At 41.8% G+C, this 144179-nt stretch overlaps 1 protein-coding gene across 1 annotated transcript; it reads left to right on the forward strand.

Moving 5' to 3' along the window:
* The first annotated feature begins 18416 nt into the window (after positions 1–18416).
* Positions 18417–114652, forward strand: TET2 (tet methylcytosine dioxygenase 2). Its single transcript, XM_077278221.1, has 10 exons — positions 18417–18844; positions 82625–85634; positions 86639–86729; positions 87298–87391; positions 88856–89064; positions 89182–89332; positions 109289–109378; positions 109580–109717; positions 111594–111960; positions 112615–114652. The coding sequence occupies exons 2-10, from the start codon at positions 82670–82672 to the stop codon at positions 113988–113990; spliced, it is 5481 nt and encodes a 1826-aa protein (XP_077134336.1). The 5' UTR covers positions 18417–18844; positions 82625–82669; the 3' UTR covers positions 113991–114652.
* Positions 114653–144179: the final 29527 nt, after the last annotated feature.

A 144179-nucleotide genomic window follows, 5' to 3' on the forward strand; every position in this document is an offset into this window, starting at 1 on the left:
TGTGCAGTCTTGTGGAATTTGTGCTCGGGCGAAGCCTTGCTGTTCTCGTGCCAGTGGTTTGCTGTTACCTTTGCCTGTCCCGAAGAGGCCTTGGACGCACATTTCCATGGATTTTATTTCAGATCTCCCTGTCTCTCAGAGAATGTCTGTCATCTGGGTGGTGTGTGATCGTTTTTCTAAGATGGACCATTTGGTGCCCTTGCCTAAGTTGCCTTCCTCCTCCGAGTTGGTTCCACTGTTTTTTCAAAATGTGGTTCGTTTGCACGGGATTCCTGAGAACATTGTTTCTGACAGAGGATCCCAGTTTGTGTCTAGATTTTGGCGGACCTTTTGTGCTAAGTTGGGCATTGAATTGTCTTTTTCGTCGGCCTTCCATCCTCAGACGAATGGCCAAACCGAGCGAACTAATCAGACCTTGGAGACTTATTTAAGATGTTTTGTTTCTGCTGACCAGGACGACTGGGTTACTTTTTTACCATTGGCCGAGTTTGCCCTTAATAATCGGGCTAGTTCTGCTACTTTGGTTTCTCCTTTTTTTTGTAATTCGGGGTTTCATCCTCGTTTTTCCTCGGGTCAGGTGGAGCCTTCTGACTGTCCTGGAGTGGATGTTGTGGTGGATAGGTTGCATCAGATTTGGAATCATGTGGTGGACAATTTGAAGTTGTCACAAGAGAAGGCTCAGCTCTTTGCCAACCGCCGTCGCTGTGTGGGTCCCCGACTTCGCGTTGGGGACTTGGTGTGGTTGTCTTCTCGCTTCGTTCCTATGAAGGTCTCCTCTCCTAAGTTCAAGCCTCGGTTTGTCGGTCCTTATAAGATTCTGGAAGTCCTTGGCCCTGTGTCATTCCGTCTGGACCTCCCGGCATCATTTGCTATTCATAAAGTGTTCCATCGCTCGTTGTTGCGGAGGTATGTGGTACCTGTGGTTCCTCCGGTTGAGCCTCCTGCCCCGGTGCTGGTTGAGGGAGAATTGGAATACGTGGTGGAGAAGATCTTGGATTCTCGTGTTTCTAGACGGAGGCTCCAGTATTTGGTCAAGTGGAGGGGCTATGGTCAGGAGGATAATTCTTGGGTTGTCGCCTCTGATGTTCATGCGGCCAATTTGGTTTGTGCCTTCCATGTGGCTCATCCTGATCGCCCTGGGGGTTTTTATGAGGGTTCGGTGACCCCTCCTTAAGGGGGGGGTACTGTTGTGAACTCTGTTTTCGGGCTCCCTCTTGTGGTCACTGGTGGTATGGTGTGACTTTTGCTTTGGGCTCCCCCTGGTGGCTTTGTTTGTTATCCTGCTGGTCTCTGGCTATCAGCTGGTTCGTTATCCTCTGGGAGGTTCCTATATAGCTCTGTTTTACTTCCTCTTGTTGCCGGCTGTCGATGTAATCAGTGCTACTCAGATTCCTTCTGACTACCTTGCTCCCAGTCCATCCAGGACAAAGCTAAGTTTTGTTTGCTCTTTTTTTGATCAGCAGTGTTTATCATGTTTTCTTGTCCAGCTTGCTAATATGTGATTCCCTCGCTTGCTGGATGCTCTAGTGGACTGAGTTTCTCCCCACACACCATTAGTTGGTGCGTGGGTTCTTGTAATCTCAGGATGGATATTTTGTAAGGGTTTTTTATTGATCGCATAGACCCCTGCTCTATTTTCTGCTTTCTAGTACTAGTGGGCCTCTTTTGCTGAATCTGATTTCATCCCTACGTATGTGCTTTCTTCTTACTTCACCGTTAATATTTGTTGGGGGCTTCTATATCTTTGGGGATTATTTCTCTGGAGGCAAGCAAGGTCTTTCTTTCTCTTTAGGGGTAGCTAGTTCCTCAGGCTGGCTCGAGACATCTAGGAATTTTTTAGGCACGTTCACCGGCTACCTCTAGTTGTTTTGGATAGGTTCAGATTTGCGATCAGTCCAGTTACCATCTGTTGTGGATTCTGTTTGTGGGCTCCCTCTGGTGGTTACTGCTGGTACTGGGTGACTTTGGTGGGTTGCGGCCTTTGGTTTCCACCTGTCCATCAGAGGCTGGGTGTTTCCTATTTTACCTGGCCTTTCTGTCATTCCCTTGCCGGCTATCAATGTATTCAGATGTGCTCTGTTTGGTTCCTGCCTACCTGCTCCCAGATCTTTCAGGATAAGCTAAGTGCTGATTTTCAGTTGTTTGTTTTTTTGTCCAGCTTGCTTATTATGTCTCTATGCTAGCTGGTAGCTCTAGTGGACTGAGGTTCTCCCCATGTGCCATGAGTTGGCACATGGGTTCTTGTAATCTCAGGATGGTTTTTTGATTAGGGTTTTTTGCTGACCGCTCAGACCCCTTTTGTATCGTTCTGCTTTCTAGTTTACAGCGGGCCTCAATTTGCTGAACCTATATATATCATCTCTATGTGTGTGCCTTCCTCTCATTTCACCGTCAATACATGTGGGGGGCAACTATACCTTTTGGGGTTCATTCCTCTGGAGGCAAGTGAGGTCTTATTTTCTCTGCAGTACTAGTTAGCTCTTAGGCTGGTGCGTGGCGTCTAGAACCAACGTAGGAACGCTCCCTGGCTATCTCTAGTTGCGTTTGTCAGGCGTAGGGCAGCGGTCAGCCCAGGTTCCATCACCCTAGAGCTCGTCCGATATTTTGTATTACTTTGCTTGTCCCTTGCTATCCCTAGCCATTGGGATTCATGACAGTATAGCCGGCCCACAAAGTGTTAATTGTTTGGGCTGAAGCAGGAGAAAAAGAAGTGTTTAAGGGAAATTTTTTTTTTTTTTTTTCCTTCAGAGTTTTGCTGCCTAGCCCTTAATTGCTGTCTAGCTGCTTCTTACCTCCTCTTAACCCTTGAATGGCTCTGATATTAGCTGTTTAACATGGATGTCCAGAGTTTGGCTTCCAGCCTGAGTAATCTCGCGGCTAAAGTTCAAAACATACAGGATTTTGTTGTTCACACTCCCATGTCTGAACCTAGAATTCCTATTCCAGAGTTCTTTTCTGGAGATAGATCTACCTTCCTGAATTTCAGGAACAATTGTAAATTGTTTCTTTCTTTAAAATCTCGCTCCTCTGGAGACCCTGCTCAACAGGTCAAGATTGTAATATCTTTCCTGCGGGGCGACCCTCAGAATTGAGCATTTGCATTGGCACCAGGGGATCCTGCATTGCTCAATGTGGATGCGTTTTTTCTGGCATTGGGATTGCTCTATGAGGAACCCAACCTGGAGATTCAGGCTGAAAAGGCTTTATTAGCCCTCTCTCAGGGGCATGATGAAGCGGAAATATATTGTCAAAAATTTCGGAAATGGTCGGTGCTTACTCAGTGGAATGAGTGCGCCCTGGCTGCTAACTTCAGAAATGGTCTTTCCGAGGCCATTAAGGATATTATGGTGGGGTTCCCTACGCCTACAGGTCTGAATGAGTCGATGGCTATGGCCATTCAGATTGATCGGCGTTTACGGGAGCGCAAACCCGTGCACCAGTTGGCGGTGTCTTCTGAACAGGCACCTGAGACTATGCAATGTGATAGAATTCAGTCCAGAAGTGAACGGCAAAATTATAGGCGGAAAAATGGATTGTGTTTTTATTGTGGTGATTCAGCTCATGTTATATCAGCATGCTCTAAACGCACAAAAAGGGTTGATAAATCTTTTGCCATTGGTACTCTGCAGCCTAAGTTCATTTTGTCTGTGACTCTGATTTTTTCACTGTCTTCCATTTCCGTCGATGCCTATGTGGATTCAGGCGCTGCCCTGAGTCTTATGGATTGGTCATTTGCTAAACGCTGCGGTTTTAGTCTGGAGCCTCTGGAAGTTCCTATCCCTCTGAAGGGAATTGACTCTACACCATTGGCTATGAATAAGCCGCAGTATTGGACACAAGTGACCATGCGCATGACTCCCGTTCATCAGGAGGTGATTCGCTTCCTTGTACTGTATAATTTACATGATGTACTAGTGCTTGGTCTGCCATGGTTACAAACTCATAATCCTGTCCTGGACTGGAAAACAATGTCTGTGTTAAGCTGGGGATGTCAGGGGGTTCATGATTATGCACCTCCGATTTCAATCGCTTCATCTACTCCTTCTGAGATCCCTGCGTTTTTGTCTGACTATAGGGATGTTTTTGAGGAGCCTAAGCTCAATTCGCTCCCTCCTCATAGAGATTGTGACTGTGCTATTGAATTGATTCCTGGCAGTAAGTTCCCTAAGGGTCGTTTATTTAATCTGTCACTGCCAGAGCATACTGCTATGCGGAATTATATTAAGGAGTCCTTGGAAAAGGGACATATTCGTCCATCTTCGTCCCCTCTGGGAGCAGGTTTTTTTTTCGTGGCAAAAAAAGATGGTTCCCTGAGGCCTTGTATAGATTATCGCCTTCTGAATAAGATTACAGTCAAATATCAGTATCCACTGCCATTATTGACTGATTTGTTTGCTCGCATTAAGGGGGCTAGGTGGTTCACTAAGATAGATCTTCGCGGTGCGTATAATCTGGTGCGGATAAAACAGGGTGACGAGTGGAAAACCGCATTTAATACGCCTGAGGGCCATTTTGAGTATTTGGTAATGCCTTTTGGACTCTCCAATGCTCCGTCAGTCTTTCAGTCCTTTATGCACAATATTTTCCGTGAATATCTGGATAAGTTTATGATTGTGTATTTGGATGATATTTTGGTGTTTTCTGATGACTGGGAGTCTCATGTTTTACAGGTCAGGAAGGTGTTTCAGGTTCTGCGGGCCAATTCTCTGTTTGTGAAGGGCTCAAAGTGTCTCTTCGGAGTCCAGAAGATTTCTTTTTTGGGGTACATTTTTTCTCCTTCTACTATTGAGATGGATCCCGTCAAGGTTCAGGCGATTTGTGACTGGACACAACCTACATCTGTTAAGAGCCTTCAGAAGTTCTTGGGGTTTGCTAATTTTTATCGTCGGTTCATTGCTAATTTTTCCAGTATTGTTAAACCTTTGACTGATTTGACTAAAAAGGGTGCTGATGTTGCTGATTGGTCTCCTGCGGCCGTGGAGGCCTTTCAGGAACTTAAGCGCCGGTTTTCTTCTGCTCCTGTGTTGTGTCAACCAGATGTTTCACTTCCTTTTCAGGTTGAGGTTGATGCTTCCGAGATTGGAGCGGGGGCGGTTTTGTCACAGAGAAGTTCTAATGGCTCGGTGATGAAGCCATGTGCATTCTTCTCTAGAAAATTCTCGCCCGCCGAGCGCAATTATGATGTGGGTAATCGGGAGCTTTTGGCCATGAAGTGGGCATTTGAGGAGTGGCGTCATTGGCTTGAGGGTGCTAAACATCGTGTGGTGGTCTTGACTGATCACAAGAATCTCATTTACCTTGAGTCTGCCAGGCGTTTGAATCCTAGACAGGCTCGTTGGTCGTTGTTTTTTTCTCGTTTCAATTTCGTGGTTTCATACCTGCCAGGTTCAAAGAATGTGAAGGCAGATGCTCTTTCTAGGAGTTTTGTGCCTGACTCTCCTGGAGACTCTGGGCCTACTGGTATCCTTAGGGATGGGGTAATATTGTCCGCCGTATCCCCAGACTTGCGACGTGCATTGCAGGAGTTTCAGGTGGATAAACCGGATCGTTGTCCACCAGAAAGACTGTTTGTTCCGGATGATTGGACCAGTAGAGTCATCTCCGAGGTCCATTCTTCTGTGTTGGCTGGTCATCCTGGAATATTTGGTACTAGAGACTTGGTGGCCAGGTCTTTTTGGTGGCCTTCCTTGTCTAGGGATGTGCGTACCTTTGTGCAGTCTTGTGAAGTGTGTGCTCGAGCTAAGCCTTGCTGTTCTCGGGCCAGTGGGTTGTTGTTATCCTTGCCCATCCCGAAGAGGCCTTGGATGCACATTTCCATGGATTTTATTTCTGATCTCCCGGTTTCACAGAAAATGTCCGTTATCTGGGTGGTGTGTGACCGCTTTTCTAAGATGGTTCATTTGGTGCCCTTGCCTAAGTTGCCTTCCTCCTCTGAGTTGGTCCCTTTATTTTTTCAGAACGTGGTTCGTTTGCATGGGATTCCGGAGAATATCGTTTCTGACAGGGGATCCCAGTTTGTGTCTAGATTTTGGCGGACGTTTTGTGCCAAGATGGGCATTGATTTGTCTTTCTCGTCTGCATTCCATCCTCAGACGAATGGCCAGACGGAGCGAACTAATCAGACCTTGGAAACTTATTTGAGGTGTTTTGTTTCTGCTGATCAAGATGACTGGGTTGCTTTTTTGCCGCTGGCCGAATTTGCTCTTAATAATCGGGCTAGTTCTGCCACGTTGGTCTCTCCTTTTTTTTGTAATTCGGGGTTTCATCCTCGTTTTTCCTCTGGTCAGGTGGAGTCTTCGGATTGTCCTGGAGTGGACGTGGTGGTGGACAGGCTACATCAGATTTGGAATCAGGTGGTGGACAATTTGAAGTTATCTCAGGAGAGGACTCAGCAGTTTGCTAATCGCCGTCGCCGCGTGGGTCCCCGACTTCTTGTTGGGGATTTGGTGTGGTTGTCTTCTCGTTTTGTCCCTATGAAGGTCTCTTCTCCTAAGTTCAAGCCTCGGTTCATCGGTCCTTAAAGGATCTCGGAGATTCTTAACCCTGTATCTTTTCGTTTGGATCTCCCAGCATCGTTTGCTATTCATAATGTGTTCCATCGGTCGTTGTTGCGGAGGTATGAGGTGCCCGTTGTTCCTTCGGTTGAGCCTCCTGCTCCGGTGCTGGTGGAGGGAGAATTGGAGTATGTTGTTGAGAAGATCTTGGATTCTCGTGTTTCTAGACGCAAACTCCAGTATTTGGTTAAGTGGAAGGGTTATGGTCAGGAGGATAATTCCTGGGTGGTCGCCTCCGATGTTCATGCGACTGATTTGGTCCGCGCCTTCCATAGAGCTCACCCTGATCGCCCTGGGGGTTCTCGTGAGGGTTCGGTGACCCCTCCTCAAGGGGGGGTACTGTTGTGGATTCTGTTTGTGGGCTCCCTCTGGTGGTTACTGCTGGTACTGGGTGACTTTGGTGGGTTGCGGCCTTTGGTTTCCACCTGTCCATCAGAGGCTGGGTGTTTCCTATTTTACCTGGCCTTTCTGTCATTCCCTTGCCGGCTATCAATGTATTCAGATGTGCTCTGTTTGGTTCCTGCCTACCTGCTCCCAGATCTTTCAGGATAAGCTAAGTGCTGATTTTCAGTTGTTTGGTTTTTTGTCCAGCTTGCTTATTATGTCTCTATGCTAGCTGGTAGCTCTAGTGGACTGAGGTTCTCCCCATGTGCCATGAGTTGGCACATGGGTTCTTGTAATCTCAGGATGGTTTTTTGATTAGGGTTTTTTGCTGACCGCTCAGACCCCTTTTGTATCGTTCTGCTTTCTAGTTTACAGCGGGCCTCAATTTGCTGAACCTATATATATCATCTCTATGTGTGTGCCTTCCTCTCATTTCACCGTCAATACATGTGGGGGGCAACTATACCTTTTGGGGTTCATTCCTCTGGAGGCGAGTGAGGTCTTATTTTCTCTGCAGTACTAGTTAGCTCTTAGGCTGGTGCGTGGCGTCTAGAACCAACGTAGGCACGCTCCCTGGCTATCTCTAGTTGCGTTTGTCAGGCGTAGGGCAGCGGTCAGCCCAGGTTCCATCACCCTAGAGCTCGTCCGATATTTTGTATTACTTTGCTTGTCCCTTGCTATCCCTAGCCATTGGGATTCATGACACCATCTCCCTAGAGCTTGTCCTTAGTTTATTCACTTGCTGGTCTATTCGTGATCCTCAGCCACTAAGGATCATAACAGATCTCCCAGCATCGTTTGCCATTCATAATGTGTTCCATAGGTTTTTGTTGCGGAGGTATGTGGTACCTGTGGTTCCTTCTGTTGAGCCTCCTACTCCGGGGCTGGTCGAGGGCAAATTGGAGTACGTGGTGGAGAAGATTTTGGATTCTCGTATCTCTAGATGGGGGCTTCAGTATTTGGTTAAGTGGAAGGGCTATGGTCAGGAGGATAATTCCTGGGTTGTCGCCTCTGATGTTCATGCGGCCGATTTGGTTCGTGCCTTCCACGTGGCTCATCCTGATCGCCCTGGGGGTCTTGATGAGGGTTCGGTGACCCCTCCACAAGGGGGGGTACTGTTGTGAACTCTATTTTTGGGCTCCCTCTAGTGGTCACAAGCGGTACTGTGTAGTGTTGTCTTTCTGCAGGTTCATCAGCTGGTTCGTTATCCTGGTTGGTTTCCTATTTAGCCCACCTGGATACTCAGTTCCTTGCCTGCTATCAATGTATTCAGTGCTCTTCAGATTCCTTGTGTCTACCTTGCTCCCAGTCTCTCCAAGACAAGCTAAGTTTTTGTTTGATCATTTTTTGATTATCAGCGTTCATTATGTTTTTAGTCCAGCTCGCTAAAATGTGATTTCCTCGCTTGCTGGTTGCTCTAGGGGACTGAGTTTCTCCCCCCACACCGTTAGTTGGTGTGGGGGTTCTTGAAATCTCAGAGTGGATATTTTGTAAGGGTTTTTTACTGACCGCATAGATTCCCTTTTCTATTTTCTGCTATCTAGTATTAGTGGGCCTCATTTGCTGAATCTGCTTTCACCCCTGTGTATGTGCCTTCCTCTTACCTACCCGTTATTATTTGTTGGGGGCTTCTATATCTTTGGGGATTATTTCTCTGGAGGCAAGAGAGGTCTTTCTTTCTCTCTAGGGGTAGTTAGTTCCTCAGGCTGGCTCGAGACGTCTAGGATTTTTAGGCACGTTCACTGGCTACTTCTAGTGTGTTTGGATAGGTTCAGATTTGCGGTCAGTCCAGTTTGCCACCTCCCTAGAGCTTGTCCTATGTTTGTTACTTAACTGGAGTAATTTGTGATCCTCAACCACTAAGGATCATAACACACGGGATAACAAAACAAAAACAGCCTTTTCCAGCACAGAAGGAAAACGTGAAGTAAATAGTCCATAAAGTAGGACACTGGAGGCCTGCACACCTTCACTCACAGGCATTCAATGAGACAACTGGTCTACTTTTATCTGCCATACCCCCTGGGATGAGGATATGTGAGGAGCCACCCCCACCCATCTCTCTGACTGCTCGTAAACCCGGCCCTGACCGATTAACTCTCTCAGCACTATACATGCTGGAGCCTACTTTTCTTCCCGGGCTTACATCACCCAGGCTACCAACCTCGATGATACATATCTCCCTTTGAGCAACTGTCCAGCGGCGATCTTACAATATTATTATTATTATTTTTTATTTATATAGCACCATTAATTCCATGGTGCTGTACATGAGAAGGGGTTACATACAAATTACAAATATCACTTACAGTAATCAAAATAACAATTACAGATTGATACAGAGGGGAGAGGACCCTGCCCTTGCAGGCTTACATTTTACAGGATGGTGGGGAAGGAGACAATAGGTTGAGGGTTGCAGCAGCTCCGGTGTTGGTGAGGCGGTAGCTTCAGTAGTGGTGAGGAGGCAGCGGAGTCAGAGCAGGCTGTAGGCTTTTCAATATATAAATATGTTTCTTTTGAAATAGATACAATGTGCAATATATAGTTCAGGATTCACGGACTTTTGGCTAAGATTAACTGTAATATCTTTTGAAAATGCAGCTTTGATCTGGGCCACCCTAGTAAATTGATACATCATGCACACTGGGTATGATGCGTTAGTATACTGGTTGGCTTATATAGTAGAGGAAGATTATATCAAATTGAACGGGCTGGGCCGCAGTAAATGAGAAGCCTTTTGTGTTCCACATTAATTCTTTAATGAACTATATTTTGGTGCCAAACCAGTGTCGTTCTTAAATTGAAAAACCAAATAGCCTGAGTAATGTGGCTTATATAGTCATCTGGTAGAAACCCTGGTCCTCCAGGATCAAAGCCATTATGTCAAGTAAGTTTGAAAGCTTGAGGCATATCAGCTCTATGTTCACATATGGAAAAATGAAGCATATCAAGAACAGAACACTGTCCCTACTGTGAAACATGGAAGAGGCTCTGTTATGTTCTGGGGCTGCTTTTCTGCATCTGGCACAGCGTGTCAAGAATCTGTGCAGTAATATAAATAAACACGGCACTCCTATGATGATTAGTTGTAGGTGCCCAAGTAGGGTGTCCAGCCCGTCGTATAAGTAATAACGATAAACTTGGCACTCAAATTGTGAAGAAACAAAAGTTTCATTTAATTTGCATCCAGACCATATATTGTTATTGAATGTTTTCAGTCCGCCACTGGACGTTCATCAGAACAATCTTTATCTGATTCAACAATAGAGATATGCAGCGCCCCAGAGTCCTGGTCGTTGCAGTAATGTCGTTCTTCCACCAGGGGGAGTGATATTACGTCTGATGGCAATAAAGGAGATCTTCCTACCAGGTATCACAAACCATACACCACACTTCACACTCCAGACCACCAGGGGGAGCCTTGCTCCTATCTACTAGGGCACTCCTCACAGAAGGGTAAAACTGGTGGGCTGGATAGAAAGTTAGGGAGAAGCTGACTGGGCTTTGCCCAGGCATCACCTGTCAGGCAGACGGAGAAAGGAGGAACATCTGAGCTGCAGACAGAGGGTCCCTGACAGGGGTGGGATCCTGTCAGAGGCCTAGCTAGACAGAAAGACACGGAGCTGCGCCTGCCCCACGTGCGGCAGCATCCTAAGAAAGGACACAAAGAGAATTGTGTTGTAGAGGGTGAGAAACGAAGTCATAGAACAAGGAGAAAACACCAGAGGGAGTTCTACCCTGTAAAGGCTGCCTTCTTCTGAGGCACGAAGCCGGTGGCCGGAACACCGAGGGAGCAACTGTCTCCAAGCCTTGCTCCAGAGATCGGCAGGACAGTCAATTCCAAGTTGGCTGCCCGACCTTAATACCTAAGAAGACTCGGTGGCAACTTGTGGGGGTCGGGGCATCTCTAGGGTCCCTATAAACAAGCCTCAGGCCATCAGACATACGGGTTTGTCCTATCCACACCATCTGTGGGACAGAGAGGAAGAAATAACATCTAGAACATCTACAACAGTTGTGAGGACCTTACCGAGAAGCTCAGCAGGGAGGTACTACAACACACAGGCGCTAGAGGAAGGTGTAATAATTATAGAGGATATCTCAGGAGACTCTTTGCGTGGAACAAGACAACTACAGGACACAGTTTTATAAGTGGTAAAGTCTATATTATCACACGGTGATTCAAACAGGTGCAGAGAGAAACTCAAGTCCACAACACTTGGTGCAAATATCAAATGCAGCTCAGCAGTCTATAGGGAACTTCAGAGGAAAATGCAATCATGCAGGAAGTCTATGAAGCACAATTATTCTTGAGGATACTTGACACGAATAAGTCCTTGCTTAGTCCAAAACACAGATAGATATGCTTATAAGGCAGTTCAAATATTATCTTAGCTCAACCAGGGAGGTCTGGGTAATAGTCTCAGCTTCTTGCAGAGCAGAAACAGCTTACATGTCCAGCAAATGCAGATGGAAGCAAACACGAGCAGCAGATGAAGGAGGATTACTGGAACTGGTGTATGCAGCAGGAACTCAGAGCAGAGTAGCAGGATAACCCCACAGGTTCACAGGAGCAGGTATATAGCCAGGGAGTCACCAGAGGTCAGGAGCTGGATGCAAGGCAGAATACTCTAGCACAGACTGAAGGCTGGGGTGGAGTTTTATAGCAGAAAGACACAGTGCACATGAGACCAAAGACGCGATCTTGGAAAAGGGCAGTAATGCACAAAAATGTAATAAAAAATGTTCAGAGTCCTGACAGAAGGCTACTGATTTCCACCTGAAAAAGGGGACTCTGGATTTGCCTTCAGACCGGCCGGACTCTGCCTACCCTGTGGTCTGTAATCTGGACTGTGGATGCTGAAGCCTCCAGTAAAGGTAAAGAGACTGCAACCTTGTGTCCTCGTTATTCTATGCACCTTACATCTTCCACCATCACTATCTACACTTCTGGGAAGCCCTGGGGATACACTTCACCTGTGGGAAGGTATACCATCTAGCTGCCATCACATCACCCCAGCGGACCCCTAAGCAGCGTCGGTCACCCTGACCGAATACCACAGGTGGCATCACGAACACTATCCCTTTAAAGACCTTTCCCAAATTTACCAAACGGACGTTCCCCTAGAGCCACGGGCCGGGTCAGCCACCATGACATTCCCTGAACTGAAGGACCCGGTGCGAGTACCCCATCACCCTACACGGGGGCACTCCAGATATACTAGAGTTGCTTCTAGAATGGCTATGGAATAGGCACCAAAACTAGACAGGGGTGCCCAGTGGAAGACAGAAGGAAGGAGTTAGCGGTTCTCACAAGATGAATGTACATCTTTTTTTCTTCGCAATTTGAGTGCCAAGTTCATTGCTATTATTTAGAATCTGTGCAGGGTACGATGAAATCTCAAGACTATCAAGGGATTCTAGAGAGAATTGTGCTGCCTAGTGTCAGAAAGCTTGGTCTCAGTTGCTGGACATGGGTCTTGACACAGGATAATGACCCAAAACACACAGCTAAAAACACCCAAGAATGGCTAAGAGGAAGATATTGGACTATTCTGAAGTGGCCTTGTATGAGCCCTGACCTAAATCCTATTGAGCATCTTTGGAAAGAGCTGAAACATGCCATCTGGAAAAGGCAACTGTCAAACACGAGACAACTGGAGCAGTTTGCTCTTGAGGAGTGGGACAAAATACCTGTCTAGAGGCGCAGAAGTCTCATTGACAGTTACAAGAATCGTTTGATTGCAGTGATTGACTCAAAAGTTTGTGCAACAAAATATTAAGTTCAGACTATCATCATTTCTGTCCAGGCCTATTTCATGAAGTTTATTCTTTTTTTAAATTGTGTGGAAGCATGGTTGAAAAGCAACATCTGACTTTCATTTGTTCATTTTCATAGATTTTTATTTATTATTACTTTTGTCAGATTCAAGTTATTTCTGTGACTATTGTGGATTTTTCTGTCATTAAAAAAGGGGTAGGAAGGAGGGCTTCGGGGTTGGCTGACAACAAGAAGCTTGAAGGGTGGACCATTTATATTGTTCATTTGGCTTTAATCTCTTATTTGAAAACTACAGGTAATAATATACAGATATGTAAAGAGAGTACACCGAGTGCAGAATTATTAGGCAATGAGTATTTTGACCATATCATCATTTTTATGCATATTTTCCAAACCCAAGCTGTATAAACTTGACTGCTTGTTGGATGACGCATATCAGGTGATGTATATTCGTAAAGAGGGAAGGTGAGGCCTAAGGATACAACACAATTTATCAAGGTCTGCAGAATTATTAGGCAGCTTGTTTTTCTGTGATCTCAGAACCTCAAAACACATTAATTGTCAAAAATATGAGAAGAATCAATCTTGAAGTGACCAGGAACCCATTATTCTCCAGTGCTATCATATTCCAGAACTGCATTCTCCATGCAGAGTCCAGAAGTACAAGGTGTTCAGTGCTCAGAGACATGGCCAAGGTAAGAGAATTTAAAACTTAACCACCACTGAACAAGACACAGAAGTTGTCAAGACTGTGCCAAGAAATATCTAAAGACAGATTTTTCAAAGGCTTTATGGACTGATGAGATGAGCATGACTCTTGACGGACCAGATGGAAGGTCCCGTGACTGGATCAGTCATGGTCACATACCTCTACTTTGACTCCAGTAAGATAAAGGTGTGAAACTTCTATGAGCTCGTATTACTAAAGATAAGCTAGTTGGACCTTTTCAAGTTGAACATGGACTCAATGTCAACTCCCAAGCCCACTGCCAGTGGTACAAGAAAAGTCTGCATCTTTCAAGAAAGCCATGATTTTCATGCAGGATACTGCTCCATTGCTTGCACTGAAGTACTCCACTGCTTGGATAGCCAGTAAAAGCCTTAAAGATGAAAGAATTATAGCATGCCTCCCTTCTTCTCCTTATATAAACCCTTTTTAAATGGGAGATATACAGTGAAGGAAAACCAAGCATCTCTCTGAACAGTGTCTGGAAGGCTTTGGTTGGTGCTGCCCAGAAAATTGATCATCAAGAGATTAAGAAGCTCACGGGGCTCAATGAATAGAAGGCTTATGACTGTTATTGGAAAGAAGGGTGTCTATATTGGTCACTGATATTTTTTTTTTCAATGTCAGAAATGTAATTTTATAGACTATGATTAGTTTGTTATCATTTTCACTTTAACAGATGGGGAAATTTACATTTTTTATTTAGCTGCATAATAATTCTGAACACTAATAGTTGCCCAATAATTCTGCACACATAAATATTTTCATTAGAAAAACAAAACTTCACTTTAACTGTCTTGAATATTCAGGTTTATTAACCTTTTTGATTGACCGACAGCGCTGTAGTTATCAAGTAATAAAATTAATCATCAGAAATATAAATTACCTAATAATTTTGAACACAGCGTAGATTAATACCATGAATGACCAGGGAACAAAATGACAATATTACAAATAGCAGGGATGTAACTACAACGGGTGCAGGAGTTGCAATCACACCCGGGCCCTGGAGCCTAGGGGGCCATAAAAGTCCCTTTGGCCTATAGAAAAAGACTATTATGCTATTAAAGATTTAAAATATTTGGGGGCCCCGTTGGAGCTTTCGCATCGGGGTCCATAAGTTTCAAATTACGCCACTGCAAATAAGTAATGGATGTCCATCAATGGAGATAGTCAGCAGACCACAGAGATTAGAGAGCATCTTGGCTAAGAGTTATGTTGTATTATATAATCAAAATAATAATTACAGATAAAACATGATCCCTTTTGGAATAGAGATGCACTTCTTTGCACATAATACACTTTTTGCTAGCCGATTCACAGGTTAGGTGACGGATCAGTAAAGGTTCACTTTCATGTTTCAATTATGATTGTCAATTGTATATTTCTGATTAATATTATTGGTAATTACTCAGTGTAAGAACTCAAGGTCATAAACGTATTAAATGACAGTTGATGTACATTGGTTTTCATGAAGAAAAATTGTTATTCTTACATATGAAATTACATTGGTTTTATGGCTGTACTTGCATTAGTTTTAGTACAATAACACAAACTCATCCATTTTTGGCTTGTAATCATATTTCCTAGTGCGTATTCCTTATTGGTGGTGTAAAGTGGCCTAAAGCTCTATCACAGACACTTGATTAGGTGATCTTAGAGATGCCGTAATTAAAGACTTAAGCTGGAGTCACACTAAATGACTTACCAACGATCACGACCAGAGATACGACCTGGCCGTGATCGTTGGGAAGTCGTTGTGTGGTCGCTGGGGAGCTGTCACACAGACAGCTCTCTCCAGCGACCAACGATCAGGGGAACGACTTCGGCATTGTTGAAACTGTCTTCAACGATGCCGAAGTCCCCCTGCAGCACCCGGGTAACCAGGGTAAACATCGGGTTACTAAGTTCAGGGCCGCGCTTAGTAACCCGATATTTACCCTGGTTATCTGTTATGATCCGGTGACTTTGGAGCCGCATGAACTTTCTCTGGAGTAGGTGGAAACTGTACTGACCGCAAAACCTGAACTAACACCGCAACTAGAAGTAGCCGTGGGGTGTGCCTAACAAACCCTAGACACCTCGACACAGCTGGAGGACTAAATACCCTTATAGATGGAAATAGGAATACTACCTTGCCTCAGAGCAGAACCCCAAAGGATAGGCAGCCCCCCACGAATATTGACTGTGAGTAGGAGAGGAAAGACAGACGCAGGCAGAAAACAGGATTCAGCAAAAGAGGCCACTCTAGCTAAATAGGGAAAGATAGGACAGAATACTAACCTCCCAACAACCATGGACAACTGGCAAGGACTAATGAATCCTGCACGCCTAAATACCCCAGTCAGAACTGCAATCAGCAGATACACCTGACCAGGACTGCAACTCAGGGACAACTGCATTACCACCTACAACCACCGGAGGGAGCCCAAAAGCAGAATTCACAACAGTTACCATTGCTAGTGCAAGCGCTGCTGCCGACAGCTTCCCTCCACTGACTGTGTCAGCGCCGGCAGTAACAGCGGTGACGTCACCGCTATGCTCTGTTTTACGGCCGGCGCTGACACAGTCAGTGCAGGGAAGCTCTCAGCCGGAGCGCGTGCATTAGCAGCGCTCCTGCCGAAAGCAGTTTTAACCCTGTGGACGCCGGGGGACGTGACAGACATCAGAATGTGAGTATGTACTGGGTTTTTTTTTACTTTTACAATGGTAACCAGGGTAAATATTGGGTTACTAAGCACGGCCCTGCGCTTAGTAACCCGATATTTACCCTGGTTACAAGTGAACACGTCACTGGATCGGCGTCACACACGCCGATCCAGCGATGACAGCGGGTGATCAGCGACCAAAAAATGGTCCTGATCATTCCCCAACGACCAACGATCTCCCAGCAGGGGCCTGATTGTTGGTCGCTGTCACACATAACGAGATCGTTAGCGTGATCGTTGCTACGTCACCAAAAGCGTGACGTTGCAATGATATCGTTAACGATATTGTTATGTGTGACTCAGCCTTTATACTAGCAATCATGTAATTAGTCGAGTCACTGGTGAAATTGTTTAGAAAATGGGATTTTGCTTAAGCTGGTCATACAAGGCTTGATTTTTTCCTGTAATCTAATGATCCAGAAAATCAGAAGGCTGTGTAGTGGACCACTAAGGAGATGTTCTGGTCACCCAAAAGGAAACCTCAACAGGTTTTAAATCTCTGGATGCATTAGAAACCCTTCTTGTTTTTTTAGATCCACTTGCCATGTGCCTATCTTTGAAATAGTTGTGTTATGAATGGATTATCTCTTTAATTAATGCGGCAGGTATTCATTATAAATTAATTGTGATTGTACTCTTACAAAATTACCACCTCTTATCGCTATAATGGAGGGGCAGAAGACTGATCGCTAAAATGAAGGCACAGAAGAGCTAAGCAGCTAGGTGCCGCTTCTCTCTGAGCCTAAAGACAGACTCTGTTAGCTTTGTATTAAGCCAGTCTTCAGTCTCCGAGGAGAGAGGCATTTGGCTGTGGACTTATGCTCCCTTGTTTTAGTGATCAGTGTGGTTACATCCAGGTATGTCTACCTATCCAAAGTCTAGTTTCCTAAATGTAAAAATTAAAAAACGATTGTGCCATATTAGTATGTGCTTTTTTGTGGCATGTTGTTAGATTTTAAGTTTAATTCAGATACTTGTTCTTAGGCTACATTTACATTTACATTGTACACGTCCATTTGCTGTCACTTTTTTAAAAGGACAGTACATGGACTCATAGAGTTTAATCATTGATTAGTTGTTGGCAGTTAACTGTGGGCTGTGTATAGGCTGGTTGTTAGTTGTAGGCTTTATATAGGCTTGCTGTTAGTTATAGGCTGTGAATAGGCTGGATGTTAGTTGTAAAATGTGTATAAGCTGGCTGTTAGTTATAGGAAGTGTATATGCTGGCTGTTTGTTATAGGCAGTGTATAGGCTTGCTTTAAGCTTACGCTGTGTATAGACTGGCTGTTAGTCTTATATATCTATACCTGCTTTTCTATACACATGGTTCTATTTTGTCCTTAGTCTAGCAAGGTACTATGAGAAAAAGCGGCACTATGTCAATTATTTATTAACACTTGTAGCACCTAATTTTTCTTGCTTCCTCTTCTCGTTTGGTCAAAGTGCAGGGGGCAGGGAAGTCTATGGTATTAGTACACTTTGAAGATAAGTGGACAGGATCAAATTTCAGTTTTCCCTTCTGAAAAAAATAGTATTAGTTTCATGAATTAGTAAGTTCTACACCCCTGTGGTTGCTTTACACTTTGGGAATCCTTTGGGTACATATACACATGGTTTGAGTTGAAGCAATATTGTGATAAAATTTCATATTGTCCAATCTGGAGAAGCAATGCCTTTATGGATTTAATTGTAGAATCTACTACCAGCCCTTTAGATGGAATAGTATTTATTCTTTCTGTATGAGAATATCAAATGACAGACGATGAATAAAAGATTGCCATGGAAAACACGAGCGGCCTATTCACTGCATAATAATAGAAAGTGTGTCATCACACAATTACGGAAAACAAAGTTTGTCACTAGCGTGCGTCAGCTGTTGTGTCATCCATGTAGCTGCACGGTAGGACTTAAGAACCAAGTGTCAAGCACTACACATGGTCAGCGTAAACAAGAGGTTGGCCACTAAGAAAACAACCAAATGTTTATGGACCTGTGTTACAGTTCTCCAGTTAGGAACCCAAGAAGAAAACTAATTCAATTACTAAAAGATGGACTTTAGTAATATTTGTAGAGAGGCGGCTAGAAGGAAATGTCGAAATGTGTGTGTGAGAGGAGCTGAAAGGGGGAAGTAGAGCAAGAGCACTGTACTGTAATGTGATATTCAGAAAATCAGCTATCTAATCTTGCCTGCAAATTCCTTCCCCCCTCTCTGCATGACAGAAGGCAGTTTACTGGGTTGTAGCTGGAGGCAGTGTCTGTGAAGCTGCAGAGCAAGCAAGTAGTCAGCCAGAATACCAGCATGATCCACTCCACAGCTTTAATGCAACCCAGACTTCTGCTTACTATTGTACAACCAAAAAAAATGTGAGGCTTTATGTGGGAAGCCCTGAGTAGGGAACTGATTTACATTACCCAGGCTAGCAGTCAGGCAGAGCTCCTTGTCAGCAGACACTACTTTGGGGTTGGTTCTCATGCCAGTCACGTCTACCATTTGGAACAGTGAACAGCAACACCGGGGCTTCATCAAGTGATGAGAGCAGACGTCAAACTGCCCTATGAATATTGATGTGGAGGCTAGTCTGCTTTCGTAGAGGAGCAGAAGGAAGCAAGATGGCTGCCCTTTAGGATTTGTTAGAAAGGAGACCAGACTGTTTGCTGGATTTCTGCAAGGCAGAGGGACATTTAAGAGGTCAGAGTGCTATATTTATGCCCATACGTCCTTCCTATCTCTCTCTTCCCTGTTTCTTTCTCACACTTTCGAAGACACATCTGTTTGTTCAGTGTGTGCAAGAATAAAGAGGAGAAAATACTGATCCTTCTCCAACATGGCTGACAAGTGTAGTTTTTAAATAATAAAGAGCCCTTTCTTTTCATGTTTTTTTCTGTCTTTCCAGAATGCTTTTTTGCTTTATGCTTGATATTTATAACATGTAAGTTTTTGTTGTGTTTTCTCAATGTTTTATGTTGTGTGTAGGAAAAAGTAAAGTCTAAACAGCCTTAAACTCAGCTTACATTCACTTTTAATATTTCTGTTTCTAGGCTTGGTTTGGATTAGCTAGAGCTTTTTATATTTCTTTAGAGAGGATTTTTATTGTTTTGCTTTTGCCTTTTTTCGTGTAAGTTTTTTTTTCTCTTTTTTTATGTACTGTACAGCTAAACCCATACATTTGTGTCTGGTCAGCCTACTTGCCATGTGACTAGGTATAAGATACTTTACAGAGAGACATCTTGCTCTGTTTTTCTCTGTCGCCCGCCCGGCATGTGTCTTTCAGCATACCTTGGACATTTTTAAGGCAGCATTCTGCCTTTGTGCTGCTGTGAATCAGCTTTCTTTTAGATAGCCGGTGAATGACAAGCAGACACAAAGGCAGGCGCAGTCAAAAGGACATGGGCAGGAACATACATTTTTGTACATTTTATGAACTGTAATCTTATGGCACATTTTAACAATATGTAGTTTGTGTTTATTTTCTTTTTTTTGTGTGATAAAAGATCTAATGTCAGTGTGTAGATTTGAGAATCCTGAAGAATGGGCTTTGTTTTGTTCTTGAAATATGGGGCAGTAATTGGTCTTTTCTCATCATTAATGACGTACTGGGCAGATAAGCATGTGATAACAGTTTATGATCATGTCATATGTGTGAATATTTGCGCTTGATCATTCCAGTTAATTCTATGTGGGTGGTGCATTGTGTGATTCTTGGATGCTTAATGGCCATACAAACCTATAGAAAATGGATAAATCCACCTAGAGATGAAATTGGCCTGTGCCATTTAACTAAAGGCATAGGGAACCTCCATCTCAGAACCGGCGAACTGTTCATTGTGACACCCAAGGAAATTCTTCAATGCAGTTGGTTTCGTCACACTTTGGCTGAACCGTATAAAAAGTGAGGTAAGGCACAGCACAGATTCATTCAGAAAGCCATATCCCAAGATCGTCTCCCAACAGTGGCTTTTTCTCTATTCCTTGGGATTAAAAGATCTGTTTCCTGTTGTTAGCTAATGGAGGTTGTTCCATTTGCATCTTAATGGCTGTCTGCATTGCTGCATAGTGGGGAGGAACTATGCAGATTCAATTGTAAATTTACATGTGTATTGCAACGTAGGACTTTCCTTTGGAACTGACAAAGATTGGGATAAAAGGGGACAATTATAAACCTTTTTCTCGTCATTCAATAAGGCTTCTATCCTGGAACTTGTAACATGTTGGGAAAGTTAATCCTTAATGGCAAGACAATAGCCATGGAAAGGTGTGTAAAACGCATCAGTGTTTACAATCAGGCATCACTAATGTGCTTGCAGATGGGCCGTTAACACCTTGTTTGCGCCTGCTTTTGAAATGATAATTTGTATCTTAGCTGTTTTATCTTAAGCATTTAGCTATCTATAAAACATTTTACCATTATAAATTTGCATTTTGAAAAACAAAATGTTATACTTTTTTTTTTTCAAACTTATCGTCAGGTTGACTTTTGTTTTTGATACTAGAGTTAGAGTGATCTTGAACTGAACAGTCACATTGGCCCTGGATATGTCCATGGTCTTAGAATTTAAATCAACTCTTGATATCTGGTTGGAAAGTTTTCTTTTTTTACGAGGTATAGTGTTGGCATTGTTTCTATGGGTTTTGGCACCTAGCCAGGTCACTGAAATAGTCTTGATGCGGTGTAGAACTCTGGCATGTCAACATTGTTTAAAGAGCAGGCAACATGCGCCGGCTCAAGGCTCATTACCACGGAGATAGTTTGGACGGTTGATTGTCGGATTTATGGTTCAACTCGGTAACTATGGTGACTAAATCTCGATCATATACATAAATATTGCTATCTTAGCAAATATTTTTGTGCTTCACCTCTTTAACCGTCAGACTGCTTTTTGATGCTTGTTCATGTCTTTCATTACAAAAAATGCACCAACTTCCTTAAATTCGAGTTAAAATTCTTATTCGATCAAGTGTAATAATCATTATAGTTACTGTAACTGTATTCTCAGCTGATTTCAGAAAAGTCACTCAGAAGTGTACAGAGGCTTGTGTTCAGGAAGAGCGCTGCCAAGGAAACAAGGAATGTCAGTGGTAATCTTTGGAAATAATTCTGCAAAACATTACCACAAATTGTTTAGTCACATTCACAGTATCCCTGCGTCTCATTGTGGTATATAATCATAAGAGGGCAAAAATCCAGAATACAGTACTTTACCATCCACAAACAACTGCTTGCCAGAAATGCACCTTGTAGGCCGCCAAAAAGCATAACTTTAGAAAGACTGGGAAACGATAAGGGGCAAAATGAGTAAGAATAGTCATGTGGCGGTATAATCAAACTTCAATAAGACTTAGTAAGAATATACTCATGATCAGTTACATTGTAGGTGGCTATGGTAATAGTAGGGCCATATTTGTGGTGTAGCAGACAGAAGTATAGCACAGTTCATCAAAATTGGTAAAAAGCCTAATGGTGTTGTTATGACTTTCTATTAAAATATTAATTGGGTGATCTGTGGTGGTGTAATATGGACAGGGGCAGACGCATCATTGGTGCAACCTGTGCAACCACACAGGGGCTCAAGAGGTAAGGAGGACAGTTTCCACCTCCAAAGAAGAAGCATTATGATGAGCTAGTGGACTGCAAAGGGCCTATATATTGTTCTTGCACAGGGGTCCTCTTCTGTCTATGTCCGCCAGTGATTTGGGAGCTGTAAAAATCAGTATGAGAGTACTTTAGAATGTTATTATTTGACTAGCCCTTAAGAGTATTATCTGGACATTGTTCCATGAGTGCAAGGGAACTAGTGCATAAATGGACGTGTTACCAGGCCTTGATCTAGTTTTGACCCTCTCCGATTTATGAATTGCATGCACTCACTTTAAAGCTATGTCTCTTAAAGGCAGATTTACCTGCAAAATGTAATATATATATATTAGATATTTGTTTTACAGTAAAAATAAAGCTGAAATTAGCAAAAAATGTGAAAACATGAACAATTCCTGGTGGACTGGCAGCGGCATATTTCCCATATTTCCCTATTCCTATTGCGACAACATACATTGTCATTCAATTCAAGTGTGTTTATGGTGGAATTAGAGAAAATAGCCTGTAAGAGTGTTGAAGGGATTATCCAGGGCTAAAATATTGATGTCCTATCATTCTGCTGATCGATGGTGTTCCTGGATGTCAGACCGATAAAATAACCATAGGTCATCTAAGCGAGCAAGTAATCCCAAATCTGCTATGTCATCTAGCTATTAATAGTGAAGGCCGCTGCCATTTTTATCGCTAAACTTACTATATATTCACATAAAAGGCTAAAAGCAACAACAATAGTATACCTGGCGTCTTACTGCCAAGGTGAAGTGTTGGGAGGCAAGGGATGGGATTCCACGTGTGGCTCTTTAAATGTAGCGTGATGTTGCTTGACTGGTATTATGTAATGTTGCGAGCTTTAAAACGAGTTATGTAACATATTCGTTTGACTCAGGGTGTGACTTTCATTTCGATATTTAATAAAGTTGATAGTTAAATATTTATATTTTCACAATAAGGATTCCAGTATCACTATCTTTGTCAGTAGCCACCCCTTAAATATACAGGAACTATATAATACATACAGTAATACAATATACTGTACATAGCGTTTGGATGTTTCTCTTTGAAATGTATGTAAAATAAGAAATTGAGTATGTTTTTATTCAAAAATGGTGACATGAAAGTCCTGACCTCTGCTAAAGCTATCCAGCTTTTGAATAATACTTTATTGGTCAATGGTTTGCTTCTATCTATAAATGGTGGCTGTGTTGTTGTGAAGATAGTAAATGCCAGGGCCATATGGTGACTTCACACCTTTAGTACTAGACTGCCCAATTAGCTTGCTAAAGTAATTCAGCCTGTAGAATAATGCTTTATTGGTCAATACTTTGCTTCTATACATGAATCGTGGCTGTGGTGTTGTGAAGAAAGTGAGTCCCATAGCCATAGGGTGACTTCACACCTTTAGTACTAGACTGCACAATTAGCTTGCTAAAGTAATTCAGCCTGTAGAATAATGCTTTATTTGTCAATACTTTGCTTCTATACATGAATCGTGGCTGTGGTGTTGTGAAGAAAGTGAGTCCCATAACCATAGGGTGACTTCACACCTTTAGTACTAGACTGCCCAATTAGCTTGCTAAAGTAATTCAGCCTGTAGAATAATGCTTTATTTGTCAATACTTTGCTTCTATACATGAATCGTGGCTGTGGTGTTGTGAATAAAGTGAGTCCCATAGCCATAGGGTGATTTTACACCTTGTGTACTAGACTGCACAGTTGACCTGCTAAAGTAATTTAGCCTGTAGAATAATGCTTTACTGGTCAATGCTTTGCTTCTATACATGAATCGTGGCTGTGGTGTTGTGAAGAAAGTGAATCCCATAGTCCTAGGGTGACTTCATGCCTTGTGTATTAGACTGCCCAGTTATCATGCCAAATTTAGGCCAAGTTCACTAGTTCTAGTACCAACACATAGCTTCACCATTACTCTACTACACTTAAAGTGATGTCACTCACTGATATTATATGGGTCATGGCTCTGATGGCAACCAGTTTATAAGATCTCTCTCAACTACGTTTTAATTAACTGCTATGACTGGTAAAGGGGCCTAAAATGACATTGACTTTTTGAAATATGGGATCATTGAATGCTTAACCAAGTAGGCTTAGAGGGGACTTGCCACTTGTCTTTCATATGTATTTCTTTTTTATTTGTAACCAAGTCTAAATGTTGCCACTCTCCTGAATCTCGAGTTGTTTTTCTTTAGATGCTGCGCCTCTCCATCCATGAGCGATGGATCCTCTTTTCTGCATAAAAATCTAGTCTTGTTAAATAAAGGGGGCTTGATCCTCAAGAAGTTTAGAATTGAGAACCAGACCCATTTAGCTAACAAAACTAGGTATACAAACATAGCCCTGGAAAGAGGAACAAAAGCAAAATAACCCCAAATTTAGGAGAACAGCAGCATTTGTACTTGGTTAAAAATAAAAAATTACCTGTTTAAGATAAGGGATAGGTCTGACTTAAGTGCACATCTTCTAGTTGTCTTATTTAAGTATATACAGTACATTTATATGAAATTCACAGATTGCTCAATATACAGATCAGTTATGTCATTTTCTTATTACTAAAGTGGATTGCTTGGCAATGCGAGCAATATAACAACATTTTTACTATTGTAAGAAACTTCGGAAAATACAACATACGCTCAGTACTTAGACTTGCTTTTTTTTCCCATAGATTTTCGGGAATTATGTCATATATGGTATACATCGTTTTTAGAAACCAAAGATCTACCATGCCTGATGCATCTAATTTGTGATTTTTTTACAGACCATGTTTGTAAAATCTGAGCTGAATTTCCTACAAAAGGTAATCTTGAAAAAAATGTTTTTCGTTATTGACACCATTTAAGTTTTTATGCCATTACTTTGGAGGAAAGAAGAGTTAATGCGATGTGCTACCGGGAGACACGTGGACGACACGCGCACATGTCTACACTGTTTACAAAAAGACGGCCCAGAATTCCCAGGGACATTTACGTAATTGTCTCTAGGTGGAAGGGTTCAAAATCATGGTGATGCCTGCATTGCGTATGCTGGTAGTCTACCTAAGCGTGCCTCCTCCTAGGAAGGTTGACCCAGCAGGATTCTAGCTTTATTTTGTCTTTGTATAATCACGTGAGCGATATCGAGCACCGTGACTTGGACAGAGGTCATCTGCGGTGAGCCAAAAATAGATTCTAACCGGTCTCACAAACACAGGTCTGGTGGTTGTTGCGCTACGCACTGGCAATAGAAAAACTGTTCTGCTCGGAGCCTATAAATAATTTTGGCTGTGCTGTAAAAGAATTGGAAGGCATAGAAACCTTTTGAATCTTTAAACAAAGAGCTCACCATTAGATAAAGTTGTTGTGAGGGGATGGTTTGCCCATGTTATAGCAGTATATTTGTGTTGTTCTTTCCAGACAGATCATTAGATGCCTGCAAGGTTATTGTTCTCCATATAAATAAATTAGAAGCAGGGATCGGAGACAACATAGGAGAAAATAGCACTGACAGACTATATGGTACGTTATACTCGTAGTATGTACATTCATTTGCGTCAAGAGTTAAATAGACCTGGCCTTGAACTGTGCTTTATCATTTTTACACTACCTTTAGCTCATTCAGCACTTATTGGTAACTGTTTAACGCTGGTATTTGGACATCTCCGTAAAGGAGTTAATACCGTGTCCTGATGTGCCCTCCTATTTACTGCTGACACCATTAACTTACTTCTCCTCCGTCCTTTGCTCCTATGAAGTCATTTAACAAAAAGGGCAAGTCACATTTATACTAAACCGATAAAAGAGTTGCGTATACACTGGGAGATATGGCATAATAAAAAAATCTGTTAATGGAGTCATGGCAGAATTAGGAATATGCGTAATGTGTGCATGATACCATCGATGGTAGCTCGGATTGTACGGTAGTAAATGAGTCGAGACGCTGCTCGGACGGTCTTACCATTCTGCTGAGTCATATCAAGATTGATTGATGCAGCAAAACAAAAGAGGCGAGCACTTCGCTGACAATGTCGCTGAGGTTCCTCCATAACATTAGCAGACCTTGTGCCGCTCTTTAGGCTTCAGTGTTTGGAATCAACAAGAAGGGAGGGAGTTAAAGATTTCTGGCGTTGTTGCATTAATATCGGTGCCAGAGGTGACTCCACGAATAGGATATTCCAGGTCACTGTGACGCCTTCTCACGTGGTGTCGCGCACATGGCTACACTGTTTACAAACATGATTCCAGAAATACGAGGGGGGAAATTGGAGGGTGTGTCAGTCCTATTAAGTGTCACAAGTGCCGCAAATGTCTAGACCGGACCGAGGCAGAAAACAGAATCGGACATCCTGTAGAATCTGTTATCTTCAAAAACGGGCAACTTTTTTCACTGTAACGTTGCCAAATTGTTAGATGACGATACCTGCAACGTGCAGTGTCTATTGCCGAAGAGCAATGTAAAGGGTCTGTCTCCAGGAGAGAAAACCCATTATAAGCAATATTGTTAGTAGCAGATATTAACAAACATTCTGACCCGCTAAGAACAATCCTGTTAGAGAGATTAATTGCTGCCTAAGCGACTTGTTGGCAATGGTTAACCCTATAAATATTGCTGTGTTGTATTTTTGGATCCAGCTACGTAAGAGCCATTTACTTCTCGGCAGTGAGCCACGGTGGAGATTTTTTTCAAGGATACAAGGAGGCAAATTAACTGTTCTGTTTGGAATCACTGGTCATAGGATGTGCAGAATGTAAGAAAAACATTGCGCATGTCTTAGGAAGGTCAATCTGGGACACTAGGAAATAAAGCATAAGGAGTAGCATCACACAATGAGTCCTTTCTGTGTGGCTAGGAACAGATTGCTTATATTACCTGTTCCAAAACCAGTTACCGAGTGTGGTGGGATGCACAACGATGCCTGTATTTGTAGCGAAGTCACTTTACCTCTTTTAATATGTTTATTATGTTGATGTTTGCAATTTTTTTTATATCTTACCTTTGTAACAATTTATAGTACACTTACAACATTTCTTATAATTCTTGAAAATGTGATTGCAGAGAAAATACACATAACACATGATGTATCATATTATATATTGCGACCAAGTGAAAGGCTTCCTGGAGTGGAGGCTGTATTGTTATAGGGTCTTTTAAAAAGAGGAAAATCACAAAGTATCCTCCTCGTGAGACCCCGCGACTATCTGTAACCTGTGAGGAAATCTGTCAGTAAGTTTCAGTTTCCCTGCAGTGCCACTGTAGGAGAAATTAAGTATTACACAGTACCCATAATAATCAATGAGCTGTGTGTGTACTGTACAGCAGGACTGGTCATCCAGAGTAAGTGAGACGCTCTTTTTAACCACTCTTGTAGTCAAAATGAATCTGATGTTTTTTACTGCACAATTTTGAGGCAGTTTGTTTTATACTTTTGCTCTTTAATGACCCATTACTTGTTTCAATAAAAAAGTAGCAAGCTCTACCATATGTAATCGACTTAAATGGGCTGACCAGGCTTATGATATTGAGGACCTATCCTTAGTATAGGTCTTCAATATCAGATCGGTGGAAGTCTACCACCTGCAACCCCAATCATCAGTTATTGTCAGATATGGTGGCAGCCTGATGTAAACCGTGAATTATAAGCAATAAATTACTTGACACTCAGGAGAACTTTTTGCAAAATAAGGAATTCGTTTATTCAGTGCATCCAGTTCAAAAATTTAATCGTTTTCGGACTAATCACAAGACCTTCATCAGAAAGTTTTTTTTGAGTACTGGAAGCCACAAGATATATGTATGGGCCCACTAAGGTGCCAATGTCAGATGGAGTCCAGGAGACAAAAGACGCCTTGGATCGCCTAGAGGTATAGGGGATAAGCGCTGCAGAAAGGCGAGGTACTCGCAGGGACAATAGCGCTGCTACCTCTGGAGGCATCGGCGCCGTACTGCAGGGGTCACGTTGCTCCCGGAACTGCTACGTGACCCCTGCAGTATGGCGCCGATGCCTCCAGAGGTAGCAGCGCTATTGTCCCTGCGAGTACCTCGCCTTTCTGCAGCGCTTATCCCCTATACCTCTAGGCGATCCAAGGCGTCTTTTGTCTCCTGGACTCCATCTGACATTGGCACCTTAGTGGGCCCATACATATATCTTTTGGCTTCCAGTACTCAAAAAAATGTTTCTGATGAAGGTCTTGTGATTAGACCGAAAACGTTTAAATTTTTGAACTGGATGCACTGAATAAACGAATTCCTTATTTTGCAAAAAGTTCTCCTGAGTGCCAAGTAATTTATTGCTTATAATTGACGGGTTGGATACCTAACTTGAGCACCTTCAAGAAGCCTAGAGTGCCGTGTCTACTATTGCTACATGATGTAAACCGTGAACAGAGTGGGAACAACACTTCTCCATTCATTGTGTAATGTCCATTACCAAGACCTGTAGCGTATCTCCTTTCAATTCAATAGCTGACCTCAGTTTTTGGTAACAGCTACTACACAGTGTATGTTGTTGTGCAGTTCCAGCTCCATTCATAGTTTAACACAAGGCTGCTGGGAGAATTGAAAACAGCCCTTGTCCTCGCGCCATTGACTGTTTGCATCCACTGATCATGAGGGTGCCAGGTGGTAGACCTCCAGATCTACTATTGATCACCTTTGTACATTATGATATTAATGTTTTGTAGCTAGGCCACCAATATCATAAGCCTGGGCAACCCTTTAAGGCCTTATTCACACACAGTGAAAATGTGATAATGTGCGAATATAGGGCTAAGGTATGTAACCTTTAACTACACTTTTGATACAATGTTTTAATGTATTGTCAAAATATCTCTGCAGGTCCAATCCAAAGAGGCTCAGTGCTTAGCATTGTTGCCTTGGTGCGCTGGGTCTTGGGTTCAGTTATGATCAAGGACAACATCTGTATGGAGATTGTGTACTCTTTCCATGTTTGCATGTATTTCCACTGGGAAACTTGATTCCCTCTCCGCACTCCCAAAAAGTTTACTAAGGGATTAATTGACTTTCTATGAAATTGACTATAGTGAGGTGTGTGTCTGAGCAAGGTGAGCCTCAGTGGTGACAAGCACTGATGTGAATTGTGACAATCTCTGTACAATGCTGTGGAATTTGTTGTTACTATATAATAAGCAGATAATAAATAACCCAATGAAAGCTTATCTGATCATAAAATTTTTACAATTTTTTTGAAATCACAACACCAATTACTATTGCAGAATAGCAATTTAGGGGGCATTCATAGTTCAATACTAAGGCTATGTGCCCACATTGCAGAAATGCTGTGGAAATGCCCGCAGCATTTCCGCAACTCTCTGCTGCGGGTAAAACACATGTTGAATTCGCATGTGTTTTCCCGCAAAACTCAAGTGTTTTGCAAGCGTTTTTAGCTTGCAGAATGCTTGCGATTTACAAGCGATTTGAAGCATTGCTTGGAAAAGAGGTTGACAGGTTGGTCAATTAAAAGGTTGGTAATTAAAAAAATACAAAATATGGTTACTCTCACCTTCCGATGGCCCCCGATCTCCTCAGCGGCACTCCTGATACGTTCCGTTCCCAGAGATGCTTTGCGCGAAGGACCTTTGTGACGTCACGATCGCGTGACCGCGACGTCATCTTAGGTGATTGGCGCAATGCACACCTGGGAATGGAAGCCACCGCGTGCAGTGCTGAGAGGCGGGAGGACTTCGGGGGCCATCAGAAGGTAAGTATATCCCTATTTTTTATTTTAATTCTTTTTTTTACAGGAATATGGTACTCAGGGCCTGAAGGAGAGTCTCCTCTCCTCCAAACCCTGGGTACCATCCGCACATGAAGCGCTCACTTTACGCATGGTGGGCATAGCCACATGCGTAAAGTGAGCGTTTCAATGCAATCCTATGGTGGCGGAATCATCGCGATTCCGCAGAAATAATGAACATGCTGCGGATTTTACCGCTATGCGATTCCACAGCGGGAAAATTCGCAGCATGGGCACAGCAACTGTTGAATTCTATAGATTGCATGGGAAAGCGTTTTTCAAGTGTTTCCGCTGCGGCAAAAATTGCGGCAGAAACACATAAAAAAATGCAACGTGGACACACAGCCTTACTTGTCAACATACCGATCAGTAATATTGGCAAATGTATGCTACTATACGATGACTACAAAGGGTTTTAAACAACTTGTCCGATTCTGGGAGTCTAAAGGAATCTGCCACCAATTTACTTGCTATGGATACAGCCAAGTTGTTCTCCAAGCTCTCAAAGGTGACCAGAGGGATTTCATATTTCGCTTCCCAAACTAAATAGAAGCGTTCACGAAGAAGATGATTTTCTGTCCATGGTCATTGGTAACATGGAAGTTCATATCTACTAGTGAAAAGCACTATCTTGGTCCCATTGGCTTTGGAGTAGAACATTAGACCAGAGACGATCTCTGTCACATTCTAAGCAGTCATAAACTGGGTCTGCTTCTTTTACCTATCCATGGCATATTTAGCATTACCTCAAAGACTGATTCAGGAATGTTAAAATGAATATTTTTACATTATAAAGAGATCCTTTGAACTAAAGACTAAACAGCAAGTGTCCCTATCCCTTTGATATCATAACATGCCCTGTCTCTGTGGTTGAAGTAACTTGTGATTAAGGAAATGTATCAGCCTGCCTTGCTTAGGAAGATAATACATTCTTTCATCTTGGGATCTTTCTGCCAAAAAGGCCTGCATGCATCTAAACCTAAGAGCTGAAAACATCTGGGAGTCTTTTTAGACATGCAAAGGTGACTATTAGAAGAAGTTCCCTTGTATTTAGCTGGCTTTTTGAACACATGGCTTATTGGGATTGTTTACAGTCAGCTGGTCATTCACATTGTGACTGGCTGACTTCCCCCCCCCCGAAAATGCAATTTGCCCTTTTTTGGATTTTTAGCTAGTCAGTAGTTTAAACAATGGTGTATGATGTACTCAACTGGTGGCTCCCCTATTCGACACATTCATGATTTACAATTGACTGGATGTATGGTGGTCGATCATTTAAAGAGGTTTTCTGGCTAAACATAAAATGATCAACTATTTGCAAGGGGACCCTTTTAACAAAATGGAATTGTCAAAATCAGACAAAGTTTTGTTGTAGCCAAGATTACTAATTTATAACACTACAGCCCCACATGGATAGTGCGTTTTGCTTGGACAATTTTACAGGATATCACAAGAATCGTTCAATGATGGAATATACAGTATAAAGATGCTTCCTCAGTTTTGGTTAGAATTTGCAACATATAATTTTATTTTCCATCATTTATTAATTTTATATATATTTTATATTGCAAAAATATAACAGACATGTAATAATCTTGTCTTTAAAAAAAATCTATATCTATAATATCAATCCACACCTCTAATCTAATACAAATATGCTAGCATGACTTTTATAAAATGGATTACTCTCAAAAGCTAGAAATAAAAAAATATAGTAATATTCCACAAGTGACATTGGCTGTATATGTTGTAAATTAATAACTTAAGGTGAAACTATTTTTTTAAATTTAATTATGAATTATGACTTTTTGTAACATACTCCATTATCTTATCTTGCTTCCCTTTCTCCCCAAATCTATGCTGAAATTGATGTTTCAACTGTCTGGCTCATTCACTTAGAATAGCTGATTTGAACTGCAACTGGACCAAAAATCTTTACTCCTGGGTGAGCTAGTTTGCTTCACTCCCCCGTGTTCAGACAGGGACAAAGCCTGTAAATAGTGTCTGATTATGGGGGAAAGGAACACAGAAGCTCACACAGGAATATAGATATTTGTTAGACCAGCAGTTCAATACAGTTTCTTTAAAGTGCATGAACCAGGCAGTTAAAACAGCCCTTTTAGCATTGTTATTGAGAGAGAAGGAACCCCTGGACGTTTGGGTTAATCAAAATTTAGTCCAAAATTCAGTTCAGGTACTGGAACTATACCCGAACTTGAAAATCCCATCGAAGTCAATGGTGACCCAAACGTTTGAGCTGTAAAATCTCTCTCTGAAATTCCAGGAGAAGTCTGTGTTCGGAGTTCATCACCAGACACTGTCATCTGAACTCTTTAAGCTTATTATTACAGATAGTTTTCCTGACTTTCAGTATATCTTTATATAAAGGTACTCATACACCTTAGGTAACTGTGGGCCTAACAACTAAGGGTACCGTCACACAGTACCATTTTGATCGCTACGACGGTACGATTCGTGACGTTCTAGCGATATCGTTACGATATCGCAGTGTCTGACACGCAGCAGCGATCAGGGATCCTGCTGAGAATCGTACGTCGTAGCAGATCGTATGGAACTTTCTTTCGTCGCTTGATCACCCGCTGACATCGCTGGATCGTTGTGTGTGACAGCGATCCAGCGATGTGTTCGCTTGTAACCAGGGTAAACATCGGGTAACTAAGCGCAGGGCCGCGCTTAGTAACCCGATGTTTACCCTGGTTACAAGCGTAAACGTAAAAAAAACAAACCGTACATACTTACATTCCGGTGTCTGTCCTCCGGCGTCTCAGCTTCTCTGCAGTGTGAGCGCCGTCCGGAAAGCGAGCACAGCGGTGACGTCTGACGTCACCGCTGTGCTTTCCGGCTATGGCGCTTACACAGTGGAGAGAAGCAGAACGCCGGGGACAGACACCGGAATGTAAGTATGTACTGTTTGTTTTTTTTACGTTTACGCTGGTAACCAGGGTAAACATCGGGTTACTAAGCGCGGCCCTGCGCTTAGTTACCCGATGTTTACCCTGGTTACCGGGGACTTCGGCATCGCTCCAGCGCCGGGATTGCAACGTGTGACCGCAGTCTACGACGCTGGAGCGATATTCATACGATCGCTGCGACGTCACGGATCGTGCCGTCGTAGCGATTAAAATGGTACTGTGTGACGGTACCCTAAGTCTCCTGACTCCCCATACAGATAACTGCTCATGTCGGCCAATCATTCATGTGTCTTCTATAGGAAGAGTGGAGTAAGCTGCTGCCATACACAGTTGTGCTCAAAAGTTTACATACCCCGGCAGAATTTTTGCTTTCTTGGCCTTTTTTCAGAGACTATGAATAACACCAAAACTTTTTCTCCACTAATGGTTAGTGGTTGGCTGAAGCCATTTATTGTCAAACTACTGTGTTTTCTCTTTTCAAATCATAATGACAACCCAAAACATCCAAATAACCCTGATCAAAAGTTCACATACCCTGGTGATTTTGGCCTGGTAACATGCACAGAAGTTGACACAAATGGGGTTGAATGGCTACTAAAGGTAACATCGTCACCTGTGACCTGTTTGCTTGTAATCAGTGTGTGTGCATAAAAGCTGAGTGAGTTTCTGGGATCCAGACAGACTCTTACATCTTTCATCCAGCAACTGACATATCTGGATTGTGAGTCATGGGGAAAGCAAAAGAATTGTCAACGGGTCAACCGGAAAAGATAGTCAAACTGTATAAAACAGGAAAGGGACACAAAAAGATGTCCAAGGAATTGATAATGCCAGTCAGCAGTGTTCAAACTGTGATTAACAAATGGAAGATCAGGGGCTCTGTAATAACAAAACCATCATCAGGTAGACCAACAAAAATGTCCACAACTGCCAGGAAAATTGTTTGGAGTGCAAAGTAAAACCCAGAAATAATATCAGCTGAAATACAGGACTCTCTGAAAACTAGTGGTGTGGCTGTTTCAAGATGCACAATAAGGAGACACTTAAAGAAAAATGGTCTGCGTGGTCGAGTCGCCAGAAGAAAGCTATTACTGCCCAAATGCCACAAAGTATTTCACCTACAATACACAAAACAGCACAGAGACAAGCCTCAAAACTTCTGGAACAAGGTAATTTGGAGTGATGAGACCAAAATTGAACTTTTTGGCCACAACCATAAACGTTACATTTGGAGAGAGGTCAGCAAGGCCTATGATGGAAGGAACACCATTCCTACTGTAAAGCACGGAGATGGATGGCTGATGTTTTGAGGTTCTGTGAGCTACAAAGGCACAGGAAAGTCCGGAATTGGTGTAGAATTTTGTGGCAGATTTAACTAATTTAACACATTTATTTTACACACTTACCATATATAGCTCCTTTAGTTCCATAGCACTTTACAGATATTATCCACACTGTCCCCATATTGGGGCTCACAATCAATGTCTTTGGAGTGTGGGAGAAAACCGGAGTACCAGGAGGAAACCCACCCAAACACGTGGAGAAGATATAAACTTCATGCGGATCTTGGTGGGATTTGAACCCAGGACCCCAGCGCTGCAGTGATAACCACTGAGCCACCATGCTGCCCATATGTTGATATTCTGCAGTAAACATTGCATTGTTCATTGTAACCTTTGCAGATTCTACAACAAATTTTTAGCAACAATGTTTAAATTCACACACTACTATTTATCAGGTGCGATTACAAAGAAGGCTACAATAAAACTTGTTTTCCAGTTACCCAACTCTATCCCCAACTTATTTAATCTAAGCACCATGTGTCACTACATATACAAGTCATAAAGGCCCATTTAGATAACCCATTAATCGGAGAATGAGCGTTCCTAGGAAAACTTGTTCCCAAATACCGGCCCGTCTAGACAGGCGGGCAATCACCATATGAACAAGCAAAATGCTCATTCGCTGGTTAATTGAATGGTTCATGCTTGTGTAAAAATTATCATTATCAGCAACACATTGTAAAAAGTTATGGGCTGCCAATAGCATGATATTCTATGCACAAAGATTGATCGTATTAGCGATTGTTGTGTACATGTAGAATGTTCGTTGGTTTGTCTGAACAGACCAGGAGATAACAACCAATTGGTGGTTGTTACCGGCCTGAATCAGCCTGTCTAAATGGGCCATAAGAATATTTTTTTGCTTCTTATATGCATTTTGATCACAATAAGTTTCATTTTCTCTTGAGACCCTGGCATAAAAGGTCACTGACTTCATTACTAGTTTCTTTGATAGTCAGAGTAATTTTTAACCTTTACACTAGTCTAAATGCAGTAATTTAAGGTGACATTCAGTCGTGGTGCTCAGTCTTCTGAGGACAGGGTGACCTGCCTGTTGCCTGCAGTGTTGTCAGCACATGCAAATAGTAGCTCCAAAGAACAATTGTGAACAAGTACTATCAAGGCTTGGTCACCTGAAGAGAGAAAATCCTGCTTAGCAAGTTAAAATAAAGACACACCTAGCTTGCCGTGCCCTTTTAAAGTTTTGATATGAGTGTTGTTCCTGCACAGTATGAATACTCATTTTATCATATGTCTAAGTACATTTAGATTTCTACATACATCCCAATAACAAGCTAAGTTATTTGGTCAAAATGTGATTTTATGTCCACATTGAATTTGTACCCAATAATCCCATTATTTTACTATTACCTTAAATCAAACTGAAAGAGGTGCACCGTATTTATGTCATAATACAAGTTGTTTAGTCTAAACATTTCGGTTATTTTCATTTCTGCAGCCAAATAACAGAGGTGACACCAAAGTAAAAAAAACGAACAAATGGAAAAATGTTTCCTTTAGCGCTTAAAAAAAAAAAAAAAAAAAATATCATGGAGTCCAGGGTTTGTGCAAAACTAGCAAAAACTAGAGACAGGACAAGTAAAGCAGCTCTACAGGATACATAATCTAGGTGTACACTAGATGTCCGCCACTGTGACTCTTGTGAGCATCACATAATGGGAGTGGCATGTGTAAAAGCTGTAGATTCAGCATTAATTTGTTGGGGTCACTCATTACAAAAAGGAGTAAAATAATACTTGTTTTTCAGTGCCCTAACCCTATTCCACAATTTGACACCATGTGTCATAACGGCCTACTGAGATGGACCAGTATTTGGCAAAGAGAACACTCCTTAAGTTATCTTAATTGGTAAAAAGAAGTCTTCTTTGGAAAACCTTGTGTATGAATGACCTAAAAATACCATACACTAAAATACCATAAAAATGATGTTTTCTATGGTCATCCTTAAAGGGAACCGGTCTCCAGGTTTTTTTCAATACAAAGTACGGTTATCACATTTCAGGCCTCTTTTACAGTGTTCTAGTATGCTGTATGTATGTTCTCAATCCCCTCACATAAAAAAGATGTCTCCAGTCATAGCACAAAAAAGTGTCTCCATCCAACTTCCCTGCTTCATGTGGATGATGCGTCCTACACCATCCACACAGTCTCTCCCAACCGCGCTCCTGTGTAGGCGTGCTGAGGGCTGACCAAAGTACTGTAGTGCGCATGTGCTTGCTTTATTTCCTGGTCATCAGTGCATTTCAGTACTTTGTCCTGGCTAGGGATTCGGGGACACTGTATGGATGACGTAGGATGCATCATTCACATGAAGCAGAGATGGAGGACGGCGATTGTAGGAAGAGTAGAGGCGTCAGATCAAGACCAGACACACCCATCGGACCGGACAGTGACTGAGGCCCTTCTTTGTGCTATGCACAGTGAATTGGAGACATACATACAGCATTCTAGAATGCTGTAAAACAAGCCTTAAAGGTGGTGGCCATACTTTATATTTGTAAAACCTGGTGGCAGGTTCCCTTTAAATTGCTTTTAATATTGTCAAGCATTTTTAGCACCAAGCTCTCACTCAGATGCAAGTGTTTGGTTTCTGGATATTTTTTCTTACTTACTCCAAATCCTACCGAATTCCGATATGGAATTTTAGTCTCAGTTTAGAGGTGACATGTATCTTTTTACAGACTTTTAACATAATGATTTAGTTTACCTATTCTTCATTCAGATCAGCAATATCTGAGCATAATACATTAATATGTGAAGCTCGTTACGCAAGTGATCGAGTGGAAAGGAATGTGTTAAGTTATATACTGCACATTAAACTGTGGGAAACATACTTCCTGAGCCACGGCTATTTAAGTCGTTGTCACATTAATGACTCGAAATTGATAGCGCTGTATGTATACCCTATGACCTACATTCTGATAAGTCATTAGTTCATTCAGTTATCACAGTACCGCTACTGTAGAGTCTGTCCCTATGTGAACCCGACACAGCTACGGCATCATCCAGCTGCATGGAAAAGCCTTCTACACCTAGAATAACGTCAGCTTGTCTAGACATCAATCCTATACATTGACCTTCAAAATTTTTGCTCCATTTTTTGCATGGCAATTAATCCAATGTAATGTTTCTCCATCCGTCATCTGGCAGTAAGTATACATCTAAAATTCTCCATGTATGGATGTTACTTTATGTAGTATAGAAGAAGTATTAATGCTACAATGGTCTGAAGAAGACCTTGTATTATGTTTGCACTGTAAAGGACATTGATATCAGCTTATGTACCACAACCTCATGGCATGACTTTTTCCTTTTTTGGGTTAGTCAAGCTAAATTAGCCAATCCCTAGACCTTGATAATTGCAGTTATGCATGACATTGACTATCTGGCGTTTTTCCCTTTAATGAGTGACTCAGACACGCTTTGCCTCTCCTGGCTTTATGCCCAAGTGCTGTAATAATGATTCAATTTTTGAGCAAGAATGTTTTGCCAGACTTGTGATACTGTGCCCATTTGGCATTGAGACCATGTAAACAGGTTCCCAAACGTACTTTCCTGCCTAAACCCTCTGCACGGCAGCAGACGTGATGCTATAGGGTAAGGTACTGTATATTATTCATATTAAAATTCAATATGGCTTTGGATTTTTATTTATATTTTTGATTAATTTATGACATCACTCAAGGTGAATGTTATTTTCTATTAGTTTTTATCATTTCTTTGGCCAATCATGAAATGTAAGAAGAAGGTGAGCATTCCCATGCATGGGGTATTGGAAGCTGGATGTCAGATGACTGATGGCTTTTGCCAGCTTTAAGGTCAGAACGTGACATGCTGAAAGGAGAACTTAGGTTCTGAACATATAAAGTATGGCTTCTCCCAATTTGAGATTTATTGAATTTAAAAAATCATATTAAAAAGCCTATAACAGACTAAAAGGCACAAAAAGTTCATTTACAATGTACCATTTGGCTTGTAGATGTATAGATTAAATATAGAGGAGGGCAGAATACTTATAATCTGCTTATTTTGTATAGTCTCCAGCACTTATAAAAAGTAAAATGTAGTGTAGGTCATTACGCAGAATCTGCATGATCCTTAAGGTCTTCAGCCTCCCTTACTTCCTTTCTCCACGGTATTGTTAACCTGACAGCTAGACATTTCTTCTTGTCTGCTCATTAGCTGCTATAACCAGAGATGCAATTTTGATTGGCACAAAACAAGTTGACCACGGTCAGATGAGAGTCTTTGGGGCCTTGTTAGAAAATGCAACTTCTTTCTATGACAGCATGTCAATGTGCATTCCAATATGTCCGCCTTGTCACATGAAAAACAAAGTGCCGTGCTTTGAATCATACAAAAGTAATAAAAAAATGCAAGCAAAAAGAGTACTTAAATAGTGGGAAAAATGTAATTGGCCATCTGCGTGTATTTTTCTTGTGTCCACAAAGTTGTCACTCTGGGAGCATTTCGCACCTCGTGCTTTGAAATCATATGACTCAATGGTTTTAATTAAGAGGGTCACCTACAATTAGCCAGAGAGCCTACTTGCTGTAGCAGGTATATATGTGGACCCTTAGGGTATGTTTCCACGGTCAGTAAACGCTGCGGATTGGACGCTGCGTACAGCCACAGCGTCCAATCCACAGCAGCCAGATATTACAGTATAGTGGATGGGATTTTATGAAATACCATCTCCACTATGTGTGCAGGGACGCCTCCAACTTCCCTGAGTATACGCACATGCGGCATGTCTTTCTAGACCGCAGCATGTCAGTTTATCTTGCGGAGACACAGTCTCCGCAAGATAAATATCACCATCCAATGTATAGGATAAGGTGATTCCACATGGTTCAGTGAACAGCTGCGGAATCACCGCGCGTACATAAGCTGGCAGCGCTTTGGACGGAGCGGACATGTGCTGCATCCAAAGCGCTGCCGTATCCTGAACGTGGAAGCATACACCTATATACAGTATATGGACCCTTTCCAGTCCAATAGCTCATTCTAATGGACAATTCCAACTGCTTTGGGAATGGACTCCTTCTTCTCTACATGGCGGCTGTACAGGTTGCACCAATGGTATGTCTGCCACTGCTACCTGTCTACACCAATGTCTCTGACTTCTTGTGCTTATTGTATGCTTTCGCTATCAAAAGCCCCAGCAAAACTCTGTTATGGCCAGATACCATTCATCCTCTACCTAAATGTGCCTCCTAATTCATATGTTTTAATGCCTTTTTGCAGAGAACCATTACTTCTAGGGAGAATATGGACTCCAAACTGTGGCACACAGATTGCAGGCACATAACATAGATCCACTGGGTTTCCACATATCGTACAGGTTCTGTCGATTCAGCTTTACTATGTGCATGAAGTCTTGTAGAAGTATATTCCTCCATGTCCTTGTGTTTGTTGTGACTTTTTTATGGTTGTCCTCTTACATAGGTATTTCATGAAGCCGGTTATACAAGTAGCAAGTTGATCAGTCTAACAGATGTTCATAGTTAAAGTATTCAACAAGGACTATTCTGGGGATGCTGAAATATTTTCACAGTAGACATGCCCCTTTCAGGCTCTTATTACGTTTAAGGATCATGGCTAGGTTTTTATTTTTGTTTATTGCTATGTATTACACTGTGCAGTGTAAGGGTCTGACCAGCAGCACAATACAACCCCTGATCAGTAAAGTTTTACCGATCGGCGTTTGTATGCCTGTTTACACAGGTAGACCGCAGTAAACGATGCGCACTGAGCAACCTATACTAGATTGCTCAGTATACATTGGCTGCCATCTTTCTCGGCAGTGTGAGTCCTGTTTACGCAGTGCAATGAGACTTAGCTCCGAACAAAAGTTTTTTCACCCAATGAACAAGCACTTTGCTCATTCATAGGGTGATTGACAGCCTTCTAAACGGTAAGATAATCGTGAAACGATTGGTTTTATCAATGCTTGGTCACAATTATCTTACAGTTTAAATGCAGCTTATGGCTCTGTTCACATGTCCGTTTAGAAAAAAAAATGTATCCTGTGCCTGTTTCAAAGGGAAGCAGAGAAGAAAGATTTGTATTTATTTTTAGACTGGGGGAAAAAAAATTCCTGCAGGCAGAAATTCGTTATTCCATTCTAAAAATAAACATCAAACGGAAAGCTGAGAACCCATGAAAATCAATGGCGAACCTCTGCTTCCATTTAACAAAGAAATGCACAGGATGCCAATTCCATTAATCTGATCCATTTGTCTGGTCTAAACAAAACAGAGAAACGGAAAAGATATGGAAATGTGAACAGAGCCTAGGAATTCTTAGACAAAATGTAGACACACTGGCACAACCATAGTAAATGGAAGTGGCATCACTAGTTTTTAGTAACGCCATATTTAATCCATTGCAAATCAATTCACCCGATCCAGTGCAGCAGCCAGACCACTGGACGGAAGCCATAAAAACCACCTCCTTCCTCCCAGCATCCATGACTCTTCTCTTGATTAGCCAGCCTGGCGACGGTCTCCGGTTCACTAATATTTTTGGGTCTGTGTCCTATAACCGCGTTCTTCAAACCCTTTCAAAGATTTTCTTTGGGATTCAAGTCAGGTGACTGTGACATCCAATGTAGAATCTTCCAGGACTTCTTTTGAATCCAGGCATTGGTGAACTTTGAGGTATGCTTGGGATAATTGTCCTGTTGGAAGGCCCAGTGACGGCAAAGCTGATGATAGCTTCCTTTTTCTGCCACGTTCAGATAGTGTAGCCAGTGTTCCATTAACTTTGAACTTGTGGACTGTGATTCCAGCAATATCTCTAGAAACATTTCAATGCTTTTGAACATTTCCACATTTCAATGCTTTAACGACCTGGAGACCCTCGACTATTGGTGAACTGGAGGTCATTGCCTATGAGGAATGGGCTAAGATTCCTAAGGAACACTGACATAAGCTGGAGTGTGGTTATACATCACATTTTCATTAGATTATAACAGCCAAAGGGGCTCTACAAAGTGCTAAAGATGCTTGTCATGAGGGGGGTTAATAATCCTGAGAGTACAGTAGTCATTAATAGTGGGGTTTTGTGGCGAATTTGGAGAAACCACTTGCTATATTAGTTATGTTGAGCTAGTTACACCGTTCTTATTTGATTGGTTGTTTGCAAACAGCAGAAAGTTTGTAAATTTTGCTGAGAAATATTATTTGTAATGTGGTTGAATAATTTTGATTGCAACTGTATGTCTTGCATTGTCCCTCTGTATAAGACCATGGTGTAGAATCCAGATGGAGGCCAAAATAACACATTTTTGACCTCTCTTGGATGAATGGGGGTCTATGGGAACAGTACAGTATGCGTTGAGAAACGCTGTCGGATAAGTGTTTGACGCAATGTGTATATAACTGTACCTTACTTAGGCTCTTTGAAGGTAATCAGTCAGGAACTGTTCATTGTGTTTATTGAGTCCTGCAGTTTTTTTTAGTCCCCAAAAAACGTGATCCCAACAGGACCCCAAGTGAGCCACAGATTGTAGTGACACAAACGGAGTTCAAATATACTCCAATTGTACTTTTTTCCTGATGGTGTCCAATTTTTTTGCAGATAGGCACAAGAAGGGAGGCAACTACGCTTTTATGTCTGTATGAAAAAATTGGATTCTCTTGAACAAAAACAAAAAAGAAAAAGAGTTTGAAATCCGTTTGTGTTATGGTCCCAGGTTTTGGGAATTCAGATGGAAACTCTGAACATACTACATAAATTCAGTGTGAACATGGCCTTACAGGAAATAGCTTTTTAACCTACATCAGTCCCTCAGAGACTAGTTGAGAACAGAAAGTTACACTGCTGGAGTCCTTGTCAATTAGCTCCAGTGCGGAAGTAAAATTACAAGCACTCAAAATTGCTGAAAGTTCTGGAGAAATGAACAAGTATCGGTTCTATGCCAGAGGTAGTCCAACAAAAAATGCCATAATAGATGCAGCCCACATCACTAGCTAACAAAAGGATATCCTGAATAGGGGATCCCCGCTACTAACTTAGGCCGGGTTCACATTAGCGTATCTGTGCGCAGCGTATACATCCGTATAGATATGCATGCGTCTTGTATACATATATTTAACATTGTGCATGCAGGGACATGCATTTGCATCAGTTCGCATGCGGATGAGTCCGCATGCGCTGTTTCGTGGTGTGTGGCGAGCGCAACATGTTGCATTTTTTGAGGCATCAAATATGAGCAGGCATAGGCATGCGGATGAGTGCGCCTTCATACCAGGGGCGGCGTTAGCACCCAGCGAACCTAGGCAAGTGCTGGGGCCCTGAGCAGGCGAGGGGGCCTGCTTGCTCTGGGCCCTGGTACTTGCGATTCTCACCTCTTCGTGTTCCACCACTGTGGCGTCTTCCGTCCTCTGGCTGTGATGTTCAGGTCAGAGGGCACGATGACGTCACTAGTGTGCGCCCTCTGCCTGAACTGTCATCAGAAAGAAAGGGTGGACCATGGGCAGCAGTGTGAGTGGTCTCTTCTTATTCTGGCCCTACTGGAATCTCCAGTAGTAAATAAGAAACACAGGGTAGGCAGCAGTGCCTCAGGACCGCTAAAAATGACTGGGTGAAAAGCAATCTGACCAGCCTCTTCTTACCACACCCATGGTGTCTCCAATATTCGATCAGACATGCAGCTTGGGGCAGCAGTGTGAATAGCCTCTTATTACTTCAGCACTCCTTTTATCTCCAGTAGTAGATCATTAAGACAGGATGGACAGCAGTCCAGTGAATAGCCTCTTCTTACCTCACCATTTCTGGAATCTCCAGTATTAGATAATAAAGATGGGGTTGACATCACTGTGAGAAGCCTCTTCTTACCTAAACACCTCTGGTATATCCAGTATTTAGTCAGAAAGATGGGATGGCCATCAGTGTGAGCAGCCTCTTCTTACCTAAGCACCCCTGGTATATCCAGGATTAATCTAAAAAGCAGGATGGACAGCAGTGTGAATGGCCGCTTCTTACCTAAGCAACCCTGGTATATCCATGATTAAGCTAAAAAGCAGGATGGACAGCAGTGTGAATGGCCGCTTCTTACCTAAGCAACCCTGGTATATCCAGGATTAATCTAAAAAGCAGGATGGACAGCAGTGTGAATGGCCGCTTCTTACCTAAGCAACCCTGATATATCCATGATTAAGCTAAAAAGCAGGATGAACAGCGGTGTGAATGGCCGCTTCTTACCTAAGCAATCCTGGTATATCCATGATTAAGCTAAAAAGCAGGATGAACAGCAGTGTGAATGGTCGCTTTTTACCTAAGCAGCCCTGGTATATGCATGATTAAGCTAAAAAGCAGGATGGACAGCAGTGTGAATGGCCGCTTCTTACCTAAGCAACCCTGGTATATCCATGATTAAGCTAAAAAGCAGGATGGACAGCAGTGTGAATGGTTGCTTTTTACCTAAGCAACCCTGGTATCTCCAGTAAGTAAGTAAGAAGAGGCTCCTTACACTGCTGTATACCATGTAGATTAGGAATACATGGTATACAGCAGTGTAAGCAGCCTCTTCTTACTTCAGGACCCCTGGTATTTCCAGTATTTAGTCAGAAAAACAGGGTGGACAGCGATGTGAGTGACCTCTTTTTACCTCAGCACAATTGTTATCTACAGTAGTAGATCAGAAAGACAGGGTGGACATCAATGTGAGAAGCCCCTTCTTACCTCACCACTTCTGAAATCTATAGTAGTAGATCAGAAAGACAGGGTGGACATCAGTGTGGTCGGTCTCTTCTTACCTCAGTACCTGTGGTATCACTAGTATTAGGTCCGACAGTCAAGATGGACAGCAGTGTGAGCAGCCTCTTCTTACCTCAGTACCTCTAGTATCTCCAATATTAGATCAGAATATTCACTGGAATAAGATATTCCTACACATGAAGAACGGAAGGTGGAGCTTCCTACTGCACATGATCTTTCTATTAACATCCTAGGACAGGGTTCTATCAGTGTAAGGCTACGGTCACACTAGCAGTATGTGGTCAGTATTTTACATCAGTATTTGTAAGCCAAAACCAGGAGCAGAGGGGAAAGCTATAATAGAAACACGTCACCAACTCTGTATTTTTGACCCACTCCTGGTTTTGGCTTACAAATACTGATGTGAAATTCTGACCAAATACTGATAGTGTGACCATAGCCTTACAATACAATGGCCATTTTAATTCTATAATGACAAAACTAGTAGGATTTGCTATTTGAAGATATTTAGGAATTTATTCATTATTATGTTTTCTTTATTACTATTTATATTTTTTTATTCCCAGAGAACACTTTTCATATGATCATTCAGTTTTTATGCATATTGCCATCTGCACATTCCTATGTTACAACAATCTTTATATGTGATCAGTCACAAAAATTGTGAATTAATTGCTTTTATGCAATATTTTAGCACCAACATACTGTGTAGCGCGGTACAGCCCTTGTGCTTGTTACTCCCACAGCCTAATACAAATTAGTTCATATAGTAGAAACATATTCATATAGGTGTGATTACAAGGCTTTATCACATGTATTAAAACTGTACACTGAACCTTTCAAATGCGATTGTGAGGTAAAATATAACATGGGGAATTATATCTTTTTTCAGCCTTATGGATTTTTGTTTTATTTTCAATGTCTTTGCAATGAGGAGGAACATTTGATAACTTGTCTTTTCTTTCAATGTAACCCTGAAAAGCCTTGCACTGTACTGGTGCTTGTGCTGGTGTAAAGGTTGTAAGAAAAGATCCCATCAGTTGTCTTGTTTCTGCAATGCTGAGGAGGGAGGAGGGGAGCGTGAAAGAAATATGGGTGTTACAGGAGTGACATCAGCAGCCAGTAAGCAGCAGCAGTAGTAAAGCTCCGGACTGGATCGCTGCAACTGCTGGAATGGGCGCCTGCTGCTCTGGGCAGCTGAATAGTCTCCTTGCATACAGTTTATTTATTCTGACTAAACCGAGATGTTGCTGTGCTTTCAGTGTTGTTTTATTACTGGTTGTGTCTGTGTAATGTATACCAGAGATGAGGGATTTATATGAGGACCATGTAGATGAATGGCAATGCTCAGGAGCAGAGTAGTAGTAGGCCTTGCCATTAAATCACTAATGAAGGATGGCAGACTGGGAAATGAATTATGGCCTGCTCCCTTATCAAGCAGGGTGTGAAGACAGAAAGGAGTTGAGTAGGAGGGCTGGAGGTCCTCATTTTCTGACAACCCCTGTGTTTGTTTAAGACTACTAGGTCACACTGCTATAAACAAAGCGCCATGGCCCTGGTGTGGAATGTAAAGTGTATATACTGAGGAGGAGGCCGCCTCTAAGGCTGAAGGCCAACTCTTGTATCCTAGCAAATATTTAACTGCCATCGCCAAGGCGAGTTCTACCATCCACCTACCTATGAATTGGCATTCTAAATATATAGACATCCTATAAGGGGGATCAATAAGGTTTACATGCTGCCAATCTGCAAGATCTGACTTAGGGCTCGCTCATACCATCGTATTATCGCTCCGAGTGCGATTCGACACAACATTGGATCGCATCTGGACCAATGTTAGTTTATGCGGCTGTGCACAAGTCAGATTGCAGCAAAAATCGCAGCACATCCAAGTTTGATTCAATAAGTCTATGAGTGCGTGGAAGTGATCGGACTACACTCGGATGACATCTGAATGCAGTCCGATGTCAGTGGTTTGACACAATGGAGAAGATGGAGGAGTTGTGTTCTCCATCTTCTCCTCAGAGTGTTCTCGATTCTCTCATCCGAGTAAACCAGATAGCACTATGCTGACACTCGGATCAAACGCTAATCAGAGTGTCATTTGCATAATCAGCACGATTCTCTCTCGGATGAGAGAATGTACTGCCGTCTGACCCGAGCCTTTTTTTTTTTGAGGAGGATGAATGTGTTTTGTGGAATGTGAATTATCAAGCAGAAAATCCACAGCAGAAAAAAATTCAGTGGATTTCATTGCCTAAATTCTGCAGATTTGCATCACATTTCACCCTTTTGTTATGTCGCAACGGCCGGGTATAAACAAGTGTGTGAAAAATCATCCGTTCTTCATCTATGACAAAACCGATGATTTTTCATCTGTATTGTCATCCGTATGTTTGATTTACATGTGCATATGGCATCCAATTTCTACAACAACAATCTAATAAATAATATAAGGTCAAATACAGTTTCCTACCGCAAAGGAAACCTGTCACGTCAGATAATGGTATTTACTCACAATAACGGCTCATACTCACTTGTGCGAAACTCGGATGAGTCTGCCATGGCAATACCCGGCACTGCACGTGGCACAGAGGAGCGGAACGTGCGGCTGCATGTATTCCTATGCGGCCGCACGCTCCGATCTGAGTGCCGGCAGCAGTGTTACAAGTGTTTAAGTGTTTTTTGGCGGCTTTTTTTTTAATTCTTAAAATTTTAATGCAATAAATCCAAAAATCGCAGTGACTCAGTGAAGAAAAAAGTCACAAACATGCAACAAAAAAGAAACATTTTTAAGTACACATTATAGTTCACTTCTGGCTCCAACCAAACATCTGGCTGAAGTATTTTTGCAAAAGAAAACCCTGGATACATTTGGGAATAAAAGCTGCAAAAGTGTATGTGAACACACTGTTTTCTTTCTGGCAGCAGAGCCACCAGGTTTTTATAGGCTTAGGCTACTTTCACACTTGCATCTACCTGATCTGCGGCAGGCTGCGGACTTCCTCCTTGAAGCCCCGCCCTCGGCCGCACCTCCGCCGCTAGCTCCGCCTACTTCTGCATGCGGCCGGCATGCGACCTCCGTACCTATCTTTAACATTAGGTACGCAGGTCGTGCGGCTGTATGCGGATGCTGCCGCATGCGTCATTTTGACGATGCAGCGACCAGCGTAGGACGCAGCCTGTAGCATTTTTTTTTCTCCATCGTCAAAACGACGCATGCGGCAGCATCCGCATACAGCCGCACGACCTGCGTACCTAATGCTAAAGATAGGTACGGAGGTCGCATGCCGGCCGCATGCAGAGGTAGGCGGAGCTAGTGGCGGAGGTGCGGCCGAGGGCGGGGCTTCACGGAGGAAGTAACTTCCTAATGGGCCGGTGAACATGTTACTTCTCTCAACAGTTTCATAATTTCCAAATCCTGAAGAGGTTAAAAGAAGTAACAAAAACCATTGTGTGTTTTTGCAGCACTTTTTTTGCCACTTTTTCAGGCAACAGTAGTTTTTCGAAAAATCTGTGTGTGGATCCCCACTATGTGATGTGCACACTGAGTTTTTCGAGGAGTATAGAAACTCTCTAAATCCTTCTCTAAGTGTCAAAAAACTTGAAGTTTTTGCTGAGTTTCTGCTCCAAAAACTCAGCAAAAAGACTCATATCACCTCATTATGCTTCTTTGTTCCCTTATATCATTGATGTGACTTCCCTAGGCACCCTAGCAGTGAAGTAAGCTGGCGGTTGTAACGGGGTGCCCATAATATTCAATGACTTTGCTGTGCATTCACCTACCTCCAGTTTCATAAGGGGTCATGTACCTTTTTTTCACGTTCAGATACCACATTATGAGGGGCATTTACTTGTATGCAGTCACAATTGTTGAGACCGATATTCAGGGACCATAGGCAGAGACGAGTCCGGCAATATTCCCGGCCAGCTTCTCCTAGCACTGCCAGAGGTGACAGGTTTCTCCCATCGACAGCGACACGTCAATCACCAAGCGGTGTGGGGAGAAGCCCCATCTCTGGCTATGAATAATTAGTGTATATTTTATTTTATATAAATATATAGAGCTACAATTATGCAGTCAGACACTGATTCATGCAGCCCACAGTTTGGACAGCATGAATTAGCTGACAGGTTATCTTCAACATTGCAGTATCAAAAGTAAAAAGATACATAGTGAGTGTTAAAGGGGTTATCCAGGCTTAGGCTACAAGTCTGCAGATACTCTACATGACTGCAGACTTGTAAATCCTCACATTGTGTGCACTGCAGGCTGTGAGGATTCTCCGGTGCCGGCATTGGAAGGTCATGTGACCACAAGTATGCGATTTGTATACTCCTGGCCACATTCCAACTAGACATCTCTGGTCTAGCTAAATACAACTGCATTGAGCGAGTTCGCACACGTCTAGTTGGCACATGACTGGATGTATGCAAATCACATAGTTGTGGTCACACACCCCCCCTCCCTGTTCTTGGCATCGGCACAGGAGAATCCTCACAGTGAGCGATGTGAGGATTCACAAGTCTGCACTCACATAAAGTGGCTGCAGACTTGCAGCCTAAGGTCAGACAACCCCTTTAACGTCAAGTGGCCATAATTCTGTAAATGTAATAGAACATTGCTCTCGTCATACTTCGTGACTTCATGTTTGGCTCCTTGCTCGCACAAATCCATGGCCTCCCTTGCACCCAATGTATGTCAGCTGATGGCATCACTTTTTTCCCAGTACTTGAAAGCATAGACTGCCATCTTTTCCCAAATATAGTTGTGGCACCACGTGGTAAGCGTTTTCTTTTCCGAAGGCGGTCAGTAACCAATACACGCCAGTGTTTGTCTAGACAGTGTCATACATCAGAGGCTTCCATCAGGAAAGGAATACTTCCGACATATATCTCTGATGGATGAGTAAAGCAAGATGTGAACAGAGTCTGAAATACTGATTCTTAATAGGATTCATAACCTTATATTCTGTAGCCTGACATATTGCACAAATCAGCTCGCCCTCCTGCTCAGGACACTGGTGTGTGTAGTTTTTATGGTGGCGGCTGTAACATGACTCCTTGGTTTGCTTACAGTAAGGCATGGCAAAGGAAGCAGGGATAGTATACAAACATGCCTTTGTATTAACTCTCTCACTGCCCCCTGCCCACATATATAAGGGATACACTATACAAGAAAACGCAATATCAGGATGTCATTCCAGCATTAGCGATGAATAGCGTGCTTCCCGTGTCTTCTATTCCCCGCAGCTGACCATGGGATACCAGCAGAATCCACCAAAGCTGGAATCTCCGTGATTATCGCACGTAACACTGAATGCCTCCTCCATAAAGTCTAATATTAATCGCAGTAATCACACATAGCATTCTTGTGAGAAGCCTTAAAAGAGTATTCTAATAGCAGAAGGTTATGACAGCATGCCATTAGTTTATCAAACCCACAGAAGGACAGGGGGCTCGTGTACTGCCTTGTATGAGGTCGACTTTTCCATTTAAGTCATTTATTTATGTGGCTGTTCTGTACACAGAGAAAAACCTACTTATGAAGCTAAATAGAGCACTTACATTTTTATTTATTTACTATGATTTTTATCATTTTATTTATGTACTTTTTATTCTCCACTAGAAGAATTTCTGATGTGTAAAGCCGCAAAAATCATCTCTCATATTACAATGTTAGACCCAATTGGTGGAGATTTGCCCATGTATATAGTATATAGGCTTGTATCTGCTCTCAATTCTCTCAGATATAAAATATTTGAAATAGTGTCCACTTATAGACAGTCCTAAACTCCTCAGTGAGCGTCCCTGGGCTCTTAAGTGGTACATCCCTTAGGCTACGTTCACATTTGCGTTCTGCGCCGCAGCGTCGGGCGCCGCAGCGTCGCCGCATGCGTCATGCGCCCCTATATTTAACATGGGGGTGCATGGACATGCGTCGCACTTGCGTTTTGCGCCGCATGCGTCCCTGCGGCGCACGCGTCCGGGCGCAGAGGACGCAGCAAGTTGCATTTTTGCTGCGTCCAAAATCAATTAAAAAAAGGACGCATGCGGCGCAAAACGCAGCGTTGTGCATGCGTTTTGCTGCGTTTTTGTTTGCGTTGTGCGTTGCGGCGCCGACGCTGCGGCGCACAACGCAAATGTGAACGTAGCCTTAGAGATTTTCCAAGGCTTTTTTTTTGGGGGGGGGGCTAAAAACTAACAGGCAGATACATTAGTTGCTAAGAAAGGCACCTACTTGCCTGTTCTACCTAACGCCGGTGATTCAGCTGCTCCACATCTACAGACCAGCTCTTCTTCTTCTGGGGTTTGACTTCCAGCATCATGCTGATTGACAGCTGGCTTTCCATGGTTAGGCAGCCGGGAGCTGGCTGTCTAACAGCTTGATGGAGGGCCCACTAGGGCCGTGGGACACTCAGGCCGGGTCCGACGGTTCTTAAGGGGGTGGTCACAGCAGCAATGACCCGGTCCGTGGCCCTGGGCGTCCAATATATGTTTAATTAAAGGGAAATAAAGTTTATGGGGAGACTGTTCATGACGCCACCCGTCGTGTTTGGCAATGGATGGCTGATGCTGCGATTCAGGTCCACTGGAGCAGTTGGTTACGTGGCAGAGTTGGTACAGCTCTCCATGGGTAGAGCTAGGCCCAGGGCAGTTATGGTGTTAAATGTGATGATGGTGAATGTTGTGGTGCAGGGCAGGTGGCGCAGCAATAATTCAGAGGACACAGCAGGGTGTAGTTTCCAAATTGTAATCACAGTTCGGATGTTACTCCCCAGCTGGGGTGCTGTGTCCTCCAGGTCAGTGGCCCAGCCAGCTCTCAGGTAGTTTGGGGTGCACTCCACCAGGACCCCGTTGTGATGTTCCTTCCATGGCCGTCTCTCTGTGCTGGATCTCTCTTCTCCTGCCCTGCGCCTTCACACACAGTGTCCCAAGCCAGCAGCCTTGGATCTTGTTGGGCGATGACCTCTTGGTCCCCTTGACCCTATGTGGCTGCCTTTTCAGTGAGTGTGTGTGGTTGCGGCTGTGGCACGTACAGATACCACAGCCTCTGGCTGGCTAGTTGAGCCTTGAAGTTCTCCACTAGGCTAGGGGCCGGTTCCCCCACTGCAACCCGGTTGCTCCATCCAACTACAGTCTGCATGGATACGGGCCCCATGGTTGAATTCCTCACTACCCATGCCCCTAGGACCCCTTCTTCCTCTTCTTTCTGTCAGGAGCTTCTCTCTATCTTCCTTGTTTTCTCTGTCTGTCCTCTGGTGCTGGGATGAGCTCCTCACTGCTCAAGTCCCCAGCTCCAACTCTCTCTTACGTCTCCTTCACTCCTCCTCACAGACACACTAACTTTCTAGACCTTTTGTGACTCCTCCTACTGTCTCCATGACAACCCCTCTAACTGTCACACTCTCCACTTCCTCCACCCACACCCTCTACCTAGCTCCTCCCAGGCCCTGAGAGGTCTGGTGTTGGATGTAAGTGTATGGGTTCTGGATCATACCCCCCTCCTTACCTGAGAGCGGAGCACCACACCTCCGACCGAGTTGCAGTACCTCTGTGGCGACTGGACCTCAGGGGTGCCACAATGACATCGGCAGTCATACCCCATCAAAAAGAAAAAGAAAAATCACTGCTCTGTTCACGTGATGTGGAGTCGCCGTCAGGAGCACTCTGAGAACGCTCAGTGTCAGCAGAGATTGACACCGAGCACAACAGACAGCTAGTTACCAACTATAATTCTTAAGCACGTTGTAAAACAAATGTCCTGGATCACATTTTACGTTAGGCAGACGATCGTCTTGTGAGTGTTATTCCTCGGAACCCCTTATGATTTTTTTAGTACACATCAATAGCTAGGAATTCATTGTATATCCACATAATTTCTTATTCCCTGCTCTTTAAGGTTGACTCAAAACTCACGAACAGCCCCCGCACATATTAGCAAAAAGTTGGTTAAACTTGGTGATTTTGACAGGATCCGCAACCATCTAATGCATATGGAGATCTTCCAGTTGTTCCCTGACTTGTTGTAAGGATGAGTTGGCTGGAAATCAATTGCTTAATCCTCTTGTTTGGATAAAAGCCGCTGTCAAATGACAGTAGCCTTTTGATATTTTTTCCTGAGACTAGCATGGCCAATCATCGCATTATCCACTGGCGGACACAGACCGAGAAAGGCCCATGTACGGCAACAATAGACGGGCCATTTTCAGCCCAATAGCTCATCATAATGCACAGTCAACTTGTTTTGGGGGTGGAATTGGGCCCCTTACCTCTTGGGGGCCTGTGCGGCTGCACACGTTGCACCAATGATATGTCTACCCTTGTCATTACCTAAGATAACATATTGCATGCTGGTACCTCTTGATTCTGCCACATGATGTATAGCTGTTCTCACTGTACTGAGTTTTCGGTTTGGTTGTGCTCTGAGATGTTGCTTTATATAGACATTAGATTTCTCACTTCTATTTATGTTTCTTCCTGTCTGAACTCAATTGTAAACTATTTCTAAAAAAAACAGTAGTAATCGCCTGTTTACACTGACCAATATGAACCACACGTTTCTAAGCAATCGTGATACTAACGGGCCTTTTACTTAGACCAATAATCCCCAAACTCGTACAAATGGTCATTGCCCGGTGTAAACCCGCCTGGAGATCAGAGGAAAAAATATATGTATTTTTTTTGTTTTATTGTACCAAAAAGATATCACTAGTTGGCATTACTACTGCACAAGGGTCATTAGTCTGCACCCCCTTCCAATCATTGTTGCATGTAAATGGAAGTGTATGAGCAACAATCCTTTTCATATAAAAGGCCTCTATTGTCCACTTTAAATTAAGCAAAAGGTCACTTAAAAACCTCTGATATAATTGACCTTCATTGCTGCTGTAGTAGTTATGGATATTGGTGATTAAATATAGTTCAGGGCAAATTTAATATTTTCTGCTTTAAACGGCGATAGCAATAATGCTCCTCACCGGAGAGCGTTATGTTTCCATCCACCTTTCACTTGAAACATACTGTATCTGTGTGTTCAGCTCAATTATACACAACTTGACAGATCCACGCGGGGGGGGGGGGGAGGACAAAAATCCCTGGTTGAAATCAGATAATCAAAATATTAGTCCAGCACTCAATATCCTAAAAATGGAGCTCTTAAAGGAAATCTGTCACCAAGCTTTAGCCACCTAGTCTGATGGTGGCATAATGTAAAGACTAAGACACTGATTCCAGTGATGTGTCACTTACTGGGCTGCTTGCTGTATTTTGGATAAAATCACTGTTTCTGGTAGATCTGCAGCAGATTTAACTGTGATTTTAACAAAACTGCAGCACTCAGCTCAATAAGTGATACATCGCTGAAATCAGGGTATCTGCTCCTACATCCGCTGTCAGATGGGGCACCAAAACTTGACAAACGGATTGATTCCCTTTGAAACAGTAATACTTTATACTTTTTAAAAAAGTTCATTCCACATGATTAAATATAGGACATCCTGACAAAGATGACAATAGTCTATGCACTTCGAACAGGAATATATGAAAGGTTCTTATTCCTCCCTGCAGCACGGAAATATAGCATTAGATCCGCAGCTAGAACTTTTCAAATCATTCAGTAGCCAATATTTTCAGGAGTTGTACTTTATTAAGAGGTGTTAAACTTATTAGAAAAGAGGTCATGGGGTGACTTAACTTGGAGAAACAACTCTTGGTGCCAAACGCAGACTCATCCTCTGACAGCTATGCCTCCAAGCCACTGCATAGGCACACAAGCTCCAAGAGTGTATGTGCTCTCAACTGACAGAGGTAACACAGCTTCTGCTAGACTTTCACACACATAAGGTAGTCAGTTTGGCTAGTTAAATTCAGCTGACTTTCCTGGGGCACATAAAGCCCCCGTCTCACTAAGCGAGATCGCTAGCGAGATCGCTGCTGAGTCACAAGTTTTGTGACGCAACAGCGACCTCAGTAGCGATCTCGCTATGTGTGACACGTAGCAGCGACCCGGCCCCTGCTGTGAGATCGCTGGTCGTGTCGGAATGGCCTGGACCTTTTTTTGATCGTTGAGGTCCCGCTGGGTAGCACACATCGCTGTGTTTGACACCTTACCAACGACCTCGTTGACGACTCAGACACTGAATCGTCATAATAGCTCCCATGTGACATCGTTGTACAGGTCGCTACAGCTCGCTGGTGAGATGTCAAACAGTGAGATCGCAGCAGCGATCGTTGGAAGATCTCACTGTTTGACATCCCACCAGCGACCACATAGCGACGCAGCAACGATCCCTGACAGGTCGTATCGTTGTCGGGATCGCTTTAAGGCCCCGTCACACATAGCGATTTACCAACGATCACGACCAGCGATACGACCTGGCCGTGATCGTTGGTAAGTCGCTGTGTGGTCGCTGGGGAGCTGTCACACAGACAGCTCTCTCCAGCGACCAACGATCAGGGGAACGACTTCGGCATCGTTGAAACTGTCTTCAACGATGCCGAAGTCCCCCTGCAGCACCCGGGTAACCAGGGTAAACATCGGGTTACTAAGCGCAGGGCCGCGCTTAGTAACCCGATGTTTACCCTGGTTACCAAAAAAAACAAACAGTACATACTCACCATCTGATGTCCGTCAGCTCCCTTGCCGTCTGCTTCCTGCTCTGACTGAGATCCGGCCGTACAGTGAGAGCAGAGCGCAGCGGTGACGTCACCGCTGTGCTGTACTTTCACTTTCACTTTGCGGCGCTCAGTCAGTGTGGGAAGCAGACGGCAAGGGACCTGACGGACATCAGATGGTGAGTATGTACTGTTTGTTTTTTTTTACATTTACGCTGGTAACCAGGGTAAACATCGGGTTACTAAGCGCGGCCCTGCGCTTAGTAACCCGATGTTTACCCTGGTTACCAGTGAAGACATCGCTGGATCGGTGTCACACACACCGATTCAGCGATGTCAGCGGGACCTCAACGACCAAAAAAAGGTCCAGGCCATTCCGACACGACCAGCGATCTCACAGCAGGGGCCGGGTCGCTGGTACGTGTCACACATAGCGAGATCGCTACTGAGGTCGCTGTTGCGTCACAAAACTTGTGACTCAGCAGCGATCTCGCTAGCGATCTCGCTATGTGTGACGGGGCCTTAAGTGTCGCTAAGTGAGACAGGGCCTTTAGCTCTCCTGCTAATCACTCAGATAGCTTATCTACTTTTCTGTATAGACAGCAGGTGTTATGAATGCAATACAATTTTACAATCTTATGATGGCATGCGCACATTTATTTTATGCCAGAGGTTCACAAACTGTTTTAGTCAAAGTGTAAATTTAGTGATTTTTACCTCTCTCAATGGCAATATAAAATTTGAAGGGGTATTCTGAACTGATGTATATATCTAATGAGTGGGGGCTATTTCTGGAAAGTGGGTCCTCTGCTGCCCTATTTAAAACTCTGATTTGCCTATCTAGCAATCCTAAGAGCAGCAATTTTGCTTGGTCTTCCAGACATCATCTTGACCTCCACTGTTCCTGTTAACTGCCATTTCTTAATTACATTTCAAATCGAGGAAAGAGCAGCTTAAAAGCACTTTGCTATCTTCTTGTAGCCTTCTCTTGCTTTGTGGGCCTCCACCATTTTCAATTTCAGAGTGCTAGGCAGTTGCTTAGAAGAACCCATCGCTGCTGATTTTTGGCACAAGGTTAGATGAGGCTGGGTTTTTATAAAGCTGGGAAATTTGCATCACATGCCATAACCCTAACAGGCTACCGTATTTTTCAGATTATAAGATGCACTTTTTTTCCCCAAAATTTGGGGGGGAAATGGAGATGCATCTTATAATTCGAATATACCTTACTGGCCGCAGTGGAGCAGGGTCCCAGGGTTGCTGCTGGAGGAGGCAAGAGTGTTGAGTTGCTGAAGGCCGCAGACTGGGATGAAGGGGTGTTTGGAGGTGCGACACTGCGGGTGTTTGATGGTACGGGGGCCCCGCCAACATTTTGTGAAAGCCCGGGACCCGTGCACTTCCATGGTTTACATTGTGGTGGACTCCGGGAAAATGGCTGCCGGGGGCAGTGCATGCATAGAAGGAGATCTTAGCACCAAGGTCTCGAGGGATGAGATCTTAGTGCCAAGATCTCCATCTGCGCATGCACTGCATTTTGGCTTTTTAGTTTTTTTTTCTTTATGACATTTCACATACAAGTTAAATAATTTTATATTTTGATAGATGGACACGGAAATACCAAAAATATAGATTCGTGATAATTCTTGATTTTTACATGGAGGAAAGAGGGGTGATTCAAACTTTTATGTTGTTGGGTTTTTAATTTATATTTATATATATGTATATATTAAAATTATTTTTTAAACTTTTAAGTCTTCTTAGGGTTTGATCGCTTGCGCTATATACCTCAATACCACAGTATTGAGGTATGTACAGCAGTTCTAGTTTGAATAATTTGTAAATTGTGAGCCTTCGCGGGCAGGGTCCTCTCTCCTCCTGTACCAGTCGTGACTTGTATTGTTTAAGATTATTGTACTTGTTTTTATTATGTATACCCCTCCTCACATGTAAAGCGCCATGGAATAAATGGCGCTATAATAATAAATAATAATCATAATGGTCTCCTATGTTGCACTGGACTTCACAGGGGTACCAAAATAAAAGAAATGCTCAGCAAGCCTCTAGCTGCCATTTCACCATATCAGCACCCTAAATGTGTGTTTTAAGGGGCGATGGGTGCCCAGAACAGATTCCCTTGCAGAATTGTGCTGCTTAAATACCACTGTCAGTGGTTGACATCAGCATTTTTAAAGGGTTATTATAAGCAACAGTTGGATCTCAGCTCTGATCACTGCTGATAGGGGCAGATGCTGGCTGTGAAACCCAGCTGGCACGTGCCTTGTGTGGAGTGGGCTCAGCTCCTGGGCCTGGTCACACACCAACACGCACCCTCCATGACTTTGTAGTATGTCATGGAGTATCAAGGGGTTAAACAAATATGTGGATGTATACATACAATAATTGCAAGTGCACTCTGAAAACATTGTATACATAAATTTCACTATTACTACACATTAATAAAAATGTGAAGGTCTTTGCACACATTTTGATCATTGTGTGTGAGGCCCATCTGCTAACGAAATGAAAACCTCTTTTTTAAAAAGGACCCTAATGCTAAAAGACCCATCACTTCCTGTGGTTAGACCTGAAATGAACAGGAAAGAGCAGGCTATACCTTGCTCTAATTAAAAACTATGTTGGAAAGATAGGTGGATAGTGAAAAAAAAAGCCTTGGAGGTAGCCACATCTTCCAATGCACATACAAGAATATATAGAATATGGCCAGAACGTCGTTGGTGTGAGTTTAGCCTGAGTTAATTTCCTGTTATGTATGTGAGCCCAACTGTCAATAACAGGCAATCTCTTTTCATATGGGAAGGGACCCTAATACTTTTAAATGTCCCATCACATTAATATTAATATTTTGTTTAAGATTAATTTTAGTAACAATGGAAGCAATCATTATCAATTGATTGATGTCGATTATCACTCAATGGAAGCCTTCAGAGGCTGGACCGACATCTGGCTGAGGCGGTTTAGTGAATCCTGTATTGAGCAGAGGGTTGGACACCACGACCCTTGAGATCCTTTCCAACTCTAACATTCTATGATCACCAAATCATAATGCTTAGTACTCTGGTGTAAAAAAAAATCTTGAAAAGTTGCATCATTTTGGTGCAACTGGTGGCTGCACTAAAATGATGCAACTTTTGATGTTCTCACACCATTTTTGTCCAGCTCTGATAAAGTGGTTGGAGCTGGGGTGGGACAGGGAGTGGCAACCTCTGCTCATCAAATTCATGACAAATGGTAGCATTCGGTACGCTACAGATCTTACACCATCAGGGACCAGAGTAGGATTAGCGGCAACGTGCACACAGAGGGGCACGTCACTTGTCCAACGCTCCAGGTTCATGAAGAGGATTGTGAATCTGACTCCTGCACATCTTTTCATGAAAACCGGCATGAACAATTCCAGTCTTGATGTATCGGACCCTTTGTGTGCATCAACTTTCTTGATATGCCATGATTTTTTATGGTAGGAACTTCGGTTAGACAGACTAACAATGTAATTGTCATAATGGCCCAAGAATGAAAGCAATCATACAAATTAGGCTAACGTCGCCGAAACTTCTGATATCACTGGTCTTGGTTGACAATGTAACATGTAAGGGAGGTCCTCCCAAGTCTCAACCGACAGCTGATGGCAGTGAAAATAAGGATCCAGCATTTCCGATCTTAGGCTGCAGAACGTTTTGTTCTCGCCAAGATAAGCCGCTGCTAAGAGTCTGGCAGCACCTCTTTCATAAACAACATAGGAGCAGAGCAAGCCCTCCTCTGTATGGAAGTATCATGTGTGATAGCTGCTGGCAGAATGATCAGCAGAACCATCCTGTTACCACCAGCTATCTATTGGGTATGGGGCCCCTGAGATGGTGTGTAGCGAATAATAAAGTAATTCTGATTATTAAAGTTGTTCAAAATAGGGATTTCCCAAATTACATGATCTTTGCTCCAAGGATTAGACAATTGTTGGGTGTGGTGTAACACTGACACTTATGGCTGGCTTTAGATAAAAGACAATTTATCAGAAATAAACATTTGTGAGAATTGTTTTCATTTGTTTTTTATCTGAAAATGACATCATTGTACATTGCATGCTAAAACATTTTTGTCACATACTAGTTTTTTATACGTACTGGAAGTAAGTTTAATTTAGGGCTCAAAAAACACAATCCAAATTTCTGCTTAGTCAGAAGTAGGCATTCACAACAATCCAATTTACCAGCAGTTCCTTGTAAGACAGTTCCAGATGTATAAAGCGAAGCACGAGAAGGGCGTGTATGTCTATAAATTCTTCTAAATTCATCTTCAAACAACTATTCTTTATCCACATCATCCTGAAAATGTATAGAAATTCCACATAAGGCTTGTATCTATAAATATGGAACTAAACATACAATCCTGAGACCATAAATCAATATTTTTAATAGATGGCAATGAATGTGGGGGTGTATACTTTATTGTTTTAGTTGCTGAGTGGACGGAAGTTGCACAAGATAAGTGCTGAGTAGGCACACTGATGCTCCATATCTAACATCTGTATAAAATTATAACGTATTGTGCAATAGCCTCATTGGTTCTAACCCCATTGTACACCAAACCTTATTGTACTGAGTAGGCAAAATCTAACAGGAATCAGGACTTTAAACTAAAAGCAGTGTTTCTGAGAATGCTAATTTCCTGATAATTGTACAGTCTGGACAGGCTGCTAATTTCCCTATGAGCGAGCAAAACACTCGTTTGTAGGGCGAAATGAACTTTTATGCTGCACAAAAGATCATCTTTCTCAGCAGTGCATCGTCCCGTGTGAGCAGGATTCTCTCTGTCGAGAAAATGGCAGCTTATGCAATGTGTACCTAGTCTTTATCAGCCTAAAGGTCCATTTATATTGCACAACTATTGTGAACGACCACTCGATGAATGAACAAAACACTTGTTTGTCGGGTGAAATTATATTTTGTGTTGTAGCTCTCAACTGCGCATCCTCCTGTGTAAACAGGACTTGAACCACCAAGAACTATGGCAGCCGATGCGCACTGACCGAAATATCATGGCATGCATGTTCAGCGCGCAGTGTAAACAGACCTGAAGATCAACCTACCACCGCCAATGAAAAGAGGAGATGGCGACGCATGGTTACAGCTATAAGGGTCCATTTATACTGTTCAATGCCAAGAGACAGACAACATGTTTGCCGATTGGGTGTCATTTAATAGCCTGTGTACACAGGCCGACCTGGGTTCAGATGCGCACTGACTGATCTATAATAGATAGTTCAGTGTACCTAAGCCGCCACTGACCTCGGCAGCTTGAGTTCTCTTTACACAGGATGATGTGTTGCTGAGAGCAATGATCTTTTGTGTAGCACAACAGATCATTTCACCCTACAAACAAGCATTTTGTTCGTCTGTCAGGTGACCGTTCATGATGGTTGTGCAGTGCAAATGGGCCTTTAAGCTCACTTAGGCTAGGTACAGATTGCGCTTGCGCACTTAGCCTGCAGTATATATCGGGAGCTTTTCTCGACATATACTGTAATGTTGGCATAGCTGACCATTCACCATATGGAGGCTGAAAGTGTGTTCTTTTAGCCTCTGTCTGGCAGGTATGTAAATGCATAATGTTTATATAACTGTATAGGAGAGTGAAACAAACTTCTCTATACTTTACAGATCGCTACTGCAGAGAAACGTATGTATTGGGGTACAGGTTACAACGGGTTTCTATGTTGGACAGAAGTCTCTGCACCCATCCTGACAGTAGCCACCATCGGACATACCTCCTGAGCGTATGTTATATGGTTTTAATTCATAAAACCACTAAATATTTTTACCTGAAGGGAATAAAAAAAAATTTTGACTTATCATTAGTACTTAGTCTCTATAGGATTATGGAATATCACAGAAAGTTTAACAAGTCATTTTATGTATGAATTGACAGAAGTCAGTAAAATAAAAGGTAGAACAGGAGCCAAAATGTGTGTGTCTTAATTTCGAAACATCAGTGACAAACTGGAAAAAGAGGATAGGTGGTAGGTTTAAAATGATGGCTGAATGAGCCCTAAAGGTACCGTCACACTCAGCGACGCTGCGGCGATATAGACAACAAGCCGACCTAAACTAGATCGCTGGAGCGTCGCTGTTTAGGTCGCTGTAGAGACGTCAAACACAGCAACTCCAGAACGATGCAGGAGCGATCCAGTGATGTAACGGCGACTCACTTCTCGTTCTCGCTGGTTGATAGCTCCATGTCTGGCATTGCTGGCGTCGTTGCTTTTGATGTCAAACATGACGATACACGCCGACCTGGCGACGAAATAAAGTTCTGGACTTCTAGCTCCGACCAGCGATGGCACAGCGGGATCCAGATTGCTGCTGCGTGTCAAACACAACGAGATCGCTATCCAGGACGCTGCAATGTCACGGATTGTTGTCGTTCTCTTGCTGAGTGTGACGGTACCTTTAGCTGTCAGTTATCCCATATGTATGGCCAACTATTAAACAAGACATACATGCTCATCCACTGTGCAACTCTTCACCACGGTCATCCTACTGAGCACGGCCCTAATAATTCTAACAATCATGTGGATCACATCAAAGGTGTCCTAACATACTAATCATGTAGAATATGTCTTCTTGAAAACTGATGTTATTAGTGGGACAAATTATTAATGGTCTGAGACTGTGTCTTCTCCAATGTTTAAGTAAAGCTGAGTGCTAAAGGAACCCATACATATTAGAAAGCTGTCAGCCAAATGATCGATCCATCAATATTTGTCATCCCTGATTGCCCCATATACAGAAATGCCTGGCCAAAGGCATCTGAGTGAACTATGAGAGAGCCACTACCAGACTGTCACTTAAATACTGTAATACAAAAGGAATGGCCACAGGAAATCCAATCTGGATCCTTCTCTCACTTACATCACTTGTCAATAGAGAGTGTCTAGAGGCACCATATAAGTAGGTGTTGGCCAAATTTGCCGATATTGGCAGGTTTGTATGACTGTAGTCTAAAGGTACCGTCACACTAGACAACGATGCTGTCTAGACAACGATGCTGATCGCTGCAGCGTCGCTGTTTGGTCGCTGGAGAGCTGTCACACAGACCGCTCTCCAGCGACCAACGATGCCGAAGTCCCCGGGTAACCAGGGTAAACATCGGGTTACTAAGCGCAGGGCCGCGCTTAGTAACCCGATGTTTACCCTGGTTACCAGCGTAAAATGTAAAAAAAACAAACAGTACATACTTACATTCGCGTCCCCCGGCGTCCGCTTCCTGCACTGACTGAGTGCCGGCCCTAACAGCAGAGCGGTGACGTCACCGCTGTGCTGTACTTTCACTTTCACTTTACGGCGCTCTGTCAGTGTGGGAAGCGGACGCCGGGGGACGCGAAGGTGAGTATGTAGTTTGTTTTTTTTACATTTTACACTGGTAACCAGGGTAAACATCGGGTTACTAAGCTTGGCCCTGCGCTTAGTAACCCGATGTTTACCCTAGTTACCAGTGTAAAACATCGCTGGTATCGTTGCTTTTGGTGTCAAACACGACGATACACGCCGGTCTGACGACCAAATAAAGTTCTGAACTTTGTTCAATGACCAGCGATATCACAGCAGGATCCTGATCGCTGCTGCGTGTCAAACACAACGATATCGCTAGCCAGGACGCTGCAACATCACGGATCGCTAGCGATATCGTTTAGTGTGACGGTACCTTTATGTGTATGGGTACATTAACTCCAGTGTTGTCACTTTTGCCATATGGTTTCACACTGGACACACTACACAGCATGATCCATTGATCCCAGTGAAAGGCCTGAAATGCTTTGTTTTCACACACAGGGGCACTGTTATTGTGAGGAAGACTAATTAGTTCAAAAGAGATTTACATTTCGTTATCTTTGCAGATTCTTGTTTTACATTAAACACCTGTTTTTCTAGTTGTCTGACAATGTCACGTCCAAGACTGCAAGGCACTGGCAACAGGATAAAACTTTACCTTTTACTAATTCCATCAGATTAAAGGACAAAAATAGTATCCAAACAATATAGCAATGTTTCGGCCACATGGCCTTTATCAAGCGAGACACAAATAAATAGCAGCCAAAATGCTGCTACATACACTGTTGGAAGAACAGTGGCTCGGCTGACAGGTATCTTGTCTAGTTCTCCCTTACATAGGAGTGCTTGCTCGGCTAAGCATTTCTGTGTTCTCTATATTTACTGGCAGACATCTCTGGTTGCATTTGTCTCCAGAGAACAAAAGGATCAGCAGTCCAAAATGGGACATGCCTTAGTCTTAACCCCCCAACAATCATCTGTCGGGAGCTATAGTACACATTGAACTGTCTGCCGAACCCATCAGTATCAACAGGTTTGGCAAACGTTGAGCCAAAATTGTGGTACATTTTTGGCAAAAAAGTGTTTCATATTAGACCAAACCCAGTTATGGTGAGGCCATACTTGTTTTCAGTGTCCTTTGTTGGATAAAGTCCAAAAAATGTCTAAAATTATAAAGATTGTGAAAGTCAGGAAAGTTAGTTTTTTGGTGCAAATTTTGCACAAAGAGCTTGGTAAAGTATTATGGGAATAGTCCCATGCACTAAAAATTAGAGCTCTACAAGCTTGCCTTGGCTTTCTACCAAGCCAAAGACAGAATGTCCTAGAACTCAAGGCATCAGGCATAGGTTGAAACTTCATTTTTTATTCATCCCTTCAGGTTAAAAGGCAAAAATAGCACTCAAACAATGTAGCAACATGTCAACTATAAAAGTTAAAAGTACAAAAAAAAACAGGTGGCTGTTAGTGGTTAACATTGTTGCTTTGCAGCTCAGGGTTTCTATGTCTGCATCTGAACAAAGACGATATGCATAGAGTTTGTATGTTCTCCACTTGTTTGCGTGGGTTTCCTCTGAACCTTCCCACACTTCAAATATACACTAAGAAGTTTTTCTCTAAAGTTCAAGCTAGTGGGTGTTGGGGATGAGTGTCTAGACTGCAGTCACAAACCCTCCGCTCCACAACTCTCCACAAAACAACAAGAAGTCCCTCATGTAACAAAAGTCCAGAGCCAATGTTTGCCTTTGCTGTCCTTCCTACATAGAGTGCAGATATTTTATACCTCCATATTCCAATACAGATTAGTCTGCACCACTTGTAAATATAGTAAGGGATGATTCTTATAAAAATATGTTTTCTGTGTTTAGAAGGATGATTCTCCTTGGACACCACTCTTCCATTCTCTGAAAACAGATTGCAGTAATTTTGTGCTCCTGTGTGTTATGATCCTAGTGGTAGAGGATCTCAGGAGTTCCAGCTAAGTCCGCAAACACAAAAACCAGCTCATAGGGAAGTGGTAACTTGGCTAACCGCATATCTGATCCTGGCACAACAACTAGAAGTAGCCGGGGAACGTACCTACGTTGATTCTAGACGTCTCGCACCAGCCGGAGAACTAACTAACCCTTTCAGAGAAAATAAGACCTCACTTGCCTCCAGAGAAAAGACCCCAAAGTTATTATACAAGCCCCCAACAAATAATAACGGTGAGGTAAGAAGAAAAGACAAACGTAAGAATGAACTAGATTTAGCAAAGAGAGGCCCACTAATTAATAGCAGAAAATAGGAAGAGGACTTATGCGGTCAGCAAAAAACCCTATAAAAATATCCACGCTGAAGATCCAAGAACCCCCGCACCGACTAACGGTGTGGGGGAAGAATATCAGCCCCCTAGAGCTTCCAGCAAAAACAGAAATCACATTTTGAACAAGCTGGAACAAAATAAGAGCAAATGCAAAAGGACAAAAATAAGAAAGCAGAACTTAGCTTATCTTGCAAAACTCAGGGACCAGAAGTCAGGAGGAAAACAGACATAGACTGATTACATCGATTCCAGGCACTAGACTGAGTTTCCAGGAAGTCTAAATAGGAACACCCAAGGCCTAACGAACCAGGTGGATACCAACCTGGGGAAGGATAATCCAAGTGCCATACCGCTAGCGACCACAAGAGGGAGCCAACAAATATAGTTCACAACAGTACCCCCCCTTTAAGGAGGGGTCACCGAACCCTCACCAAAACCACCAGGGCGATCAGGATGAGCAGCGTGAAAGGCACGAACCAAATCGGCCGCATGAACATCAGAGGCGACCACCCAGGAATTATCCTCCTGACCATAGCCCTTCCATTTGACCAGATACTGAAGCCTCCATCTAAAGAGACGAGAATCTAAGATCTTCTCCACCACGTACTCCAACTCGCCCTCAACCAACACCGGAGCAGGAGGCTCAACAGCAGGAACCATAGGCACAACGTACCGCCGCAACAAAGACCTATGGAACACATTGTGAATGGCAAACGACACAGGAAGATCCAAACGAAAAGACACCGGATTAAGGACTTCCAAAATTTTATAAGGACCAATAAAGCGAGGCTTAAACTTAGGAGAGGAAACCTTCAGAGGGACAAACCGAGAAGACAACCAAACCAAATCCCCAACACGAAGTCGGGGACCCACACCGCGGCGGCGGTTGGCAAAACGCTGAGCCTTCTCCTGTGACAACTTTAAGTTGTCCACCACATGATTCCAAATCCGCTGCAACCTATCCACCACGGAATCCACCCCAGGACAGTCAGAAGGTTCAACATGACCCGAGGAAAAACGCGGATGAAAACCAGAGTTGCAGAAAAATGGCGAAACCAAAGTAGCGGAACTAGCCCGATTATTGAGGGCAAACTCAGCCAATGGCAAGAAGGTCACCCAATCATCCTGATCCGCAGAAACAAAACATCTCAAATAAGCCTCCAGCGTCTGATTGGTTCGCTCCGTTTGGCCATTAGTCTGAGGATGAAAGGCAGATGAAAATGACAAATCAATGCCCATCTTAGCACAAAAAGATCGCCAGAATCTGGACACAAACTGGGATCCTCTGTCAGACACGATATTCTCAGGAATGCCGTGCAAACGAACCACATTCTGAAAGAACAAAGGAACCAGATCGGAAGAGGAAGGCAACTTAGGCAAGGGCACCAAATGGACCATCTTGGAAAAACGATCACACACCACCCAGATGACAGACATTCCTTGAGACACCGGAAGATCTGAAATTAAATCCATGGAAATGTGCGTCCAAGGCCTCTTCGGGACGGCCAAGGGCAAAAGCAACCCGCTGGCACGAGAACAGCAAGGCTTAGCCCGAGCACAAATCCCACAGGACTGCACAAAAGAACGCACATCCCGCGACAGGGAAGGCCACCAAAAGGACCAAGCCACCAAATCTCTGGTACCAAAAATCCCAGGATGCCCTGCTAGCACCGAGGAATGAACCTCAGAGATAACTCTGCTGGTCCATTTATCAGGAACAAACAATCTATCAGGTGGGCAAGGGTCAGGTCTACCAGCCTGAAATCTCTGCAACACACGTCGCAAATCAGGAGAAATGGCCGACAAGATCACTCCCTCTTTAAGAATACCAGCTGGCTCTGAGACGCCGGGAGAGTCAGGCACAAAGCTCCTAGAAAGAGCATCAGCCTTCACATTCTTCGAACCAGGCAGGTACGAGACCACAAAGTCAAAACGGGAGAAAAACAAAGACCAACGAGCCTGTCTAGGATTCAGGCGCTTAGCAGACTCGAGATACATCAGATTTTTGTGATCAGTCAAGACCACCACACGATGCTTAGCTCCCTCGAGCCAATGACGCCACTCCTCAAATGCCCACTTCATGGCCAATAACTCCCGATTACCAACATCATAGTTCCGCTCAGCAGGCGAAAATTTCCTAGAGAAAAAAGCGCATGGTCTCATCACAGAGCAACCAGGGCCTTTCTGCGACAAAACAGCTCCGGCACCGATCTCAGAAGCATCCACTTCAACCTGAAAGGGAAGTGAGACATCAGGCTGGCACAAAACAGGCGCCGAAGTAAACCGGCGCTTCAGCTCCCGAAAAGCCTCCACGGCTGCAGGAGCCCAATTAGCAACATCAGAACCTTTCTTGGTCATATCCGTCAAAGGTTTAACAACGCTAGAAAAATTAGCAATAAAACGACGGTAGAAATTAGCAAAACCCAAGAACTTCTGAAGACTCTTAACAGACGTGGGTTGAGTCCAATCATGAATAGCTCGGACCTTGACTGGGTCCATCTCCACAGTAGAAGGGGAGAAAATAAAACCCAAGAAGGAAACCTTCTGCACTCCAAAGAGACACTTTGAGCCCTTCACAAACAAAGCATTATCACGCAAAACCTGAAACACCATCCTGACCTGCTTTACATGAGAATCCCAATCATCAGAAAAAACCAGAATATCATCCAGATAAACAATCATAAATTTATCTAGATACTTCCAGAAGATGTCATGCATAAAGGACTGAAACACTGAAGGAGCATTAGAGAGCCCAAAAGGCATCACCAATACTCAAAATGACCTTCGGGCGTATTGAACGCAGTTTTCCATTCATCTCCCTGCTTAATGCACACAAGGTTGTACGCACCACGAAGATCTATCTTGGTGAACCAACTGGCACCCTTAATCCGAGCAAACAAGTCCGACAATAGTGGCAAAGGATACTAAAATTTGACAGTGATATTATTCAGAAGCCGATAGTCAATACAAGGTCTCAAAGACCCGTCTTTCTTGGCCACAAAAAAGAATCCCGCACCAAGAGGGGAAGAAGATGGACGAATATGTCCCTTCTCCAAAGACTCCTTTATATAAGAACGCATTGCGGCATGCTCAGGTACAGATAGATTAAATAATCGTCCCTTAGGAAATTTACTACCAGGAATCAAATCTATAGCGCAGTCACAGTCCCTATGAGGAGGAAGGGCACTGGACCTGGACTCACTGAATACATCCTGATAGTCCAATAAATACTCCGGAACTTCAGAAGGAGTAGAAGAGGCAATAGAGACCGGCGGGGAATCGCAATGAATTCCCTGACAACCCCAACTTGACACAGACATAGCCTTCCAATCCAAAACTGGATTATGGGTCTGTAACCATGGCAGACCCAAAACGACCAAATCATGCATTTTATGCAGAACAAGAAAACGAATCACCTCCCGATGTTCAGGAGTCATGCACATGGTCACTTGTGTCCAATACTGCGGTTTATTCTCCGCCAATGGCGTAGCATCAATTCCTCTAAGAGGAATAGGATTTTCCAAAGGCTCCAGGACAAAACCACAGCGCTTGGCAAACGACAAGTCCATAAGACTCAGGGCAGCACCAGAATCCACAAATGCCATAACAGGGTAGGAAGACAATGAGCAAATTAAAGTCACAGACAAAATAAACTTAGGCTGCAAATTACCAATGGCGACAGGACTAACAACCTTTGTTAGGCGTTTAGAGCATGCTGAGATAACATGTGTAGAGTCACCGCAGTAAAAACACAACCCATTCTGACGTCTATGACTTTGTCGTTCAGTTTTAGTCTGAATTCTATCACATTGCATTGAGTCAGGTGTCCGTTCAGACAATACTGCCAGAGAATTAGCAGATTTGCGCTCCCGCAAACGCCGATCAATCTGAATGGCAAGAGTCATAGAAGCATTCAGACTTGTAGGGATGGGAAACCCCACCATCACATTCTTAATGGCCTCAGAAAGGCCATCTCTGAAATTTGCGGCCAGAGCACACTCATTCCATTGAGTAAGCACGGACCATTTCCGAAATTTTTGGCAATACACTTCAGCTTCATCCTGGCCCTGAGAGATAGCCAGCAACGCTTTTTCTGCCTGAATTTCAAGATTAGGCTCCTCATAAAGCAATCCGAGCGCCAGAAAAAACGCATCAATATTTGCCAATGCAGGATCTCCTGGCGCCAATGAGAAGGCCCAATCCTGAGGGTCGCCACGCAAGAAGGAGATAACAATTTTAACTTGCTGAGCTGAGTCTCCAGACGAACGAGGTCTCAAAGATAGAAACAATTTACAATTATTCCTAAAATTCCTAAATTTAAATCGATCTCCAGAGAACAGCTCAGGAATAGGTATCTTAGGCTCTGACATAGGACTACAAGTAACAAAATCCTGAATGCCCTGCACTCGTGCAGCAAGCTGATCCACACTAGTAATCAGAGTCTGAACATTCATGTCTGCAGCAGGGCTTCAAGCCACTCAGAGAAAAAGGGGAAGGAGAAAAAAAAAAAAACTCAGAACTTTTTTTTTCTTTTAATCCCGCTTCAGCAATGCATTAAATATTCTTTTTGTTGGCCTGGAATACTGTTATGATCCTAGTGGTAGAGGATCTCAGGAGTTCCAGCTAAGTCCGCAAACACAAAAACCAGCTCATAGGGAAGTGGTAACTTGGCTAACCGCATATCTGATCCTGGCACAACAACTAGAAGTAGCCGGGGAACGTACCTACGTTGATTCTAGACGTCTCGCACCAGCCGGAGAACTAACTAACCCTTTCAGAGAAAATAAGACCTCACTTGCCTCCAGAGAAAAGACCCCAAAGTTATTATACAAGCCTCCAACAAATAATAACGGTGAGGTAAGAAGAAAAGACAAACGTAAGAATGAACTAGATTTAGCAAAGAGAGGCCCACTAATTAATAGCAGAAAATAGGAAGAGGACTTATGCGGTCAGCAAAAAACCCTATAAAAATATCCACGCTGAAGATCCAAGAACCCCCGCACCGACTAACGGTGTGGGGGGAGAATATCAGCCCCCTAGAGCTTCCAGCAAAAACAGAAATCACATTTTGAACAAGCTGGAACAAAATAAGAGCAAATGCAAAAGGACAAAAATAAGAAAGCAGAACTTAGCTTATCTTGCAAAACTCAGGGACCAGGAGTCAGGAGGAAAACAGACATAGACTGATTACATCGATTCCAGGCACTAGACTGAGTTTCCAGGAAGTCTAAATAGGAACACCCAAGGCCTAACGAACCAGGTGGGTACCAACCTGGGGAAGGATAATCCAAGTGCCATACCGCTAGTGACCACAAGAGGGAGCCAACAAATATAGTTCACAACACCTGTGATCAGTGGTTTTCACCAGTGCAATCACTTAGCAATTGATGGGAGTGTTGCACTGCACCCATTGAAATCCTTGGGCATCTATGTATTGTTAAGATGTCAGCAATCCTACACAGTCACCCTTTGCAGCAGCCTTCATGTACACATAGGGCTTTTGACTAGCGATTGTGTATAGAAGAGGACCCCTATAAATTTATGCTGTGTGAATCTGTGATTGTATTACATTACTCAGCATTTAAACTGCAGCACCATGGTGTCCCAAGAGCAATTCTTAAAACAGAACAATGCCAGGTCACATGTTGCTTGTGCTACTGTGAGCAGCCTTCTTGGCCTAAACATGACTGCAGCATCTCTGGACATATTTCCTTGAGAGCACATGTGAGATATCATTGGTTGGCAACTGCAAAGAGAACTGCCAGAAGTGGATCTTAATGATTTGCATGCCCAACTGCATTCAGCATGGCAGAAAATGCCTCAGACAACCATAATAACCACATTGATAGCAGCCAAGGCATCTAAGTACATGCATTTCTATACATAGTGCTTATATTCTATACTGAATAAATCTTTCACAATTCCATACTTCAGTGTGTCTGGGGTGCAGATACTAACGTCTCAGAACTCCAATCTGGTACAGGGGCATGCTGAAGCTGTCAGTAGTGTGATTGACAGCTCAGTCGTCCAGTCTGGTGTGGGGGCGTGCTGAGCTATCGGTGTTTTGATTGACAACTCGGTCATCCAATCTGAGATTGGGATGTGCTGTGCTGCCTTCAGGTGTTCCCTTTCCCAGGTAATTGCCCAGCTACTTAGCTAGACTGTAAGTCCCAGATCTCTGCCAGACATAGATTTAGCTCTGTGTGGTTTGTTTCTCTGTGCCTTGTGCTTTGCTTGTGGATCTTCTTGCTGTATGACCTTGTACCTCGTACAGACCATCCATTTTGATAAGCCCCTTTGCTTTGATCTGTTATCCTCCTGGTATTCTGACTTTGCACCTTTACCTGACTATGCCTTTGTCTCTTCCCTCTGTTTATGATGTTCCTCAATGGCTCTTGACCTCAGACTCCTTAACTGCCCTGACTTATGGCTTGTCCGTGAGACGTGACTCAGCGTTACAAAATCAATATTTTTTTTAAATGTTGTTTCCACTTTTTCATCATTTGCATATCATTAACATTTCAACCCTGTGATTTTCCTTCTTTTTGTTGCATTTTCAATGTAGCAGATACTCTATTAGTCTCTAACATAAATATCTGAAATCAATGCTTAACAGCCACATAGAAATTTATTTATTTAAAAATTTTCTTGTGTATTGGACTAAATTACATTCTTAAATGACATGGATAAACAAAACATTTGTTGCCGGTATATTCTTCAGATGGGAATCTTCTCCAATGTCTACTACATAACTAGTCCACTGTGACTCCTGTAAGATGGCCGCTGGACAGGTACTCAAGGTGAGATATGTATCATCAAGGTTGGTTGCCTCAATGATTTAAGCCGGGGAAAGCAGGCTCCAGCACATATAGTGCTAAGAGAGTTAATAGGGCATGTCAGTACCGGGTTTATGAGCAGTCAGAGAGATGGCTTGGACTGCTCATATATTTCCACCCTGGGACATAGTACCACCATAGTACCACCGATAACAAGGAGACCAGTTGTGTCATTCAGGGTCTGTGTGTGGAGGTGTGTAGACAACCAGTGGTGTTTGTATTTGCTAAAGTCTATAGAGCTGGACGCTAACCCGAGCGGGCGAACTCACTCTACTGTATGGACTATTTAGTTTACGTTTTCACTTTGTGATGGAAAAGGGTATTTTTTGTTCTGTTATCCTGAGTATTTTATGGTGTCTTAATAAACCAGTCTGAATGTTTTACTGAAAACCACTGTCCATGTGGAGCGGCCCCCAAACGCAGGGCAGCGGGGTACTCGGTACCGGGTCTCTCGGTTCTGGGGATGTCACGGTGGCCTGACCCAGTCCGTGGCCCTGCTAAGGGGCGCCCAATTAAAGATGTAGGTGGTGGTGTAGGTCGCAGTAAATAATGAGGACACAGGGTTGCAGTCTCTTTACCTTTTTACTGAAGGCTTCGGCATCCGCAATCCAGAGCACTGTTAACAGGGCTGGCTGAGACCGGCCAGTCCGAAGGCACATCCAGAGTTCCCTTTGCAGGTGGAAATCAGTAGCCTACCTACTAGCGCCTGGGTGTTGTAGTACTTCCCTGCTTAGCACCACGGGATAGTCCTCACAACTGTCGTGTATGTTTCTGTTCTTTCTCTCTCCGTCCCCCAGATGATATGGATAGGACGCACCCGTATGACGGGGTAGGCCTGGAGTTATTTTATAGGGACCCTAGAGACGCCCCTCTCCCACAATTGCCTCCGTTGTGTTCATTAGGTGATAAGGTGAGACAGCCAAACTAGAGTTAACTGCCCTGCCGTAGTTCAAAGTAATGCGTAGAGTCTATTACTTCCTCGGCGTTCCGGCCGCCGGCTACGCATCTCAGAAGGATGTTGCCGATCTCGGGGCACGACTCCTTCTGGTTCTATCGCCGTTGTGCTGTGATCTCGTTTCTCACTTCTCCACAATATACTTCGCTTCGTGTCCTTTCTTAAGATGCCGCCGTAATGAGGTGCAGGCACGGCTCCGTAACGATCTGTCCTGTGCTAGGCCACTGTCAGGATCCCACCCCTGACAGGGACCTCACTGTGTCTTTCCAAGCAACCTCTTCTCTCACTAGATGTTACCTGGGCAAAACCCAGTCAGCTTCTGTCTAACTTCCTATCCAACCCCCAGTTTTACCAGAGTGTGAGGAGTGACCTAATACATAGAACCTTTTGCTCCCCCTGGTGGCCATAGTGTGAAGTGTAATGTGTGACTGTGATACCTGGTCAGGTGAACTCCTTTAGTGCCATCAGACGTACCATCACTCCCCTTAGTGGCGGAGCGACAATACTGCAACGACCAGGACTCTGGGGCGCTGCACATGCATACCTCAAAATGCAATCGAGTGAGTAGAAACCCTACACTACCGTAATATGAATCTTGCATTGTCTGTTGATTCTACAAAGAAGATCAAATTACACGAGCCCCAACATTCAGTAATATAACTTGAAAAAGGAAGGTATAATAGGAAATGCTAAAGGAAGGTACAATAGGAAATGCATCCCCTTAACTGCATCAACAGGGACAATTCTCATGTTAGAGTTTGAAACAAGTGGGTCAGCTGCTGCTCCTCTGCCAGGCCCGATGATGTCCTCTCAGCACTGACGCAAAGTAAACAGAGTGCCTGATCTGAGTGCTGAAAATAGAGAATTTGCATCTTCAATTGGCCAAACTGTATTGCAAGTATCGTAAAAGTACATTAAATGGAGCAAGCTAACAAAGATGATTGTTCAAAAACATGTGAATCATGATGATATTTGGTGGGTCTATTTAGACTCAGTGCCTCGGTGGACTGCATTGGCTATGGATTTGGGGTGAACAAGTTTTATTTATGGCAGATTTTCTAAACAGCATTTCTCATGTCTACCAGAGTAAGTAAAAAAATGTAAATGAACAAAAGTAAGAAGAAATTGAGGTAGCATTGAGTGCTGGTAGATTTGACAGAAAGGGAGAACAGGGAATAGTTAAATTGGTGAGGTAAGGTGGTAAGCTAAGGAAATGTGGTAGTACATTCCAGAGAACTGGTGCAGTACAAGAGAAGATTTGGAGATGGGAATGGGAGGTTTGTATTATAGAGGATGTTAGTCTTATTCTATTAGCAAAACTAAGAGCATAGGTAGGGTGGTAGACAGAAATGAGGAAGGAGATGTAGGGCAGTATAGAATTGTAGGAGATTTTTGGGTGAAAGTGAAAAGTTTATATTCTACTCTCTACTGGATGGGTAACCAGTGCAATACCTGGCACAAAGTGAAGGCATTAGTGTAGCAGATGCACAGAAAAAGAATCCTGGTTGCTTCATTCAGAGTAAATTGAAAAGGGGAGAGTTCCGTCATAGAGAAACCAATTAGGAGAGCGTTGCAGTAGTCCAGATGAGAATTAATAAGAATAACAGTCATAGTTTTTGCAGTCAAAGCTAAAAAAAGGTTGAATTCTTATGATGTTTTTGAACATTTGAATATTATGATCATTATCACTTGTTTGGTATAATTTGTTACTCATATGCCAGACTATAGCAATCTATAGCCATTCAGAATCCCTGACTTTAAGTAAGAATAACTAAAAGAATTAATGTTGTTTTGAAGGCAAAGAGTGGTCGCGCACCAAATATTGATTGAATTTAGATTTCTCTTTTGTTTTTGGCATTTTGTTAACTGATAAAAATCAACTATCAATACTTCAATTTTTAAAGCATTCTTACTTTGCAGCGTTGTTCCCTCACTTGTCTATAACTTGATTTCTATGTACATTCTGAAGAATATATATTACTTTAATCAATAACTAGATGTTTATTTATTAAGGTTAAGAAAGATTTTGATTGTGCTCTTACACTTTCTATCTTTTACATGATTCTATTGCTATAGGGAGTGGGATTTGAGTGTTCTTATCACGAGCTGAGCTTGTGACCAAATCATATTGAATAAGAAACTATGGTTTTCAGTAAAATAGTGACTTATCAGGCAAAGCATGAAATATGTGCTCCCTTCTATTCAGTAATACACAGAGAACCTTTTATATTCTACTGTGCAATTACCATAATCATGTTATTATTTTAGTGTATATTGGATTTGATAGCTTTAATTACCATTGCTAGATTGGTAATTCTGTATTAATGTCCATTGCAGAAATAAATGCATCTTGGTTACTACTGTAGATTTAATTTTCTTCTAAAAGAAATATTGGGCTCTATTCACATTGGATTATGGGTTCCATTTTCACAAAATCCATAACACATGCACTGTCTAAATTCCTTTTTTAAAATTTTCTTTCAAATCTGATTGGTTGCTCTAGATCAGTGTTCCCCAACTCCGGCCCTTGAGGACTGGAGTTGGGGAACACTGCTCTAGATCCTTTGAAAATTTTCAGCTAGTGTTTAATTTCTATTTCTGTGTATCTTTTTCACCTTTCCTTCTACCAGGCTTTGACACATTTTAAGGAAAGGAGAAGCAGATGAAATGAAATGCAGAATTCTACCATTCTGTATTAAATACCTATATAAAATTAAGGCTGTATAATAGAAAAGGAAACAAAGGAGGAGCGACTGTGTACTATAAACTTATCTTTAGTGAAGTCAGGCTTGTTAACCTCGTGGCCACAATTTCTGTTGAAAACTTCATTGGCTTCTGAAACTAGAAGAAAAAATAATGAACTTTTTGTCACGTTAAGCATACTGTGTCAATAATCTTAGTTACATGAAAGAAAATCCTGGCACCTTGCAATCAAATTATAGGATTAGTGCTAACCTTGAGAACTATATCGTCTGCTCTTTTATGTACCTCTCCCTGGAAGATGTTTAGAGCCAAAAAACATTTTTAAATGCAAATGTTAACAGTTCTTCACATATGAGTTTGATCCATGTTCTTCACAAATAGAACTCCTACCAATTATAGTCTATGGGACTCTTCACATGTATGGGTTTTTTGGAACTGAGAGGTCTATACCAAAATATGGAGACATGTCCGAATTTCATCAAAATTACATAGTTACATAGGTTGAAAAAAGACACAGTTACAGTACAGACCAAAAGTTTGGACACACCTTCTCATTTAAAGATTTTTCTGTATTTTCATGAATTAACACATGTACTTAACAAAAAGGTGTGAAACAACTGAAATTAGGTCTTACATTCCAGGTTCTTCAAAGTAGCCACCTTTTGCTTTGATGACTGCTTTGCACACTCTTGGCATTCTCTTGATGAGCTTCAAGAGGTAGTCACCGGGAATGGTTTTCACTTCACTGGTGAGCCCTGTCAGGTTTAATAAGTGGGATTTATTGCCTTATAAATGGTGTTGGGACCATCAGTTGTGTTGTGCAGGAGTCTGGTGGATACACAGCTGATAGTCCTACCGAACAGACTGTTAGAATTTGTATTATGGCAAGAAAAAAGCAGCTAAGTAAAGAAAAACGAGTGTCCATCATTACTTTAAGAAATGAAGGTCAGTCAGTCCGAAAAATCGGGCAAACTTTGAAAGTGTCCCCAAGTGCAGTGGCAAAAACCATCAAGCGCTTCAAAGAGACTGGCTCACATGAGAACCGCCCCAGGAAAGGAAGACCAAGAGTCACCTCTGCTTCTGAGTATAAGTTTATCCGAGTCACCAGCCTCAGAAATCGCAGGATAACAGCAGCTCAGATTAGAGACCAGGTCAATGCCACACAGAGTTCTAACAGCAGACACATCTCTACAACAACTGTTAAGAGGAGACTTTGTGCAGCAGGCCTTCATGGTAAAAAAGCTGCTATGAAACCACTGCTAAGGACAGGCAACAAGCAGAAGAGACTTGTTTGGGCTAAAGAACACAAGGAATGGACATTAGACCAGTGGAAATCTGTGCTTTGGTCTGATGAGTCCAAATTTGAGATCTTTGGTTCCAACCACCTTGTCTTTGTGCAACACAGAAAAGGTGAACGGATGGACTCTACATGCCTGGTTCCCACCGTGAAGCATGGAGGAGGAGGTGTGATGGTGTGGGGGTGCTTTGCTGGTGACGCTGTTGGGAATTTATTCAAAATTGAAGGCATACTGAACCAGCATGGCTACCACATCATCTTGTAGTGGCATGCTATTCCATCCGGTTTGCGTTTAGTTGTAATATCATTTATTTTTCAACAGGACAATGACCTCAAACACACCTCCAGGCTGTGTAAGGGCTATTTGACCAAGGAGGAGAGTGATGGGGTGCTACGCCAGATGACCTGGCCTCTACAGTCACTAGACCTGAACCCAATCAAGATGGTTTGGGGTGAGCTGGACCACAGAGTGAAGGCAAAAGGGCTAACAAGTGCTAAGCATCTCTGGGAACTCCTTCAAGATTGTTGGGAGACCATTCCTGGTGACTACCTCTTGAAGCTCATCAAGAGAATGCCAAGAGTGTGCAAAGCAGTCATCAAAGCAAAAGGTGGCTACTTTGAAGAACCTAAAATATAAGATATAATTTCAGTTGTGTCACACTTTTTTGTTAAGTATATAATTCCACATGTGTTAATTCATAGTTTTGATGCCTTCAGTGTGAATGTACAATTTTCATAGTCATGAAAATACAGAAAAATCTTTAAATGAGAAGGTGTGTCCAAACTTTTGGTCTGTACTGTATATCTAGTTAAACCTTTCTCCACCAGTTATACATTTTCTTCCGAGGAATGATAGGAGTGTGTCGGCGTCATTGTTCAATCATTTAAAAAAATAACCTTCAGTGTCACGCTGCAATGCCTGGACTTTAACAGGACTCTAGTGCCACCTATTGGAAGTAGCAATCCTAACAGTCAATGTCGACTCTTTAACGAGCCTTGTCACATGACTTAGGATAAGAGCCAAACCAGATCTCAATTTGCAGACACTGTGTTTCGGGGTACTACCCCTCGTCAGTGCAAAGTGGACATCTGGTTTGGCTGATTGAGGCATCTGACCGGGACAAGACTCGTTAAAGGGTCGACATTGGCTGTTACGATTGCTACTTCCAATAGGTGGCACTTGAGTTCTGGTCCTCTTCCTCTCTGAAGAGACAATTTACATATTTCCCAGAGGAGCATTGCGGCTTTAAGTCTACTCACCTCGACATGCTTAACATGCCACTCTCCGCAAGGAGAAATGATACTTCTTTGATCCTGGACTTTAACAAGCACAGGAGTGCTGAAGATGCCAACACACTTCCTTTGGATGATGAGGATTTGACCCCTGCACATAGTATGACTCTTTTACCATTTTTATTATTTTGTTCATATTGAATCGAAGCAAGGTTGCTAAATTATGGACGACTAAGTCTGCTTCTTTCCAGCATACAGGGATCACCAACCATATATTTGTCCTTATGACTATTACTAACATTTATTGCCCTATTTGTACTGGTGTTTATTGTTACCAGTATGTACTAATACAACCATCTACCTCACCCTAATTGGCACAAGTGCCCTTTTTGCTCTTATTTCAAGGTTTTAAACATATATTTTTCATTCATTTCCATATGTAAATATATCTGTTTAGCACAATATTATTTATTCCTCTAGTTAGTTATTACCCTACACAGGACCAGTTTCACTATCAGCAGCATCCAGCTTATCCTATTCCCCCAAAACAATTTTTGAGCACTAGTGACCTTTTTCATATGTTACCAACATCTGGTGAGAATTTCATGTCAATAGCACCTTTAGAAATATATTTAGATAGAAAATTGTTGACGTGTTCTATACTTATTTCACCCGCTGTATATGCAGCAATATCGTTACTCCGGCCTAGCTGCATTACTTTACATTTATCAACATGAAATATCATCTGCCATGTGTTTGCACATGCAAACATTTTATCTAGATCCTCTTCTAATATTAGGGCAAGGATCCATAAGTCATGGATCAAACTTGTGTCATGATCCAGTTCAGGGTTTGTTTTCTACTATGCTCTCTCTGGACTGGTCATGCGGGGGTTAATCCCCTCGGCCTCGTTTTTTAGCTGGCTTGGCTTTTTAAGTCCTCTGCAGTCTGCTGGTCAGCGTCAGTGATAGTTCATGCTTCCAGGCTAGAGCAGCTGACCCGTATACCCTGGTAATCCTTCTGCCTCTGATTTCCTGTATTTGTGTGAGAACCTTTCCCTATCTCTGACATAGTGTTTGTCTGGTGATTTCCTTACAGTGTATTACTCGGCCTGATTTCTGAACTCCGCCTCTTGCTTTCCGTCTCTGATACCTCGTTCCCCGACTGGCTTTGACTTCAGGCTTGTATCCCGACTTCATCTTACGTCTCAAGTTTTGGATACTGTTCTCCCATTTGGCTCTGACTTCTGGCTTGTCTCTGACTTCGTGCATGTTGTGACCTGTGGTACCTCTTCTCTTGACAGTTTCTGACTCTGCTCCTCTGACCACTTTTTCGTTACCTGTGACACCTGTGTGGCTGTTACCTGTGACACCCCTTTTGCTACACTGTTAGTGTGCAACCTCTTTTCCCTCACCAGCACCCCCTGCTGGAGGTTGCGCTAAACTGCACTGCAGCCGCATCACAACTTGGAGATGAAACTCTATGAGTACTTGAAAAAAATCGGATGCCATCTGTGTGCAATCCATGTGTTGTCCGATTTTCACATTTGATATGGAGAGGCTTCAGAAACCTTCTTTTATGCAAAAAAAAACTGATGGGAAAACTGATGTCAAAAATCAAACACTGAAAATATGATCCAAAACACTGATGAAAATCAATTTTTTTAAATTTAGCATTAGAAAAATCATGGAAGTCTGAATGAGTCCTTGGGAAATCTTTTTTTTTCTGTTGGGCTATTAACTGCATTTTTGCTATGTCTGTGATCAATACAGATCTTTTCAACAATTTTTTAAGAATTTCCACTTTTATTAGGCCTATTATTATTATTATTTATATAGCGCCATTATTTCCATGGTGCTGGACATGAGAAAAGGGATTACAGATAACGTTTACAGTAAACAGATTTACAATGAGAGACTGGTGCAGAGAGGACCCTGTCCTTGCGGACTTACATTCTACGAACTGTATTTATTTAAAAAAAGAAAATCATTTTCAAAATTCCATTTACGGTAATTACTCAGCTGCACATACAGTTAGGTCCATATATATTTGGACAGAGACAACATTTTTCTCATTTTGGTTATAGACATTACCACAATTTAATTTTAAACAAAACAATTCAGATGCAGTTGAAGTTCAGACTTTTAGCTTTCATTTGAGGGTATCCATATTAAAATTGGATGAAGGGTTTAGGAGTTTCAGCTCCTTAACCTGTGCAACCCTGTTTTTTAAAGGGACCAAAAGTAATTGGACAATTGACTCCAAGGCTATTTCATGGACAGGCGTGGGCAATCCCTTCATTATGTCATTCTCAACTAAGCAGATAAAAGGCCTGGAGTTGATTTGAGGTGTGGTGCTTGCATTTGGAAGGTTTTCCTATGAAGTAAACATGCGGTCAAAAGTGCTCTCCATGAAGGTGAAACAAGCCATTCTTAAGCTGTGAAAACAGAGAAAAAACCCATCCGAGAAATTGCTACAATATTAGGAGTGGCAAAATGTACAGTTTGGTACATCCTGAGAAAGAAAGAAAGCACTGGTGATCTCATCAATGCAAAAAGACCTGGGCGCCCACGGAAGACAACAGTGGTGGATGATCGCAGAATAATCTCCATGGTGAAGAGAAGCCCCTTCACAACAGCCAACCAAGTGAACAATACTCTCCAGGAGGTCGGCGTATCAATATCCAAATCTATCATAAAGAGAAGACTGCATGAAAGTAAATACAGAGGGTTCACTGCACGGTGCAAGCCACTCATAAGTGTCAAGAATAAAAAGGCTAGACTGGACTTTGCTAAAAAACATCTAAAAAAGCCAGCACAGTTCAGGAAGAACATTCTTTGGACAGATGAAACCAAGATCAACCTCTACCAGAATGATGGAAAGAGAAAAGTATGGCGAAGGCTTGGTACAGCTCATGATCCAAAGCATATCACATCATCTGTAAAACACGGCGGAGGCAGTGTGATGGCTTGGGCATGCATGGCTGCCAGTGGCACTGGGTCACTAGTGTTTATTGATGATGTGACACAGGACAGAAGCAGCCAAATGAATTCTGAGGTATTCAGAGCCACACTGTGTGCTCAGATCCAGCCAAATGCAGCAAAACTGATTGGTCGTCGTTTCATACTACAGATGGACAATGACCCAAAACATGAAGCCAAAGAAACCCAGGAGTCTATTAAAGCTAAGAAGTGGAATATTCTTGAATGGCCAAGTCAGTCACCTGATCTCAACCCAATTGAGCATGCATTTCACTTGTTAAAGACTAAACTTCAGACAGAAAGGCCCACAAACAAACAGCAACTGAAAACCACCGCAGTGAAGGCCTGACAGAGCATCAAAAAGGAGGAAACACAGCGTCTGGTGATGTCCATGAGTTCAAGACTTCAGGCAGTCATTGCCAACAAAGGGTTTTCAACCAAGTACTAGAAATGAACATTTTATTTAAAATTATTGAATCTGTCCAATTACTTTTGGTCCCTTTAAAAACAGGGTGGCACATGTTAAGGAGCTGAAACTCCTAAACCCGTCATCCAATTTTAATGTGGATACCCTCAAATGAAAGCTGAAAGTCTGAACTTCAACTGCATCTGAATTGTTTTGTTTAAAATTCATTGTGGTAATGTCTATAACCAAAATTAGAAAAACGTTGTCTCTGTCCAAATATATATGGACCTAACTGTATAGTGCTGTGCTAACTTTATTTTGGTCCCTATTGATGTTGATATATTAAATGTCCAATTTAGAGTAATTGGTTCCAGGAACGAGCACAGGCAACGATTAGTGAAACAACATCTTTTTGGGGAGGGAGGGTATTTTAGACACATTTTTTATGTGAGTATAACCTATTCCTATCATGGTCAGTCATCATTTTAAATAACTTTTTTATTTTTCTGTCTAATTCCCATTTGATGTCTGACTTTTGTGAGACACATTGTATTTTTCAATGGCACCATGTCTTTTATGACGTATAGGAAAAAGATTAAAAATTCATTGTGAGATGGAATTGAAAATAAATAATTATTCTTGGGTCTTATTTTTTTTTGCAGTATACACTATGCAGGAAGAAAAAAAGATTCCATTGTTTACATTCAATCTTTGCGTCAGGACACACTCCATGCATGATTGCTAATTGTATACATAAAGACCTATAGATTTGCCGGATGCAAAAGAAAATCATTTTGGCACTTATCAGACAGGTATCCATAAGTATACCTTTTAAAAAACTGTATGTAAAAGCACGCCCAATCATTTGTTTTTAAAAAAGGTAAGCTGCCATCAGAAATGCCTGACAGAGGCTTAGTCCCATCTCTCCATTCAAAACAAATGCATGCTTAGTTTCTCAGGAATAGATGTTGACTGTTATTGGAAGTGTATGCCCACCTGAAAAGTAAAATATGTCTTTAAAACTTTTAGAAATAAATGGTATTTCATACAGAGTTGCATTTGACTTCTTCATGTACCATGTGCTCAACCTTAAATCGACTTTTTTCAAGGCCATCATTGTCATATACATAGGACCCTTGACCAGAGTCATGGTCATTCAGGAATGGCAGTAGGAAGGAGTGCCCACTATCACCAACACAACATATTTTGAATCTGGTGACACTTCTACAAAAATTCAGAAAGGACCAGAAAATCCATGGATTCATCACTGGCTTGCAGTTGCATTTAGTTACCGGTACACCTTTTGCAGATGATTTCCTCTTATAGAGTATCCATCAATTTCATTATTTATTCTATAAATCAATAATATGTGTGAAAATAAGCAACTTTGTAACACATCTTATCAGAGAAATCTGCTTCTTTCTCCTCCTGGACTGATTATTAATTTTCAAAATTCTCAATCAATGGGTAAAATCTGTATTCAGCAAAAACAGATTGTTATATTACTGAGTTAGGAGATATCAGCTACTACTGATGAGATTCCATCTTGTTGGGAAATTGGGTTCCTAATACAAATATGAGCAAATATTTCTATAATAAGAATTTATCATATAGAAATAGTTAAGAATTGGTGTTATGGAAGCTAAAAAGTATATTAGATGGACAATTTGGAACAACTAACAGCTAAGAGCTTTAATCTTGATAAAAAATATTTTTCTTCCATCTACAGTACATTGTGAGTTGTTAAACTGGCCAAATACATCCTAATAATATAATACTGTGTATTAGTAAATGAAAGAGGATGTATAATATTATATTATTTATAACCATTAATGTTGCATTAAAAGTCTGTGAAGGATACAATATATATTTGGATTTTTTTAACCCAGTAAAAAACATTGACTTTTCTCGCCTTGTTCTGTGAGCATCACCAAGAGACCAATGACAATACTAGTAAATCTTTCACATAAGCACGTGTAGCAATTCAGATGGATTACAAAGGTTCCTGTAAATTCCCAAGAATATATGGTAGGAAAGGACTTCATAGCCTTAAATAGCTGTCCAAAATATAAAGTAATAATATTAATTTTGGAAATAATATTTAGAATCATGATTGGCTTTCTTCTGTATTGTAATTAAGCAGCAACCTAAAAGTATAGGTTCCTTTCAGGGGATCAAGTTTTGGCATCCTGATCCATATTTTCTAAAAACACAACTGATTTTGACTAGAACAATTTCACAATTTCACTTACATCTGTAATTCTGTATTTTGAAATTGTTCTTGCAATTTATATTAAATTATATGCAAAGTAGTACTGTAAATGTTGGAAGTTAGATATCATGCAAAAGTCGGAAAAAAAGTCTGCATTTATGTTGTGCATTTAGTACATAAAAAAAACATTTTTAATTTTAATTTTCTTTTAATTCTCTTCCAGACGTGTTCACAGGGCAGCCTTGTGGATGGCCCCGGAGCAGGCCCGATGGAAGAGGAAAGAAGCCACCATGATGAGGGAAGTAGATTGAGTCAATTGCTAATACATCCATCACCTGCTTGCCAAAACAATCCAGCAAAGTTACAAAATGGGAACCTGCCAACCGATAGAGTCCAACCCCAAGTAAATGGAGACAGCTGTTTACAGACAAAGAACAGCTATGGTGTCACACACATGAAGGGAAACCAGGACTGCTCTGACCTCATACCTGAAAACAGAGTATATCCAAATTTACACAATGGTGCAATAAAGCGCACGCTTAGTGAACCTTTGCTGTTAGAGTATCTTCAGCAGAAAAAAGTAAAAACTGTTGAAGAGGTGAATGGAGAAAATAAGGGTGAAATCAATGGACAACATGTCAATGTCCAACCCAGTGTTTCTGATTTGTGTAGCCAAGATAAAGCTGTGAGAACAGAAGATGAAAACCCACTCGTTCAGGTTCCCAATGAGCAGAACAAAGACCTTAATTCAAACAACGATGATAATGTCTTGTCAGATGAGACATTTCCATTGTCCAATGGTGCTACTGGTTTTGCCTCTTCCTTGAATTTGACGCATGGTGCATTATCGGAGAAGGAATCTTCTCAATATTACCCTGAGAAGGCTTCTGTTGCAGTGCAGAATAACACACCTCACACTGTTGCCATTAAAACTCTAAATGATGCTAGCAATGATATGTCTCCCCAGACAAATCATTCACCACATACCTCAGGGCAGATTACTTCCCAACTCTCCTTGAACTCGGTGCTGTCTGAAGGGCCAGGTGCTATGGCTATTGAGGCCCCCAATGGTGACAAATGCAGTGAGTCAGCTGTGAAGCCAGGAAGCTATTCACTTCACATACCAGAGCAGAAACCACTTCCACAAGAGATGCCCAACTATTCCCAGACTATAAATGAAAAAAACTGTGATGCACTTGAGACTGGGCAACCAATGTGCTTGGAACAAGTTTCTGTTTCTTCTAATCCACCGTACCATGGTCTCCATAACAGACCTAATGACAGCTTTTCTGAGGCTTTCAATAAAGATCATTTTACTTTAATGCAGTTGAATAAATTACTGTTTGCCCAGGAAACTGAGAGCTACAGAACCAACCAAAATTTATGTGGTGATAATTTCTTACCCTCCCAAAATAATGACTCATGTCAGTCATTTGATCCAAGAATTATTTCTCAACCAGCTTTTTTGCCATCACAGAACAGCAAGATATTACCCACCATCGGGTTGCCTTCTCTTCACTGTTCAGCAGGACCAGATCCACCCCAAGAACACAAAAGGCAGACAAATTGTCCAGTTGACAAGTATCCAGAAAAGCTAATTGAGCATAATCCACAAAAAGGGAAAGATCATTGCAATGGGATGGAAATAGATGCTATGGATATGATGGAGCAAAGAAGACCTTTTTATAAGTCCAGCTTCAGAGATTTTCGACGAAATCATGATTGTCTGAAGGAAGAAAATAAACAATCTGCAGAGGACTTGCTGAAATTACTTGAGGTCTCTCAGTCGCAGAGTCAAAAGAAACTTAGGCAATATACAAGAAAACAGGGTAATATGAATCGGGGACATGCTAGTCAGGACTTAGATGGAGATGTATCATCACTTCAACCTCATGGGCAGCAAATACATTTCCAAAAGCACTTATCCCAAGAAGCGGGCAAAGATACACAATTACAACCCTATGACCTGAAAAGTAGTAATAACCTTTTCCAGCATCATCGTTTAGAGCAGCAAACCGAGCACATATTTGACCAAGCTTTAAAACGGCACTTAAACTTAGAAACATCTGAGGGAGAACATTTTCCACATAATGTACGAACGTCTTTACACTCACAGGTTTTGCATTCAAAACAGGATAGGAATTCACAGTTTCATTCTAATCCACATTTTCAGCAGAGACAAAATCAAGATTTTAACATGGTCAAAAAGCACTTTCATCATCAATCACTCTACAGTAACACAACACATAGGGCAAGTCCTCAGAATCACTTAAAAATTGAGGAAAGCTCTCAGGTGGTAAATCAATACCAAAATATGCATCAGTACGAGGGGCAACTGAGACAAAGTTCAAACAACACAAATTTACATTTCAATCAGGGCTCTTCTGGATCACATAGAAAGGATCAGTATATTTCAGAAAATTTAGAGGCCGGTCAAGAGCATATACAAATTAAAGCAGAGACTATTGGGCAGTACTATCAATCTACCAGATCCCAGCAACATGACCAGCACGGTTACCAAGAGCAGAAAAACAACAGCAATCTTCCCATTTTGAATCCCAATCACATGACACAAAATCAGGACAGGTCAACCCCACAAAGTACAATAAACCAAAATAGATACTTACCACAATCCAACCCTACTGCTCAGTCTTTGCAAGATCAAACAGGATATCATCCTCAGTTTGCAAATCAGATGAATTGTATTCCGAAGTATGCTGCTTTAAGAAATCATTTACTCCAGCGTAGGGAGCAAACCAAACATGAAAGTTCTTCTGTACGCAGATCTGTCAAAGTGGAGAACAGCTCACGGTCTATATGCATGCGGACACCCAATGAAAGCAAAACAGGGAAAAAAACAATCAAACAAGAAATTCAGCATTTTGGCCCAGAAAACCTACAACAAAGGAGTATTCTTGAAACAATGGAACAACAAATGAAACATTATCCTAGTAAATCATTGTTTCATCATCATGTATCTACCATCAAATCGCCCAAGCACATGAAGGTAGAGTCTTCAGGTCCAGTTACAATTTTAACCACACACACTAATTCTTCAACACTAGATCATCACAGTGTCCATCCACAAGAAAGAACCCCAACGAAAAGAGCAGCCGGATCTGCTCTGAGTAATTTCTTGGAATCTCCTTCAAAACTTCTAAGCACCCCTATCAAAAACCTATTGGATACGCCTGTGAAAACTCAGTATGATTTTCCATCATGTAGCTGTGTAGGTAAGTGTCTTGCTATACACTCATGTTAGATCTTCCACTTCTTTCATAAATAAAATTAGATTTTTTTTTTATTAACCAATAATCTGTTCAACTCAAGAACTCATTGTGATTAGTTATAGCTGTATTGTCACTCAGAATAAAAAAAAAAACATGGGTCAACACACCTAGGCTACAATATTGTCACTAAGGGAAAAAAGGTAACAGTTTGCTGTTAACCCTATACCTAGTGCCAGGATAGGGTAAAATGGCTTGTTGGTTTATATAGTCTAAAGGGCCGTTAAGCATTTAAATCATTTTTATGGTGCAAACCTAATGCACATTTATAACCCAACAAATAAAATTCACCCCTTTTCCAAGTAGGAGAAATCCCAAATTATAGCAGGTGAACAGCTGTGGTTAAATCAAATTTATGACTGTAGCCATATTAAAGAGTCACACGACCATGGGTTGGCGTTACGGCAGTCTGTGCTTTGCTTACGAAGACACAGCTCTTGAAAAATATCCCATGAATGTAAACAGCCTTTTGGTAAAGAGACCATGGGGATTTAGATTTTTCAAGAGCTATTGACTATTGATTGATTTCCTGCGTTAAGGGAGGAATTTTCATGCTAGCAGTATGTTAGGGCACATTCACAATTTTGATTAACTCTCATTTCAATGCCTCTGTCATTAGTTTTGACACAGTTAATGTCAAGATTGGCTTAGTATGCATGCATTTCTTGTGGTCATAATGCTGGAAACCTTGATGGACTCTGCCAGACCCCAATATAGTCAGTGAGGTCTGTCAGGTGCCATTGGGACCAATAATACAATGGAACAACCACAGAGTTGTGGACAACATGAATGGAACCACAATTCATATGTGACTAGAACCCAGAAAAGTAGACCCTTTTTACAAAGAGAGATCTTAATTTCAATGTTTAATCTATGTTTAATGTATACATGGCGAAGCCCATTTCTACAACTTTGGAACAAATAAAAAGATTTCTGTTTTTTTTTAACAGATCAAATCATAGAGAAAGATGAAGGACCTTATTACACACATCTTGGTGCTGGACCTAATGTGGCAGCTATAAGAGAGATTCTGGAAGAGAGGTAATTTTTTTTTCTTGAAAAACAATCATTTAAGCTAATGTCATTTTGAAGGGTTTTTTTGTACAAGGACAAGATTACAACTGGTGTGACTATATATTTTTTTCTACAAATAGGAAGTAAATCTCATAATATCCAAAGTATTTTGGTCCAAAGTTACCATGCAATTTTTCAAGTAGTTTTGCATCTTTAGCACTTGGTTTAAGAGCCCCAGCTTTTTTATTTATTGGGCTATCAACTAATTTTTGCGCATTTTTTCATGACTTCTAAAAGTATTTTAAATATCATTTTAGTGAAATCAATATCTTTTTAAAGCTTTAACGATGTAGTCATTAGTAGCATGACAAAAGCCAATTTAATTTCTGTTAATAAAAGTGTGTTAATCTCTACAAATTTGCAAAAAAGTATTGAAACTCACTAAATTAACTGCATTGAGTGCAGTGTTGACATCTTCAGCCATTGTATACAATATATACTATAGTCTATACTATGAGAGTGTACACATACTGTATTCTAAATCTGCCATGCTCAATATGTGACGACTTCCACTAACTGGAGGTTTCATTCTCAGGTTAGGTGAGAAGGGCAAGGCCATCAGGATTGAAAGAGTAGTATATACAGGAAAAGAAGGGAAAAGCTCTCAGGGATGTCCAATTGCAAAATGGGTAAGTGATATTTGTGTTATGAAACACATTTCATAATATACTAAAAGACTAAAAACATGTATACATGTTAAACTCTTCCCGACATAGCCAAATTCAATTTTGGTGTAATTCCCTCTCTTTCTTTATTCTAAAAGTCATATTTTGATAGATTGGACTTTTGTGGACACAGTGATACCACATATGTGTATTTTTTGCATGGTGCATCCAATAAGTGCATAGAATTATGCACCTCTCATGCCACCAACACGGTTAGTGCCGCTGTCAGAAATTGACAGCGGCATATAACAGTTTAAGAATCATAAGTGGAGCTCATCTTCACCTGCGGCCATTAGAAGTAGGACCAGGCTGTGACCCATTGCCATCATCTGACAGGTTTGGGGCAAACTCTACTTGTGGGAATGCTCCTTACACCTGCTTCCGACTTGCATCTACAGAAGATGTCAGGAAGGGGTTAAAAGTTAGCTATATGACTTCCGAAAAGAAAAGCACATTTTTAATCTTTTGGCATCAACTTGACAGGGACTTCCCAGACTGTTCTCCATAAAGAACAGTGACCTTACACATTAGATAAAGGAGCTATGGGATGAAAGTGCAAGTGTGGTGAATCGGGATTTCTTGGAGCCACATCCAAAAAACAAAGGATTAGGTATGCTAAAATCCAGCATGCCTGATCCTTTTTTTACCTAATGTCTGCCTTCAGGGGAGAGTCAGGATGCCCCCAGTAGAACAATTAGACATTTATGAGTCCCCGGATCAATTTTACTATGAAGGTCATGAAGTAAGGGCAGCATAAATGTAACTACTAACTACTGTACTATCAGAATGAACTACAACCTAATTAACTTTCCCTTTTCACAGTTACTATGACCTAAACCCCTCTTAATTATATACATGAGACCAACAAGCTGTAACACTAGTGATATATAGGTGCCCACATGGAGGAAGCCCTGGTTTCCCAAGTATAGAGTCTTACAGGCAATTCCCCATTAGAGAAAAGTATGCAAATTAGCTCCCTATCTTTATGTGAGAGAAAGATAATTTGCATATTTTTCTCCAATTCAGCATTGATTGCTATATGTGGAGAATGGACATTCCCCATAAGTGAGCACCTTTATATAACTAGTGTTACACTTGTTGCCCTCAAGCATATACCTGTAACTAGGAGATTTAGGTCACAGAAACTTTGAACAGGTAAAGTTAATTAGTTTGTAGTTCATTCTGATAGTGGTTAGTAGTTCTATTTATGCTGCCCATACTTTATGCAATACTCATGACTTGTACATTAAAAATTGGTCCAGTGACTCATAAATGTCTATTAATACTATTATTTGCACTGTTCTGCACTTTTATATGTGCTAGTTTGATTAAAAACACATAACATAGCACCATTAAATCTAATTTTCTACAGCCATTTCCAATTACGAGTTACCGTGGGTCTTATAAAACTTGCTGATTTGTTGACAGGTCATTCGACGAAGCGGAGTTGAGGAAAAAATGCTGTGTTTGGTGCGAGAGCGCGCAGGCCACTCCTGTGAAACTGCTGTGATAGTGATTTTAATCCTCGTTTGGGAAGGCATATCAACAAGTTTAGCAGACAATATGTACTCTGAGCTCACTGAAACGCTACGGAAGTATGGAACCTTGACAAACAGACGTTGCGCTCTCAATGAGGAGTAAGTTAATTGGGATGATAGGAAAAAAACAACTTGGTTTCTTGACAATCTAACAGCACAGACACTGGATTTCGTAATCTTATCAACCTACTAATATATATATTTCATATTATTTAGGCGTACCTGTGCATGCCAGGGGCTGGACCCCGATACCTGTGGTGCCTCATTTTCTTTTGGGTGCTCTTGGAGTATGTACTACAATGGGTGCAAGTTTGCTAGAAGTAAAATCCCCAGGAAATTTAAACTTCTTTGTGATGACCCAAGGGAGGTAAGTGTATGTTATTTCAAAAGAAATTACATAAAATGTATCAAAAAAATTAATGAGAGAGAGAGAGATATTGGTGGAGTTCTGCTTATGCGTGTGCACAGTCACAGTACAAGTCATGATGTTGTGACCTTTCGAGCACTTGTGGGGATTTCAGCGTGAGTGGCAGCAATCTGAGGACCGGGCGGATGACGCTGAGAAGTGGGAGAGGTGATGGTGAGGAGTGGAAGGGCTCACGAGGTGAGCGGTAACGGTATAAGGATTTTTTAAAAAAAATTTAACATTTGGATGGCCTTTTTCGGTTCAGAAAAATGCAGTTGAATCAGCAAGGAAGAGAGTTACAAAAAAAATCTGCACTCAAATTTATTTGCTCATCTCTAAGATACTGCTAGAGAGATAGATATATAGATATATCCTTATATATATTTATTTTACATTATAAACAACATATTAAAGAGGCCTAATGTTCGGGCACACCTCCAGGGGTTTATACTGTTTCGCTATGAGAGTAGAAGCTGATCTGTATCACGTAGTGCTAAAATGGAAAAACAGTTGTTACATTACACAACAATATATTTATAGTATACAGACAGTCATATGAAAAACGAACGCCATGAAAGTACTGCTAAATAAGTGTTCACAGTATGCACATAGTTGTCCATTGACTTTTAATTCCATCATGTGGCTTTCAGTTGTAGCATAATGTAATCTCACTACATGCACTGAATGTGTAGAGTTTCACTTCTGCATTAACCTACCACAATTATTTCTAGCTTCACAGTCAGTGATTAGTTAGGCATAGGCAAGGGCAATTGCTACGGAGGGTGCAGAAGTAGCAATAAAACCCAGGCACTGGCTAACAGAGAGGAACAAAAGGTGACACCGGTATTACAAATGGCAGATACGAGTTGAGGGAACCTGCTCTAGATTTTGCATTGTAGCCATGTAGGTTGAAGTTACACCTCTGGGCACAAGACATGGATGGATGTACACTTGGCTATGAATTCCTGCTTTTGGAGCAGCAGGCTATTCCAGATGTTCCTTAAAATGAATATACAGGTGCTTCTCACAAAATTACAATATCATCAAAAAGTTAATTTATTTCAGTTCTTCAATACAAAAAGTGAAACTCATATATTATATAGAGTCATTACAAACAGAGTGATCTATTTCAAGTGTTTATTTCTGTTAATGTTGATGATTATAGCTTACAGCAAATGAAAACCCAAAAGTCATTATCTCAGTAAATTAGAATATCATCAAAAAGTTAATTTATTTCAGTTCTTCAATACAAAATGTGAAACTCATATATTCTATACCTTTTTAAACATTTTGGAAGCCTTTGCAGGTGTTTTTGTTAATTATTCTAATTTACTGAAATAATGACTTTTGGGTAATCATTAGCTGTAAGCCATAATCATCAACATTAACAGAAATAAACATTTGAAATAGATCACTCTGTTTGTAATAAACTCTATATAATGTATGAGTTTCACTTTCTGTATTGAAGAACTGAAATAAACTAACTTTGGATGATATTCTTATTTTGTGAGAAGCACCTGTAATTTTTTAGAAGGACATAAAAAAAATTCTGATGTTATTATAGGAAAACTAGGAAATTAATTCCAGGAACTACTTATAGCAGATAATTGATGGAAGCCTACAATGAAATGTATTACAGTACTGTTAGATGGAAAATGGTGTGTACTGTCTATTATTCATGACATGTTCACACTTACACATTATGCATTTGCCAGCTATTGTGTACCTGTCTTTTTGCAATTATAGGCTGTATGAATTGAAGTGAGTAGTCTTCCCTGATGATATGTCATGATGACTGTTAGTGTTAAACTGTGCCACCTAAACAGTAGGTGCTATTTCACTCTATTTATGGTCCTCTTCAGCATATTTGGTGTTTTGATAACAATTAGAGCTGCTAGCACCCGGCAGTCGGTAATCTGCACGCTGCAGTGTTGGTGCATCTTCTTGTTATGTCTATGCGTATAGTCAGACTATCAGAGTGACAGGCTCCAGCAGGAATGGCGACATGCTTCCATACTAATTGGTTTAATCTAAGTGACTGATTTCATGAGAAACTATGGATACCTTTCTGAATGCCAATGCTTTTATTCCCACAAATTGTTGTGTCTTCTGCTTTCAGGCAATGATCTTAATTGCTCATTTTTAATTTACTTTTTCAAAAACAAACTCAAAATTAGACATAGTTCTAGAATATCAATTAACAGTTCAAAAAAATAAAATGGAACAATCCATAAAATGAGCTTTGATGATTCACGAATAGTTGGCATCCATAATCAGATGAGTTGGTGCAAACCAATTCATAGGGACTTCATCTCTTGACCACAACAGTAATCTTTGGCCACTTGGCGGAAGCTATGAGAACTGCCTCTTACTTGATTGCATCCAGTTATTTTTTCATTCAGCTGTCCTGGTGGAACGTCAAAAGGTGCGTCACACAGCAATGATGATGTTGCATCAGGCAGGCTAATCAAGGAGCCATATATGCCATCAGGTAAGAGGCAGCTCTCAGGTCTCCCATCCAGCAGCCTATCCAGCAGGGCTCTCATCCAGCAGGGCTCCCATCCAGCAGGGCTCACATCCATCAGTCTATCCATCAGGGCTCCCATCGTGCAGCCTATCCAGCAGAGCTCCCATCTAGCAGTCTATCTATCAGGGCTCCCATCTAAAAGGGCTCCCATCCAGCAGCACGTATCCAGCAGGGCTCCCATCCAGCAGCCTATCCAGCAGGGCTCCCATCCAGCAGCCTATACAGCAGGGCTCTCATCCAGCAGCCTATCCAACAGGGCTCCCATCCAGCAGCTTAACGAGCAGGGCTCCCATCCTGCAGTCTATACAGCAGGGCTCCCATCCAGCAGCCTATCCAACAGTGCTCCCATCCAGCAGCCTATACAGCAGGGCACCCCTCCAGCAGCCTATCCAGCATGGCTCCCATCCTGCAGCCTGTCCAGCAGGACTTCCATCCAGCAGCCTATCCAGCATGGCTTCCATCCTACAGCACGTATCCAGCAGGGCTCCCATCCAGCAGCCTATACAGCAGGGCTCTCATCCAGCAGCTTATCCAACAGGGCTCCCATCCAGCAGCTTAACGAGCAGGGCTCCCACCCTGCAGTCTATACAGCAGGGCTCCTATCCAGCAGCCTATCCAACAGGGCTCCCATCCAGCAGCCTATACAGCAGGGCACCCATCCAGCAGCCTATCCAGCAGGGCTCCCATCCAGCAGCCTATCTAGCAGGGAACCCATCTAGCAGGGCTCCCATCCAGCAGGACTCCCATCCAGCAACCTATCCAGCATGGCTCCCATCCTGCAGCCTGTCCAGCAGGACTCCCATCCAGCAGCCTATCCAGCATGGCTCCCATCCTGCAGCCTGTCCAGCAGGGCTCCCACCCAGCAGCCTATCTAGCAGGGAACCCATCTAGCAGGGCTCCCATCCAGCAGCCTATCTAGCAGTGAACCCATCTAGCAGGGCTCCCATCCAGCAAAGATTACGGTACTGGCCGATGGACGGGGTTGTGCATATCAATTCACACCCACTGTAATAATCAAGGTAGCCAAAAATCAATAAATGACTGAACAGTTATTGGTAAAAATTAGACTCCTTTTTTAATTGTTGGCAAAAAAAATGGTTGTCTGATTACTCATTGTAGTTTTCAAATTTGTTCATGAGATGTTGATTGATATTGATTTTTGGGTAAATTGACGAGAAATTAGAAAAATTCAACTTTGCCATCCTGTCCATAAATTGTCCATACAAACATAAATTAGTACAAAGGTAATTAATTTAAAGGGAATTTTTGCCACCTAATCTGAGAGTAGCGTAATGTAGAGACATATGCCTGGATTCCAGTGATGTGTAACTTACTGGGCTGCTTAGTGTAGTTTTGATAAAACCACTCTTTTATCAGTAGGAGATTATCATTAGAGGTCTAGTAAATCTGACTACCATTGATTGGCAGCTTTCTCTGTACCCTGTATCTGGGCAGAAGGCTGCCAATCAGTAGTGTAGGTGGGTTTATTCAGAGCTCAACATTCAGAGAACTGCAGCAAACAAAGCAGTTTTACCTAAGACCCACAAAAAATAGAAACAATATAAACTTGCATCCTGTTTTGGCACCATTCCAGCACTGGTCCTTGTGAGTGATGTGGCATTATTGTGTCATGTGACTGCTGCAACCAGTCAGTGGTGTCTGATCTACTGATGATGATCGCTAGAATGGTGCTGCTGCAGAATATAAGCTCTTCTTATTTTACTCCAGGAAATTGAGCATTGAAGAAAAGGATATGCAAGCAGTGGACATCCCTTTTAAATTTAGACTGTTAAATAGTTTTTATCTCATAGTATAGTTTACTTGAATATACAGTGGGTACGGAAAGTATTCAGACCCCTTTAAATTTTTCACCCATTGTTTCATTGCAGCTATTAGGTAAATTCAAAAAAGTTCACTCTTTTTTCACATTAATGTACACTCTGCCCCCATCTTCACTGAAAAAAATAGAAATGTAGTAATTTTTGCATATTTATTAACCCCTTAAGCCCCAAGGGTGGTTTGCACGTTAATGACCGGGCCAATTTTTACAATTCTGACCACTGTCCATTTATGAGGTTATAAGTCTGGAACACTTCAACGGATCCCAGTGATTCTGACACTATTTTCTCTTGACATATTGTACTTCATGACAGTGGTAACATTTCTTCGATATAACTTGCGTTTATTTGTGAAAAAAATGGAAATTTGGCGAAAATTTTGAAAATTTATCAATTTTCCAACTTTGAATTTTTATGCCCTTAAATCACAGAGATATGTCACACAAAATAATTAATAAGTAACATTTCCCACATGTCTACTATACATCAGCACAATTTTGGAACCCAAATTTTTTTTGTTAGGGAGTTATAAGGGTTAAAAGTTGACCAGCAATTTCTCATTTTTACAACACCAATATTGTTTAGGGACCACATCACATTTGAAGTCATTTTGAGGGGTCTATATGATAGAAATAACCAAGTGTGACACCATTCTAAAAACTGCACCCCTCAAGGTGCTCAAAACCACATTCAAGAAGTTTATTAACCCTTCAGGTGTTTCACGGGAATTTTTGGGATGTTTAAAAAAATGAACATTTAACTTTTTTTCACAAAAAATTTACTTCAGCTCCATTTTGTTTTATTTTACCAAGGGTAACAGGAGAAAATGGACCCCAAAAGTTGTTGAACAATTTGTTCTGAGTACGCAGATACCCCACATGTGGGGGTAATCCACTGTTTGGGCGCATGGCAGAACTCGGAAGGGAAGGAGTGCCGTTTGACTTTTCAATGCAAAATTGACTGGAATTGAGATGTGACCCCATGTTGCGTTTGGAGAGCCTCTGATGTGCCTAAACATTGAAACCCCCCACAAGTGACACCATTTTGGAAAGTAGACCCCCTAAGGAACTTATCTAGATGTGTTTTGACAGCTTTGAACCCCCAAGTGTTAAGCTACAGTTTATAGCGCAGAGCCCTGAAAATAAAAATTCTTTTTTTTTTTCACAAAAATTATTTTTTAGCCCCCTGTTTTGTATTTTTCCAAGGGTAACAGGAGAAATTGGACCCCAAAAGTTGTTGTCCAATTTGTCCTGAGTACGCTGATACCCTATATGGGGGGGAGAACCACCGTTTGGGCGCATGGCAGAGCTCGGAAGGGAAGGAGTGCCATTTAGAATGCAGACTTAGATGGATTGGTCTACAGGCGTCACGTTGCATTTGCAGAGCCCCTGATGCACCGATACAGTAGAAACCCCCACAAGTGACACCATTTTGGAAGGTAGACCCCCTAAGGAACTTATCTAGATGTGTTGTGAGATCTTTGAACCCCCAAGTGTTTCACTACAGTTTATAACACAGAGTCGTGAAAATAAAAATTAATTTTTTCCCACAAAAATGTTTTTTTAGCCCCCCAAATTTTTATTTTCCCAAGGGTAACAAGAGAAATTGGACCCCAATTGTTGTTGTCCAATTTGTCCTGAGTATGCTGATACCCCATATGTTGGGGTAAACCCCTGTTTTGGCGCACGGGAGAGCTCGGAAGGGAAGGAGCACTGTTTTACTTTTTCAACGCAGAATTGGCTGGAATTGAGATCGGACGTCATGTCGCGTTTCGAGAGCCCTGATATGCCTAAACAGTGGAAACCCCCAATTCTAACTGAAACCCTATCCCAAACAAACCCCTAACCCTAATCCCAACCATAACCCTAACCCTGACACACCCCTAACCCTAATCCCAACCATAAATGTAATCCAAACCCTAACTTTAGCCCCAACCCTAACTTTAGCCCCAACCCTAACCCTAACTGTAGCCCCAACCTTAACTCTATCTTTAGCCCAAACCCTAACCCTAACTTTAGCCCCAACCCTAGCCCTAACCATAGCCCTAACCCTAGCCCTATCCCTAACCCCAACCCTAGCTCTAACCCTAACCCTAACCCTAGCCCTAACCCTAACCCTAGCCCTAACCCTAGCCCTAACCCTAACCCTAGCCCTAATGGGAAAATGGAATTAAATACATTTTTTTAATTTTTTTATGTTTCCCTTACTAAGGGAGTGATGAAGGGTGGTTTGATTTACTTTTTTAGCGGGATTTTTAGCGGATTTTTATGATTGGCAGCTGTTTTTGCGTTACCACATTTTGAGACCTATCGATTTTTCCATATTTTGGTCCACAGAGTCATCTGAGGTCTTGTTTTTTGCGGGACAAGTTGACGTTTTTATTGGTACCATTGTTGGGCATGTGTCATTTTTTGATCGCTTTTTATTCCAATTTGTGTGAGGCAGAATGACCAAAAACTAGCTATTCATGAATTTCTTTTGGGGTGGTGTTATTACCGTTCCACGTTTGGTAAAATGGAAAAAGCAGTTTTATTCTTCGGGTCAGTACAATTACAGCGATACCTCATTTACATAATTTTTTAATGTTTTGGCGCTTTTATACGATAAAAACTATTTTATAGAAAAAATAATTATTTTTGCATCGCTTTATTATGAGGACTATAACTTTTTTATTTTTTGCTGATGACGCTGTATGGCAGCTCATTTTTTGCGGGACACGATGACGTTTTCAGCGGTACCATGGATATTTATATCCGTCTTTTTGATCGCGTGTTATTCCACTTTTTGTTCGGTGGTATGATAATAAAGCGTTGTTTTTTGCGTCTTTTTTTATGGTGTTTACTGAAGGGATTAACTAGTGGGACAGTTTTATAGGTCAGGTAGTTACGGACGCGGCGATACTAAATATGTGTACTTTTATTGTTTTGTTTTTTTTATTTAGATAAAGAAATGTATTTATGGGAACAATATATATATTTTTTTTATTTAGGAATTTTTTTTTTTTACACATTTAAAAAATTTTTTTTTTACTTTTTTACTTTGTCCCAGGGGCGACATCACTGTATAGTGACAGATCGCTGATCTGACGTGCCCTGCTCCTGGCTTAACAGCGCCTGCTCTGAGCAGGCACTTGGTAAGTCACCTCCCTGCAGGACCCGGAAGTAGCCCCGCGGCCATTTTGGATCCGGGGCCTGCAGGGAGGAGACGCTCGGTACAAGGTGAGCACATCGCCTTGTACTGATCGTCTCTGGGAAGCCCGCACCGCCGGAACACTGTGATCATGTTTGATCGCAGTGTGCTGGGGGTTAATGTGTTGGGAGCGGTCCGTGACCACTCCTGGCACATAGTGCCGGATGTCAGCTGCGATAGTCAGTTGACACCAGGCCGCGATCGGCCGCGCTCCCCCCGTGAGCGCGGCCGATCGCATATGACTTACTATCCCGTCACTGGGAATTAAGTCCCAGGTCACCTTGACGGGATAGTACGTCATATGGGATTAAGGGGTTAAAAAAGAAAAACTGAAATGTCACATGATCATAAGTATTCAGATCCTTTCCTCAGTGTTGAGTAGAAGCACCTTTTGAGCTAGTGCAGCCATGAATCTTCTTGGGAATGATGCAACAAGTTTTTCATACCTCGATTTGGGGATCCTCTGCCATTCTTTCTTGCAGATCCTCTCCAGTTCCGTCAGGTTGGATGGTGAACTTGGTGGACAGCCATTTTCAGGTCTCTCCAGAGATGCTTGATTGGGTTTAGGTCAGGGCTCAGGCTGGCCCAGTCAAGAATGGTCACAGAGTTGTTCTGAAGCCACTTCTTTGTTATTTTAGCTGTGTGCTTAGGGTCATTGTCTTGTTGGAAGGTGAACCTTTGGCCAAGTCTGAGGTTCAGAGCACTCTGGAAGAGGTTTTCATCCAAGATATCTCTGTACTTGCCCGCATTCATGTTTCCTTCAATGGCAACCAGTTATCCTGTCCCTGCAGCTAAAAAACACCCCGATAGCATTAGGCAGGTGACGAGCTGTGCATGGTTTTCTCCACACATATCGCTTAGAATTACACCAAAAAGGTCTATCTTTATCTCATCAGACCAGAGAACCTTATTTCCCATAGTCTAGGAGCCCTTCATGTGTTTTTTAGCAAACTGTATGCGGCTTTTATATGTCTTGCACTGAGGAGAGGCTTCCGGCGGGCCACTCTGCCATAAAGGCCCGACTGGTGGAGGGCTGCTGTGACAGTTGACTTTGTGGAACTTTCTCCCATCTCCCTACTGCATCTCTGGAGCTCAGCCACAGTGATGTTGAGGTTCTTCTTTAACTCTCTCACAAATGCTGCTCTCCCACGATTGCTCAGTTTGACTGGACAGCCAGGTCTAGGAAGACTTCTGGTGGTCCAAACTTCTTCCATTAAGGACTTAAGAGCACTGTGCTCTTTAGGAACCTTGAGTACTGCAGAAATTCTGTTGTAACCTTTGCCAGATAATAATAATAATAATAATAATAATAATAATCTTTATTTATATAGCTCCAACATATTCCGCAGCGCTTTACAGTTTAACAATTTCAAACACAACAGTCATAAGTAACAATGCTAACAATACAATAATTAAAGCAAAATGAAATGACCCTGCTCGTGAGAGCTTACAATCTACAATGAGGTGGGGGAGATACAAAGTACAGGTGTGTATTTTCAATGATGTATTTACAATGATGGTCCAGCCATCTTCAGGGGGTGGGGGATAGATGGAGATAGTGAATGGGCTACACTCACAAACATAAAATGACTTTGATTAAGGAATGTGATAGGCCACTCTGAACAAATGTGTTTTGAGGGAGCGCCTAAAACTATGCAAATTGTGGATGGTCCTAATATCTAGGGGTAGAGCATTCCAGATGATTGGCGCAGCACGGGAGAAGTCTTGGAGTCGGGAGTAGGAGCTACGGATTAGTGCAGAGGTTAGTCGAAAGTCGTTTGCAGAGTGCAGTGGTTGGTTAGGCCATTAGACAGAAATGAGGGAGGAGATGTAAGGGGGTGCTGCACTGTGGAGAGCTTTGTGGGTGAGGACAAATACTTTGAATTGTATCCCGTAATGAATGGGCAGCCAGTGTAATGACTGGCGAAGAGCGGACACATCTGAATACCGATTAGCTAGATGGACAACTGTTATGATCTGGTGGCCTAGGAGCAGCATGAGACGTACTCTGGAGAAGGTGGTACCTGTACTGACCGCAGACCCTGAACTTAACACCGCAACTAGAAGTAGCTGTGGAATGTACCTAATACTCCCTAGACATCTCGACACAGCCGGAGGACTAAATACCACTAGAGATAGAAAAGGGAAAACTATCTTGCCTCAGAGAAAATTCCCAAAGGATAGACAGCCCCTCACAAATATTGACTGTGAGAGGAGAGGGAAATAACATACGCAGACTGAAATCAGGATTTAGCAAAGGAGGCCACTCTAGCTAAATAGAAAGGATAGGACAGAGTACTATGCGGTCAGTATTAAAACACTAAAAAATATCCACCACAGAAAATACAAAATCTCCACATCTAACTAAAGACATGGAGGGTATATCTGCATCTCCAGAGATACCAGCTTGGCTGAACAAATCCTTATGCAGACCAAGCTGGACAAGACAAAACATGGAAAAGAACTGAACAATAAGGCCCACAGCATGTGGACTGCAAAAAACAAAGCCAGAACTTATCTTTGTTGAAATGAACAGCAAAGCAAGAGAGACCAGGCAGGGATGTGAATCCTCCAGGAACAATGGACAACTGGCACTGACTAAAGGGTCAAGCAAGACTAAATAGCCCAGTCAGACTTGCAATAAGTGGACACACCTGATGAATGCAGCGATCCAAAGACAACAGCGCTACCACTTATAACCACCGGAGGGAGCCCAAGAGCAGAATTCACAACAGTACCCCCCCCCTTGAGGAGGGGTCACCGAACCCTCACCAGAGCCCCCAGGCCGATCAGGACGAGCCAAATGAAAGGCACGAACCAAATCATCAGCATGAACATCGGAGGCAACAACCCAAGAATTATCCTCCTGGCCATAACCCTTCCATTTCCAAGATACTGAAGCTTCCGCCTCGAAAAACGAGAATCCAAAATCTTCTCAACCACATACTCCAACTCCCCATCAATCAACACCGGGGCAGGAGGATCAGCAGAGGGAACGACGGGCACCACATATTTCCGCAACAAAGATCTATGAAAAACATTATGGATGGAAAAAGAGGCTGGAAGGGCCAAACGAAAAGACACTGGATTGATAATCTCAGAAATCCTATAAGGACCAATAAACCGAGGCTTGAACTTAGGGGAAGAAACCTTCATAGGAACATGACGGGAAGACAACCAGACCAAATCCCCAACCCTGAAGTCTGGAACCAACACACCGACGACGGTTAGCAAAACGCTGAGCCTCCTCCTGAGACGACACCAAATTGTCCACAACATGAGCCCAAATTTGCTGCAACCTGTCAACCACAGAGTCCACCCCAGGACAATCAGAAGGCTCAACCTGCCCTGAAGAAAAACGAGGATGAAAACCAGAATTACAAAAGAAGGGTGAAACCAAGGTAGCAGAACTAGCCCGATTATTAAGGGCAAACTCGGCCAATGGCAAGAAAGCCACCCAATCATCCTGATCAGCAGACACAAAGCATCTCAAATAAGTTTCCAAAGTCTGATTAGTTTGCTCGGTTTGGCCATTTGTCTGAGGATGAAATGCGGAAGAAAAAGACAAATCAATGCCCAGCCTAGCACAAAAGGCCCGCCAAAACCTAGAAACAAACTGGGAACCTCTATCGGACACAATATTCTCCGGAATGCCATGCAAACGAACCACATGCTGAAAAAACAACGGAACCAAATCAGAAGAGGAAGGCAATTTAGGCAAAGGTACCAAATGAACCATTTTAGAAAACCGGTCACAAACCACCCAGATAACCGACATCCTCTGGGAAACCGGAAGATCTGAAATAAAATCCATAGAAATATGCGTCCAAGGCCTCTCAGGGACCGGCAAAGGCAAAAGCAACCCACTAGCGTGGGAACAGCAAGGCTTGGACCGCGCACAAGTCCCACAGGACTGCACAAAAGAACGCACATCCCGTGACAAAGAAGGCCACCAAAAGGACCTACCAACCAAATCTCTGGTACCAAAAATCCCAGGATGGCCAGCCAACACAGAACAATGAATCTCAGAAATCACTTTACTAGTCCATCTGTCAGGAACAGTTTCCCCACTGGACAGCGGTCAGGTTTATCAGCCTGAAATTCCTGAAGAACCCGTCGTAAATCAGGGGAGATGGCAGAAAGAATCACCCCTTCCTTCAGAATGCCGACCGGCTCAAGGACCCCAGGAGAATCAGGCAAAAAGCTCCTAGAGAGGGCATCAGCCTTAACATTCTTAGAACCCGGAAGATCCGAGAGCACAAAATCAAAACGGGAGAAAAACAGAGACCATCGGGCCTGTCTAGGATTCAACCGTTTGGCAGACTCGAGGTAAATCAGATTCTTATGATCGGTCAAGACCACAATACGGTACTTGGCCCCCTCAAGCCAATGTCGCCACTCCTCAAATTCCCACTTCATAGCCAACAACTCACGATTACCGACATCATAATTGCGTTCCGCAGGCGAAAACTTTTGAGAAAAGAAGGCACACGGTTTCATCAAGGAACCATCAGAATTTCTCTGAGACAAAACGGCCCCTGCCCCAATCTCAGAAGCGTCAACCTCAACCTGAAAAGGAAGAGAAACATCCGGCTGACGCAACACAGGGGCAGAAGTAAATCGGCGTTTAAGCTCCTGAAAGGCAGAAACAGCCGCAGAGGACCAATTCGTCACATCAGCGCCTTTCTTCGTCAAATCGGTCAGGTGTTTAACCACACTGGAGAAGTTGGCAATGAAACGGCAATAAAAATTAGCAAAGCCCAAAAATTTCTGAAGGCTCTTCACGGATGTGGGCTGGATCCAATTATGAATGGCCTGAACCTTAACCGGATCCATTTCTATAGATGAGGGAGAAAAAATGAAGCCCAAAAAAGAAACCTTCTGTACTCCAAAGAGGCACTTAGACCCGTTCACAAACAAGGCATTATCACGAAGGATCTGAAATACCATCCTGACTTGTTTCACATGAGACTCCCAATCATCCGAAAAAATCAAAATATCATCCAAATATACAATCATGAATTTATCAAGATAATTCCGAAATATATCATGCATGAAGGACTGAAACACAGATGGAGCATTAGAGAGCCCGAATGGCATCACAAGGTATTCAAAATGGCCTTCAGGCGTATTAAACGCAGTTTTCCATTCGTCACCCTGCTTAATACGAACAAGATTATATGCCCCTCGAAGGTCAATCTTAGTAAACCAACTACCATATATACTCGAGTATAAGCCGACCCGAGTATAAGCCGACCACCCTAATTTTGCCACAAAAAACTGGGAAAACTTATTGACTCGAGTATAAGCCTAGGGTGGAAAATGCAGCAGCTAACGGTGAATTTCAAAAATAAAAATAGATGCTCCATACCATTCATTATTGCCCCATAGATGCTCCATATAAAGCTGTGCCATATATAATGCTCCATACCATTGATTATTGCCCCATATATTATCCATATATAGCTGTGCCATATAGAATGCTCTGCACCGTTCATTATGGCCCCATAGATGCTCCATATAAAGCTGTGCCACATATACAATGCTCTGCACCGTTCATTATGGCCCTATAGATGCTCCATATAAAGCTGTGCCATATATGCTCTGCACCGTTCATTATGGCCCCATAGATGCTCCACATAAAGCTGTGCCATATATGCTCTGCACCGTTCATTATGGCCCTATAGATGCTCCACATAAAGCTGTGCCATATATGCTCTGCACCGTTCATTATGGCCCTATAGATGCTCCACATAAAGCTGTGCCATATATGCTCTGCACCGTTCATTATGGCCCCATAGATGCTCCTTATAAAGCTGTGCCATATATGCTCTGCACCGTTCATTATGGCCCCATAGATGCTCCTTATAAAGCTGTGTCATATATAATGCTCTGCACCGTTCATTATGGCCCCATAGATGCTCCACATAAAGCTGTGCCATATAGAATACTCTGCACCGTTCATTATGGCCCCATAGATGCTCCTTATAAAGCTGTTCCCTATATGCTCTGCACCGTTCAGTTTGGCCCCATAGATGCTCCTTATAAAGCTGTGCCCTATATGCTCTGCACGTTCAGTTTGGCCCCATAGATGCTCCATATAAAGCTGTGCCCCATATACAATGCTCTGCACCGTTCATTATGGCCCTATAGATGCTCCATATAAAGCTGTGCCCTATATGCTCTGCACCGTTCAGTTTGGCCCCATAGATGCTCCTTATATAGCTGTGCCCTATATGCTCTGCACCGTTCAGTTTGGCCCCATAGATGCTCATTATAAAGCTGCCCCATATGGAATGCTCTGCAGCGTTCAGTTTGGCCCCATAGATGCTCCACATAAATCTGTGCCATATATAACGCTGGTGCTGCTGCTGCAATAAAAAAAACAAAACACATACTCACCTTTCTTGCTTGCAGCTCCCCAGCGTCCGGTCCCGGCGTCTCTCCGCACTGACTGATCAGGCAGAGGGCGCCGCGCAAACTATATGCGTCATCGCGCCCTCAGACCTGCACAGTCAGTGCGGAGAGACGCCGTGAAGACAGAGCGGCGCCCGGCGTGTGGAACGCGGACAGGTGAATATGCAATACTTACCTGCTCCCGGCGTCCCGCTCCTTCCCCCGGACAGCTGGTCTCCGGGTGCCGCAGCCTCTTCCTCTATCAGCGGTCACCGGCACCGCTGATTAGAGAAATGAATATGCGGCTCCACCCCTATGGGAGTGGAGTCCATATTCATAAGTTTAATGAGCGGTCCCACGTGACCGCTGTACAGGGGAAGAGCTGCGGCACCCGAAGACAGTGTGACGGGCAGGGGGAGCGTCAGGATCGCCGGGACTAGGTAAGTATGCCTCAGCGCCCTCTCCCCCTCACCCGCCGACCCTGCCACAGACCGTGACTCGAGTATAAGCCGAGAGGGGCACTTTCAGCCCAAAAATTTGGGCTAAAAATCTCGGCTTATACTCGAGTATATACGGTAGCCCCCTTAATCCTAGCAAACAAATCAGAAAGCAAAGGCAAAGGGTATTGGAATTTGACCGTGATCTTATTCAAGAGGCGATAATCAATACAGGGTCTCAAGGAGCCATCCTTCTTGGCAACAAAAAAAACCTGCTCCCAATGGTGAAGAAGATGGCCGAATATGCCCCTTCTCCAAAGACTCCTTAACATAACTCCGCATGGCGGTATGTTCTGGCACAGACAGGTTGAAGAGTCGGCCCTTAGGGAACTTACAGCCTGGAACCAAGTCGATAGCACAATCACAGTCCCTATGCGGCGGAAGGGAACTGGATTTGGGTTCATGGAATACATCCTGGAAATCTGACAAAAACTCAGGAATTTCAGAAGAGGGGGAGGAGGAAATTGACATCAAAGGAACGTCACCATGAACCCCCTGACAACCCCAACTAGTCACAGACATAGATTTCCAATCTAATACTGGATTATGCACCTGTAACCATGGGAAACCCAGCACAATAGCATCATGCAAATTATGCAACACCAGAAAACGACAATCTTCCTGATGGGCTGGCGCCATGCACATTGTCAGCTGTGTCCAAAACTGAGGTTTATTTTTAGCCAACGGTGTAGCATCAATGCCCCTCAACGGAATAGGACTCTGCAAATGCTGCAAGGGAAAACCACAACGTCTGGCAAATTCTAAATCCATTAAGTTTAAAGCGGCACCTGAATCCACAAATGCCATGACAGAAAATGACGATAATGAGCAGATCAGGGTCACAGATAACAGAAATTTAGGTTGTACAGTACTGATGGTAACGGAACTAGCGATTCTCTTGGTACGCTTAGGGCAATCAGAAATAACATGAGCAGAATCGCCGCAGTAAAAACACAACCTATTCTGACGTCTGAATCCTTGTCGTTCAGCTCTAGACACAATCCTATCACACTGCATAGGCTCAGGACTCCGCTCGGAAGACAACGCCATAGTGTGCACAACTCTGCGCTCGCGCAAGCGCCGATCAATCTGAATGGCCAGAGACATAGAATCACTCAGACCAGCAGGCGTGGGGAACCCCACCATAACATCTTTAACGGATTCAGAAAGACCCTTTCTGAAAATTGCCGCCAAGGCATCCTCATTCCATTTAGTCAGCACAGACCATTTTCTAAATTTCTGGCAATATAATTCTGCCGCTTCTTGACCCTGACACAGGGCCAACAAGGTCTTCTCAGCATGATCCACTGAATTAGGTTCATCATACAATAACCCTAGCGCCTGGAAAAAGGTGTCTACATTAAACAAGGCCGGATTCCCAGATTACAGGGAAAATGCCCAATCCTGAGGGTCACCACGCAGCAGAGAGATGACTATTTTAACCTGCTGAATGGGATCACCAGAGGAACGGGGTTTCAGAGCAAAAAACAGTTTACAGTTATTTTTAAAGCTCAAAAATTTGGACCTGTCCCCAAAAAACAAATCAGGAGTTGGAATTCTAGGCTCTAAAACCGGAGTCTGAACGATATAATCGGAAATACCCTGTACTCTAGCAGCAAGTTGATCCACACGAGAAGCCAATCCCTGAACATCCATGCCAGCGCCAAACTCCTGAGCCACCCAGAGGTAAGGAGGGAAGAAAAGACACAACAGACTACAGAAAAAAAAATGGCTCAGCACTTTCCTTCCCTTCTTCTGAGATGCGATTAACTCATTGTTGGCCAGTTGTACTGTTATGATCTGGTGGCCTAGGAGCAGCATGAGACGTACTCTGGAGAAGGTGGTACCTGTACTGACCGCAGACCCTGAACTTAACACCGCAACTAGAAGTAGCTGTGGAATGTACCTAACACTCCCTAGACATCTCGACACAGCCGGAGGACTAAATACCCCTAGAGATAGAAAAGGGAAAACTATCTTGCCTCAGAGAAAATTCCCAAAGGATAGACAGCCCCTCACAAATATTGACTGTGAGAGGAGAGGGAAATAACATACGCAGACTGAAATCAGGATTTAGCAAAGGAGGCCACTCTAGCTAAATAGAAAGGATAGGACAGAGTACTATGCGGTCAGTATTAAAACACTAAAAAATATCCACCACAGAAAATACAAAATCTCCACATCTAACTAAAGACATGGAGGGTATATCTGCATCTCCAGAGATACCAGCTTGGCTGAACAAATCCTTATGCAGACCAAGCTGGACAAGACAAAACATGGAAAAGAACTGAACAATAAGGCCCACAGCATGTGGACTGCAAAAAACAAAGCCAGAACTTATCTTTGTTGAAATGAACAGCAAAGCAAGAGAGACCAGGCAGGGATGTGAATCCTCCAGGAACAATGGACAACTGGCACTGACTAAAGGGTCAAGCAAGACTAAATAGCCCAGTCAGACTTGCAATAAGTGGACACACCTGATGAATGCAGCGATCCAAAGACAACAGCGCTACCACTTATAACCACCGGAGGGAGCCCAAGAGCAGAATTCACAACAGACAACCCTGGCTGCTGCATTAAGGTTAGACTGGAGAGGGGAAAGTCGAGTGAGGGGAGGCCAATTAATAGAGAATTGCAGTAGTCCAGGCGGGAGTGGATCAGGGCGACAGTGAGGGTTTTTTTTGTTTCCATGGTGAGAAAAGGGCGGATTCTAGAGATGTTCTTTAGGTGTAAGTGGCAAGAGCAGGCAAGAGATTGTATATGGGAGGTGAAGGAGAGATTGGAGTCAAATATAACACCCAGACAGCGCACCTGCTGCTGGGGTGTTATTATGGTGCCACCCACAGAGTTGGAAATGTCAGATTTAGGAAGGTTAGTAGATGGCGGGAGCAGAAGAAGTTCAGTTTTGGAGAGGATGAGCTTCAGATAGAGTGCGGACATGATGTTGGAGACTGGGGACAGACAGTCACTGGCTGTCTGTAGTACAGCGGGGGTAAGGTCAGGGGATGATGTGTATAGTTGTGTGTCATCGGCATAAAGATGGTACTGAAAGCCAAATCTGCTCATGGTCTGTCCAATTGGGGCCGTGTAGAGAGAGAAGAGAAGGGGCCAAGGACTGAGCCCTGAGGTACCCCAACAGCGAGAGGAAGAGGAGATGAAGTGGAGCCAGCAAACAAAACACTGAAAGAGCGGTCAGAAAGGCAGGAAGAAAACCAGGAGAGAGCAGTGTCCTTAATGCCTAGTGACTGGAGCCTAGAGAGTAGGAGAGGGTGGTCAACAGTGTCGAAAGCTGAAGAAAGGCCGAGAAGAATGAGCAGAGAATGGTCACCATTGCATTTTGCTGTCAGAAGGTCATTGGTCACTTGGATGACTGCAGATTCTGTCGAATGTAGGGGGCGGAAACCGGACTGTGAAGGGTCTAGGAAGGAGTGAGTAGAGAGGTAACGGGAAAGGCGGGAGTAGACCAGGGGCTCCAAGAGTTTAGAGATGAAGGGGAGATTGGAGATTGGTCTGTAGTTATTTGTACAGGATGGGTCGAGGGCCTAGCCACAATTCTGTCTCTGAGCTCCTTGGCTAGTTAATTTGACCTCATGAGTCTCATTTGGTCTGACATGCACTGTGAGCTGTGAGGTCTTATATTGACAGGTGTGTGCCTTTCCATATCAAGTCCTATGAGTTTAATTAAACACAGCTGGACTCCAATGAAGGAGTAGAACCATCTCAAGGAGGATCACAAGGAACTGGACAGCATGTGATGTGACTTAAATATGAGTGTCTGAGCAAAGGGTCTGAATTAGTGTTGAGCGATACCGTCCGATACTTGAAAGTATCGGTATCGGAAAGTATCGGCCGATATCGGCAAAGTATCGGATCTAATCCGATACCGATACCCGATACCAATACAAGTCAATGGGACTCAAGTATCGGACGGTATCCCTGATGGTTCCCAGGGTCTAAAGGAGAGGAAACTCTCCTTCAGGCCCTGGGATCCACATTAATGTGTAAAATAAAGAATTAAAATAAAAAATATTGCTATACTCACCTCTCCGACGCAGCCTGGACCTCACCGAGGGAACCAGCAGCGTTGTTTGCTTAAAATGCCCGCTTTTACTTCCTTCCGTGACGTCACGGCTTGTGATTGGTCGTGTGCCGCCCATGTGGCCGCGACGCGACCAATCACAGCAAGCCGTGACGTAATTTTCAGGTCCTCAATGCCTAATTCTAGGCATTCATGATTTTAAAATTACGTTCCGGCTTGTGATTGGTCGCGTCGCGGTCACATGGGCGACGCGACCAATCACAAGCCGTGACGTCACGGGAGGCAGGAGATGCGCGCATTTTTAAAATTACGTCACGGCTTGTGATTGGTTGCGTGCCGCCCATGTGACCGCGATGCGACCAATCACAGCAAGCCGTGACGTAATTTCAGGTCCTGAATGCAGAAATAGGCATCAGGACCTAAAATTACGTCACGGCTTGCTGTGATTGGTCGCGTCGCGGTCACATGGGCGGCACGCAACCAATCACAAGCCGTGACGTAATTTTAAAAATGCGCGCATCTCCTGCCTCCCGTGACGTCACGGCTTGTGATTGGTCGCGTCGCCCATGTGACCGCGACGCGACCAATCACAAGCCGGAACGTAATTTTAAAATCATGAATGCCTAGAATTAGGCATTGAGGACCTGAAAATTACGTCACGGCTTGCTGTGATTGGTCGCGTCGCGGCCACATGGGCGGCACGCGACCAATCACAAGCCGTGACGTCACGGAAGGAAGTAAAAGCGCGCATTTTAAGCAAACAACGCTGCTGGTTCCCTCGGTGAGGTCCAGGCTGCGTCGGAGAGGTGAGTATAGCAATATTTTTTATTTTAATTCTTTATTTTACACATTAATGTTGTTTCGATACCGATACCCGATACCACAAAAGTATCGGATCTCGGTATCGGAATTCCGATACCCGCAAGTATCGGCCGATACCCGATACTTGCGGTATCGGAATGCTCAACACTAGTCTGAATACTTATGACCATGTGATAGTTCACTTTTTCTTTTTTATTAAATTTGCAAAAAAATCTACAATTCTGCTTTTTTCAGTAAAGCTGGGGTGCAGAGTGTTCATTAATGAGAAAAAAATGAACTTTTTTGAATTGACCAAATGGCTGCAATGAAACAAAGAGTGAAAAATTTAAAGGGCTCTGAAAACTTTCCGTACCCACTGTATGCTTGGTAATTTTCCAGGATTTTCTATTGATGGTCTATTCTTAGGATAATCCATCAATAAATAATTGACTGAAGGGGTTAGTCCCTTTTTTTATTTTACTATTTTTTGGCTTGGAATGGTATTTTAATTCGTGTATTTATGGAATATAAGTTTAAATTAAAAATTATTAACTTTTTTTTCTAAGCTGCAAATGCAATATAATTCTGAAAAGATGGGATTCATTTATTGTTATATGTTATTTAATATAGGAAGAGAAATTGGAAGACAGTCTTCAGTACTTGTCGACGTTGATGGCTCCAATCTACAGGAAGCTTGCACCAGATGCCTATACTAACCAGGTATTTAATATTCTGTTATGGGTGAATTTAATATATAATATTTTATTATAACTAAAATACTTTTTCCTATATATTTTTTTACAGATTTAACAAAAACAAATATTTGGGTACAAACAACAAAAAGAATTTTCAAAATTTTCTCTCGCTTAGAAAAACATTGTCAGCCTAATAGCCCATCCTCTCTCTGTCATTGCCTTGTAGGTTGAGCATGAGCACAGAGCCCCAGATTGCCGTCTTGGCAAGAAAGAAGGTCGCCCTTTCTCAGGAGTAACAGCTTGCTTGGACTTTTGCGCTCATTCCCACAGAGATTTGCACAATATGCAAAATGGCAGCACACTGGTAATTCAGATTTACATCTTTGGATTAATTATGGAACATTATAAATGAAGGTTATATGTTTGATAGTTTCATAGAGAGGCCTTCAGTCTAATAGGTACTTGATAGTCCAGTATATCCAGAAAAGCCAATACACAAATGTGTTCATAAATTTAATGATGCTTAGGCTGGTTTCACACTTGCGTTTTGATCTGCAGCGTTTTAAAAAAAAACGCAGGTGGTGAAAAAACGCATGTAAACGCATGCAAACGCTGCGTTTTTTAGATGCATGCGTTTTTGCATGCAGAAAAAAAAAATGCGGCGTTTTGACGCGTTTACATGCGTTTTTTCCTGCGTTTGCGTTTTTGAAACGCATGCTGAGAAGTGTGTGACAGCTGCCAATCATCAAAATCAACTAGAAAACCCACTATTAATAGAATTAGCTAGGGTTAGGGTTAGGGTTAGGATCCCTAGGGTTAGGGTTAGGGGTAGCTTTTTATTAGAAGAATGTCCTGGTCACCAGGTCACTGATAAGCCACCCCCCACCATCAAGGTGATAAAGGGATCCAAACCCTAACCCTAACCCTAGGGATCCAAACCCTACCCCTAACCCTACCCCTAACCCTACCCCTAACCCTAACCCTAACCATAACCCTTGGGATCCTAACCCTACCCCTAACCCTAACCCTAACCCTAGGGATCCTAACCCTAACCCTAACCCTAAGGGTTAGGATCCTAACCCTAACCCTAAGGGTTAGGGTTAGGATCCCCAGGGTTAGGGTTAGGATCCCTAGGGTTACTAGGGATCCTAACCTTAGGGTTAGGGTTAGAGTTAGGGTCCCTAGTAACCCAAGGGTTCGGGTTAGGGTTAGTGTTTTCTTGTTTTTTTTGTGTTTTCTTGTGTTTTTCTAGTATAAGTATAGAAAAAAAACGCATGCGTTTTTTAGCGCTAAAACGCAGCGGCAAAAAACGCAAGTGCGAAACCAGCCTCAGACATTCTACAAAAAATGTCATTCCGTTTTACTAAAAATATTGGCACAGCTCTGGTGGTCCCATTCTCCTTGGTGTTGGGTAGTGAAAATCACAAGTTATTTGACATTAATTGTCCTCCTATTCACCATGCCACTAACTCTATGGTCCATTAGGACAACTTCCCATCTGTTACAAAAGATCCACAAAGAAATATAACCAAGGCACCAAAGTATTGGCATTGTTAGCAAGCAAAGGGGTGTGGAAGATGTGAGAACAGTCACAAGCGGCAAGACCTAGCACAATAATTGAGGCTATATTGATCGTATATATGCCCCGTTTTCTTCTACATATTCACTCTACATCTATATTTTATTTCCAAGACTTTGGAGCAATACAAATACCAATGAAAATTACTCTGCACATAATTGTTGTACAGAAAAAAGAAAATGATTCAGCTCACCCTTGTGATGGTATTCTCACAGCCCATGAGAAATTTGACCTGAGCACGGAAACGTCTCTGCTTGACGCCAGGTACTTGTGCATGAAAATAAAGGTATCCAGCTCAGGAAATAAAATCAAAAGTCTTTATTTGGACAAATTTAAAATGTAAGCTGCTTGACAAACCAGTGCATACTGGAGGAAGGAATGTCTTGAATAACGTTTCGAACACGTATAGTGCTCTTAGTCCTCAGTTTCAGTTTGAAACTGAGGACTAAGAGCACTGTACATGTTCGAAACGCGTACAGTTATTCAAGACATTCCTTCCTCCAGTATGCACTGGTTTGTCAAGCAGTTACTTTTTAAATTTGTCCAAATAAAGACTTTTGATTTTATTTCCTGAGCTGGATACCTTCATGTTCATGCACATAATTGTTGTACCATATCAGCCCAACAAGCTCAGTAATATTGTGTTCCCACTATCCTTCAGGTTTGCACTTTAACCAGAGAAGACAATCGTGAAATTGGGAAACGTCCCCAGGATGAGCAGCTGCACGTTTTACCTCTCTATAAAGTCTCTCATGTGGATGAATTTGGCAGCACAGAAGCACAGGAAGAGAAGAAAAGAACAGGTGCTATCCAGGTTCTGAGTTCTTTCCGCAGGCAAGTGAGAATGCTGGCAGAGCCCGTGAAAACCTGTCGGCAAAAGAAAATGGAAGCCAAGAAAGCTGCAGCAGAAAGACAGTCAGCAAACTCAGAAAATGGCCCAAGCAAAGGTGAAAAAGAGAAATCTTCTCGTTACAAGAGTGCGCAAAATGCAAATTCTGAATTGACTAACCACGAAAAACAGCTTGCAGGTAAGGAAATATATTTGCTCTCTTTCGGAAGCCAATAATGGTGGCACTCTGGGATGCAATACTCGTTGCTTAGCCATTAGAACAAAATTAATTATATTTGTGAAACTCAGTGAGTTTGTGAGTCTTATTTCACCTAGCCAAAAAAAGAGTGACATGTTTCTCTGTATGCATCCTAAATCAGGGAAGACTGTCAATCAGGACCAAAGTATGTTAATCTATGTGTCTCTGTGCATCTCCTCTATACTATTCTGCCACCAGATACATAAGTATAGAACTGAGAAACTAAAGAACTAAATGATGGCAATTGATCCATTTTAGGCACTTCTCATTCAGCCTATAAACACAAGCAAAAAATACAGTTCCATAAGTGATTTTGAGCGTCCAGTGTTTCTTTTGTTATGTGGGCAGCTCTGGTCAATTATTTCAGAATTATCAGTGTAAAACCTGAGCACATTGTCTGGGAATTTGTACTAACTATTATTAGCCATGTAAAAATAATTTTGAACCACTCTGGTGATTGGCTTTTGCGTTAACTAATTTCTGCAAACTTATACACAGTCCTTAAAACTGTTCATATAGTATATGAAAATGTATATCGAAAATCTAATTAGTTTTGCGAAGTGAATGCGTAATTTTACTTTTTCTTAATTGCAGAACTTTTAAGAATTTCAGGACCAGCCATGCAACAGGGCTCTATTCCAAACCCTAGTCACACGAACCCCATGAATTCATTTCCTACAGCAGATCCAAATAATCATTATGCAAGAATTCCTAACCTGGCCGACCCTTATCAGAATGCCTCCTCCAACTTTACCGGCTCTAATCATATGGATCTTTTTCATACACCTCCAAACTCAGCAGTTTCCTGTGCCTCCACTCCAATGAACCCTTACCAAGGATCCTTAAATCAAGGTAGTCCATGTCCCCCATATCCATGTAATGGAAATGTCCCAATGGACAATTGTTCTCCATATCTCAGTCATTACCCTCCACCTCAACAACATATGTTTTACAGGTTTAAAAACCAAGATCCAGCAGCTAATCTTAGTATTCCTCCAGTGCAGTCATTGTACCAGCAGAGGTTTGCTAATAGTAAGGCCTATAGTCCTAAACACATGAATTATGGAAACCAAAGCACCCAAGTTGAGGATTTTAATGGCTGCAATCTCAAACCAAACTCTAACCCTATGGAATCATTTAACCCTTATGCTTTACATCAAGGAGATAATCACATGATGGAAGCTGCTTCAAAGTCAAATCCTAACCTTAGTAATATGGACTACAATTCTCTAAGTAAGAATGGTGATTACCCCCTTCCACACTCCTTTCGGGCTCATGAAAGCAATGTATCTACAGGCAGCAGAGCCGGACCTCTGCACCTTCATGGTAAAAACAGTGACATGCACTCAAATGTAATGAATGGAATACCTGAAATGCTTCCAAGTCTTAATCATGACAGAACTACTACGGGAGGTCACTGTAGAGCTAATGGTGCTAATGTTCATGAAAAGCTATCACAGGCCTCCGCAACTGTCCACGAAGACCCACAAGAAGTGTGGTCAGACAGTGAGCAAAGTTTTCTAGATCCTGATATAGGAGGAGTGGCAGTAGCCCCAACTCATGGTTCAATCCTCATTGAATGTGCAAAGCGTGAGCTTCACGCCACAACCCCTTTAAAAAACCCGAATAGGAATCACCCTACTAGGATATCACTTGTGTTTTATCAGCATAAAAGCATGAATGAGCCAAAGCATGGCTTGGCATTGTGGGAAGCAAAGATGGCAGGCAAAGCTAGGGAAAAAGAAGAGGATTGTGAAAGGTATGGTCCAGATTATGTTGCTCCAAAATCTTACAATAAAAAGGCTAAACGAGAACCTGTAGAACCAACCCATGAGCCTGCTGAACCAACTTACCTACGTTTCATCAAATCACTCACCCAGAGGACAATGTCAATGACCACAGACACACAAGTCACCACATCTCCATACGCCTTAACACGGGTTACAGGTCCTTACAACAGATACATGTAGTCTGTTGGGTTACCTCACATACTTCAGATTGGTGCACCATTTTCTGATAGGTTTGTTCATCTGCTTGTGTAGAGTGCTGTGGCTGAGAAGGGACAGTATTTGACTAATCATAAATGTGATCTATGGGAAAGAATACCAGCAAAACCAAGAAAAGGTATTTTTAGCATCATATATCTCTTCTTTGACTGATAGGTCACAGAATAAGTCAAAGAATGCAATCACCCTATGCAATGGTGTCGGCAGATATCAAAAATAGGTTTAATGGATGAAGAAAAATTGTATTTTCTATCTTTGACCATACAACATTGTACATCTGTGACCACTTTTTTTTTTATAAAAAAAAAAAATGCCTAGGTAGGAGCCAGAGGTAAACTTGCTGTAGTATTACAACATCAGGAATCTTACAATGACCTTGTGGTGCTGACTTCTTAATGTGCTAAATGATACTGGAATTGCAACTTTTTAACCTAGCTATAATAGCTTAATAATGACCTCCAGTGTACTGAAGTAATGTAGATACACAAATCATAGATTAAAAAAAAAAAACACTGAAAATATTTGGACATTTAAAAAAAATTGGTGCTATCATGTGTGTCTTTATGAATACTTAATGCCTTGAAAGATTAATACCATTTAATGAGTATAAATGAATTACATAAGTTAAAAAAAGAGAAAAAGTACACTTCTAAATAAATTCTAATTGTTTTATATAAGTTCTGTTAAAGACTAACTTAAATTCATAGCATTTAGTGATCACAAGTGAAAGAGCCTACTATATTACCTGCTATGTCCTGTATTGCATACCTAATTTGTATATACTATGTTTTTTTTATAACCATTTCATTTAAATCATTGATTCCTTAAATTATTTCAACTTTTTTCTCTGTAAAGGAATTGTACGGTCAGAAGGTATTGTTGATCTATAAGATCGTGGTGATCTGATCTAAGAGCCGGCACCCCACATTGATCAGCTGTTTTAATCTCCGCCAGAGGGCAGATGTAAGCACGTAGAATAGAGATGCAATGTATAGCTCCACTCTGTGTATAGCGGCATACTGCCAGTACTGCAGAACAGCGGACTGGTGGGTTTGTCAGTTGTCGGACCTGTCGAAGAGGTCATCAATATCTTCTGACCGGACAGCCAATTTAAAGTATTCTTTGATGTTAACCTAGGTCAAATACATAACTCTTAAAATGTTTATCCAAGACATTTTTTATTACGGTAATAAAACTAATAGGTAGGTACTTACTAGCTACCTGCCTGTCGCCGATCTCTGCCGAATCCTATTGGCGATTCAGCGGTTTGCACATCGACAGACCAGTGGCTTCTCTTCAGCTACGCTCTGTTGGCAGATCATGATTCAAGGCTGTCAATCAGCATGATGTCGGCAGTCACGCCTCGTCAACCGACAAGCCCGGAAGAGCTGCTATGTTGACGTTGAGCAGCTGAATCACCAGCAGGAGCGGTCAATGATCGTTCTGTGCCAGCAGCGGGAAAAACAGGCAGGCACGTGCCTGTTAGTTTTTAGGTCCATAGTTAAAAAAAAAAGTATTGGATAAATCTTTTAAAAAATACACGATCAATATGATTTTCTAGTATGAGTCGTTTTTAAGGACCTTGTTCATAAATGAATAATAATTCATAAAATGAATTTTGAACAGTGATGATAATTATGTATGAAATTTAACAGTTGAAGCTAAGTCAAAGAAATGTCATGAAAATTCATGCCCATAGTGCATTTTTTGTGTGTTTTTTTCCTATAGGCTTATTTGGAAAGCCTGAAATAAACACAGATAAAAAAAAGTAGTTGTGCTTTTTAACTGCAGAATATCAGAATTTCTGCATTAAAAAATACATAGAAAAATGCTGCTTCAACTCTAGACCAAAATGCATAAAAAATGCAATGCAATCAGAGCAGATTGCTATTAAGTATTTTGGTGCGGACGACTGCAGAGAAAAATGCAGCAAAAAAAAAGCATCTTTGCATGTTGAAATATGATGGTGATATATGGGTATCGAACCAATGTATAGGCTTCAAATTATCCTATAAACCATCATGGCTGCAAGAACTGTGTTCCTTTCCATAAATATCTCTTAGATATATGGCCTAAGCTTTGCATTAAAGAAACTTTATTAATCCTTCAAAGTTCTATTTTTTTTCATTTGTTCATCATGTTTATCAGAAACTGAATCTCTCAATGTTACAGTGGACCCCAAATTGTGTAATATGCATAAATTAGCATACTCACCAGGTGCTTAGTATCCCTAGGTCCAGCGCTGGCTCCCCACCACTGCTCCGGTCCCAGTGTTTTACATACAGCAGTGACATCACGTCAACAGCACACGTTACTGACCTAGCCAGTCTCTTAGCTCAGTGCTCGTACAATGAGTCTGACAGTGCGTGATGCTGTGCTCAGTCCTCGAGCCGCTGGACCCAGTGATTGGCTAGAGCAGTGATGCAAACGGTTGACGTCAAGTCACCACTGTAGGCAAAACACCGGGAGCGGAAAAACGGCAGAGAGCTAGCACTATACCCAGAGAGGGTGAGTACACAGCTTGGGGCCAATTTCCCTTTAAGTGGACAGCCCTTTAATGTTTTTAAAAGTAAATTCCTTTGTACCATGCAATTAATTCAACTCTACTAGTGAGGAGCGAGTATACTCGTTGCTCAGGTGGTCTCCGAGTATTTGTGACTGCTCAGAGATTTTGTTTTCCTTGCCGCAGCTGCATGATTTACAGCTGCTAGACAGCTTGATTACATGTGGGGATTCCCTAGCAACCAGGCAACCCCCACTTGTACTCAGCCTGGCTAGCAGCTGTAAATCATGCAGCTGCGCCAACAAAAACTAAATCTCCGAGCAGTCACAAATACTCGGAGACCACCCGAGCATGCTCGGCAAAACCCGAGGAACGAGTACACTCACTCATCACTAAACTCCACCTTTGGATTCTCCATCTCGCATTTTCTACATTAACTTATAGTTGATCTGATCCATAAATTACTTACTACTGTACAGTAAAAAGGACCATGCAGAACAGTGGATATGTAGATGGAATCCATGTGATATGATGAGCACAGGACAAGTACAAGTTTTATATCAAGTCGTATGCTAACATTTGCGGTGTAGATTTATTTATCATTTTAAGTTACTGAACCATGTACTACTTTTTTTAAATATTATCCTATAATGCACAATTCCTATTTCCAAGTTAATTACTTTTTCTATAGCACTTACTTCTACAAATATACAGATCTACATTTATCAAGAGTAGTGTCATTTCAGCCAGTTTATGGATTAAAACGTGACAACCTTATTGACATATTGTATGTTATGACACATTAATAACAATAAATTCCATTCTGCACTAATCTGTCACAACATACATCAACTTTCACACTGTCTCTAGTGATGTCACTGTTTATATGCAATGGCCTTTTTGATGATTTGAACAATTTTTTGTGACATTATTAAAAAGTCACTTATCGGAAATCCTTTAATCTTAAATTTAATCCTTAAAGTGTAAATCCTAGCAAAGCAGTAAGCCACTCATGCTTTTCAATTCGGTTTTACAAAGTGATGAGCATGTAATACCTGTAGAAAGTGGTAAAAGGTTACAAGAAAACAAAACTTTTTTATTCATTCTCCAGGCATTGCAAAGTTAATACATTTTTGTAATATTCTTCATTAACTTATTTTGCTTCCTTCTCTCGTAAACACTATTCTGCAGTACAGTTAAAGGGTTCAGTTTATGCTCCTTTAGAAATCCCTTTTAACTGCTGCTCGGAAATATCTGTGTACTGGACTTTTCCTGTCTAAGCACCTTGGCTCCAAACCTTGGTTCTCCGAAAAGAGAATTTCTTCACACACAGACTGTTTGAATATACTGTACGGATATTGCTGAACATCAGTTGAAAGTAGCTTCTATAGGAGCATAAACTGGCTATTGAAACAACACTGCAGCACAGTATATGTGACAAAGGGAAGCAAAATAAGGTAATTAAGTACATTACAAAATGTCATAACTTTAGAATACCTAAAGGATGAAAAAAGTAAGAAAATAAGTTTTGTTAATAGTTACTCTTTAAATCAATATTTTGGATAAATATGTGCCAAATTATTGGATACAAATACACTGATGAATGTGGGCCATGCTTTTTTGTAGTAAAGGGAATCTGTCAGCAATTTTTTGCTAACTCATCTGAGAGCAGCATAATATAGGCAGAATAAAGATGAATCCAATTATGTATAACTTAGTTTAGCTGCAAAAGCTCACTCTGACCACACCAGGCTTTAAGTGTACAAAGTACATAGACAGTGAGGTGCTTATCACAGGAGGGGGCGATGTTAATGTCCAGCAATGTTAGGCCATGTGCACACGTTCAGGATTTTTAGCGTTTTTTTCGCGTTTTTTCGCTATAAAAACGTGATAAAAACGCTAACCTATGCCTCCTATTATTTACAAGGTATTCCGCATTTTTTGTGCAAATGTTGCGATTTTTTCCGCTAAAAAATCGCATAGCGGAAAAAAAAGCAACATGTTCATTAAAAATGCGGAATTGCAGGGATTCCGCACACCTAGGGGTCCATTGATCTGCTTACTTCCCGCACGGGGCTCTGCACACCATGCGGGAAGTAAGCAGATTATGTGCGGTTGGTACCCAGGGTGGAGGAGAGGAGACTCTCCTCCACGCACTGGGCACCATATAAGTGGTCAAAAAATAAGAAATAAAATAAAAAATAGTCATATACTCACCCTCGATGTCCCGCGCAGTGTTCCCGCCTCCACTGCACGCTGCCGTTCGGTTCCTGTAGCTGATGTGCGGCGAAGGACCTCGCCGATGACGTCACTGTCCTGTGATTGGTCGTGAGCGGTCATGTGACCGCTCACGTGACCGTGACGTCACGGAAGGTCCTGCGCGCACACACCAGCTATAGGAAGACGAACGGATGCCGCTGATGAGATGTCTGGGTGAGTATAAGCATTTTTTTATTTTTTTTATTATTTTTAAACATTCTATCTTTTACTATAGATGCTGCATAAGCTGCATCTATAGTAAAAAGTTGGTCACACTTGTCAAACGCTATGTTTGACAAGTGTGACCAACTTGTCAGTCAGTTTTCCAAGCGATGCTACAGATCGCTTGGAAAACTTTAGCATTCTGCAAGCTAATTACGCTTGCAGAATGCTAAAAAAACGCGAAAAAAACGGAAAAAAAACGCAAAAAAAAAAATGCGGATTTCTTGCAGAAAATTTCCGGTTTTCTTCTGGAAATTTCTGCAAGAAATCCTGAACGTGTGCACATACCCTAAATCTCTTAATGATAAATCCTTCACAGTTAGTAAATTACAAGCACTTTGACAAGTGAAATACCTTGAATTTTGGGTTTCAGAGTCTACCTCATGCTATCTTCCGATCACATAGCTAAAACCTGCTAACAGATTCCCTTTAATGGGGCAGTCAAAGTTCTAGTAGCTATTAATTAAGAAACATCAATAATAAAGAAAAACGTATATACCAATCTATAATTATGTACACAAGTTATTAGATCCCTAGAAACAGCCACCAGTACTGTACAATATCATGTTAACACACATGCACAAACTTTGTAATTTTGAGTTAGGTTCAGAAATATTTGGACAGTAGCACAAGTTTTTGCATTTAGCTGCATACCAAAACATATTCAAAATACAGTTATATAATCAATGTTGGCTTAAAGTAATTGGACTATTATCTCTAAAGCTCTTTAATAGGCTGTATGGTTACTGCCTTGTTAATCAATCCTCAATTAAGCAGGTAAATGGTCTAGAGCTGATTCCAGATGTGGCTTTTGCATTTGGAAGCTGTGAACCCACAACATGAGGTCAAATGAGCTCTTAATGGAAAAGAAATAAACCAACATTAGGCTGAAAAAAAGAAGAAATCTGTTAAAGAGAAATGTCACCAGCGGCCAAATCAATAGTTTGGTACATTCTGCAAAAAAAGGAGCGCATTGGTGAGGACGGAAACTCAAAAAAGCACGGACGTCCACAGAAGACAACAGTGGTGGATAATCGCAGAATCCTTTCCAAGATGAAGAAAAACTCTTCACAACATCCACCCAAGTGAAGAACACTCTCTGGGAACTAGGGGTTTCAGTCTCTAAGTTTATCATAAAGAGAAGACTTCATGAGAGCAAATACAGAGGAGCAAACCATTAATCAGCCTTAAAAATATAAAGTTCAGATTAGATTTTGCAAAAAAAATCTAAAAAAATCAGCCCAGTTCTGGAAAAGCATTTTTTGGACAGACTGAGCTAAGATAAAGCATTATTAGAATGATGGGAAGAAAAAAGTATGGAGCAAGCTTAGAACAGCTCATGATGCAAAGCACACCAAATCCTCTATAAACCATGATGGAGGCAGTGTGATGGCAAGGCCATGCATAGCTTCCAATGGCACTGGGTTTTATTGATGATGTGATTGAAGGCAGAAGCAGCCAGATGAATTCTGAAGTATACATAGTTATAGTCTCTGCTCAGATTCAACCAAATGCAGCAAGATTGATTGGACGGTGCTTCACAGTACAGATGGACAATGACCAAAAACATACTACAAAAGCAACCCAGTTGTTTTTTTATGGCAAAGAATCGGAATATTCTGCAATGACAGAGTCAATCACCAGATCCCAACCCTATGAATCTCAACCAGAAGGGACTGTCTGGTTGTGGACCGCCTTGTCTGCTACATTGTTAACAGTATCGATGTTCTCAAAACACCCATACTGTTAAGAGTTGTGACAGAGCACAAAGTCACTGACTCCGTCACTTACCCCAGTAGGCCACAGGTATCATGAGAAATATCGGTCTGTAGTAAATCTTGCTTTCCTCCACCCAGGGGAATATTAGTAATTTATCCCATCTAGAGCTTGGGGACGAGGACAGCATGGGCCTATGTGATGTCAAATGCCGGGGCTGAATTTCAGCCCCAGTACATACCTGATCATCCATGTTACATGCTTAAGACAAACCTTAAGGCACAAACAAGCAACAACTGAAGTTAGCTGTGATAAAGGTCTGGCAAAGCATTAGAAAGGAGGAACCCAGCGTTTGTTGACGTCCATGGCTTCCAGACTTCAGACAGTCATTGCCTGCAAAGGATTCTCTACAAAGTGTTAAAAATTAACATTTTATTTATGATAAAATTAATTTGTCCAATTACTTTAGAGCCTCTGAATTGATGAGGCTTTGTAGAAAACTTGTTGCAATTCTTGAACGTTTCACAGAACATTTTTATTCAACCCATTTACTGAAACCTGAAAGACTACACTCTAAGGGTACTGTCACACAGTACCATTTTGATCGCTACGACGGTACGATTCGTGACGTTCTAGCGATATCGTTACGATATCGCCGTGTCTGACACGCAGCAGCGATCAGGGATCCTGCTGAGAATCGTACGTCGTAGCAGATCGTATGGAACTTTCTTTCGTCGCTTGATCACCCGCTGACATCGCTGGATCGTTGTGTGTGACAGCGATCCAGCGATGTGTTCGCTTGTAACCAGGGTAAACATCGGGTAACTAAGCGCAGGGCCGCGCTTAGTAACCCGATGTTTACCCTGGTTACCAGCGTAAACGTAAAAAAAACAAACAGTACATACTTACATTCCGGTGTCTGTCCCCGGCGTCTCAGCTTCTCTCCACTGTGTGAGCGTCTGCCAGCCGGAAAGCGAGCACAGCGGTGACGTCTGACGTCACCGCTGTGCTTTCCGGCTATGGCGCTTACACAGTGGAGAGAAGCAGAACGCCGGGGGACAGACACCGGAATGTAAGTATGTACTGTTTGTTTTTTTTACGTTTACGCTGGTAACCAGAGTAAACATCGGGTTACTAAGCGCGGCCCTGCGCTTAGTTACCCGATGTTTACCCTGGTTACCGGGGACTTCGGCATCGCTCCAGCGCCGTGATTGCAACGTGTGACCGCAGTCTACGACGCTGGAGCGATAATCATACGATCGCTGCGACGTCACGGATCGTGCCGTCGTAGCGATTAAAATGGTACTGTGTGACGGTACCCTAACTGCATATCAGTTGTTTCATTCTAAATAAAAACATAATGGCATGCAGAGCGCAAATCAAGAAGACCCGGACACTGTCCAAATATTTCTGGCATTAAAGGAGTATAAACCAGGGAGATAAAAATGTTGTCTTCTTCACTGCGGGGTTGCTAGCAGGGAACAGGCCACACCCACACCACACCTCATCTCAGAATGCAAATAAGGAGACATTATCAGAGGGCTGGCGAGACAGGAGCTGCTCTTCATTGCTCACCTCTCCATCTTAGAAATTACATCATCGTGCACGCAGCTCCATGCAGCTACTATCAGCCTGTCAACTGATATAAACTGTTTCTGTGTAGAGAACAAAGTGTGTGCACATGCCCCTTTTCTCAGACTTTCTGTTACTCACAGCGGGGAGCTTCACATTGCTGTGTGACATAATGTCCCAGACAGGAGGGGGAGCAGTGAAGAGCAGCTGCTATCACACGGAATTAGTGGTGTTACAAAGATAATAGAAGTGCACTCAGCATCTCCTCTATATATTTTATTGTTGCAGGGGCAGTACAACATTTTTTTTATCTCCCTGAAGTACCCCTTTAATTGTACATGTATGAAAAATATTTTAAAATGCAAACAGACTGTGGTACATGGGGCCGAAATGTCAACTACAGTGTAATCCCAGCTACATTTATTTGCTTTGATTTTTTGATCAGCATTATACATGTACTCATTCTTATTTCTATTCGCACTCTTCCAGCTAACCCCTTTATTTCTACTAAAACCATCAGTAAAAGTGTTACATGAGCAGTCATTTAAAAAAAATTCCTTGTAAATATATATTTATTGTGTTCCAGTGAAACTAATGGGCTGTCATGCTTAAACCTACGATATGTATGAAATATTAACTGTATGAATTTTTCTAGACAATTGTAGAAAATAGGTGCAAAATCAGTGCTGATAACATCATGTTTCCAAGAAATCACAAAAAATCAATTAGGCTTTCATTTATCATTTCTAATTGAAATCAAGATCATGTTGGATTCCGTGAAGCTGTTTAGATTTCATACCATGGTGGCATAGCCGCTAGCTATGCATAATTAATTGGTTTTGTCACAGCACATAATCCATTTGATATCTTAATTGTGAAGGTTAATGTAGATTACAGTTTATTAATCCTGGTGCAACTGATCTGGAAGTTTAGATATGAACACAATGGATGCATGTATCAATAATCTTATCACAACTGGCTTTTTCATAGTGAATTTTACAGCGTTGACTTACTTGGTTGAATACATGTTCATATAACAGTGCATTTTAGGATATAGCAAGTTTTTCATGTTTTAAACTATTTATAGGTAGTTTTATAATTTTTTGTACCAAAGTTTCTCATTCGGATTAATTTTTAATTTATGCAATGTTGAATTTTATGTCACAGTTTACATATGAATACAATAAGCTATCATCAATAGTACTGACTCAGTAGTACATTTGTCTCAAAGCTACAAAGATAAGGTGTATTCCTAGGTCTGAACTTATTTTTGGTTTTTTACTAATTGCAAAATTTGTGGCTGTGCAAACATATAAGCCTACTTATATTGTTTCAACTTAGAACCCAATGCACACATACACCCTTACCATATAGCTCATAGCAAATCTTGATATGTGTCGGACAATAACACAGACATGATCGAGATGATCGAATCTTTTGAAATTTGAATTCGCCAGGCTCATCAAAATTTTCCCCAAAATTTGACTCCCTTTAAGATGTGACATCATCTTGCTGTGATTGAGATGAGTGATATGCTCATAGTCTATAAAGCCCTCCGTTTCCTCCTCACTAATACGCTCGCTGGAGGCAAAGGTCACCATTTGTAGCCTGCATTTGGTAGCACTAAAGCCGGGGCAGCTCAAGCCAGTAGTGGCAGTGCTTCTGTTGCTGCTAGTGGTTTCCAAATTCTTAGCCGTGGTGTTTTTTCTCTTTTTCACTTCCCCATGCATTCTCATTGCAACTATTATTTTACTATATATATGGTACAATACTATAATTAACTTCTAGCACTCTTTTAAACCCCAATTATTCAATGCCTAACAAAAAAGGTGGTAGCAAGCAATGTTAGATACACAGGTAGGTAGGTACAAGTAGGATAGCAAAATGTGGCAGCAGGCCTCAACATAGATGTAGCTGATATAGTTATCAAATTGGACTATTAACCCCTTTCTGACCTCGGATGGGATAGTATGTCTGAGGTTAGATCCCCTGCTTTGATGCGGGCTCCGGCGGTAAGCCCGCATCAAAGTCGGGACATATTAGCTGTTTTGAACAGCTGACGTGTCCGCAGTAGCAGAGGGTGAAATCGCGATTCACCCGCCACTATTAACTAGTTAAATGCCGCTAAATTTACACAGAAAACCAAAACAGGTATATGCAGTGCATCCACTCAAATATATTAAACCTATAAATATAATGCACAACTTCAATGTATATAATAATTCATAATTTATTGAATCATAAAAACAACATAATACATAATAAACATAATATAAGGGGAAACAAATGCAGGATGGAGTAAATGAGCAGGATGTCACGGGGTGCAAAAAGTATCTCTGATGCTCATAATACCACACATAATACCACACCAATAAGTACAATCCTCAATAATAATAATAATAATAAATAAAAGCATGTAAATATCCAAGTTTAAAAAAGTGTGTAAATATTAAGAGCATATTAAATAATAAATAGTACCAATGTTAAGTACCCAAATTAATCTCCAAAGAATTAAGATTAAAGCATCACAAAGTGCTGGCTACACCATAGTATATACCGATAGTGATAAGCTTAAAAAAGCGATATCATTCAGACAAAGTGTCATGTGCAAAAAGTGCAAGAAAAGATTGAGGTATACCAAAGTGCTAGCTACACCATAATACATTCTTATAGTAATAAGCTTAAAGAAACGGTATCATTCCGACAAAATCATATAAAAAAAAGTGCTAGAGAGGAGATAAAGTGGTATACTAACCAACATGAGAGCCCCGTGGCAGCCCGCACCTGCCAGATGCGCGTTTGACCTGAGCTTTGACGTCAATGTCATAATGGCAGGTCAGTTTTAGCATTTAGTGAACCTAGGAAAAAAGCCAAACAAAAAGCAAGTGTGGGATTGCACTTTTTTTGCAATTTCACCGCACTTGGAATTTTTTTCCCATTTTCTAGTACATGACATGCTAAAACCAATGATGTCGTTCAAAAGTACAACTCGTCCCGCAAAAAATAAGCCCTCACATGGCCATATTGACGGAAAAATTAAAAAGTTATGGCTCTGGGAAGGAGGGGAGCGAAAAACAAAAACGAAAATATCCCGGGTCATGAAGAGGTTAAAACAGGTGTGCAAAACCAGACATACACAGTTAAATGAAAAAAACAACAACTTTTTTTTTAACAAAATTCAACCCCTTTCCTAAAATTTATAAGAAATACTATATAGGTAAGTAACCATAAAGCCAATACCTGCAACAGGGTAATATATTAATGTGTCGTGTACACTCGCAGTTAAATGTCTGATTTTTGTGAAATTTTCTATTAGATACAAAAATGATTCCCCATCACAAAAACATTGGCACAAGAATTTCAAAAACTCAGTAAAGTCGCTTGTGCCTAGCAAGTACAATGCCTGTGATGCCAGATTTAAGATTTTTTTGTTCTGTAAAAATTATAGTGTTGTCTTGCTGCTGCTTTCTGAGAAATGAATGAAGACATTTTTTTTTTATTTAAATACAGCATGGCAGATGCCAGCTACTTATCAATCTCACCGAGTCTGTCATTACTGCTGCTCGCACCTTTCCTATTTCTCCGCCTGTGAATTGAATCTCTGCATTATTCACAAACTTCTACACTTATCTCCTTCACTGCTATAGTTGTACAACACATTACTGTATGAAATATTTGTACAATGCTTTAGAGCTTTTTCTTCCAATTTCTCTTGCTGAGCAGTGAGCTCTGATGTTCTCTCACTATTATGGACCACCCTAAAATGGCTGCTGCATTTCCTGCCTAGGTTTTTATGCAGGCTATGATAGTTCCTCCTGATTGGCTGCACTATACCATGTAATGTGATATCTGCAAGGCATTATGGGGAAGCTAGCAGTTCTTTGTTTTTCAATTTTTCACAACTGAATCACAAATTGTTCGAATTCACCACAATGTGTGAATTTTATAAATTGGACTCTAATTTGATTAGCATTGAAATGATTCGATCATCTCTATAGATGCCTGCTTCCCTGGTGATATAGAGTAATGGGGAGGAGGAGTTAGAGCTCATTATATTTACTCACGTCCAATCATTACTTTTGATTATTGTAATTTTTATGTAAGGGCTGGCATATTTATGATTTTAACATTGTAAAATTTTTGAAAAAACATTTATACTTGCAGATATTTTAGATATCACAAACATATGTTTTGACTGCCACATGTTTGCATTTTTGTAAATTACCTCAACTGAGAAATAAGCAAGCAAATAAGAAGTTAAAGAGGTTGTCTGGAAATAAACAAGTGATGACCTATCCATGGAGTTGGACTTTAAAATAAGACGCCCAACTCCACAACTGAAAAGCTGAATTCTGATGTAAGCAATATACATGGTGAAACCTAGTAGCCATGTACATTTAGTGGCCACTGCCAGGTACTATACCTTATCTACTGTTCACTTGAACATTGATAATACCCAGGAACTGCCAACGCAAATTTCGGGTGATCTGTGGAGATCTTGTGTGAGGATGATGAACACCCACTGATCTCATTTTATTAGACTATATTATGGATAGACTAATGAATACAGCAGCACTCTGTATACACTAAGATGTATGCAAACAATGAATATTTTAAATCTAAACTACTAATTACATAGAATAATAATATTGTACGGAAGGTACTTAGAGCATAAGTTTGCCAACTCGTGTGTGCCCACCAGCCACGACAAGACGTACCTTTCTTTGGTACCTAAACCTAATATTTATGAAACATGCCTCTACCGGGTTAAATGCCTATACATTTTAAGTGCAGGTAGGATCCAGAATTATTTAAAAATAGCCTTAGGCTAATGGGAGGAGTGCTCAGTCAGATATGGAGGCAGTAACCACTATTATTAGACTACAAAAAACAAAAAGTGACCAACACCTCATAACCGAATAAAGCAAGTGTGCACAGAGGGAAGCTTATGACTGCATAATACACAAAGAATACAGCAGCACTCTGTTAGTGCTAATATGTATGCAAACATTGAATATACAAAATGTATACTGCATTACTGATATATAGAATATACTTAGGCTCTTATTTTGTAGAATACTAGAGGAGCTGATACATCGAATATACTTAGGCTTTTATTTTGTAGAATACTAGTGGAGCTGATGACCGCCTCCATTTTGACCACTTCCATATCCAAGTCCTCCTCCCATCAGCCTAAAGCTGTTTTTAAGAATGCAGTCATAGCAGCTTTATATGTCCGCACTTGTTGTATTCTAATAGGAGGTGCTGGTCAGTTTTGGGGTTTGGTTTTTTTTTATTATGGATAGGTCATCAATTGCTTAGTCCTAAGCAACTCCATTAATGTTGTGTAAAGCTTAAAATTAGTGTATTAGACGCCATGTGCACTTGCATTTGGGTGGTCTAGTCTCTGGTTCGCAATAAATACCAAAATTGAGGATGGAATGCAGGGCAAGAGAGAAAAAATATTTGCCTTTGAATGTCTCCCTCTTCCCCTTAATTGGGTTATGTGTCCAATTTTGGAAATTACGAAGGGGAGAATGAAACAGCCTTTTAAAGACAGTAACTTTCACAGATATGTATTTTTTCTTAATGTTTCAAAATTTGGAAAAGCAGAGGCACAGTTTATTTGTCCCATTAGACCCGCCTATCAGGTAAGGCGCAACATATAAAGGGCTTGTCGACAATTAGAAAAACATAGAAGCATTTTTCCAGAAGCAGCACAACTCCTGTCCATGGGTGATGTCCTATATTTCAGCTCAATTACTTTGTAGGGAATGGGGCTCAGCTGCCAATATTACAAGCCACCCGTTGTCATGTTTGGTGCTTGTTTTGGAAGAAAGTAACCATACCTTTCTAATTTTGGACAACCCCATTTGAGTCATTTATGGCGTTAGTATGTTTGCAGAGAATTTTCATAACATCTAGTATCTGCTCTGAATGCGGAATTCGCACCTTGTATTGCACAGGCAAATTATTACTAGATTTTCCTTTTATTATTTTTACCAATGTATTTATTTAGGTTTAACTGCAAAATGATAACAGGTAATAGGTACTTTTACTCCCTGTGAACAGCAAAATCCTGGAATTAAAGTGTCGCATGGAATACATGAACATACAGTATATATATATAATCTTTAGCTATAAACTATTCTTTTTTTCTTGGCTTAGAGTAGTGGAAATCTTTCAGAAATCTTGGTGCTCAACTACTCCACATGCAAAGGTGGGAAACTATTTTCTTGGTATTAAATGCCATGTTATATTTGACTGGCACATGCATTCTTATCTCAATCGATTGCCTTGCAGATCACTTATAAGCCTGCTTTCCTTGGGGAAGCAGTTGCGCTAACATGCGTAGTGTTACTTCTAACCGGGCTACACCTCGAAATGTAGCTACACAATGTAAGGCAGCTGTCTTGGTATACTAGGTTAGATGATAAATTTGTAGAAGAAAATTAAAAATAAACTAACAAGTAAGGCCTGTATAGAAAATAGAAAAAAAAATATAAATGTATATTTTTTTAGTTTTTTCTTTTAGTACTGTATATATTTTTCTTTCAGATTAGAGATACATCAAGAATCTTAGTCTATTTTAGATGGTGCTATTCACCCTGTTACCAACTTTCACAATGTGAGCTAAAGCTACACAATAGGTCTGAGAGCATGTCCTACTTGTCATTTACCTCAGCACTAGTTTGGCAGTAGGGCACAGGGCGACATGTGTTGCATGGCATACCATCATTGTGTCCCAAACACCAGTGACAATAAATCAAAGAAACATAAACTCTTCTAAGTACTTGATAACGTAACAAGTATAACTTGAACTTTAGTCTTTTTGTTCTAAAAATTCAGGGATATTTCAGCTTGTATTCTTTTAACGCCAACCGATCATGTCTCTGTAAGGCTCTTGTACGCTATACATCCTATCATTTTCTGTTTTTAGGTGCAAGGCTGTTCTGATCCCAATTTTCATTGTGTGTGTATATGTATTGACACATATAGCTGAACCCAATTTTGTAAATGTGCAAGATATTTTTTTTCTTTTGTCAAACTGTAAAATATGTAAAGTTTAGAATGTTTTAGTGAAAGTTAAATGCACTGAGATAAATGAAAGGGACAGGTTGTAGGGCAAAGGTTTGGCAGCTCTTATGGCTCATGCACCAAATTGCATTACTGGTTAATTCCATTGTTAACTGTCATTGACTTGGTTTTAACCAGTGTGCCGTAATGTAGCACTTGAGAACTCATCATTTATGAATGAAAGATAAGGTGTGCTGAGTCCTTGTAATATGTAAGGGCTGTCATAACCATTGGATGAATCTTGGTCAAACCAGCCAACCAACTAACAAGAACGGGAGTTGTCCCAACTCTCCTCCAACGGCAGATAACAGGGGAAGGAAGGATTGGGAATTTTGGATTTCAATACACTCGATCCTTTGTGTGCATGTGTATCCACAGGTCAAGAAAAATAGCTGTTGTCTAAATAAGTGTTCAGCTAACCAGCTATCTAAACGGTATGACCAACTTGAATCTAGAAAAGAATTATGTATACAGTGGTCCTGTATCTGTTTGGCCTTAAAGTGGACTTATTAGGATTCACATGCTGCCCTATATGGAGGTAGCATGCCAGCAGTGAAGTAAAGTAATGAAGAATGATATGTCTTTTGTATATAAATTGTGTTATAAGCATCTGAATATTTAATTAAATCGTAGATCCCAGTCCTTTCTACTCACTAATGAGTCTACATGGCAGTCTATCCCAGTTAGAGACAGCAAGTGTAAGTTTCTCCTTTAGGGTAGTGTCAATGCTTAGTCTGGGTGAAGGTCACTGCTCTTCTCTAGCCCTGAGAAGTCAGTCACGGAGCCAGGATTTAAAAAGTTTATATTTACACGGTTTGGGAAAAAATAGGCATGTAGATAGCCGGTACATTGTAATCAAAGCTTTTCTACCCTTCATCTAGATGACTAACATTGAATTTAGACTGGAGGAATGACTTAGTAGAATGTAATTCAGCAAATAGCATCCTTCGACGTCAGTGTACATAATTTCAAAATCAATACCTTATATACTTCATCGGGCTTCCGTGATCATTCTTTATAGTCCAAATCCCTTCTCACAAGTTGTCATACTGTGCAATATCCATCAAGTCAAGTCTAGTTCCCATCGAAACAGAATGGGGAATCTGTGTTTTTAACCAGTCATGTACTGTATATATGTACATTAATTTTGTATGAACATTGTGCCTGTGCACACTATAATACCTTCAATACTTTATTTTTTGTAATATTGTGTTCTGTTTAATTTAGATAAGTCAGTTTTGCTGTCATGTAAAATTACGGTGTTTCCAAATGAGGTATAAAACTCTTACTTGTACCTAGTCTGTAGTAGGCTATATAGAAAGAGTGCTGTGCCCCATAAAGAGATGAACATGCTTATGTTATCATTCATGGGACTTTTTATTACTGTTATTTTATTTGTAAAAAAAAAAAATGAAAATTATAAAGCACCAACACACATCATTTGCCAAACTGCTTGCAGGACGATCGACAAAAAAAACAAAAGCGAAAAAAAACAAACAAGGTTGGCTTAAAAGATCAGCGTATTGTAAAAAATATAATCGGCAAATTGGTGTACAGATCCAGACACGATAGAAAGCAAACGTGAAAGCGCTAGTATAGGGTTTGCGAGGCTGACTATAGCCATACTTGAAAATGCTTTGAGTGTTGTCAACTTTACTTGAACGAACCTTTTCATCTTAATAGGTGCACAGTAGTGTCGTCACTTCTAAAGCTAATAGATAATGTGTATAGGAATCCATGCAATTTGACACTAAAGTAATGATTTCATGTGTGCATTTTCTCTGTGTACTTTATAGAGGCTTTTTTTTATCTTTTAAGTTTCTTTTTTTTTTTCTTTTCATAAAATGTTGGTATGTGTATAAAATCTAATGATGGCTATAAATACTGTAAGTATTGTAATGTAATGAACGCAGGCTATTTGAAAACTGTTTATTATATCATTCCTGATAATGCTGAGATGTGGGTGTTTTTAATAAAATTTATATTTATTTAATGCATATGGGTGATCGACTGGTGTTTGATTTCAATGAAAGCAGGTCATGCATATTTTATTATTCCTGTGTTTAATAAATGGATCACATTCGGTTTTTTCTTATTTACAGACTACCATAGTAAGATGTTTTATATATGAACCAATAACAACATGAATTCTTATAGGGAGCCTATCATGTTGAAACTGGTATCTGATCTGCAGATGTCATGGAGCAGGAGGAGCCGCTCAGATTGATAGTCATTTTTGTAGGAAAAGTATCAGCAAAACTTGCATTTTATTCATTGAAGTTCCAGGTGTTTGGATGTATATGAGGACAGTGGGCAGTCCTTTATAGTGATTGACAGTCTTCCCTATATGACTTTGCATGTAGATATAGCTGCTAGTGATGAGCGAGTGTACTCGTTGCTTGGGTTTTCCAGAGCACGCTCGGGTGGTCTCCGAGTATTTATGACTGTTAGGAGATTTAGTTTTCCTTGCCGCAGCTAGATGATTTGCAGCTATTAGCCAGCTTGATTACATGTGGGGATTCCCTAGCAACCAGGCAACCCCCCACATGTACTTATGCTGGCTAACAGCCATAAATCATCCAGCTGAGGCAAGGAAAACTAAATCTCTGAGCAGTCATAAATACTCGGAGATCATCCGAGCGTGCTTGGGAAAACCCGAGCAACGAGTACACTCACTCATCACTAATAGCTGTCAATCACTAGTAGAACCACCCACTAGACTCATTTCCATACAAATACCAAGGATTTCAATGAATAAAATACAAGTTATACTGAATCTTTTCCAACAAACCGCTCCCGGCAATTTAACCCCCTAAATAGTTACATAGTTATTAAGGTTGAAGGAAGACTTTAAGTCCATCTAGTTCAACCCATAGCCTAACCTAACATGCCCTAACATGTTGATCCAGGGGAAGGCAAACAAAACCCATGTGGCAAAGAGTAAGCTCCACACTAGGGAAAAAAATTCCTTCCCGACTCCGCATACGGCAGTCAGACTAGTTCCCTGGATCAACGCCCTATCAAGGAATCTAGTATATATACCCTGTAACATTATACTTTTCAAGAAAGGCATCCAGTCCCCTCTTAAATTTAAGTAATGAATCACTCATTACAACATCATACGGCAGAGAGTTCCATAGTCTCACTGCTCTTACAGTAAAGAATCCGCGTCTGTTATTATGCTTAAACCTTCTTTCCTCCAGACGTAGAGGATGCCCCCTTGTCCCTGTCTCAGGTCTATGATTAAAAAGATCATCAGAAAGGTCTTTGTACTGTCCCCTCATATATTTATACATTAAAATAAGATCACCCCTTAGTCTTCGTTTTTCCAAACTAAACAGCCCCAAGTGTAATAACCTATCTTGGTATTGCAGACGTCCTCTCATAACCTTGGTCGCTCTTCTCTGCACCCGCTCCAGTTCAGCTATGTCTTTCTTATACACCGGAGACCAAAACTGTGCACAATATTCTAAGTGTGGTCGAACTAGTGACTTGTATAGAGGTAAAATTATGTTCTCCTCATGTGCATCTATGCCTCTTTTAATACATCCCATTATTTTATTTGCCTTTGTAGCAGCTGCCTGACACTGGCCACTGAATATGAGTTTGTCATCCACCCATACACCCAGGCCTTTTTCATTGATGGTTTTGCCCAGAGTTTTAGAATTAAGCACATAGTTATACATCTTATTACTTCTACCCAAGTGCATGACCTTACATTTATCCCCATTAAAGCTCATTTGCCATTTATCAGCTCAAGCTTCTAGTTTACATAAATCATCCTGTAATATAAAATTGTCCTCCCCTGTATTGATTACCCTGCTGAGTTTAGTGTCATCTGCAAATATTGAAATTCTACTCTGAATGCCCCCTACAAGGTCATTAATAAATATGTTAAAAAGAAGAGGGCCCAATACTGACCCTTGTGGTACCCCACTGCTAACCGCGACCCAGTCCGAGTGTGCTCCATTAATAACCACCCTTTGTTTCCTATCCCTGAGCCAGCTCTCAATCTACTTACACATATTTTCCCCTATCCCCATTATTCTCATTTTATGTAACAACCTTTTGTGTGGCACCGTATCAAAAGCTTTTGAAAAGTCCATATACACTACATCTACTGGGTTCCCTTGGTCCAGTCCGGAACTTACCTCTTCATAGAAGCTGATCAAATTAGTCTGACATGAACGGTCCCTAGTAAACCCGTGCGGATACTGGGTCATGAGGTTATTCCTCTTCAGATACTCCAGTATAGCATCCCTTAGAATGCCCTCCAGGATTTTACCCACAGTAGAGGTTAAGCTTACTGGCCTATAATTTCCGAGTTCAGTTTTTGTCCCCTTTTTGAATATTGGCACCACATTTGCTATACGCCAGTCCTGTGATACAGACCCTGTTATTATGGACTCTTTAAAGACTAAAAATAATGGTCTATCAATGACTGTACTTAATTCCTGCAGTACTCGGGGGTAGGGTTGAGCGAAACGGGTCGGCAATTTTCAGAAGTCGCCGACTTTTGGCAAAGTCGGGTTTCATGAAACCCGACCCGACCCCTGTGTGGGGTCAGCCATGAAGTCGGCGATCTTCTGAATCTGAAATCGGAATTCCGATACCGATTCCCGATATGTTTAAGATATCGGGAATTGGTATCGGAATTCAGATTTAAGTGTAAAATAAAGAATTAAAATAAAAAATATCGCTATACTTACCCTCTGATGGGCCCTGGTACTAAGCGGGAACCTTCCTTCCTTAGAATCAGCCTTCCAGGACCCCTGCGGTGACGTCACGGTGACGTCGCGGCTTGTGATTGGTCGCGCAGCCGCCCATGTGACCGCTCGCGCGACCAATCACAAGCCGCGACGTCACCGTGACGTCACCAAAGGTCCTGGAAGGGCTGATTCTTAGGAAGGAAGGCTGCCGGAATGAAGCCGAGGGTGAGTATATTCCTATTTGTTATATACTCACCCTCGGACATGCCCTGCTTCTTTCCGGCAGCCTTCCTTCCTAAGAATCAGCCCTTCCAGGACCTTCGGTGACGTCACGGTGACGTCGCGGCTTGTGATTGGTCACGCGAGCGGTCACATGGGCGGCCGCACGACCAATCACAAGCCGCGACGTCACCGTGACGTCACCGCAGGGTCCTGGAAGGCTGATTCTAAGGAAGAAAGGTTCCCGGTTAGTACCAGGGCCCGTCAGAGGGTAAGTATAGCGATATTTTTTATTTTAATTCTTTATTTTACACTTAAATATGGATCCCAGGGCCTGAAGGAGAGTTTCCGCTCCTTCAGACCCTGGGAACCATTGGAAACCCAATGCACTGCATTGGGTTTCGAGTTTCGGCCGACCCCGACCCCGACTTTTTTATAGGATCGGCCGATTTCACTCGACCCGACTTTTGAAAAAGTCGGGTTTCGTGAAACCCGACCCGATCCTATAAAAGTAAAGGTCACTCAACCCTACTCGGGGGTGTATCCCATCCGGCCCGGAGATTTGTCAATTTTAGTGATTTTTAGACGCCGCTGTACTTCCTGCTGGGTTAAGCAGGTGACACTTAATGGGGAATTTTTATCACTGATCATATTGTCTGCCATGGGATTATCTTGTGTAAATACTCATGAAAAAAAGTCATTTAGCATATTGGCTTTTTCCTCATCCTCCTCCACCATTTCCCCCAGACTATTTTTAAGGGGGCCAACACTTTCATTTTTTAGTTTCTTACTATTTATGTAGTTAAAGAATATTTTGGGATTATTTTTACTCTCTCTGGCAATGAGTCTCTCTGTCTCAATTTTTGCTGCCTTGATTTGCTTTTTACAGAATTTATTTAATTTTCTGTATTTATTTAATGCCTCATCACTACCTACTTCCTTTAATTCTCTAAATGCTTTCTTTTTGTCACTTATTGAGCCCATTACAGCTCTATTTAGCCATATTGGTTTCCTCCTATTTCTAGTATGTTTATTCCCATACAGTATATATTGTGCACAGGTCCTATCCAGGATGCTAATAAACGTCTCCCATTTTCTTTGTGTATTTTTATGTCTCAGGATATCGTCCCAGTTAATTGCACCAAGATCATCTCTCATCCGTTGGAAATTTGCCCTCCTGAAGTTTAGTGTCCTTGTCACCCCTCTACTACACATCTTATTAAAGGATACACGAAAAATTATTTTGTGATCACTATTCCCCAAGTGACCCCCAACCCTTATATTTGATATGCGGTCTGGCCTGTTTGTTAATATTAGGTCTAGCAGTGCCCCCCTTCTTGTTGGGTCCTGAACCAGTTGTGAAAGGTAATTGTCTCTCATAGTTGTCAAAAACCGATTACCTGTGCTGGAACTGCAGGTTTCTGTTCCCCAATCTATTTCAGGGTAATAATAATAATGACTTCTCCTTGAGTCGCAGCTTCATCTATTTGCTTTACTAGGATATTCTCCATTGCTTCCATTATTTTTGGAGATTTATAACAAACCCCTATCAGTAATTTATTATTTTTTCTTCCTCCCCTTATCTCCACCCACAGGGACTCTACATTTTCATTAAATTCACCTATATTATCACGCCGGATGGGTTTTAAGGACGATTTTACATACAGACACACCCCTCCCCCTCGCTTATCTGTACGGTCATTTCTGAAAAGGCTATAGCCCTGCAAGTTAACAGCCCAGTCATGGCTCTCATCCAGCCATGTTTCAGATATCCCCACCATGTCATAATTATGCTCCGACAACATTAATTCTAATTCGTCCATTTTGTTGGCGAGGCTTCTGGCATTAGTATACATGCACTTGATGTTCCTCTCTGTACCTCTATTCTTTCTTAAATTATTAACTGTTCTAACCCCACCCCCCATGCCACCGCCACCCCCAACTTCCTTATTTATGCCCAGGTCTCTATCTGCCCTATCTTCCCCTCCTATAAATTGAATACCCTCCCCCCCAATCCCTAGATTGAACTCGATCGCAGCATTTCGGGAGCAGATAGAGGGAAGTAAGTCCCTCTGCCCTAGGATCTGAGACCCCGCAATGTCATCGTGGGGTCCCGATCGTTGCCATGGTGACTAGATGTTGTCATGAAGACATCCGGGTCACCAGAGCTAGCAGAGTTGCTTGATCATGCTCAGAGCATGATGAAGAAATTTGCCTGTCAGTGCAGCGCTGACAGATAGCATGGCAAAAGGATGCTGCTGCATCCCTATACTATACAAGCAATCAACCTGCAAAAAATGAAAGTCCCATAGTGGGACAAAGTAAAAAAGTAAAAAATAAAAAAAAGTGAAAAAAAAATTGTACAAATTTATAAAAAATAAATAAATAAATAAAAATATATTGTACCCATAAATAAATATATTTACAAAAAATATATAAATTATAAAAGTACACATATTTGGTATTGTCATGTCCGGAACGACCCGATCTACAAAACTGTCCTAGTTAACCCCTTTAGTGAACACCATAAACAAAATAAATAAAAAAACAAGGCAAAAAACAATGCTTTATCATCATACCACCAAACAAAAAGTGGAATTAAACACGATCAAGAAGACGAATATAAATCAACATGGTACCACTGAAAACTTCATCTTGTGCCGCAGAAAAACAAGCTGTCAAACAGCTCCATGAGCTGAAAAATGCAAAAGTTATAGCTCTCAGAATAAAGCAATGCAAAATAATTATTTTTTCTATAAAATAATTTTTATTATGTAAAAGCGCAAAAGCATAAAACACTGTATAAATGTGGTATTGCTGTGATCGCTCTGACCCAAAGAATAAACCTGCCTTATCAGTTTGGCAGAATGGCATAAAACAAGTGGAGCAACATAAGAAAAATACACTTCCTGAATTGATGGTTTTTGTTCATTCTGCCTCCCAAAATCATAATAGAAAGCGCTCAAAAAATGTCTTTTGCCTGAAAATTGTACCAATTGTCCCACAAAAACCAAGCCCTTACATGATGCTGTTGCCCAAAATATGGAAAAATTATAGCTGTCTAAACATGGGGATGCAAAAACTAGTTTTTGCAAAAGAAAGTGTCTTTTCATGTGTGACAGCAGCCAAACATAAAATCCCATTATAAATCAGGTATTCCTGTAATTGTACCGACCCAAAGAATAAATTAATCTAATCACTTATACCACATGAGATATGGTGTAAAAAATAAATAAAACAAATTCTTCACCTGCTGTTGATTTCTTCATTCTGCCTCCCAAAGATCGTAGTAAGGCTTGGCTCACATTCTGCATTCTGCGCTGAGCGCTTACACCGGGGTTTCCATATAAATTTCTGAAATACGTGATACATACAAAACTCTCAGAAGAAGATTCCCTATAATGAGGCAAATGGAGGCACCACTGTGGAGAACGTTTGGCCTGTGATCCTGCAGTGTCTGAACTTCAATATGACGCTTCTTCCCTTCTGCGCTGTGCACTGTGCCTTAAAAGTCATACTCAGGAGAAATTGCACAACAAATTGTGTTGTACAATCTCTCCTGTTACCCTTGTGAAAATTTAAAAATTGGGGCTAAAATATCATTTTTGTGGGAAAATTAGATTTTTTTTTATTTTCACTGCTCAACGTTATAAACTTTTGTGAAGCACCTGGGGGTTCAAGGTGCTCAGCACACATCCAAATACATTCCTTGATGGGTCTATTGTCCAAAATTTGGTCACTTTTGGGGGTTTCCACTGTTTAGCCACATCAGGGACTTTCCAATTGGGTCACGGCGTCCGCTGATTATTCCAGCAAATTTTGTTTTCAAAAAGTCAAATGACGCGCCTTCCCTTCCGAGCCCTGCTGTGCACCCAAACAGTGGCTTCCTCCCTCATATTGGGTATCTGCGTACTCTGGAGAAATTGCACAACAAACTGGATCGTGCATTTTATCCTGTTACCCTTATGAAAATACAAAATTTGGAGCTAAAAAACATTTTTGTGTGGAAAAAGTGATTTTCATGGCTCAACGTTATAAACTTCTTTGAAGCACCTGGGGGTTCAATATGTTCACCACAGATCTAGATATGTTCCCTGAGGGGTCTAGTTTCCAAAATTGGGTCACATAGACCCCTCAAAGTCACTTCAAATTTAATGTGGTACTAAAACATTTTGTTGGAAAAATTAGAAATCGCTGGTTAACTTTTAACTGTTAAAACTTGCTAACAAAAAAATATTTGTTTTAAAAACTGTGCTAATGTAAAGTAGACATGTGGGAAATGTTATTTAGTAACTATTTTGTGTGACATATCTCTCTGATTTTAGGGCATAAGAATTCAAAGTTTAAAATTGCAACATTTTTCACATTTTTGCCAAATTTCCATTTTTTTTCACAAATAAACACAATTTATATCAAAGGAATTTTATCACTATCATGAAGTACAATATGTCATGAAAAAACACTCTCAGAATCATGGGATTTGTTGAAGCATTCCAGAGTTATTACCTCGTAAAGTGACAGTTGTCAGAATTGTAATAATTGGGGGGTACACCTTGGGGGGTAAAGAGGTTAAAACACACCGTAAGTTGTGCATGTTGTGAACATCAGGAATTCAGGGCACTGTGCATTAATGGAAATACACTACTAGGATCAAAACAGTATAGGATAAAGTTAGCACCCCTCATGTAGAATCAAGCAGAAATGAGAGAGATAATATATTCATAACATAACCAAATAATAACATAGAAAAGATGATATACCATATTTTTTGGATTATAAAATGCACTTTTTTCCTCCAAATTTGGGAGGAAAATAGGGGTGCATCTTATATTCAGAAGGTAGCTGACCAGGTGTGGCGGCTGAAGTGGAACGGGGTAATAGGAGGCAGGGTTGCTGCTTCAGGAGGCTGACAATGGCAGGAGTGGGGCGATCCTACGGGCCCTGAGATCTCAAAAGATGTCAGCACCGGTGAACAGAGTCCCCTTTCCCATTGATTTCCCTGCTATGGGCTTTGGAAAAATGGCCGCAGGAGGCAGCACATGTGCAGATTGAGGTCGCGGAAGATGAGATCTCGTCTCCTGAGATCTCAATTTGCGCATGTGCTTCTTCCAGCGTCCAGCATCCATTTTTCCAAAGCCCACCACAGAGAAATCAATGGGAAAGGGGACAACGCTCACCGGCGCTGACATCTTATGAGAGTCCAGGGCTCGCATCCTTGCACCACCTGAACGCTCCATCCTCCCAGCCCGGGGCCCGCACCATTGCCCCACCCCTGCCACTGCTTGCCTCCTGAAGAAGTGATCCTGCCTCATGTGACCCCACTCCCGTGCCCCCCAGTAAGCTAGGGTAAAATGGGACTATAAGACGAACCACCATTTTATTTAAAAAATAGTTTTTCCTATTTGCCGCCCTATTTCGAGTGCATCTTATAGTCGGGTGCGTGTTATAGTCCGCAAAATACGGTACCTCCATCCAAAATTCATGCAAATAACGTAGTATCAAGCAGAAATTTAACCTATTATAAGTAAATGGGCAGAATGTTGGCCCAAATAATATTAAATGTCACTGAATTCTGCCCCCATTTTTGGGGTTTTGTGTGAAATAATGTCCAATTTGCATTTTTTCTCATTTTTTGTGCTGTTCCAAAACACACAAAAGTAATAAACATGTAGATAACAAAACATGTGTAATAACATAAATTTTCAGAGAAAAATAGTTCATTTTTTGGAACAATTTCAAGGGTGCAAACACTTTCGGGCATAACTGTAGCTGATCCCTAATGATATGTGTGAGGGACTCCATTTCTACTTGTAGAACAAGGGGTTTTCACATGGTGAGATTGGTGACATTGATTAATATTATTTGGTTTTATGTTGGTGGATGCCATCTACATTGTAGTTGTACATCATGTTTTGGGCAATTACTTTGGGATTCTATTGTGTTTTTAATTATTCTTGTCCTGGTATATATGCATGTATATAAAACACGTACAAAAAGTGACTGATAAGCAGGGAAATTAAAATTTTTGTCTAATATTTATTATAAAGCATTATCTTCCCTTTTACCATGGGATAACCCCTCTCTGACTTTAGACGTACTATCCTGTCGAGGTGACCTTGGGCCTATATGACCCTCGACAGGATAGTACATCATACGTGATCGGCCACGTTCACAGGGGGAGCGAGGCCGATTGTGGCCGGGTGTCAGCTGATTATCACAGCTGACATCCGGCACTATGTGCTAGGAGCGGTCATGGACAGTTCCCGGCACTTTAACCCCCGAAACACTGAGATTAAACAAGATCGCAGCATTCTGGTGGCATAGGGAAGCATCGATCAGGGAGAGGGCTTCCTGCGTGCTTCCCTGAGACCCTCAGAACAACACGATGTGATCGTGTTGTTCCGAGGGTCTCCTCCCTGCAGGCCCCGGATCCAAGATGGCCGTGGGGGTCCTTCAGGTCCTGCAGTGAGGTGGCTGCTGAGAGCATGCGCCACCCTGCCTGTCAAAGTGCTGATCTGACACAGTGCTGTGCAAAGTAGTATAGTGATGTCTCACCCTGGGACAAAGTAAAAAAGTTAAAAAAAAATTAACATGTGTAAAAATATTTTTTAAAAAAAAAAATTCCTAAATAAAGAAAAAAAAAATATTGTTCCAATAAATACATTTCTTTATGTAAATAAAAAAAACAAAAGTACACATATTTGGTATCCCCGCGTCCGTAACGACCCGACCTATAAAAGTGTCTGACTAGTGCACCCCTTCAGTGAACATCATAAAAAAATAAAAAACTAAGCAAAAAACAATGCTTTATCATCATACCGCCGAACAAAAAGTGGAATAACACGCAATCAAAAAGACAGATATAAATAAACATGGTACCGCTGAAAATGTCATCTTGCCCTGCAAAAAATGAGCCATCAGCGAAAAAATAAAAAAGTTATAGCTCTCAGAATAAAGCGATGCAAAAACAATTATTTTTTATATAAAATAATTTTTATTGTATAAAAGCACCAAAACATAAAAAATGATATAAATAAGGTATCGATGTAATCGTACTGACCCGAAGAATAAAACTGCCTTCTCAATTTCACCACACGTGGAACGGTATTAACGCCCCACCCAAAAGAAATTCATGAATTGCTGGTTTTTGTTCATTCTGCCTCCCAAAAATCATAATAAAAAGCGATCAAAAAATGTCATTTGCCTGAAAATGATTCCAATAAAAACGTCAACTCGTCGTGCAAAAAACAAAACCTAACATGACTCTGTGGGCCAAACTATGGAAAAATTATAGCCCTCAAAATGTGGTGATGCAAAAACAATTTTTTGCAATAAAAAGCGTATTTTAGCGTGTGACAGCTGCCAAACATAAAAATCCAATATAAAAACCCGCTATAAATAGTAAATCAAACCCCCCTTTATCACCCCCTTAGTTAGGGAAAAATAATAAAATAAAAAAATTGATTTATTTCCATTTTCCCATTAGGGATAGGGTTGCGGATAAAGTTAGGGTTAGGGTTGGGGCTAAAGTTAGGGTTAGAGTTGGGACTAAAGTTAGGGTTTGGGATAGAGTTGGGGTTCGGGTTTGGATTATGTTCACGGCTGGGATTAGGATTAGGGGTGTTTCAGGGTTAGGGGTGTGGTTAGGGTTATGGTTGGGATTAGGGTAAAAGGTGTGTTGGGGTTAGGGGTGTGTTGGGGTATGGTTGTGGTTAGGGTTTGGATTAGGGTTAGGGGTGAGTTCGGGTTAGGGGTGTGGTTATGGTTAGGGTTGGGATTAGGGCTAGGGGTGTGTTGGGGTTAGGGGTGGTTGGGGTTAGGGTTGTGGTTAGGGTTGGGATTAGAGTAAAAGGTGTGTTGGGGTTAGGGTTGGAGTTAGATTTTTGGGGGGTTTCCACTGTTTGGGCACATCAGGGGATCTCCAAACGCGACATGGTGTCTGATCTCAATTCCAGCCAATTCTGCGTTGAAAAAGTAAAACGGTGCTCCTTCCATTCTGAGTTCTGCCGTGCGCCAAAAAAGTGATTTACCCCCACATATGGGGTATCAGCGTACTCAGGACAAACTGTACAACACTTTTGGGGTTTAATTTCTCCTGTTACCCTTGGTAAAATAAAACAAATTGGATCCGAATTTAAAAAATTTGTGAAAAAAAGTTAAATGTTTATTTATTTTAAACATTCCAAAAATTCCTGTGAAGCACCTGACGAGTTAATAAACTTCTTGAATGTGGTTTTGAGGGGTGCAGTTTTTAGAATGGTGTCACTTTTGGGTATTTTCTATCATATAGACCCCTCAAAGTGACTTCAAATGTAATGTGGTCCCTAAGAAAAAAATGGTGTTGTAAAAATGAAAAATCGCAGGTCAACTTTTAACCCTTATAACTCCCTAACACAAAAAAATTTTAGTTCCAAAATTGTGCTGATGTAAAGTAGACATGTGGGAAATGTTACTTATTATGTATTTTGCATGACATATCTGTGTGATTTAAGGGCATGAAAATTTGAAGTTGAAAAATTGCAAAATTTTCAAAATTTTCGCCGAATTTCAGTTTTTTTACAAATAAACATAATAAGTCATATCAAAGAAATGTTAATACTGTCATGAAGTACAATATGTCATGAGAAAACAATGTCAGAATCACAAGGATCCGTTGAAGCATTCCAGAGTTACAACCTCATAGACAGTGGTCAGAATTGTAAAAATTGGCCTGGTCATTAACGTGCAAACCACCCTTGGGGGTAAAGGGGTTAATATTTAACCACTTCCCGCTAGGGCAAATTTTTGTTTTATTGCTTCCATTTTTTTCTCCACTTCTTTCAAGAGTCATAACTTTAAAATTTTTCATCGATCTAGGCTAATGAGGGTTTGTATTTGTGGTACAAGATGTAGTTTTGAATGACACCATTTTACTATTTGAGGCCGGTTTCACACGTCAGTGGCTCCGGTACGTGAGGTGACAGTTTCCTCACGTACCGGAGCCACTGACACACGTAGACCCATAAAAATCAATGCATCTGTGCAGATGTCATTGATTTTTTGCGGACCGTGTCTCCGTGTGCCAAACACAGAGACATGTCAGTGTTCGTGGGAGCGCACGTATTACACGGACCCATTAAAGTCAATGGGTCCGTGTAAAACACGGACCACAAATGGACGGTCTCCGTTTGCAGTCTGTGTGGTGTGCAGGAGACAGCGCTACAGTAAGCGCTGTCCCCTCCACTGGTGCTGAAGCCACGATTCATATCTTCCCTGCAGCAGCGTTTGCTGCAGAGAAAATATGAATAATAGTGTTTAAAATAAAGATCTACCTGTCCGCCGCCCTCCCACCCCCTGTGCGCCCCCTGTTGTGAAATTGGATTCTGGGCTCCCCCGGTGGCCACTTGTGGAATTGTACTTGTGTGCATCATCCCCTCTGTTCACCTGCTCCTATCAGGATGTGGGAGTCGCTATATAACCTTGCTCCTCTGTCAGTTTCATGCCGGTCAACAATGTAATCAGAAGCCTTTCTGTGCATGTTCCTGCTACTAGACAACTCCCAGCTAAGTTGGACTTTTGTCCTTGTGTGTTTTTGCATTTTGTTCCTGTTCACAGCTGCTGTTTCGTTACTCTGTCTGGAAAGCTCTTGTGAGCTGAAATTGCCACTCTGGTGTTATGAGTTAATGCTAGAGTCTTAAAGTAATTTCTGGATGGTGTTTTGCTAGGGTTTTCTGCTGACCATGAAAGTGCCCTTTCTGTCTTCTTGCTATCTAGTAAGCGGACCTCGATTTTTGCTAAACCTATTTTCATACTACGTTTGTCATTTCATCTAAAATCACCGCCAATATATGTGGGGGCCTCTGTCTGCCTTTTGGGAAAATTTCTCTAGAGGTGAGC

Source organism: Ranitomeya variabilis, chromosome 1, assembly GCF_051348905.1.
Source record: "Ranitomeya variabilis isolate aRanVar5 chromosome 1, aRanVar5.hap1, whole genome shotgun sequence".
Lineage (NCBI taxonomy): Eukaryota > Metazoa > Chordata > Amphibia > Anura > Dendrobatidae > Ranitomeya > Ranitomeya variabilis.

Excerpts from the sequence above, each read along its gene's own strand:
- TET2 (XM_077278221.1), top strand. The coding sequence starts at position 82,670 with ATGGAAGAGGAAAGAAGCCACCATGATGAGGGAAGTAGATTGAGTCAA. Across the intron at positions 85,635-86,638 it reads TCCATCATGTAGCTGTGTAG|ATCAAATCATAGAGAAAGAT; the intron begins GTAAGTGTCTTG and ends TTTTTTTAACAG. Across the intron at positions 86,730-87,297 it reads AGAGAGATTCTGGAAGAGAG|GTTAGGTGAGAAGGGCAAGG; the intron begins GTAATTTTTTTT and ends TTTCATTCTCAG.